The sequence below is a fragment of the Lactuca saligna genome, chromosome 3 (assembly GCF_052625555.1).
Source record: "Lactuca saligna cultivar CGN05327 chromosome 3, ASM5262555v1, whole genome shotgun sequence".
Taxonomy (NCBI): Eukaryota; Viridiplantae; Streptophyta; class Magnoliopsida; order Asterales; family Asteraceae; genus Lactuca; species Lactuca saligna.
This window is the reverse complement of record NC_136419.1, coordinates 230,351,431-230,495,609: the sequence shown is the minus strand read 5'-3', so window position 1 is coordinate 230,495,609 and position 144,179 is coordinate 230,351,431. Positions and strand designations below refer to the sequence as shown.

Genomic DNA, 144,179 nt, shown 5'->3' with positions numbered 1-144,179 from the left:
GAGGGGTAAAGTGGTCTTTTATCCACTTCCCAATTAGGGAGGGAAAGTGTAATCGTCGGTTAATTAGAGTTGAGATTTCGAGTGTTAATTAGAGATATTTTCCTTATGTGTTAGGCGGTGGCGAGTTCGAGATTCGAGTTTGAGGATAGCTGCTTTCTGCTTTCCAGGTGAGTCTTCTCACTATTATTTACCTAGAGTGGTAATTAGAGTTATATGACAGAGTATCTTATATGTTATTTATGTGATTATGATATACTGCATTATTTCTATGTGATTCATGTCGTGTATGTTCCAGAGTTTACAGAGTTAGAACCGGAAGGTTCACAGAGTTAGGACCAGAGGGTCCACAGAGTTAGGATCGGAGGGTCCACAGAGTTATATACTTGAGTGGCTAATATGTGTTATATGTGGTATTTTGGGGAACTCAGTAAGCTTCGTGCTTACCGTGTTATGTGTTATGTGTTTCATGTTTTCCTCTCGGAATCGCGGGATAGCACCAGCTTGATTGTACACACTAGAGAAAGAGTTATGAGGATCCTGGATTATTAATGGAGTTGTGCTTAGTAATTGAATAAAAGAGATTTTTATACGAGATGTTGTGAAGAGTATGCATCTTAAAAATGAAAAATTGTTTTAAATTTTCACGTCCTTACAGTAGGAAGGCCCCGACTTGATTGTACACACACTCACATTGGATATATGTTTTTGGAGGATTCTGGATTTGTGATAAACAATTTTTTTTTTTTTTAAAATGTGTTGATGTTTGATACTTGAGATTTTTTTTGAGAAATATGACATGTGTTATTTTTGTTTGAAAATGAAAAATTTTGATCTTGTAATTTACGTTGTTACAAGCATTCAAGCATTGAGTACACATAATCAAGCATGTCCTAATCAGGCCATCATATCACTGACTAGTCTGTACTAGCATGCAGTTCCTAAAGTTGATACACATATAACAAGAACATAAGTCATCCTTCCAAGATCCTTAGGCCTAAACTAGCATGTAGTTCTCATAAACATACCATAACATAAACTTATATAGGTAATTCGGGAGTACTCACTTGAGCTCGGCTGATTGAATGTGCCACACCCTTTTCTCTTTTCAAAGTTCGTTTCCTCTTTTTGAAAATTCTTTCTATAACAATGATTTTATTTTGAAAATTTTCATACGAAGTCCTCAGTTTGAGTTCAGACACTCCCGAGAGTGTGACCAAATCCCACAAGCCAAGGATCTGATAACAACATGAAATATCCCAAAAATACGGTCCAAAATTTTCATTTTTAAATCATTAATAAAACCATAGTTAATAATTAATCACATAAAAATCATAAGTCATGTTTCTCCAAATATCATAAATATCCATCAAAATATATTAAAGTAAAAACATCACAAGCTAAACAATGGTGTGTGCACTGCAGTCATCTCGAGCTCTTCCCCTTATTATCCGAAGTACCTGAATTCAAAATTGAAAATTATAAGCACGGAGCTTAGTGAGTCTCCCCAGACTACCACATACTATACACAAAAGCACATAAATTGGGCCTAGCCCAACATCGGACACTGTCTCGCATCAGGCACCGCCTGGCATTGAGCCCCGCTCGGTATACAAATCTTTTTCTACCAAGCCCTGCCTGTCTTTGGGCCCTGACCGCTATACACATACAAACAATTATATATAATCGTACCAGCATACAAAGAATCATATACAATACTATATATTCTCGTCCTAGGGCCTCGCCTATCATGGCCCCCTCCCATACTCTGATAGTAATAAGATGTGGAACCCTGTCCACACTCAGCTAGTGATGAGATACGGGACCCCGCCCACACTCACCTCCGTGCCAGGCACATACAAGTATCACAAAGACAACAAGTATAACTAAACATACATTCCCTTATCGGGTACCCCCCTACATCGAACCGTAGTTCGGAAACATACGTATAAACATCCTTCGGGCACCGCTCGACATCAGACCGAAGTACGGAAACCTACTACATACATAAATGGACCGGCGTTGCTTCCTTTGACCCGTTCGTACATGAGGAAACTCACCTCACAAGCTGACTGTAGAATCCCACGAATAAAAGTCTTGCTGCTAGCTGACAGATCCCCGAACTGCTAACCTCTTAACTCCCCGAGCTACTGATCATCATACAAATTAGATAAGTCTGGGATTCTTATAACTTAACCATAAGTCCTCACTGGGGTAAAAGACCATTCTACCCCTCACATTCACTTGTTCAAATATGGAATCTACTCAACCTTTTGAACCCTTTCCATACTTCATAACCCTCCATGGTCAACCTTGGTTAAAGTCAAAGTCAACGCTCTAAGTTGACTCAACTCGTCGAGTTATCCCCCTGACTCGCCGAGTTCCCTCGCTACTCGTAGTCATGATAAAATGAATCAACTCGTCGAGTCCCTCCTAGACTCATCAAGTTCTACCCTTTACAGAGTCGGGACAAATCGTTCTAACTCATTGAGTCGATCCTGAACTCGTTGAGTTTTTTCCTTCTACGGGGTCGAGCCATTTCAAACCAACTCGTCGAGTTCCTCTATGGACTCGACGAGTTCTTTAGTCTATTAATCCATCTTGATGGGTTAAGCTCCTATTCTTTAGATCTTAGCTTCATACTTCACATTTACTCTAGAAATGTCCTTTTAAGGGTAAAGCTTCCAACTTTACCCATTATCATCCTTACATGATGGGTTTAGCTCAAACCCTAATTCTTTAAGACCTAGATCTTGGTCCCAAAACCATCTATACTCTAAATCAAGGCATGTAAAGTGAGATCTGGACTCTATACACTACAGAACATGTAAAGCTTCCACCTTTTTCCTTCATGCATGGCCTTTTGGAGCTTAAAGGCCAAAATAACATCCCAAAGCTTGCACGGGGTTTCAGTGGCGATAAAGTTTGCACCTTTATGCCATGAGAGCCCTTCTAGGTTCTAGATATGAAGGTATACTCACTTGGGACTTCCATTTCTCAAGGAAGATGCTGCTTGGACCAAAAACGCAATAAAAAAATGAAGAACAAGAGATCTAAGAGGTTATTAAGTAATTTTGAGACTTGCTTACCAGAAAATGATGAGGATTGAACGAAGTTGCTGGATCTATAATCTCCTCCATGAGTCCTTAAGCCTCTCCTTCTTCCACAAGCTTCAATACACAAAATTTCTCTAAACAATGGCTCACATGCATTAGGGTTTTAAGATCTAGGGTTTGGACTATGGAGGCTGAAAATGAGGCCAAACCTTAAGCATAAAGTATTTAAATAGGATGCAAAATCCCGGATCTAGGGTTTCCCAAACCCCGTTCAACTCGTCGAGTTGGTCTTCCAAAGACACGTGTGACAAAGTTTCTACTCGTCGAGTTTTCACCCTTGAACTCGACGAGTAGCCTTTTTGATTGGAGGTTTTTCTTTGCTTAATTGGCGTTCTGGTTTACGGGTGTTACAAGCGAATTCGTAGGTCATAGCAATTGTCGGCAATCCATAGGTAATAGTAGGTGTAGGCAATCTGTTTGTAGATTACCAACAATAAATTCCGTAGGCATTCTGTAGAATATTTCGTAGGCAATCCGTCACAACCAATTACCCACGGGTTATATTTCTACAAAACTGTTTCTGTAGGCTATCTGTAGGTAACCTGTTTTCCCTACAGATTGCTTACGAAATGCGCAGGCAAAGTTGTAGTTTTGTAGTAGTGAAATATTTATCTCGTCAATATTTGGTGACAACTTATGAAATTGTCAATTGTAGAGTCACATTAACGATAACTCATTTATTATTTAATTATGTCGTAGCGATGAGTTTAACTTGTGTGGGAGTCCTAATTTGTCCACGTGTGCAAGTAATATTACTTAAGTATGGGTAATTAAAAAGCTCTAACATGAATCATTGAAATTTGAGCTGCCAACAAAATCAGGCAACGAAGCATATATATCCTCTTCTTCCATATTTTGTTTGAATTTTAAAACAACACGTTTAATGTAATTTATACATTTGTTATATGATGTCGGTGGAGAAAGAAAGAAAGTAACAAGGGGGAATGTATATTTTGACTACCATGTGATTTGCTTTGGTCTTTATCCTACAATACTTCCCTTTTAACTTTACACTAAATAATAATATGAATTTAGATTCTTCTTCGTCATGTTTTTAGTATAATAGAAAAAGACAAGGGCAAAATAGGTATGGGAGAAGAAAAGGAAAGCAAAAAGGATATGAATCTAGTGGTGGGATGTTTCTTATAATCGACCTCAAAATTTGACATCGTCGACCTTCCCATGTGAACATAAAATACAACCGTTCACATGTAACACGTAAAACACACATAAATTTACACATCGATCATCACTTTTCTCGACAAAATCATATTCCCATTTGACTTGACTTGCACCAGACAAACACACACAAACAAAACTAGTTGTTACACAACAAGATTTGAACCTATTATTATGAAAATACACCAACTTTATTCCATTCCAAACGTGTAAACGTCTTCGGATCCATTTGTTATGCAAGATAAAATATTATGTGATGATCTTATACTGCATTTGGTATTTTATTAAAACTACCGACATAGATGTTAATAGAAATAAAAAGCAATTTTTTATTTTATCCAAAAACATGAAACAATAAGTTTCTCCTAGTTCTCATATGCATAAAAGATATAAATGTCTTTTCTTCTTCATGTATTGTCTCTATAAAAGATATCTGGGGCGGCACCCTATCGCCTTGCGCCGCCAGAGATGCAGGAGTAATTCTCGCAGCTTCAGGAGTTGTTGGGAAAGAGATTTATCCGGCCGAGTAGCTCGCCGTGGGGAGCACCGATTCTTTTTGTTAAGAAGAATGATGGTTCACATCAGCTGTGCATTGATTACCGGGAGTTGAACAAGTAGACAATCCAGAACTGTTTTCCATTGCCGAGGATCAACAATCCGTTCGATCAATTGCAGGGTACATCTTGGTTCTCCAAGATCGATTTGAGGTCTGGCTATCATCAGAGTGAGTTCACGAGGAAGATATTCCGAAGACAACATTTAGAACTCGTTATGGGCATTACGAGTTCGTGGTGATGCCTTTCGGGCTCACCAATGCACCATCAACGTTCATGGATCTCATGAACCGGGTATGCAGACCTATGTTGGATCGTTCGGTGATTGTGTTCATTGACGATATTTTGGTGTATTCGAGGTCTAGAGAGCAACATGAGGAGCATTTGAGAGAGGTTCTCGGGGTATTGAGATTGGAGAGGCTTTATGCCAAATTCTCCAAGTGTGAATTCTGGTTATGAGAGGTCTAGTTTTTGGGACACCTCGTTCATCAGAATGGGATTTTGGTTGACCCAGCCAAAATTGAGGCGGTTATGAGTTAGGAGGTTCCGAGATCCCCCACCGAGATCAGGAGTTTTCTGGGGTTAGTCGGCTACTACTGGAGGTTTATCATAGATTTTTCCAAGATTGTTGTTCCTTTCACCAAGTTGACCCGGAAGGGTGTTGCTTTAGTTTAGGTTCCCGACCAGCAGACCTCGTTTGACACCCTTCGCCAGAGGTTGTGCGAAGCTCCAGTGTTAGCTCTTCCTGAGGGAATAGAGGACTTCGTGGTTTATTGTGATGCATCTATATCAGGGTTAGGTGTGGTGCTTATGCAGAGGGGGCACGTGATAACATATGTGTCGAGGCAGCTGAAGCCTCATGAGGCGAGGTATCCCACCCACGATTTAGAGTTGGGGGCAGTGGTGTTCGCCCTCAAGATTTGGCACCATTACTTGTACAGGGTTCAGTGTACCATTTACATAGACCAAAAGAGCTTGAAGTATCCGATGGATCAGCCTAACCTGAATATGCCCCAGAGGAGATGGTTGGATGTGGTAAAAGATTATGATTGTGAGATTCTATACCATTCGGGCAAGGCTAACGTGGTAGCTGATGCTTTGAGCCAAAAGGCGGAGAGTACACAAATTCGAGATTTATGCATGAGGATGACTGTGATGAGTCCGGTGTTGGATACCATTCAAGAGGCCTAGGTGGAGGCCGTGAGACCAGAGAACTGCAAGAGCGAGCGGGTGATTATGCAGGTATCCGAGTTTGTGACAGATAGTTGGGGACTTATGACCTTTTGAGGTCGGGTTTGGGTGCCTTATACGGGCGGAGCTCGTAGCATTGTGATGGAGGAGGCGCATAGATCGAGATTTTCGATCCATCCTGGGGCCACTAAGATGTATTTGGATTTGAAGAGAGACTATTGGTGGCCCTGTATGAAGAGGGATGTAGCATGGGTAGTAGAGAGGTGCCTGACCTGCCGTCGGGTCAAGGCTGAGCACCATTATCCTCATGATCCATTGCAGCCTTTACAGATTCCCCAGTGGAAGTTGTTGGGTTATGAGCATTCTAACACTCCTAAGTGTACATGCAACCCTAAATACCTTGGATCTATGTTTTCTCTATTATAATGCAAATAAGAACATCCAAGGTATTATCCTAATCTAGCATACAAAACAATGACTATAGCAAGATAGAATACATACCTCTTTGGTGTAGAAAGTATTCATGAAGCTTGAGTGCCTAGTGCCCCAAGTGTGACACCTCAAATGGTTCACACAACACCAAATACACTTGGAATAACTTGAGAGAATTCTACACTTCATGAAAATCGGCTAGCCCTTTTCTTTCTCTCACTAGTGGCCGATTTTGGTCAAGAATAAGATCTTTATATAGTGTTACAATTAGGGTAAACTCTAATTGTCATGACTTTCCATTTCCTTGGATCCATGGGTTCAAATACACCATGGAGCATCCATGGAGCATCATATGGGTTTTAGCCCAACTTGATTATCCATGGAGCATTAGCCCACTATACAAGTATGAATGATATACACAATCAACCCATATATTTAATTAGTCTTCTTTTGATCACTTAATTAATCCTAGATTAATTCTTGATCAATACTAATTAAATAATCTTATTATTCTTATTATTAATATACTAGAACTTATAATATATTAATAACCATAAGTGTCTTATTTCTTTCATTATAGTCTATCCAAGTGCATGATGCCATGCAACCCAAATGGACCATGCCGGGTCGGGTCAAGTCTTACCAATTATAGTTATGGACTTAGACATTAATCCAACAGTCTCCCACTTGGATAAGTCTAAAACTATTATTGCGTATGAATTTAGGAACCAACTGGCAATCGTAGCTCTCAAAAGCTTCTGTCGAACTTTGACCTTGTAGATGAACTCTAACCTTTGTCAATGATTTGTCCATTAGATAAGGGATCATATATTCCTCCATTCTAGATATCATATGGACTGATACATGGATTATAATCATTCTCTCTGTCCATTTTTTGTTTCCCGATTTCCGATTTATGACGACTGACTAATTGAACAAATCAAATCAGTCCTGGCCCGGCCGAGCACTTCCATTTGTCATCATCAAATCATCGAGGGGCCCACAGATATCGCTTTTATCCCGAAGGTAAAAGGAATGGATAAACTTCGACTCATATGGCTTGTTCTACTACTTGTTGAATCATACACAAAGGCACGTTTTATAACACCGAGTTACCAAATGCGGTTTCGTGCAATCAATGTACTATCAACTCATAGTAACAACTCATATCTCTAGGTTTGAAGAATATAAGATATTATCGTCTCATGATCACTCGTGATAAAATCCATGAGTGATTCCAATGAGCGCGGGTTGAATCCAATACTCAGAACTTATGAGCACTCATGAGTGTTGTAGCCCTTTGTCCAACACCTTAGACCTCTACAAGCCAACCCATGACAGTCTTAATTCATATCTACTTCCAACATATGACCGACTGTGGATGGTTTGAATAACTTAGTCATTCCGGAAGAATAACCTAGTTTATTCGGGAAGTCAAAACATGCAAAGTGAAACACAATAATAATTGAATCCAATATGGTATCAAAACCTATGAACATAAATAAAAAACCTTTTATTTATCACCATATGATTACACATTATTCATTGTATACTGTTTCAGCTATCAACTTTATTCTTGAATTTAAAAAAATAGTTGTCCCATGCTCCAAGCATGTACACTATGTTTTCTAAACACTAGTCATGCCATACACCAAGTATGCATACTATGTTTTTCTATGATCTTTACTTTGTGAAGTAGATCAATTGAACATACCTTCAATGATTCTCTTTTCACACTCCTAAATCCTTACTGTAAATACAAGAATTCCAAATTCATGTCATTTACTGAAATCTGTTAGATTCTAAACTTATATGCATTGATCCTCTTGTAATGATTATGCACAAATTCACAAAGACTTGGCAACAATCATTACAAAATATTCCAAAGGAGATCGTTTCCTTGGAAACATCCTTCTTGCATTAAGTTTCCTAATCTTAAACAGATTGAAAATTCTAACTTTGAAACATTTCCAGATTCATTTTGACTATCACTTCTGAACAAGAGTTGCCTTCTTACAGATTATGTCAATATGGTCCTTCCAGAATTATCACTATACTTCCAATTGTCCTTGAGCAACCAATCTTTGGTAAGCCTTAGATTGTCCTCAACAATTGTTTAATCCTTTTAGTCATATCCAGTTCTAAACCTTTTCCCTTCTTAATGCCCCAGGCATTTGGAAACTTTTAGAAAGGATGAATATAGCACATGTAATCGATCCTATATCCGAAGCATATGGGACACGATTCATGATGTCTCACATAAAGACTAAACCAGTCTTTTGCTATAACATTTCCATTTCTATTTTCCAAGTTCTCATAATTCAGATTATGAAAAGGGATGCCGTAATCATAATCGAATTGAAGAACGCAAATAATGGACCCATATACAGAATTTCCTTATGTTGAGCCATTCCAACATGAAATTCATATATATTTTCTTGACTAAATGATTAAAACCTCACGATCTAAGCTTATAGATTTGAGATGAAGTATAATTTCCTCTCCCTTAATTATAGCAAAACAACTTTTCCCAATTGAAATCTTTTGTTTTCTATAATTAACATTGCTAGCTTGCAATACTTATCATAATTATCATGCTCCCACTAGCATGATGATCATTAGCATAACACTTATGCTCCCACTAGCTTTGACATGTACTCAGAAATCAACTGGACTTCTAGAAATCAATACTTTATTGACTTTCTTACCAAAGTTCAGATTTCCGATACTGGATTGTTTTGATAGAACTTTATCAAAATCATATACCTTCCCTTAGATAGCACACTTGTGTTTCTAAACAATTATGAAGAGGGATGCCGTAATCATAATAGTTAGACACTACTAGAAAAACAGCCTTTTACGATGCTCATTGTGCGACGTAAAAGGCTCAGACGACGTGCAAATGCGTGTCAAGGAAGGCCCTGTCATAAAGAGAGATGACGCGCTTTTGCTCGTCGTCTATAGACGACGCGCATTTACGACGCTCATTTACGACGCGCATTTACGACACGCAATGCGTATCAAGGAAGGCCCTGTCATAAAGGAAGATGACACGCATTCGCGTGTTGTAACCTTACGACGCGCGTGTTAATGACACGCAATGCGTATCAAGAAAGGCCATGTCATAAATGAAGATGACACACATTTTTGCGTATCGTAAATTTAAATGTTAAAAAAAAATTTATATATTTATTAATTTTTAAATTAATTTGCATTTAATTTCTCATAATAGAAATAAAATACCATATACAAAAAATACAATCCATTGCATAATATAAAATAAAATTTCATACTCAAAAAATAAAATAAATTGCACAAATTGTAATGTCATACAAAGAATCATTCAAATGTTAAACAAAAATAATACATTGCTAACATGGGTTATACATTTCTATAAAACTAACAAATAATCATACAACTTTGTTTCTTACTGGAAAGGAATGTCAAACATGATTACAAGTCTCCCTTAATCTTGATTACTCACCTTCTTAAGTAGAATGTTGTTGTTGAGAAGGTTACCTAGCAACGTATCCATAGTTTCAGTTTATAGTAATCAAAATATAATAATAATCAAAATATAATAATAAAGTAAAAAGTTGAGAAGAACTTACACCTTCTACCATCAAACAATGAGTCAGCACTAGCTTCAATTACTTGATATGTTCCAGCAACAATGTCCATAATAAGTGTAGCCGTTTGCGACATGAGGACCATATGGTAAACTCCCAATTCCATCAGTTCTTTGGCTCTTTTCATAGTTTCAGTTGTGTTTGATGACATTGCTAACTCCAGAAGTTCCAATAAATTCTGATCAGAGACAACTCCTACCTACAATCAACTCCAAAAGAATCAGTAAAAAGTTTGAATAAAAAGTTACAAGGATCAAGAAACCAGTAGATTAGATACTTACAAGTTCATTTCCAGCCTCTGAAGCGTCTTCATCTTTTTCATTACTTTGAAAATACTATGAGATGTGATTTTTTTAATGTTATCAATCCATAAATTAAGCGCAACAAATATGTTATCATCCTGAACATGTCACCAATTAATAAAAAATGTGCACCTGTAGTCAGGCCTCTGTGATGAACTTTAGTTGTGATTCAGGCTGGCACTGCTTGTCACTCAGCTTCTCAAGCTACAAAAACAAAAATTAAATCTATTTGTTACAGATTTAATAAAAAAACTAGAAGACGTATAAAATATATAAAAAAATGGCATACATGTGTGCTTTGCATTTGCTGAAGATCTGCCAGGGCCTTTTGTCTAGACTGCAGAACAGAAAACAATAATTATCCTGTTAAAACTTATAAATTATAAAACATCGTATAAAAGTCAAGAGTTTTTTTATATAAATAGAAACGATATTATAAGTTATAACAATAATAATGTAAGCTTACGAATTGGTTTGTAGCCCATCTTTCATAATAATGAGTGTATCTTTCTAAAGAGTTTTTAGCCATCTCTCTTCATTTCTCCGTGTCATCATACTGCAGACAACAAAATACACAATATCTATTATTTAATAACTTCAATTCAAATGTGTAAAAGATTTATTAAATGATATATATAAATAATGGTGTTGGTGGTGTTGTTCACATTCCTCAACACATCCATTGCCTCAAACACCTTTGCTTTCAAAGCATCTGGTGACTCCAGCAAATGTAACACTTCTGTTTGGTCCATCTCCAAAAGCATTCCTGTTACTTTAGCAGCATTCTCAGGTTCCAACTGATCCACCAGTGGATACAAACTCTTACCCAACATCTGTCCATTCATTTAAAAAACATATCATATGTTAACACCCTGATTTAATTATTAGAGTAAGTTCCATATTTGGTCCCTATGCTTTACACAAAATTGCAACTTTAGTCCGAATAATTAAGAAAATGTAAAATAACATACATACTGTCCTTTGCTGTTCAGGAGGGGCATTAGCAAGGGAAGAAGCCAAAGCTGTAATTGGCATTGGCTGGCCCATTGCTGCACCTTCATACCGAGGAAACATGCCACCCTTGAGATTTGAATCCGGTGCATTGCGACCCGGGTAACGATACGTGCGTCCTCTTGGAAACATCTGACAAAAACAAAGGGAAAATAACAATTATTGTTGCTAACCAAAACCCACCTTTTGATTAATTAGTTTCTATTCATCTTTTTGCATCAAAGATGTAAATCTGATTTTATTTGTTCTGATCTGTAAGTTTTATTTATTTATTTATTTTTAAATTCTTTATTTCAAAAAAATATTGTCTCAATCTTCATCACTAATAATAGCACCAAATAACCCAACATAGCCATGAGTTCAATTCTATTAGCAGTTTTCACAAAGAACTCGTGCATAACTCAAAAGTGATCCATTAAGCTAAATGACAAAATTTCCCTTTGACCAAAAATGTTAAAAGACAAGAAGATTACCTCAGTAATTAACATTGTTAACATCATAAAGGGTAGCCCCAGCAACCACTAGAAAGTGGCCCTTGATAAGGCTACTTCCTCTTTCTAAAATTATACAAAAATACAAATTAGAAGTAGAGCTAAAACTATCCATTGAATTCACATATTATATAATAAATTTATATGAAAATTCATTTTGTTTCCAGTATGAAGATGGTTACTTGAATTTCTTTTGCCAAGTTTGTCCCACCAACATGCTTCTATGTTGCTCCACCATTAAATACAAATCTAAATGCAGTGCAAGCTTCCACGTCTTTAAAAATCTACATGAAAAAAATAAGATGTAAATAATGCAAGTTATATAAACAATAAAAACTTCATGGTTGAATGTTCCTTTGCAAATATATAAATACAACCGTTTTACCTTATTAATATTTACATCATTCAATTCATATGAAATGGAAAAACTCGGGACAAGACCAGCATTTAGTTTTAACCTGTAAATCACATAAATAAATAAATAAATATATAAAAATAATTAACTCAAATAGAAGAAAAACTATATTTTTTTTCAAACATCGAACAAGTTTTCAGTAGGAACCTTTGAGTCATTAAGTCAAGATAAATGAGATCAACACTATGGCAACCATTCCTACTCTTCAGATTGTCTACAGCCCATAGCTAAAGATACTTTGTAACTCTCAATTTGACTCTCCACAAACCATACAAAGGGTAAGGAAGTAAAATATCAAATAAGATTTGAAAAGGAGACAAGGTTTAGGGTTTTGTACCTCTTGAATGTACTTCATATTGACTGACATTGACTCACTTGGAAGGTTTTTTGCCAGGAAGTTTGCCTTAATTCTTCAGACTCTGATATTCCAGATGCAAGTGATTTTACGCTTTTCTACATAATAAAAAAATAAGAAAGGAAAAAAAAGTAAAGGGTAAGAAAGTAAACTTCTTAATTGAAATGAGAAATTTGTAATAATCTGCAAGTAACATCCATTATTTAGTTCAGTGCATTCAATCATCAACAAAAAGACAATAACTTAATAGTTACCTGTGGATAATACATGTTGCTATGTCCTGTTTCCTTGAATTTAATATTCAAATAATCCTGTAAAAGGAAAACCAAAAGTCAACAACTCCCTACAAGATTACTCCGTCGAATCCAGATGATAAACAAGAGCTACAAATTTGCTTTCAAGTGTATGTTTATGTTTCCAATGGTAAATAGAAATCCCATATTTGGCTACGTTATAGAGAGTGATCTAGTCTGTGAATATATACTACTTTTGGTAAATAGAAAGCACATCTTCAGATTTACTTGGGCTCATTGTCCCCATATGCAAGCAACAATAATGTTCCACCTTTAAAATGGACAGAATCCAGAATAACAGGAAGCAACTTCTCAGCTCCTGCTCCTTTTTCGCCAACTTTTCGGACAACCTCTGACTTAATCTTTTCAATGGAACCAACAACCAAGTTTGACCACAACTATTTTTTTTCCAATTCAAAGCTTGGTCAAGTGAAAATTGGTCTCATCCAACACAGATGGTGGAAAACAACACGAAAATTCCTCTGCGATGATGATAGGCTAGGGTTTTAGAAAGAATGAAGAGAGAAAATGTTTAGAGAGATAGAGATAGAGAGAGAGAGAGAGAGAGAGAGAAAGAGAGAGCGAAATTCAAAATAAGGTATGGATGATTGTGATCTTCAGAGATGACGTACACTTCTCTAAGCCATATCAGGGCGACCCCATACCATATAGAACTGCAAAACAGAGGAAACGATCATCTTTTCCTTCAAGCCCATAATAAGGTTAATGTATTTTGAAAAGACGTTAAAAGCAGTACCACAGCTCCGATGCATCCTCCTCTCGGCCTTAAACTCTCTTCTCTCTCTTTCTGCTCATTTTTTCTTTTCTTTCGCATTTTCTGTTCAGTCTTGCCGCGCACACACACATACCATCTGGGAAGTAGGACGACGTCAACAATGGTGGAGGTGATAGTCGGCGGTGGCTGGTTTAGGGCTTTTAGAGAATATGAGATATTTTCATTCAGAGAGAGAAAGTGGAATCGATGAGAATGTAAGCTTCGGTTACTATATACCAAAAAAATTGATGTAAGCTTGAATGAAAGTAGAATCGATAAGAATTTAGAGAGCCCCAAATTGAAACCTTGTCCAGTAGAATCGATTTGAGAGTGAGTGTTGGATTTATTGCTTCCCTTTCCCGGTTCACTTACCCTTTAGTTACCCTAGTCAACTGATTCAAGCTTTCACGAAAAACGCTAGGTAGCAACTGATAGAGACAAGAAGGATGGGGCGAAGGTAGGATTGGATTCGATTTCAAAGAGTAACACTAGATTTCAATGAAAACCCTTTCCCGGTTCGCTTGACCTTTGGTTAACTCAGTCGATCGATTCAAGCTTTCAATAAAAACCCTAGGTAGCGACCGAGAGAGACAAGAGGGAAAGGAAGGTGCGTTGATGATCTCGACAAGAGGGAAATAAGAAAAAGATGCGGGGTTTTTAATTTTTTAGGATTTCATTTTCCCCCTTATGGAACGGGCGTTCCATTAAAATTTATAAAGCGACATCTTTAGACGATACACATTTTATTATAGGTGCCCTCCGTGTTTTTCTTTTTTATCGTTTAGACACTAATTTAAGGGCACGCAATAATGCGTGACATAAATCCTTAAATTTTTTGAAGAGACGATACTTTTTTAATATTACTCTCTTTTGCGTAACATAAATCAGTGAGTGTCATTGTTTGCGCGTCGTAAAAGGGTCTTTTTCTTGTAGTGAGACCTTTTTTTTGCCACTTCTCACAAGTCCAGGTTAGTGTGCCGGTAAACCACACACGCTTCACTAACGACTTTGAGAATGCAAATATCACAATTTCTATCTAACTAAAATCTACTTAGTGAAAGTGTTTCCTCACCATCATTTTCATGAATCGGAGAGAAACCTTATGATACTTAGATTTAATGGTGTATGTGTTCTTATCCATGTGAATTGTTAAAACCATAGTCACAAGACAAGGATAATGACAAATCCAAACTCATATGGATTGAACTCAATCTTAATTTCTTACCACCTGGCAGCTCAAGGGCCTGCCATTGCTTCCAAGTTGTTGTGCAACATATTGAGAACTCTAAGAACTCATATGCAAAGCCAACTTTAACTGGAATGGGCACAGAATATGTCAACACGATAGGTTATAAACCTCAAGTTGTGTGCTAGTAAGGAAATTCAGGTTTCATTCTTGATTAGTTCTTGAGACTTTCAAGACCTTTAAGACTCCCAATGTCCTCTTGACATATAAGACTCTCTTGTCAAATATTCAAGGGATAGTGCGGATTCTTTATCAAGACAAACGCTTCACACAGTTGGCCTAAGTTGGTCTTTGTTTTATCCAAAACATCACAACTTACCAACTTCAAATGAACAAGAGTAAGACACTTTTACTCTTACATTTGACACGTGTTTTAAACCTTCTTAAAGACATGTCACTCAAATTACAATCTTGGAGTATGACTCTAAGACTTGTATTGGAACGAAGTATGACTCATCTTCTTGATTTAACCATTTCAACAATTCAAGATCCCTTCTTCTTAGTCATAAGAATGCACTAAGACTTCCTTGGAGAACTAATTTTGATATGTTTTCTTAATCATTAAGATGATCACAAAGCTGATACTAAAGTACTCTCCCATCTTTTCAGATTTGAGAAACTTTTATCATTCTGCCTAATTTGATTCTTCTTATTCGCTCTGCCATGCATTGAAACCTTTTCCAATGTCTCAGAGTTACACTTAAGCTTGTAAGTATAATCATATTTACTGAGCTTTAGTAAACTATGACGAATAGTCTTATCAATCTTTTGTGGTGGACTTAATCAGTGCACATGACTATGTACTCGATCCCTTAGTCCATTACTTGACTCACACATCCATCTGAATAAGTAGTTAGTCTTAATATTCCAATACTTCAAAGTTCTCATTCATCATGTTATACAACTTGCATGATTCCAAGTTCCGGTCCAACTGTAACTTGGGTGATGAGAATCTTTCCTTATTTGGTAAATTTAGACATTACCACAAATGAATAAATCAATTTCATATTTCCAATCTTGCTATTAATGGAATCATATAAGCAACAATTTTTCCTCAAATGCCATTGTAAGGATATTTTAAAATAAATAAAATCAAAAATTTTCTTTTATTTTAAAACTATGCGGAAAAACTTATCCTTACAATCCATATGAAAACTTGTTCTTATCTATTCCTAAGCAATATCTCATAACTCGTAAGAAGTAGCTCAAGAATCCGATTTTCAAACTACGCGATAGAAATCCATCTATGTGATCAGATTCAGCATATTCTTTCTTTAAGTTACTTTACTTTTCTTTGATTTTTACAACATTACCATGTGACCCAATCACATCATGTATCAGGAATCTCAGAATAGAAACTTAACAGAGTTAGATAGTGGACTTTACCTGAAGTAGAGTCAAATTTATTGACTTTAACATCCTTAGGTAAATTAGGCAGCTTCGCAACTAATGACCCTTCCTTTGGCAATATAAACATATGGACCCTTTGATAATGGTACACGGGACTATCACAAACTTAGCTTTTCTCTTTACCATTTGGTCAACCTAGTTGACTATGGTCAATCCCTTTCCTTGGGAAGAGAATGTTTTTTTTTCTGTATTTCCAGTGTCACCATTGTCAATGTCCATAAAGTTTCAGGAAGTTGATCTTAACAAATAGATAAGATCATTAAGGGTCTTGTCATAGTCTGTTTCATAGGTGTCCCAAAGGATGTGTAGCAACGTAAATTTCAAAACAATTTTTCACTTTGTAATAATGCAATTTCATTCATAAAATTCCCAATTCTCAATGTATCATATAAAAAATTCATAAAATCACATCCCAAGATCAAATATATAAAACTCCGATAGTGTGTACTGGTCATGCCGGCGCCTTCCCGCGATCCGCACTGGTACCTGAAACACATCACACAAACACTGTAAGCACAAAGGCTTAGTGAGTTCCCCAAAATTCCACATACAACACATACGCCACTCGAGGCTACAGTACGACCCTCCGATCGATGTGTCTCAGCGGGACCCTCCAGTCTCGTAGCTCGTTGGACCCTCTAGTCCGGTCATAGCTAGTCGGACCCTTCGATCCAGTTTGTATCGTTGGACCCTTTGGTCCGGTCTTATTGTTGGACCCTCCGGTCTGGTCTATACAACATACCGCATACAGACAACCAAAATGCACATAATCTCAAACATACACATAGCATACAAGACCCTTCGGTCAACACATAAATACCACTCTAGGTAATGTATAATGAGAATACTCACCTCGGGTATCTCGGATAATCTCGCACACGAACACACTGGTCTATCCTCCGCCTAAACACATAAACAACACTATCAAATAAACAATAGCTCTTAAAGGCTAGATTAAATCCACTCCTACAATTCCACAGAAGGGTAAAAGTGTCACACCCCAAAACCAAGAACGACGGAAATGTTCCAGGGTGGAGGATGTCGTATGTAGTATCATAACAGTGTAAAGTAGTAAACAAGCAAAAACATCATCCATTGCATTAAAAGTAAAGTTTTAATACATGTGTGTTCTTTAATTGTAATAAGACACCAAAATATGTAATCAAAAATAAAAGATGAGTCTTGTCTGTGCTCCGTCTTCTCAAAACCTGGCCATCGTACCTATCTAACTGGTGACCTGAGAATCAAGTTATTTCGAAAGCGAGTATCAGCGTAAAGCTGGTGAATTCATAAGTATTAATGTGTCTTTGATTTGTTTTGGAAAGCTGTTATGAATGCCTTGTAAATCTTTGAATGAAACAGTTAATATAAGTATGAAACCCTAGACCTGAATGTTTTGAAGGTAGTCTTCTACCAAGACTCGTATGTTTTGTAATTAGTCTTCTACCAAGACTCGTGTGTTTTGTAAGTAGTCTTCTACCAAGACTCGTGTGTTTTGTAAGTAGTCTTCTGCCAAGACTTGTGTGTTTTGCTATAACAAAGATGGGTTTCCTTCTTTTTTACTATTACTAACAGTACTTAGTCTAACTCATCGTTTACGTAGATGTATCATGAAATAAAGTAATAAGAAAAATATAATCATGTAAGTGTTGTCCTTTTGTATTAGGATCAACACTACATTGCGACTACCTAATGTATAACCTTTGAACATCCGTAGATTGTTCAATTTTCCTCTGTATCTGCAGCAAGTTTAAGGAATGGTTAGTCCCGTAAAGGTACTCCTAATATAAGTATTAACCATAGGCATCCGTAGATGGTCATTTACCTCTGTAGCGAACAGTAGGCTAAAGGAATGGTTAGTCCCGTAAAGGTACCCCTAATATAAATAATAACCATAGGCATCCATAGATGTTTATCTACCACTGTTGCTAATAGGTGGGTTCCGGATTGGTTAGTCCCATCTAGACATCCCGTTGAACTAGGATAGGCAGGACAATTTACACATAATGTACTAGTAAATCATCCTAGTAAATCTAGGTACAAGTATCCATGTAAGTGTGTATAAATAAATCTATATATGTAAATGTATTCATGTAAGCGTATCGATGTAGACGTATTCATGTAACATGTAATGTATAGTATAGACTCATGAATGAACTGACTTTGGTGAAATTTCCTTGTAATAGGAATAATGTTTTGTATCTCCTAACTATCCCTATAATAGTTAACTGGAAGGTAATTGATTGTCCAAGCAGGTTTATACACCCTTGTTACATAAGAGTGTGGGAAACTGAATGAAGGATGAAAACTATAATATCAATACATATATAAGAACATAAGTATATAGATATAGTTTTGTTCAAGAAGGTAAAAGAAATGGTTTTGGCAGAAAATATTTTATTCACGCAATGAACAATAATATCATAGAGTTTTGGAGTAATAGAGTTGCACAAAACCCTAGTACATCCACTCTCCTGATATCTCCTTAAGTGTAAACCTGAAATACTCAAACTTGTACTAAAAGTCTGGAAATTTACTGTAACTGTTCTAATCTTCTACTGACTTGATATGGTTTGTACATAATGGAAATTTCGGGTTGTCAGATCATCCCCTTGTTAGAGGAAATTTCGTCCCGAAATTAGAATCTATGTAAGGAAGTAGGTAGGAATGATCGAGTCGTAAGGTGGAAACTTCCTAATCGATTGGCTCTCACGCTCGTAAGTGAATTCGGGTCCTCGGTTGGTATCCCAACAAACCTTCACTAACGGGCGACAGCGTTGCTTCGACCGCTTGACCTCCTGGTCGAGGGTCACTACGGTTCTAAATACGAAGGCGAGGATCTCGTTAATCTCGATCTCATCGAGTGGGCTTACGAGAGTCCTAACGGAAAGGTACAGTTTCAAGATCGAGATGTGAAGAGTAAAATGTACGTTACTGAGTTCTCGGAGTAGGTCTAGTTTGTGAGATACAGGACCAATTCTGGTAAGAATCTCGGAGGTCCTAACTATATTGGATTTAGCTTTCCACGTTTTACGAAGCGTATTAAGCCATTCCTAAAGAATTTGGTCTCTCACTTGGAATTCCAAAGGTTCTTTCTCTTGCTTAACTTCCTAGTCAAGGGCCACCCCTTGCTGGGTCAAAGTCAAAAGGGTTTTTATAATTTGCGAGGAGTTCTGAATGGAATACAATAGTCACTCAGTGAGTAACTTGCTGAGTTGGGGAATGACTTAGTGAGTCAGAGGGGGAATAGAGGACTGGAGCTCAAGGTGGAACTCGCCGAGTTGATCTTGAGACTCGGCGAGTTGATTCGGGGTGGCCCCGCGATTCATGCCAGGTGTAGCTCGTTGAGCAAGGGGAAAGACTCGACGTGCCAAGCGAGACTGGAGAGATAGTGGATACATGTAGACTCGCCGAGTCGCCCAAGTGCACTCGACGAGTCGGGTCAAAGTTTGACCGTTGACTTTTGTTGACTTTTAGGGTTTGGTCAACAATGGGGCCGTTGAGCCAAGAGAGGGGTAAAATGGTCTTTTACCCTTCTGAGGTTGCCAAGAGACAGTTGATTCTAGTCTTGAGAGTTATATTTATGAGAGTATTTACCTTATGTGATCAGGCGGAGGCTAGACCATATTTCTACCGAGTCAGAGATTTACCGAGATGTATGAGGTGATTCTTCTCACTATACTTTAGCTTGAGTAGGTAATTAAAGTTATGTGACAGAGTTATTGTATGCTATCTATGTGATGTGTTGCACTGCATTATTTCTATGTGATTTATGCCATGTGTATATCAGAGTTAGAACCGGAAGGTTCACAGAGCTAGGACCAGAGGGTCCACAGAGTTAGGGCCCAAGGGAGCACAGAGTTACAACCTCAAGTGGCTAGTATGTGATATGTGTGGTATTTTGGGGAACTCGCTAAGCTTCGTGCTAACAGTGTTTTGTGTTATGTGTTTTAGGTTTTCTCAGGATCACGGGACGGAACCGACTCGATTTTACACACCAGAGGAAGAGTTTGTTTTGAGAATCTTGGTTTATTAATTGATTGAACAAAAGAGTCATGTATTGTAATTAAAACAAAAAGGAGATTTTTATGAAAAGTGTTAAAGAGATAAACTATGTTAAATGAAAATTTCATTTTGAAAATTTCAGTGTAACAAGTTGGTATCAGAGCCTTGGTTTGAGGGATTCAGATGCACCTGGGTAAATCTGGACTCAAACTGAGGAAGTAAGAAAAGTTTTCAAAGAAATGATTTTCTAAAAGTGAATAAGAGTTCAAAGAGAAAGCGAGAAAGAGCAGTGTGTACAATCAGCCAGAGCCCGAACGGTGATTTCCCAAAATACCCCTACTTTAGTGTTATGAGATATTTATGATACATTTTATGAGATATTATGCATGCTAGAGACAGGCTAGGTATTTCATATCTTAGGACTAGAGTGGCCTGATTTGTGATGCCTTAGCCTAGGAGGTGCTGTTATATGTGATGCGCTTTTGAGTATGAGTGAGAGTATTCAGTTGAAATCCTTCTCGGGGATTTGAGTAGAGGAGTAATCAAGGAGAGATGCCTAGATGAGTAATGTGGTGCCTATTGAGAGAATAGTTAGAACCTGCGATGGGTAGAGTTTCAGAGTTCGGTGGTACTTTGGAGAATGAGCAGAGCAAGTGGAGCTATCACCCAGAGTGAGTTCTATGTATTCTGTAACATCCGGTTTCTGAGGTATTATATTTTTGTTCTTTTATTTTTGGGTGTTGAGGGGAGACTCGGCGAGTTGGTGTCTAGACTTGCTGAGTATGGTCGCGGATTCGTATGCGAATTCACAGCTGGACTCGGCGAGTTCATGAGTGGACTCGGCGAGTCCACGCTGTTTAATGAAACCCTAATTTCCAGGATTTGAGACCTATTTAAAGGGTCTTAGGGCCGTCATTTGCAGCCACCAACCCCCAAAGAGAAACCCTAAGAGATCTAGAGCATTTATGAGGAAGGAGAGGCCATTCTTGATCCTTTTGTGGGTGTTTTTGCAAGAAGGAAGTGACCAAGGCAAGAGGAGGCTGAAGGAGGTGTGATTTTGGTGGTTTTTGAGCTCATAGAGACTGTATTGAGGTATTATTCTTGGACTTTCTTCAGTTTTGGTGTTGATCCTTTGTGTTAGGGTTTTCTAACCCTTTTAGAGGTTGATTAAGTAGAGCATTTGGTCCCTTCTCGAGTTTGTGTTATGGATCTGGTCCCAAGGAGGTCCAGAGGCCTTAACCATTGGAGCTTTATGAGTCATTTTGGGAGTCATGAGCTTGGAATGTCATTTTTGGGGCTAAATCACCATTTTGGACCATTTAGATGTTATATGAGTGCCAAGGTCCGAACTTTACGATATTATTAGGCTTGGGGAGGCCAGATCTATGCTTGTATGGAACAGATTTGACCTCAGGAGTTGTATAGAGATTGTGCATGGCATGAACTCGCCGAGTCCGAAGAATAGACTCGGCAAGTAGTATGAAGGTTGCCCGTTAATCACCCAGTGAGTGGACTTGCCAAGTTGGGGAATAACTCGGTGAGTCAGGGAGAGTCAGGGGAGACTAAGTGGAAGTGGAACTCGCCGAGTTGTTCTTAAGACTCGGCGAGTTGAGTCGGGGTGGCCCCACGATTCATGCCAGGTGGAACTCATCGAGTCAGGGGAAGAACTCGATGTGCCAAGAGGGGGACTAAGAGAGTCAGTGGACACGTGTAGACTCGCCGAGTCGCCCTAGTGCACTCGATGAGTCGGGTCAAAGTTTGACCATTGACGTTGTTGACTTTTAGGGTTGAGTACAGTTGTACTTATGGGAGTATTTACTTTATGTGATTAGGCGGAGGCTAGATCACATTTCTTCCGAGTCAGATACTTACTGAGACATTGAGGTGAGTCTTCTCACTATACGTTACCTAGAGTGGTATATTGTGTGGACTAGAGGGTCTAACGAGCTATGACCGGACCAGAGTGTCCAACGAGCTACGGGATTGGAGGGTCCTGCTGAGACACAACGACCGAAAGGTCGTATTATGGCCTTGAGTGGCATATTTATTATATGCGGTATTTTTGGGGAACTTACTAAGCATTTATGCTTACAGTTGTTGTGTTATGTGTTTCAGGTACTAGTGATGAGCGCGGGAAGGGGCCGACATGATTCGTACACACACGCGTTGGAGATTTTTTTTTGAGATCTTGGGAAGATGTTTTATGATGATACAAATTGATACAATGTGTTTTGAGAATATTTTATGAGTGAATGAATGTTTTAAAAATGAAAAATTGTTTTGAAAATTTACGTTGTTACAAGTTGGTATCAAAGCCTTGGTTTGAGGGATTCGGATGCATCTTCGGGCGTATTTGAACTCAAACCGAGGATTTGAGGAAAATTTTGATAATGAAGTAAAACTTTTGAAAAGAGTAAAAAGAGTTTTGAGAAAAACAGAGCAGAGCCGTGTGTACGATCAGCCAGCGCCCAAATGGTGAATCCCCAAAGTACCCTTACATTATTAGTTATGAGATATGTTATGTTACATTATGCATGCTAGAGTAGGCTAGGTATACATATTAGGACTAGAGTGGCCTGATTTGTGATGCCTTAGCCTAGGAGATTTCTGCTGCTGAGATGCTTTGAGATCGAGTAGATAGTAGTTAGGAGCTCATGAGAATAGAGTACTTGTAATCCAAGATCCAAGGAGGAGGACTTGGAGTGAATACTGATGCGGTGTGGTCAGTAGTATAGGGATCGTACTACTGAAGACACTGGATCAGTGGGCATTCCAAGTAAGAATCTTTTGGACAACGGAGGACAAGTAGGGTTGCGTCATTGAGTTTGTGTATGCTCGATCGAGTCTCTGGTTAACTTTTGTTGTATTTCAGAGGCATCATGGTTGGGACCCGACACACACCTGAGAGCAGTGGTGTCAGCGACGAGGAGATTTGTCGATTGATTCATGAGGAGGTAGCTGCTGCCATGCGGTCTGAGATTCCTGAGATGTTTGGGGACATCAAGACCATGTTGATTGAGACTTTTGATGAGCGGTACGACGCGCTGACTGAGGCTGCTGTAGCTGCAGCTACTACTGCTGTTGCTGCTGCCAGACCTCAGGGAGGTGACTCGTTGTTGTTCCGTGAATTCATCAACACGAAGCCACCAGAGTTCGACGGGACGCAGGACCCGATTTCCGCGATGAGGTGGATCTCTGACATCGAGGGATGTTTCTATGCATGTTCTTGTCCAGAACACTTGAGGGTTCAGTTCGCCTTGAACCAGCTCCGCCTGGGAGCGAAGGATTAGTGAAAGTTCGTGACGGTGAACTTTACTTTGCCTGAGATTTCCGAGGTGACCTGGGAGAGGTTCACCGCTATGTTCAGAGAGGAGTATGTTCCCCCGGTGGAGAGGGAATGATTGATTTAGGAGTTCTTGACCCTCAAGCAGGGTACTGATTCTGTGGTAGTGATCACCAGGAAGTTTCATGAGAGGGCGATGTTTTGCCCTGATATGGTGTCATCTGAGCAGGCTCGTATGAGCCGTTATCTGAGTGTTTCGAGTAGAGATATTCGGGAGTTCGTGGCGAACTCGACTTATCGGATATTTGCTGAGCTCAGGAAAATGCCCGGAAGAGGAAGATCGAGTTGGAGACTCAGGCTAGGGAGGAGGCCGAGTCACAGAGGGTGGATCAGCGGCCAGCTCAGTCTCAGCCGGCAGCCAAGCAGGCTAGACCAGTTGATTCGGGATCTAAGGGCGCGAAGGGCCGCACTTGTAGGAAGTGCGGTAACAGTCATGAGGGGTTGTGCAGGGCTGGGGTATGCTACAAGTGTGGGAAGGAGGGGCATATCACGAGGGATTGCCGCAAGGGATTTTCGGTTTGCTTTCATTGCAACCAGACCGGCCATCAGAAGGCCGAGTTCCCGCAGCTTCTTCAGGGATCAACACAGGGATCAACACCTGCTGCTAGGACTACCGAGGTTCGGCCGGTGAAGGTCGATGCCCCGAAGGCTCGTGGGAGAGCATTTCAGTTGACCGCTGAGGAGGTCCGTGCGGTGCCCGATGTTGTGGCTGGTATGTATTCTCTTTCCATCTTTTTTTTAGTTGAGTTTTTATGCTTATATGATGGTATGCGTAGGTACTTTTCTTGTGAGTTCTGTGCCTGTGTTGGTATTATTTGTCTCGGGTGCGAGTCGGTCGTTTGTTTCCGTAGCATTTAGTCAGCATATTAGTATCCGTAGGGAGGCGTTGGATCGGCCTTTGCAAGTTTCCATAGCTAATGAGCGAGCAGTGTATGCTTCGGATGTGATCCGAGGATGTGTCCTTGAGATCTTCGGTGTCGATTTTCCGATAGATCTAGTTCCGATCGCGACGAGGGACGTGTGTGTTATAGTGGGTATGGATTGGTTGAGCCGATATGGAGCTGTGATAGATTGCGAGTGTCAATTGGTGATGATTTGAGACCTTAGTGGGGGAGTTCTTACGGTGTACGACGAGGGTACACGCTCGGGGTCAGCATTTTGTTCGGCCGCCAGAGCGAGATAGAGTCTACAGCAGGGCTGTAGGGGATTTGTGGCATATGTGATGGATGCGAGGGTTGATTCAGAGAGACCGAAGTCAGTTGATGAGGTCTTGATAGTGCGTGCGTTTCCGGATTTGTTTCCAGAGGAGTTGTCGGGTGTGGCTCCGGAGAGGCACGTAGAGTTCGATATTGAATTGGTTTTTGGAGCTGCACCTATCACCAAGGTGCCATATCGCCTTGTTCCTCCGGAGATGCATGAGTTATCCTTGCAGCTTCAGGAGCTGCTAGGGAAGGGGTTTATCAGGCCGAGCAGTTCGCCATGGGGGCGCCTATCCTTTTTGTCAAGAAGAAGGATGGCTCACTCCGGATGTGCATTGATTATCGTGAGCTGAATAAGCTAACGGTCAAGAACCGTTACCTATTGCCGAGGATCGATGATTTATTCGATTAGTTGCAGGGAGCATCTTGGTTCTCCAAGATCGATTTGAGGTCTGGTTATCATCAGGTGAGGGTGCGGGAGGAGGACGTTGTGACAACTCGAAATTTTCATTCGGTCAAACCCTAAAAGTCAATCACTTCGATTTATAGGTCAATTACATTATTACTTATTTTTAGCAAATTTAAAGTTCGTTTGATAATTTTAATATTATTTTTTAAACTAACGGGTGAAAGAAAGTGCCGTCTCGGGTTTTGAAATTTAAAAACCGCAAACACCTCGTGTCTTAGAAGTTCACGGCCAAACTTTTATGTTTGGGTCAAAAAATCATCCAAAAACCATGAACTCATGCATAAGCATGAGTTTACTCCTCAAATTAGTCACTTTTTATTTCTTCACCCTAAAAGAGTAAACTCCAAAAAGAGTAAACTCAAAAACACTCTCAAGTATCATCCAAGATTTAATTCAAGATCTTCAAACTTGTAAGTGTTCTATCCCTTTCAAGTTAGTATATCACTTAATCTAGTGATTATACATCCTTTAATCCATCCATTTTTGTGTTTTGATTAGTTTTCCAAAAACACCAAGAACACCAAGAACACATACTAAGTGTTCTTGGACTTTTAGCTCAACTCAAGCTTCCTTATAGTAAGTACTTCCATCCTTGAGTCTTATTAAGCTTGTATTACATGTTAGCATCAAATAAAAGTCCCAAGAACACCAAGTTAAAGGTGTTCACGGTTTTGGGACGTCCCAAAACCGTAAACACCAACATTAAGTGCACAGTGGTGCCTTGGGGTGCCTAGATGCTTCACCATGCCTTAGGGACTTGTCTAGATTCATCCTTGATGAGTTTATCACACAAAAACACCAAAACCTTACATTTTTATGTGTTTACGGTTTGGGGATCTCCCATAACCGTAAACACCCCAAAAGGTGTATAAAAGTCCCATAAAAGTCCCATGGTTGTTCCTTATGTCTAAATCTAACCTAGACTATTGCCATGATTGAGCTAAGGACTTGAAAACCCCCAAATACCAAACTTATGGGTTTAAGGTAGTAAACTCATGAGTTTAAGGTAGTAAACTCATGGAGAAATGATCCTTAGACCGTAAACTCCATTTAGGAGTGTTTTAATGACACACAACACTTCCTAAGGCTAAATCATGAAGTAGTAATGCTTGGAATAGTTTAGAAGACTTCAAAACAACAAATGGTCAAAAGGTTAGGAGTTTACGATCGTAAACTCAAGAGTTTATGACCGTAAACTCAAGGGGTGTTGGTCCTTACGGATTAAACTCATTTTAAGAGTGTTCCATGAACCCCGATCATACTAGCCTTTCCCTATAACACTTAGATGCACTCCTTAACACTCATAACACTTATAAAAAGTGTTTGTCATTTCCTAGAGTGTCTTTACTTGTTTATTAATTGTTTAAAGACTATTTGTTTATATACATATGTCTTTATATGTTATTAGGATCTTTGTGTGTGTCTACGTCTTCACTTGACACCAAGCACTTATCCGACACTTCCTTCCGATCCACTTGCTACAGGCGAGTTCATACCCCTTAATCAATGTTTTATATGTTTTTAAATGCTTTATGGGGGGGGGGATACAAGTAAAACCATGCTACTTAGTATATCAATCACATGTGATTAATAAGCAGCATTCAAATGATTTACTATTCATTAGCCGTTTTACCATACAGTTTCCTTCAAATGATTTTCATAAACACTTTATATGTTTAAAACTCCTTATTAAACTATACATTTTACTCTGCATGTTTCATTTCAAACTCATTAACAACTATGTTTCAAACAAATGATTCTTTATACTTAACTGTTTTATCAAACCCATGCTTTCAAACCGTTTTATAGATTGACATCAAGTCGATCTTTCTTAGATAATAATTATGTTCAAAGGTTTTACAAAACTTATTTTATGCTTTTATATTATCAAATTTCATGCCTATATATGTATAGTTATACAAGAAATGTTTAAAAAACTTAGGAAGGCTATCCATCCTATTGCCTTTTCGCGCTTGAGATGTGATCTGGTGGGAAATCGGGTACCCGTCCAAAGGTCGTTTAAATATTAGTTAAATATCATGTGTACATATATAGTGATAAAGGTTCTTCCAGTCCATTCAGTACCCTTGGGTAGCAAGGGTATGCTTCCATGTTCATACGTACTAGTTACATTACTAGTAAGCTACCATATGGGTAGTTCACCAAGATGCTAGAACTATTACTAGAACGCGATATCATACAATGAGTCAGTTCATTCATGGGTCAATACTTGCTAGATAGATAGAGAACACACATTATAGCTAGTGCACATAGTACATTACTATACTATTACATAGATACTTCTACATGACTACATTTACATGAATACGTTTACATATATACACCTACACGAGTACATCTACATAGATACACCTACATGAGTATATCTACATAGATAAACCTACATGAGTAGATCTACATAGATACATCTACATGAGTACAAGAGTACACTTACATGAGTACGTTTACATAGATAACATATGATGAATTACTAGTACATTTTATATGTATAGATTTTGTTATATAATCCTCATTCTTATCTTCACTTTGTGATACAATCACATAATCGGCGAGATAGATTGGATTTAATATCCTAGTACCAAAGGATACTTTGCGGGATTAACCATTCCTAAAATCTCTGTTAGCTACAGAGGTAAAAGTACATCCACGAATGTCATCAGTTGATACCATTACATGTATACTTTAAGGGATTAACTATTCCTATACCTAACTGTTAGCAACAGAGGTAAATGTACATCATTGGATGTCTTCAGTTGACATTGTTAGTTACCCTAGTGCCAAAAGGGTAATTCTTAGGTTATCTATATTATGACCTTTATCTTTTAACCCATTCACATAATCGATGAGGTGAATTATATTTGAGTATCCTAGTACCAAAGGATACAATGTCTTATCATAATAATAATGGTAGCACAGTCGGGTCTTGGTAGAAGGCTACATTCAGAACAGTTAAGTCTTGGTAGAAGACTACATTCAGATTACTTAAGTCTTGGTAGAAGACTACGTTCAGAACAGTTAAGTCTTGGTAGAAGACTACATTCAGAACAGTTAAGTCTTGATAGAAGACTACATTTAGAACAGTTAGGTCTTGGTAGAAGACTCCCTTTATAATAGTAGGGATCATAGGGATTTCTAGGGTTTTTCAAACATTTACAGTTGTTTTACAAACATTTTCATACTTACACGAACTTTCTTTCAAAACATTTTCAAGTCTTTCATTACATGTCAAACACAAATACTTACATACAAATTAAGACATGTTAATACAAATGATGTCACCAGCTTTAAAGCTGATACTCTCTTTCAAAATAACTTGTATCCTCAGGTCAACAGTAGACAGGTACCGATGCAAGGTTTAGAGAAGGTGGAGCTCGTTCAAGACTCATCTTTCATTTTGTTTATACTTTAGTGTTTATTATAATTTAACAGAACACTTGTATTAAAATTATATTATTAATGCAATGGATAATGTTGTTGTTTGTTTACTACTTTTCATTGTTGTGATACTGTACATGACGTCCTCCGCCCCAGAACGTTTCCGCCGTTCTTGGTTTTGGGGTGTGACAGATTGGTATCAGAGCATTGTTTATAGTGAATTAAGTATATCAACCCATAAAAGATATACTAACTATAAATACATAGGGATTAAAAATACTCTGACCAAGAGTTTATACGTTAAATAGTGAAATATTTAATTTAGTATACGTGCCTGCATTCATACTAAAATCAGTGTCACTAGGATAGTACAAAAGAATTACGATTGTTGAGCAACACAGGTGGACTTAGGTAGTGTTTGTTTTTTGTCTGCAGATCTGCGAGACCTCTTCTATCTGCGCCGCGCAGACCACGCACAGACATTAGTCTTCGCAGACTGTTTGTTTTTTTGAAGACTGCAGACCTAAAAATGTCTGCGTGCCCTCTTCTTGGCGCAGATGTGGACCAGAGTCTTCTAACATATTCAGACATCTTCTAGCCTAAAAAAACATATATATCTATATTTTTTTTAAGTTTTTTTTTTAATTTATATTTTTTCCAACTTTATTAATGATAAAAAATTTGAAAAAAAAAATTACAAAACTTAAAAAAAAACATTTGACGATACAAACATGATATATTTAACAAATTTATAAATAAAAATTTATTATAATAATAGTCGTTGAAGTTGTTTATATAAATATGAAAAAAAAATCATAATATATTCTTATATTTTTTTGCCAAAATTTTGTAAAACTTTATTTAATAGAGTATCATCAATTTCTCGAGAAAATATTTATCGTACGTTTTTAATAGATTTTAATTGAAAAAATTGAAGTTTATTTCCATCTATTTATGTATCAAATTCTTTGATCACTAATTATAATGTTTAGTTATAACTTTACAATCAAAGTTGTTCGTTTTAATTAAATATGTATGTGAATTAATACCATTTTTATTTTTATTTTTTATATAATAATACATAAAAGTTGATCTAGATTTATTATATATTTATAATAAAGTCGTAAAAATATATAAAAAAATCGCTTTGAAGTTTAAAAAAATCAGTTTATTTAGATTTCAGTTTATTTTAATAGCCAGCAGATGTTAAAAAAACAAACAGTCTTCTTTTTTCAGACTGCAGGCGTTTGGTCCACCTCTTCTACTGCAGAGGTCTACAGATGTAGTCCGCAGACTGCAAACATTTTGCCTCAGAAAAAACAAACAGCACCTTAGAGACATATGGTCAAAACTGGGAAGATATAGCCTGATCAACTATATTATCCGAGGGTTGACTAGCATGTGCCAAAGTGTAGTTGTGTGGTTGCAACAAGTCTAAAATCTTACCAACAATACAACAATGAGAACAGTAGAACATAACATTAAACTTAAAATACTATAGGAGTATTTGGTGTTACTATAGGTACTTTATACTTGAGAACTAAAACGGGATCTTCATTACTAAGTTGATAGTTGCTAAATGGATACACTAAGGATATATGTAATTAGGATGTTATAGACTTAGAATCTGTGAAGATTTTACTTTACCCCTATTCTATGTGAATTTGGAGTTAAGGTCACTTATTCGAAGGCATATCCTGTTTCAATTACATATAACTGGTATGCACTTCACAAATAGCGATGTAACTAATGAAGATTTTCTAAATAATTATCTAGATAGTTCTTCTAATAATTATTTTCTTACCCCAAATTCTCGCGTAGATAACATGGACGGACTCCATCCCTACGGCAACCAGTATCTTTTGAACGAAGTCATTACTGATTGGTTTGGAGAAGAACCAGAGAATGATCATCCTATCCATTTAAATGATAACCATGATGACGACCTTTCGGACGGTGCTAACTCCGAACCCGAGGTTGAGAACCAACCCCAGAAGCTCCCTTTCCAATTCCTAACCCTTGTCTGGCTTTTCATGGCCCGACGCTTGATGTGGCTGGAATGCTTGGAAACATGGAGCCAAGGACAAGATCAGCCCATGCCATTTAATGGTGATCAAAGCTTTTATGACCTAAGCAATGGGGGTTCAGCAGACAGAATCTTCCCAATCTTGGTCCGCAGAGTGGCCCGAAATGAGATTCAAGGCAGGACAACCCTACATCAGATCATCGAAGTTGTCGCCAATGCGAGAATTCATACCCTTCGCACCATTCATCTAGAAGATGCTCGTGAGAGATCTGAGAGAAACCATGAAACCCTGCTGCAAGCACTGGCCAAATCCCGAGCCGAAGTCATAGAGCTCCGAGTACGCCAGAGGGTGTACGAAAGACACCTACTTGATGTGGAATGTCAACTGGCTGAACTGAGAGTTCACCAGAGGGATAACTGTTGCCAATAGTAGATGCTTTACTTTATTTTGCTTGTTAAAAGGAATCGTTTTTCTGTCTATGCCCGATGTGGCATTTTCTATGAAATTATCTTGTACCATAAGTACTTTTGGTTATGTCTTTATGATGTCAAGGACGATCTCCTCTGGATATGATGTAAGACCTTTTTACAAGGTCATTTTCCTGAACTTGTACGTCATGAATATCAAAGATATTGACAGTCGGCTAACTTCTGTGTCATTCTTTATTCAAGTACTCTTATCACACTTTCATTGGAGTCTATCTAAAACACGCTTTAGTCAAGTCATTTGACTATAGTAATTTAACTCCGAAGACATTTCCATGTCTCTTTTAGTGTTTGGATCATGTTATTCACCAACCATCGATACCTAGGCTTGAACGACAAACGTCTTTAGACCATTTTACGAACTTACTTCCACCCAGTACTAGGACTGAATCATGAGGATGTAGGTTAAACCTTTGCGAACATACTTCCATTCCGTGCTAGGACTGCATCATAGGGATGTAGGTCAAACTTTCTAGAACATACTCGTACTTTTTACTTGAACAATCGAAGTAAATCTGGGGTCAACCAGAATCGCTCACAAAATCCTTATCTTTCGTGTTACAGAATCATGTCATCATCCAGAAACAATTAGCCTAGCAACAAAACCCCTGCTTTTCCTACGGACGCCACTGCTTTTCAAGCCACCGTTACAACTGCCGTAATGGCTACCGTGACAGCTGTCCTTGCAAACTGCAACACTGTTAATGCAAACAAGACTGAAAAAGGAGTTGACAATCCCGATCGTGTTAATGATCTGAGAAATCAACAAATAGTAACAGTCGCCGCCGCCCAAAACAACAACTCAGAGTTCAAGAAATGAAAACGTCAAGCCCAAGTAGAACACAAGCGATTTTAGAGAATTGCCATGTAACAACAACAAGTGGAAACCTATGCCATCCTAGTACCAAGCAGACCATATGAAGGAACACTCCCGATGTGCGACCGATGCAACTACTACCACAAGGGAATTTGACGAGCCTGGCAATGCAATAATTGCAACAAGATGGGGCACATTGCTCGTTTCTGTAGAACTACCTCCACCACTGGAGCAAGCCTAGTTTGCTATAGTTGTGGTGAGGCAGGGCACTATTACAGAAATTGTCCAAAAGAGAAGATCAACGAAAGCAACCGTGTCCCCATAACTCCTACTCGACACTTCACTTCCACCACCAATGTTGGTGTTGTCCAGATATGTCACCAATGCGGTGAAATTGGAAACTTCAAGAAGGATTGCCCGATAGCGCAGAACCCTAGCGCAGACGGGAAGATTCTTAAGATCACAGCTGCAAGAGAACCTGCTCTAGAACCACGTTAATGTAATTTAGGCATTTCGTTGTAACAGACTTATAAACCGTTTTAATTTAGTGTGACCCGAGTGTTACCTTTTGAGGGTGTCCGTCAGTTAAGGGACCCCTATGCTGCATATACTTGTCTTTGGTAGTATACCTTATTCGCAGCAATAGTCTTATAGTAAATCTAAAGTACTGTAACTCTGTTGATGGTTGCACGGTTGTGTTTTGTCTGTAACGCCTTATGTTCAAATCTAATGTCTTTAAGTTTCCTTATGATTCCGACATTATCATACGTCTCGATTCAATTTGATCCTTACGAAAACAGCTTCATACGTACATCTCTTTCTTCAAAATCACCTTTCCATCGAAGGCATCTGTCACACCCCCAAACCGGAATGGCGGAAACGTTCGGGGGCGGATGACTTCATTTGGTAACGTAACAAAGGAATACATAGTAAAGAAAGCAATACAACCATCATATATATAATTGAAAGTTTACATTGTTAAAAGAGTACATGTTCAAAACCAATTACAATATGATGCCAAAAATATGAATTCAAACTGGCACCGTAGCGTTCCTTCTTCAAAAAGCTGTTTGGTACGTACAATTGTTGAGTCCCTGGGACAGACAAGTAGTTTTGAAAGAGTAGATAAGCATTTAAGCTGGTGAGTTTCTTGAGTATTAAATGATAGTATTTGTATGAACTAAAATAAAATGGTTTGCTTTTGTTTGTTAGTTTCTAGAAAATCCCATATTTCCTACTGGTATAAATGTAGCCTTAAATCAAGACCAACGTTTGTTAGAAAGTTGATGTTTTCCCATCTGTGAGTAGTGCTTTAGAAGTTCCAAACTTGTATCCCAATTAGGTTTTTCATGCCTAAAGTAGTTAATTTATATACGTATAAAACCTCCAATATGTCTGAAAAACCCCGTAAATCAATGTGTTTTAAATACTCTATGTGAGTTTTATAACCATGCTATTGACTAGAAATTCCTATACACAATGTTCTTCAAGCGTTGGAATGTTCTGACGTTTGTCACCCAAATGATGTATAGATCTATACACAAACACCATGCCCCCCTCCAAGGGATTCTGATATATAATACATGACTTGAAATGCGTACTCGAGCGTACGTGAAGTTTAATGTCTCACAAAACTTAGTATAAAACAGATTTACGTGTGAAAATGTTCGTTTGTTCTTGTATATGAAAGTAACTTGTTGAAATAATATTTCCAGTAGGCAGTATGTAAAAGTTTGTAGTGTTCTCGTAAAACTATACCTATTATAGTTTTCTAAAAGTGCGTTTCGTTTGTATAGTAGTCCCTATTGAAATGCTCACTGGTCATTAAAAGTATAATTTTTGTAGTGCCTAAAACTGGACACATATACCCGTAGTATAGACAGAGTGTTTGATTTACATAAATACATAAACCATTTCATATTTCAAAAGATAAGATGTTATCGTGGTATAATTTGCATACGAAAGTTTCCCTATAATGGTTATAAATCACATATGATTCTATTGATAAAAAGCATATAATGCAACTTTATATAACACATAATAATAATCGAGTGTTTTAGTTGTATTCCCCCCCCCCCCCTTAAAAGCATAAAAAGTATTTATAAAACATTTAAAAGTGTGGATTATAGGGTTATGAACTCACTTGAAAGATCGAAGAAGGCGAGATGAAAACCGAGAAGAATTTCGACTTGAGAATGTGGATTTTCTCGGGATTCTTGGGAATCTCGGGAGCGCAAACGACCTTCAGGACTTGAGCAAGGTGACTGGGACTTCGGGATAGCACGTGCACGGAAAACGAGGCAAAAACGCAAGAAAGATGAGAGGAATTGGCCCTTTTCTTTGGAACCCTCGCATCCCTTTTATACGGGGCATAGCCTCACATAGGGGCGACGTGGACGATCCGAGGCCTAGGCCTCGAGTATGCTGGGCGTACTCGGCCCGTGACTCAGCCTTCGGATAATACCGAAACAAAATGTAAAAATTATACTTTTATTATTTAATAAACTTCAAAAATTCATATCTTCATCATACGAACTCCGTTTTCGATGTTCTTTATATCCACACGTAGGTGAGAGTATACTCTACAACTTTCGTTTAGATTCCGTTGGCAAATTTTGAAATTATTTTTATTATTTATTTTTAAAAGTTCGCAGTAAGAAAATTTCGTTAGAAATTCATAACTTTATTATCTGACGTCTGTTTTTGCCAAACTTTTTACCATTGAAAAACCATTGTCGAGACCTTTGATTCTCATTTAGGTTAATCCGGTCAAAATTCACTCGATCTCCATTTCGAGTTTTTAGCTGTCCGTTGCTAAGCCGAACTTGGAAAAATTCATAATTTCCTTATACAAAGTCAGATTTGGGTGTTTCTTTTTACATTCGATCACAGTTTCATGATATCTAACATAATAGGTAATCTAATTAGTGATTTTTGGATATTTTATTTTCGAAGTTAATTTCATTATAACAAACGTGGTTACAATACTTGACTTTTTAGGTCGTTACACATAGTTGAAATATCGGGTTGTCACACCGTCATATCAGAACACCGAAGTACTCATGCATGGAGTACCTCATAGTTCATTTCTTTTCCGAATAAATCCTCGAAGTACCACTCATACGGTATGTCAAGTTCAAATCAAAAGATTCATACGGTTGATCTGTCGTTGAACAATGTATACATAGCGGTGATATATAATCAAGGTTCTACAAGTTTAGAATTGATGATTCCACTTTAGTATGAGCTTAAAGAAGAATCAGTTATTCGAATACCTTTTCAATCTTAAATATATACGACTTGTATACACGACATTGTGATCGTTGAACCAAGTATGAATTCTAATATGAACTTCAGGACGGAGAACTGCCCAAGTCTACGAGTAATCGCACCAGCATGTGAACAAACTTAAAACCCGGTATGACTCCTGTAAACAGATCGCCCTATAGTCTAATATTGTTATTTAATCAATATAAATCATATATTAATTAAGAATTAATTTGGTGACTTAAAGAGTTTAATTGAATAAAGGGGAATAAACTGTCAAATGTGTGATAGTTGTGTTTTGGGCTATGTATCCTTATAGGTAATCGGGTGGACGAAATTTAGGGTTAGGGAACCTTAAATTTGTCCAAGCCTAGAATCTAGAAGGATCTTGGATTGCTTAGGGCCTAAGTTATTCAATTAGGGTTAAAGGTGAAACCCTAGTATCCCATAGTATAAATAGATCCCTAGGGTGAGGGAAATTGGTACTCATGCAAGGCAAGAAACCCAAGGACCTATTTCTCACCCTCTCCCCCCTCTCTTAAGATCATCTTCTTGCTATTTGGTGTTTGTAAGCCATTAGAGGAGTGACAATTGTGTCTCTAATCTCCAAGAAGAAGAAGTATCAAGCAAGGAATCCAAGGTTTTGTTCTAGATCCAATTTCATATGATTTGATTCAATTGTTTATATTAGATCTAGTATTGTAAGTCTTGGATTCAATACATGTTCAATTAGAGAAACCTAGATCCAAGCATTAGGGTTTGCATGTACCCATAGGAAAGTTCTTATGGCTCGAACCCATCAGTGGTATCAGAGCCTTGATTGATTTCTATTGAATTGATGCATTGGTTAATTTGTTGTTGCTTGTAAAATTTGATTTTTGGTCTTCTGCCTGATGAACTCAGCGAGTTTAACTGTGGACTTGGCGAGTAGCTCCAACTCGGCGAGTCCATAGTGGGTACTTGGCGAGTGCGAGCGTCAGAAAGAGGGAGTTTCGGGATTTCTTGCTGTTTTACTTGAGGAAACTTGCCTTAACTTTTTTAGGTCATTAAAATCGGATTTTAACCATATATATGAGTATATTCTTGACCAAACAAAAGATAATTACCAATTAGTTGAATAATAATTTCCATATGTGATAATAATTGATTATTTGAATTGAATTGGTTAATTATTTTGCAAGTAATATTGAATAAGATCAAATTGAGATAATTTAATTGTTGATTTACATTATTTGCTTTTTGATCCTTACGTTTTGAAAAAGTTTAAAACTTGTCTTCAAATTTTGAAATTTAAGTTTTGTGATTAAAAGTTTAATTATGAATAATTTAAATTTCAAACCCTAGAATTTTTACAAGTTTAAAATTCAACCTTATACTATTATATGATTACAAGCTTTATATATATATATATATATACATATATATATATATATATATATATATATATATATATATATATATATATATATATATATATGAGTAAAACTATGCTAGTCTGACCGTTAGTAGGCCTCATCCACGAAGTCGGTCTATAAAGTTGGTATAAGGTTGCTGCCTATAAAATGGCGCTTGATGGGTGTACGCTCACACCTACCGCTTGCTTGATCGGTGGAGGGTCGTTAGTCGAACGGGTAGGATAGGGAAACTCTCTCTCCTCATTAATAAGTATAATGAATCTATAAAGTAACTAAACTATTTTATAAAATTTCCAATCTTAGTTACTTTAGGAAAAGTGAATTGATGCAATCCCATGAAATTGCACTTTGCACCCATGCTAAGATGTTAGTGGAGCGTGTGTGGTTTACTGGCACACTAATTGGTTCTAAGAAAAGGTGGCAAAGGGTGATTCATTGTTTATCATAGTTTGATGGAGCGTGTGTGGTTTACCGGCACATCGAATAGATGATTGTAACAATGAAGGCACCATGTAGATTTGCATGGTAATTCACATCCGCTTTGTGATCCTCGGTATCGCAGTCACAAACTAGAGGGGCATATCGAGATTTAAACATGCCATTGAAAGGTTCAATGAATCTCTAAAATCTAGGAATTCTCAATAAAACTTAAGGTTATGTTTTCATGCTGAAGAATTAGTGAATCGTTATTCACTTACCTCTAAATTATTTTCTTGATTGGATTACGGCATCCCTTTTCTAATATGTAAATAATGTTGTTGGGTCCTAGCCCTAATTTTTCATTTTGGGTGTTTAATTAGGGATCCAATTCTAATCAAACTTTGTCCTTTCTATTTGTAGATGTCGAACGCAAACAACGCTGCTGCTAACTCATTCACGCTAATGAGTCTTTGCCAAAAGGTGACCTTCGATGGTACAAACTTTAGTGAATGGATAAGATACATTCGCACAATTGCACGCTACGAGGACAAAGAGTATGTTCTCGACGAAAAGCTCAAGAAGGTCAACCCGGAAATCGCTACTCCCGAAGAGATGGATGTCTTTGAGACACACGAACGTGATGCAATGAAAGTCCATTGCATCATGATAGCCACTATGAACCAAGAATTCCAAAAGTCCTATGAGGACATGTATCCGTATGAAATGCATCAAGACTTGATGGAGAGGTATCACCAAAGCGCGAGGCAAGAGCGCTACAAGATCATCACTAACATGATAACCGCTAAGATGGGAAATGGAGAATCGTTGACTGTGCATTTGCAAAAGATGCAACGATATGTTGATCGTCTTCGCAAGTTAAATGTTAACTTTAGGGAGGATTTGGCCATCGACATTGTTCTTCATTCCTTGCCTTCATGCTACAACCAATTTAGGATGACCTACCACATGAACAAGGAAGAGGTCACCCTAAGCAAACTCCAAGGACTCCTTAGTGTTGGGTTATGAGCATTCTAACACTCCTAAGTGTACATGCAACCCTAAATACCTTGGATCTATTTTTTTCTATTATACATGCAAATATGAACATCCAAGGAATTATCCTAATCTAGCATACAAAATAATGGATATAACAAGATAGAATACATACCTCTTTGATAGTGCTTGTCTTCATGAAGCTTGAGTGCCTAGTGCCCCAAGTGTGACACCTCAAATGGTTCACACAACACCATAAGCAATTGGAATAACTTGAGAGAATTCTACACTTCATAAAATCGGCTAGCCCTCTCTATAATAATCTAGTCACGATTTCTTGAGCCATGGGTTTCTTTTATATGGTGGCTATTAGGGTTACACCATGTAACTCATGAATTTACCCATTCCTTATGCTCCATGGATTTTAACCTCCATGGAGTATCCATGGGTCACCCCATGGACTTAGTCCAGCATAAGGAATCTTGGATCACAAGCCCACATATATAAGAATGAATGATTTACATAATCAACCCATATATTTAATTAGTCTCCTTTTGATCACTTAATTAATTCTATATTAATTCTTGATCAATACTAATTAAATAATCTCATTATTCTTATTATTAATATACTAGAACTTATAATATATTAATAACCGTAAGTGTCTTATTTCTCTCATTATAGTCTATCCAAGTGCATGATGCCATGCAACCCAAATGGACCATGCCGGGTCGGGTCAAGTCTTACCAATTATAGTTATGGACTTAGACATTAATCCAACAGTCTCCCACTTGGATAAGTCTAAAACTATTTTTGCGTATGACTTCAGGAACCAACTGGCAATCGTAGCTCTCAAAAGCTTCTGTCGAACTCTGACCTTGTAGATGAACTCTGATCTTGTCAATGACTTGTCCATTAGATAAGGGATCATATATTCCTCCATTCTAGATATCATAAGGACTGAGACATGGATTATAATCATTCTCTCTGTCCATTTATTGTTTCCCGATTTCCGATTTATGACGACTGACTAATTGAACAAATCAAATCAGTCCTGGCCCGGCCGAGCACTTCCATTTGTCATCATCAAATCATCGAGGGGCCCACAGATATCGCTTTTATCCCGAAGGTAAAAGGAATGGATAAACTTCGACTCATATGGCTTGTTCTACTACTTGTTGAATCATACACAAAGACACGTTTTATAACATCGAGTTACCAATGCGTTTCGTGCAATCAATGTACAACCAACTCATAGTAACAACTCATATCTCTAGGTTTGAAGAATATAAGATATTATCGTCTCATGATCACTCGTGATAAAATCCATGAAGTGATTCCAATGAGCGCGGGCTGAATCCAATACTCAGAACTTATGAGCACTCATGAGTGTTGTAGCCGTTTGTCCAACACCTTAGACCTCTACAAGCCAACCCATGACAGTCTTAATTCATATCTACTTCCAACATATGACCGACTGTGGATGGTTTGAATAACTTAGTCATTCCGGAAGAATAACCTAGTTTATTCGGGAAGTCAAAACATGCAAAGTGAAACACAATAATAATTGAATCCAATATGGTATCAAAACCTATGAACATAAATAAAACACCTTTTATTTATCACCATATGATTACACATTATTCATTGTATACTGTTTCAGCTATCAACTTTATTCTTGAATTTAAAACAATAGTTGTCCCATGCTCCAAGCATGTACACTATGTTTTCTAAACACTAGTCATGCCATACACCAAGTATGCATAATATGTTTGTCTATGATCTTTATTTTGTGAACTAGATCAAATGAACATAACTTCAATGATTCTCCTTTCACACTCCCAAATCCTTACTGCAAAAGCAAGAATTCCAAATTCATGTCATTTACTGAAATCTGTTAGATTCTAAACTTATATGCATCGATCCTCTTGTAATGATTATGCACAAAGTCATAAAGACTTAACAACAATCATTACAGAGCATTCCAAAGGAGATCAAGTCCTTGGAACCATCCTTCTTGCATTAAGTTTCCTTAATCTTACACAGATTGAAAATTCTAACTTTGAAACATTTCCAGATTCCATTTCGACTATCACTTCTGAACAAGAGTTGCCTCCTTACAGATTATGTCAATATGGTCCTTCCAGAATTATCACTATACTTCCAATTGTCCTTGAGCAACCAATCTTTGGTAAACCTTAGATTGTCCTCGACAATTGTTTAATCCTTTTAGTCATATCCAGTTGTAAACCTTTTCCCTTCTTAATGCCCCAGGCATTTGGGAATTTTTAGAAAGGATGAATATAGCACATGTAATCGATCCTATATCCGATGCATATGGGACACGATTCATGATGTCTCACATAAAGACTAAACCAGTCTTTTGCTATAACATTTCCATTTCTATTTGCCAAGTTCTCATAATTCATATTATGAAAAGGGATGCCGTAATCATAATCGAATTTTAGAACGCAAATAATGGAACCATATACAGAATTTCCTTATGTTGAGCCATTCCAACATGAAATTCATATATATCCTTGACTAAATGATTAAAACCTCACGATCTAAGCTTATAGATTTGAGATGAAGTATAATTTCCTCTCCCTTAATTATAGCAAAACAACTTTTTCCCAATTGAAACCTTTGTTTTCTATAATTAACATTGCTAGCTTGCAATACTTATCGTAATTATCATGCTCCCACTAACATGATGATTATTAACATAACACTTATGCTCCCACTAGCTTTGACATGTACTCAGAAATCACTGGACTTCTAGAAATCAATACTTTATTGACTTTCTTACCAAAGTTCAGATTTTTGATACTAGATTGTTTTGATAAAACTTTATCAAAAACATACACCTTCCCTTGGATAGCACACTTGTGTGTCTAAAAAATTATGAAGAGGGATGCCGTAATCATAATGGTTAGACCTTTTTGCCACTTCTCACAAGTTCAGGTTAGTGTGCCGGTAAACCACACACGCTCCACTAACGACTTTGAGAATGCAAAATATCACAATTGCTATCTAACTAAAATCTACTTAGTGAAAGTGTATCCTCACCATCATTTTCATGAATCGGAGAGAAACTTTATGACACTTAGATTTAATGGTGTATGTGTTCTTATCCATGTGAATTGTCAAAACCATAGTCACAAGACAAGGATAATGACAAATCCAAACTCATATGGACTGAACTCAATCTTAATTTCTTGCCACCTGATAGCTCAAGGGCCTACCATTGCTTCCAAGTTGTTGTGCAACACATTGAGAACTCTAAGAACTCATATGCAAAGCCAACTTTAACTAGAATGGGCACAGAATATGTCAACACGATAGGTTATAAACCTCAAGTCGTGTGCTAGTGAAGAACTTCAGGTTTCATTCTTGATTAGTTCTTAAGAATTTCAAGACCTTTAAGACTCCCACTGTCCTCTTGACCTATAAGACTCCCTTGTCAAACATCCAAGAGATAGTGCGGATTCTAATCAAGACAAACACTTCACACAATTGGCCTTAGTTGGTCTTTGTTTTATCCAAAACATCACAACTTACCAATTTCAAATGTACAAGAGTAGAAAACTTTTACTCTTACATTTGATAAGTGTTTTTAAACCTTCTTTAAGACATGTCACTCATATTACAATCTTGGAGTATGATTCTAAGACTTGTATTGGAACGAAGTATGACTCATCTTCTTGATTTAACCATTTCAACAATTCAAGATCCCTTCTTCTTAGTCATAAGAATGAACTAAGACTTCCTTAGAGAACTAATTTTGATATGGTTTCTTAATCATTAAGATGATCACAAAACTGATACTAAAGTACTCTCCCATCTTTTCAGATTTGAGAAACTTTTATCCTTCTGCCTAATTTGATTCTTCTTATTCGCTCTGCCATGCATTGGAACCTTTTCCAATGTCTCAGAATTACATTTAAGCTTGTAAGTATGATCATATTTACTGAGCTTTAGTAAACTATGACGAATAGCCTTACATCTTTTGTGGTGGACTTAATCAGTGCACATGACTATGTGCTCGATCCCTTAGTCCACTACTTGACTCACACATCCATGTGAACAAGTAATTAGTCTTAATTTTTCCAATACTTGAAAGTTCTCATTCATCATGCTATACAACTTGCATGATTCCAAGTCCCGGTCCAATTGAGACTTGGGTGATGAGAATGTTTCCTTTATTTGATAAATTTAGACATTACCACAAATGAAAGAATCAATTTAATACTTCCACTCTTGCTATTAATGGAATCATATAAGCAACAATTTTTTTCTCAAATGCCATTGTAAGGATATTTTTAAAATAAATAAAATCAAAATTTTTTTTTTTATTTTAAAACTATGCGCAAAACTTATCCTTACAATCCATATGAAAACTTGTTGGTATCTATTCCTAAGCAATATCTCATAACTCCTAAGAAGTAGCTCAAGAATCCGATTTTCAAACTACGCGATAGAAATCCATCTACGCGATCAGATTCAGCATATTCTTTCTTTAAGTTCCTTTACTTTTCTTTGATTCTTAAAACATCACCATGTGACCCAGTTACATCATGCATCAAGAATCTCATAATAGAAACTTAACAGAGTTAGAGTAGTGGACTTTACCTGAAGTAGAGTCAGCCTTATTGACTTTAACACCCTTAGGTAAATTTGGCAGCTTCGCAAATAATGACCCTTTCTTTGGCAATATAAACATATGGACCCTTTGATAATGGTACACGGGACTATCACAGACTTAGCTTTTCTCTTTACCATTTGTTCAACCGAGTTGACTATGGCCAATCCCTTTCCATTGGGAAGAGAATGTTTTTTCTGTATTTCCATTGTCACCATTGTCAATGTCCATAAAGTTTCAAGAAGTTGATCTTAACAATAGATAAGATCATTAAGGGTCTTGTCATAGTCTATTTCATAGGTGTCCCAAAGGAACTCACTATGTGACTTAGAAAGTGATTGAACCACCAACTTTCTCAAGACATTGACACCCAACTCTCCCGGCTTGTTAATATGTGACTACATCTCCAAGATGTGATCACACCTAGACCTTGTCTTGCCAATAGGGTTCGAGTGACCTTAAATTTTTCAAGAACTTGTGGGTTAGGGAGAATAATTGGAGGAGGAGAGAGAAGTATGATATCCATGGGACATCATCTTCATTTAGGAAAGCTTGTTTCAAGAGATTTGGGAAGATCATAAATGTCTAAACCAGACATGTTTTGGGAGATATTCAAGATAGTTGATTTAAAGTCCTTAATATGACACCCAATATGAAATATTAAGGCTAGGACCCAACAGACTATTTTATAACTTAGAAGAGGTATGCCGTAATCCAAGCTATAAAAGAATTTGAAAGTAGGTGAATGACGATTCACCAATTTCCACCAAGATAAACGAAATGTATTATTACGTTTTAATTGGATTTGAAATTCCTAGATCTTTTGAGATTCATTGAACTGTTCAATGGCATGTTTCAATCTCGAGTGTGCCCTTCAGGTTTTGTGACTGGGATGTCGAGGATCACAAAACAAGGTGTGAAGTAACCATGCAAATTACTTGGTACCCTTAAGTGTTTACCCCTCAATCGATGTGCCGGTTAACCACACACGCTCCATCGATACTATGATAAACATTAAGTTACCCTTTGCCTACCTTGTTAAATACGAGTTAGTGTGCCGGTTAACCACACGCGCTCCACTAACCGACTCAAACAAAGTGCAAAGTGTAATTTCGTGGATTAGCACCTTATTCACATTTTTCTAAGTAACTAAGATTGGGTATTATTAAAAGTTTAGTTACTTAGTATTTATCATTAATACTTTTAATGAAGGGAGAATTAAAGTCATGTCAAACCCGTTCGGCTAACGACCCTCCACCAGTCAAGCAAGCGATGGGTGAGAGAGTGGACACCCATTAAGTTGCCATTTTATAGGCAACAACCTTATACCCACCTTATAGACCGGCTTCGTGAATGAGGCGTACTAGCGGTAAGACCGACTTTACTCTTATACATATATATATATATATATTATTAACTTTTAATATTATAAAGTATAAGGGTTGAATTTTAACTTTTAAAATTCTAAGGGCTAACTTGGAATTAAAGTATTCATAAGAGAAAACTTTACAAATTCCAAAACTTGAGGGCAAGTTTTGAAACTATTCAAAACTAATTAATTCCATAACTTATATGTTTAAAGTAGTTTTAATCCAAAAACTCTTCAAGTTCCATAACTTGAGGACAAATTATGGAAGACTTTAAACTAATAAAGAATTAACTTTTTCTTTATTTTATAACTTATGAAATTAATTAAGGTTACATTATTTTTTTTTTATATTTATTTAATGAAGAGACTCTTCATTTTTTGTAACCTTTGCCAATTTTATGAGTTTTATGAGTCTTTAATGTGACTCTTCATGTAACTTAAGGATAAGTTACACAAACACATTTTATACTCAACTCTTAGATTAATTTGGATTGAAAACAACTTTTTCACTCAACTTTTCTATTAATCTAAGAAACTCATAAGAACAAGATAATTCAAATCAAACTTTTTCATGTAATTAGTCTAACCTTTAAACTAATACAAAACATGAATCTATTGACAATTATCTTTGAAAATGGATTAGCATGAACATTACCACATTAAAAACAAGTTTATAAGTTCAAAAACAACTTAGGGTAATGTTCCTAGTCCATTTCTAGCCAAAAAGCTCGAAAATATGCTGTCTGGGGTCCAACTCGTCGAGTGCATGAACACAACTCGGCGAGTTGATTGCATTTTGCCTTGGACTCGTCGAGTCCCTTCATGGACTCGGCGAGTCAGCTGGGCTGACAGCATCAAAACTTGATTTTTCAGCTTCTATTGCAGGTATAACAAGAAAACAAGCCTAGGCTCTGATACCACTGTTGGGTTATGAGCATTCTAACACTCCTAAGTGTACATGCAACCCTAAATACCTTGGATCTATGTTTTCTCTATTATACATGCAAATATGAACATCCAAGGTATTATCCTAATCTAGCATACAAAATAATGGATATAACAAGATAGAATACATACCTCTTTGATCGTGCTTGTCTTCATGAAGCTTGAGTGCCTAGTGCCCCAAGTGTGACACCTCAAATGGTTCACACAACACCATAAGCACTTGGAATAACTTGAGAGAATTCTACACTTCATAAAATCGGCTAGCCCTCTCTAGAATAATCTAGTCATGATTTCTTGAGCCATGGGTTTCTTTTATATGGTGGCTATTAGGGTTACACCATGTAAATCATGACTTTACCCATTCCTTATGCTCCATGGATTTTAACCTCCATGGAGTATCCATGGGTCACCCCATGGACTTAGTCCAACATAAGGAATCTTGGATCACAAGCCCACATATATAAGAATGAATGATTTACACAATCAACCCATATATTTAATTAGTCTCCTTTTGATCACTTAATTAATTCTAGATTAATTCTTGATCAATACTAATTAAATAATCTCATTATTCTTATTATTAATATACTAGAACTTATAATATATTAATAACCGTAAGTGTCTTATTTCTCTCATTATAGTCTATCCAAGTGCATGATGCCATGTAACCCAAATGGACCATGCCGGGTCGGGTCAAGTCTTACCAATTATAGTTATGGACTTAGACATTAATCCAACACTTAGAACTGCTGAGAGCAACCTAAAGGACAAGTCTACCGCACCTTCTCCCGCACCAACCGTTGCTCCTGTTTTGGCTATAGGGCAGGGAAAGGGCAACAAGAGGAAAGCTCCATCAAAGAGCCACCGCAAGGGAAAGTCCCAAGATGGTTCTTCTTCTAGTGGGACCAAGGTTGATCCCGCTAAGCCCAACCCTAATCTGAAGGAGGCAGAGTGCCATCATTGCCACAAGATAGGGCATTGGAAGAGAAGGTTCCCGGAATATCTGCAAGCCATCAAGGATGGAAAGATCAAGCAATCTTTTGTAGGTATATACATAATTAAATCTAGTAATTCATATCACACTACTTCTTGGGTTCTTGATATAGGATGTGGTTACCACATTTGTTCTGATTTGAAGGGAATAAATAGAGATAGAGATGTGGAGCAAGGAAGAATAAATATAATCATGGGAAACAGAAGATCGTCGCATGTCACCAAGATTGGAGTATATTCTTTAGTGCTTCTTAATGGATTAGGTCTAGATTTAAATAATTGTTGCTACTCGCCAGATATGGCAAGAAACATCATTTCATTTCATGGTTTGTTTAGACAAGGATTTAGATATTCGTTTAATAATATGAATGGTTATATTTATGCTTATCTAAATGGTGTTTTATACTTTGAAGCAATGCCTTGTAATGGAATTTATGAAACTGTTATGGTTCTAGATAACCTAGGAAATGATGTGTTGTGTATAGATTCTTCCAATAGTATGGATAAAGCATCTTTGTGGCATTGTCGTCTTGGACATGTCAACAAGAAGTGCATAACCCAACTCCAAAAGGATGGAGTGTTGGAGTCATTCGACCTTAGAGAAGATGACACGTGCAAATCTTGTCTACTTGGAAAGATAACCAAGTCACCCTTCACTGGCACTTGTGAGAGGGGTGAGGATTTATTGGATCTCATACATACCGATGTATGTGGGCCCTTTATATCCACCACAAAGGATGGAAACCACTTCTACGTGACTTTCACCGATAATTATAGTAGATATGGGTATATTTACTTAATTAAGCACAAGTCTGAAACGTTTGAAAAGTTCAAAGAGTTCAAGAATGAAGTGGAGAATCAATTGGGTAGAAAAATCAAGATGCTTCGATCCGATCGAGGAGGAGAGTACCTAAGTCTTGAATTCCATGACTATCTCAAGGAATGTGGAATAGTTTTGCAATTGACGCCACCTAGGACACCGCAGTTGATTGGTGTGGCATAAAGGTGTAATAGAACCTTATCGGACATGTTTCGTTCTATGATGAGTCGTGCTTCACTACCTATCTCATTTTGGGGGTATGCCTTAGAAACTGCCGCCCATATCCTTAACCGAGTCCCTACAAAGAAGGTTGCAAAACACCTCACGAGATGTGGACAGGGAAAGCTCCCTCGTTGTCACATATCAAGGTTTGGGGTTGTGAAGTTTTCGTAAGATGAGAAACTCATGATAAGCTCGAACCTCAAAGTGAGCGATGTGTTTTCATCAGCTACCCGTAGAAATCCTTTGGATATCTCTTCTATATACTGAGTGACAATGTTGTCTTCATTGTGAAGAGAGGAGTTTTCCGAGAGAGAGCACTCATAAGCCAAGGAGACAGTGGGAGGCAAATCGATCTTGAAGAGATTCAAGAGTCGAGCGATGAAGGAACCTCTATCGCTGGCGCTCAACCCGAGGAGGAAATTCCGGTTGAACCGATTGACGAGTCCTTACCTCTTAGACATTCCGAAAGAGTTAGAGTTCAACCCTAGTTTTATGGTTTTCATACTACTACTGAAGGGGACACGTATATTAGTGATGGTACACAAATAAATCTAGATGAACATAATGGCTATAAGGAAGCCGTGGCAGGCCTGGAGTCTGCAAAATGGAAGGAGGCGATTGACAACGAGATTCAGTCCGTGTATGACAACCAAGTTTGGAATTTGGTTGACAATGTGCCCAGACATAAGACGGTTGGGTTCAAATGGATCTTCAAGAAGAAGACCGACGTGGATGGGAATGTGCAAACGTATAAAGCACTATTGGTGGCAAATGGATTTACTCAAACTCCCGGAGTTGACTATGATGAGACCTTCTCACCAGTTGCTAAGATAAAATCTATTAGGGTAATGCTTGCCATAGCTGCATTTCATGATTATGAGATATGGAAAATGGATGTCAAGACCGCCTTCCTTAATGGAAAGTTGGCTGAGGATGTTTACATGGCTCAACCAGAGGGTTTTATCGATTCGAAGCATCCAAATAGAGTGTGCAAGCTTGAGAAGTCCATTTATGGACTTGAGCAAGCATCTCGCAGATGGAATCTTTGCTTTGATAAGAAAGTCAAAGAGTTTGGATTTGTATGAAGTGAAGATGAATCATGTGTATATGTCAAGGCTAGTGGGAGCATAGTTAGTTTTCTCGTTTTGTATGTCGATGACATACTTCTCATAGGAAACGATGTCCCGACTCTGCAAGAGGTCAAGTCCTGGCTCGGGAAGTGTTTCGCTATGAAGGACCTCGGAGAGACTTCCTATATTTTGGGAATAAGGATAGTGAGAGAGAGAGAAGTAAGAGACTAATAGGACTTAGTCAGAATACTTATTTAGATAAGGTACTAAAATGTTTTAGTATGGAAACTCAAAGAAGGGAGAACTACCGATACAAAGTAATACCAAGTTGAGTAAGACTCAAAGTCCGAGTACCGAAGCTGAGATAACTAAGATGAGCCGAGTACCTTACGCTTCCGCAGTTGGCTCGATCATGTATGCTATGACTTGTGCTCGACCTGATGTGGCCTTTGCTTTGAGCATGGTCAGTAGATATCAAGGGAATCCTGGTAGAGCGCATTGGATTGCGGTCAAGAACATCCTTAAGTACCTTCGAAGGACCAAGGAATGGTTTCTAGACCTTGGGGGAGTGATGACTTGAAGGTGCGAGGGTATAGTGACGCCAGTTTCCAGACCGACAGGGACAGCTACCGTTCGCACTCAGGATGGGTCTTTACTCTTAATGGAGGAGCAGTAACTTGGAAAAGTTCCAAACAGGAAACTGTAGCTGATTCAACGTGTGAATCAGAGTATATTGCAGCGAGCGAAGCGTCAAAGGAGGCAATGTGGCTGAAGAACTTCATTGGTGATCTTGGAGTTGTGCCTGCCATAAAGGAGCCTATGGAAAATTTTTGTGATAATGAGGGAGCGGTTGCCTTGACCAAGGAACCGAGGGATCATGGTAGATCTCGACATATCGACAGAAAATATCACTTTATTAGACATCGAGTAGAAGAAGGACACCTCGTGGTTAAGAGGGTATCGTCGGAGGATCATCCAGCAGATCCACTTACGAAGGGACTGAGTAGGGTTTAAGCATTTGCAGCACGCTAGGAGCATTGGGCTGAAAGACGATATTAGTTTAGATTAGATAGTTTTGAAACATGTAATAGATAAATGTGATTGACATTTGATGATTAAATAAAAGAGTATTATTTATAAGTAAAGCTACTGTCTTATGTTGATTGTTTAAACTATTGTTTCACTTTGCATGTTTTGACTTCCTGAATAATTAAGTTATTAAGAATAATCGAATTATTCGAATGGGCCACAATCATTCATATGTTGGAAGTAGGTATGAATGAAGATTGTCGTGAATTGGAGTGTAGATTTTCTAAATGGTATTAAGCATAGCAAAGGTTTGCTGCAACGTTCATGAGTGCTTACGAACAAGTTTTGAGTATTGGAATAAACCTGAGCTTGCTGGAATCACTTTTTGGAATGTGACACGAGTGATCGCAAGATGATAATATCATATGGTCTTAAAACCTAGATATGGTTTATTATTTACTAATTGGTTGTACATTGATAATGCGAAACCACATGAGTAAATTCATGTCATAAAATGCATTGTTGTGTATAGTTGTTTAGTCGATAAGTAAATGCATATAAGTCGAAGTTTATCTGTTACTTTTATTCTGAGAGGATAAAAGTGATATCACAGCCGCTCGATGATTTGATTTGACTTATGTGCTAGGCCCGGTCAGGACTGAATTGATGTGTTCAATTAAGTTCTATGTCGAATGAATCTGAGATCGAGAAACCAAAATGCTGGACAATAAGTTCCATAAGATTGTTAGCATAATATCTAAATAGAGGACTGTACGATCCCTTATCTAAAGGACAAGAGATTGATAAGATCAGAGTCGACAGCATATTTGAGAGCTACGATTGCTAAATCGGTTTGTGTTTGCATATATAGTTACTAGAATTATCCAAGTACTTGACCCGGTTATGCATGGTCCTTTTTGGGTTACCTTCACCATACCAACTTGACAGGATGATTTGTTCAGAGAGAAGAGATATTATTGTTAATATATTATGAGAATAATATATTAAAGGGATAATATTGTTATTTAATTAATATAAGTCATATATTAATTAAGAATTAATTCGGTGACTTAAAGAGGTTAATTGAATAAAGGGGCATAAACTGTCAAATGTGTGGTAGTTGTGTTTTGGGCTATGTATCCTTATAGGTAATGGGGTGGACGAAATTTAGGGTTAGGGAACCTTAAATTCGTCCAAGCCCAGAATCTAGAAGGATCTTGGATTGCTTAGGGCCTAAGTTATTCAATTAGGGTTAAAGGTGAAACCCTAGTATCCCATAGTATAAATAGGTCCCTAGGGTGAGGGAAATCGGCACTCATGCAAGGCAAGAAACCCTAGGGCCGATTTCTCACCCTCTCCCCTCTCTCTCAAGATCATCTTCTTGCTAGTTGGTGTTTGTAAGCCATTAGAGGAGTGAGAATTGTGACTCTAAGCTCCAAGAAGAAGAAGTATCAAGCAAGGAATCCAAGGTATTGTTCTAGATCTAATTTCATATGATTTGTTTCAATTGTTTACATTAGATCTAGTATTGTAAGTCTTGGATTCAATGCATGTTCAATTAGAGAAACCTATATCCAAGCATTAGGGTTTGCATGTGCCCATAGGAAATTTCTTATGGCTCAAACCCATCAACACCTACATGAGTACATCTACATAGATACACCTGCATGAGTACATCTACATAGATACATATACATGAGTACACAAGTACACATATATGAGTACGTTTACATAGATAACATATGATGAATTACTAGTACCTTTTATATGTATAGATTCTGTTATATAATCCTCATTCTTATCTTCACTTTGTGATACAATCACATAATCGGCAAGATAGATTGGATTTAATATCCTAGTACTAAAGGATACTTTTCGGGATTAACCATTCCTAAAATCTCTGTTAGCTACAGAGGTAAAAGTACATCCACGGATGTCAACGGTTGATACCATTACATGTATACTTTAAGGGACTAACTATTCCTATACCTAGTTGTTAGCATTAGAGGTAAATGTACATCTACATATGTCTTTAGTTGACACTATTAGTTACCCTAGTGCCAAAGGGTAATTTTTAGGTTATTTATATTATTACCTTTATCTTGTGACCCATTCACATAATCGATGAGGTGAATTATATTTGAGTATCCTAGTACCAAAGGATACAATGTCTTATAATGATAATAATAATGGTAGCACAGTCGGGTCTTGGTAGAAGGCTACATTCAGAATAGTTAAGTCTTGGTAGAAGACTACATTCAAAACAGTTAAGTCTTGGTAGAAGACTACATTCAGAACAGTTAAGTCTTGGTAGAAGACTACATTTAGAACAGTTAGGTCTTGGTAGAAGACTCCCTTTATAATAGCAGGGATCATAGGGATTTCTAGGGTTTTTCAAATGTTTACAGTTGTTCTACAAACATTTTCATACTTACACGAACTTTCTTTCAAAACATTTTCAAGTCTTTCATTACATGTCAAAACAAATACTTACATACAAATTAAGACACATTAATACTTATGATCTCACCAGCTTTAAAGCTGATACTCTCTTTCAAAATAACTTGTATCCTCAGGTCAACAGTAGACAGGTACCGATACAAGGTTTAGACAAGATGGAGCTCATTCAAGACTTATCTTTCATTTTGTTTATACTTTAGTGTTTATTATAATTTGACAGAACACTTGTACTACAATTATATTATTAATGCAATGGATGATGCTGTTTCTTGTTTACTACTTTTCATTGTTTTGATACTGTACATGACGTCCTCCGCCCCAAAAAGTTTCCGCTGTTCTTGGTTTTGGGGTGTGACAGACATCCAGAAGACAGCATTCCGGACTCGTTTTGGGCATTACGAGTTCGTGGTGATGCCTTTCGGACTCACCAACGCACCGGTGGTGTCCATGGATCACATGAACAGGGTGTGCAGATCGATAGTAGATCGCTCAGTGATCGTGTTCATCGATGAAATATTGGTGTATTCCAGATCCAGAGAGCAGCATGAGGAGCATTTGAGGGAGATCCTTGGAGTTCTAAGATCAGAGAAGCTTTATGCCAAGTTCTCCAAATGTGAGTTCTGGCTACGAGAGGTTCAGTTTCTCGGGCACCTCGTTAACCAGAATGGAATATTGGTCGATCCAGCCAAGATTGAGGCGGTCATGAGGTGGGAGGTGCCGAGATCACCCACCGAGATCAGGAGTTTTCTGGGTTTGGCCAGCTATTATCGGAGATTTACTAAGGATTTCTCCAAGATCACCGTGCCACTCACCAAGTTGAATCGGAAGGGTGTTGTGTTTTCTTAGGGTCCGAAGCAGCAGACCTCGTTCGAGACACTTCACCAGAAATTATGCAAAGCACCAGTGTTAGCTCTTCTGGAAGGAATGGAAGATTTCATGGTATATTGTGATGCATCGATATCTGGATTGGGAGCGGTGTTGATGCAGAGGGGGCATGTGATTGCGTATGCATTGAGGCAGCTTAAGCCTCATGAGTCGAGATATCCCACTCACGATTTGGAGTTGGGAGCGGTAGTTTTCGCTCTCAAGATCTGGGGACGTTATCTGTGTGGGGTTCGGTGTATGATATACACGGACCACAAGAGCTTGAAGTATTTGATGGATCAGCTCAACTTGAACATGCGCCAGAGGAGGTGGTTGGACGTGGTCAAGGATTATGATTGTGAGATCCTGTACCACCCGGGAAAGGCTTATGTGGTAGCCGATGGATTGAGCCATAGGGCGGAGGGCACCCAATTTGAGATGTTTGTTTGAGATTGACAGTGATGACCACGGTGTTCGATGCTATTCGTGGGGCCCAGGCTGAGGCTATGAAGCCAGAGAGCTAGAAGAGAGAGTGAGTTGTCGGGCTGGTATCAGAATTTGTTAGCGATAGTCGTGGGCTTATGACATTTCAGGGTCGGATTTGGGTACCGTATGTGGGCGGCACGCGTACCATTTTGATGGAGGAGGCTCATCGATCGAAATTCTCGATCCATCCCGGGGCCACTAAGATGTATTTAGACTTGAGAAAGGATTATTGGTGGCCTTGTATGAAGAAGGATGTCACATGGTTTGTAGAGAGGTGCTTGACCTATCGCAGGGTGAAAGCCGAGCACCAGCGTCCACATGGTAAGCTGTAGCCATTAGAGATTCCTGAGTGGAAGTGGGAACAGGTTACTGTGGATTTCATCACCAAATTGCCAAGGACCGCGAGGGGTGTCGATGCAATTTGGGTGATTGTGGACAGGTTGACGAAGAGTGCTCACTTCTTGGCCATCAGTGAGAGCTCTTCCAAAGAGAAGTTGGCAGAGATGTACGTGAGAGAGGTGATATCGCGGCATGGAGTGCTGATCTCGATTGTCTCAGATCGAGATGTACGTTTCACTTCCAGATTCTGGAAGAAATTTCATGAGGAATTGGGTACGAAACTGCATTTTAGTACCGCATCCCACCCACAGACTGACGGGCAAAGTGAGCGGACGATTCAGACGCTCGAGGACATGCTCCGAGCATGTGTGTTGGATTTTGGCGGGAGTTGGGACACGTATTTTCCCTTGGCGGAGTTCTCTTACAACAAAAGCCATCATTTGAGCATTGTCATGCCGCCCTTTGAGCTGTTGATGGGAGGAGGTGTCGAACCCTTATTTGCTGGGGAGAGGTAGGGCAGCGTGTGATGGGTAGTACCGAGATTGTACTTCAAACGACAGAGAAGATCCAGTAGGTCAGACAGAGGTTTTTGACCGCTCAGAATCGTCAAAAGAGTTATGCGGACAGATGCCGGTCCGAGCTCGAGTTTCAGGTCGGCGACTTCGTGCTCCTGAAGGCCTCTCCTTGGAAAGGAGTGATCCGATTCAGGAAGAGGGTCAGGTTGGGGCCCCGATATATTGGTCCTTTCAGGGTGATCGCGAGAGTAGGCAGGGTAGCCTATCGTTTGGAGTTGCCAGCAGAGTTGGGGCATATTCATGACACTTTCCACGTATCGCAGTTGCGGAAGTGTATAGTCGATCAGTCGGCAGTGGTGTCATTAGAAGATATCCAGGTGGATGCGAGCCTGAATTATGCTGAGAGACCGGTGGCGATTAGGGATCGGAAGATCAAGGTTTTGAGGAACACGTAAGTGCCTCTGGTGCAGGTCCAGTGGCAGCATCGGAAAGGGTCGGAGTTCACTTGGGAACCAGAGCGTGAGATTCGGGAGCAGCATCCGGAGTTGTTTGCAGAGTGAGACTTCGAGGGAGAAGTCTGATTCTAGTGGGGGAGAATTGTAACATCCGGTTTCCCAGGTATTATATTTTTGTTCTTTTATTTTTGGGTGTTGAGGGGAGACTCAACGAGTTGGCATCTAGACTCGCCGAGTATGGTCGCGGATTCGTATGCGAGTTCACAGCTGGACTCGGTGAGTTCATGAGTGGACTCGGCGAGTCCATGCTGTTTAATGAAACCCTAATTTCCAGGGTTTGAGACCTATATAAAGGGTCTTAGGGCCGTCATTTGCGACCACCAACCCCCAGAGAGAAACCCTAAGAGATCTAGAGCGTTTGTGAGGAAGGAGAGCCCATTCTTGATGCTTTTGTGGGTGTTTTTGCAAGAAGGAAGTGACCAAGGCAAGAAGAGGCTGAAGGAGGTGCGAATTTGGTGGTTTTTGAGCTCATAGAGACTGTATTGAGGTATTATTCTTGGACTTTCTTCAGTTTTGGTGTTGATCCTCTGTGTTAGGGTTTTGTAACCCTTTTAGAGGTTGATTAAGTAGAGAATTTGGTCCCTTCTTGAGTTTGTGTTCTGGATCTGGACCCAAAGAGGTCCAGAGGCCTTAACCATTGGAGCTTTATGAGTCATTTTGGGAGTCATGAGCTTGGAGTGTCATTTTTGGGGCTAAATCACCATTTTGGACCATTTAGATGTTATATGAGTGCCAAGATCCGAACTTTACGTGATTATCAGGCTTGGGGAGGCCAGATCTATGATTGTATGGAATAGATCTGACCTCAGGAGTTGTATAGAGATTGTTCATGGCATGAACTCGCCGAGTCCGAAGAACAGACTCAGCGAGTAGTATGAAGGTTGCCCGTTAATCATCAGTGAATGGACTTGCTGAGTTGGGAAATAACTCGGTGAGTCAGGGAGAGTCAGAGGAGACTGAGTTCAAGTGGAACTCGCCGAGTTGTTCTTAAGACATGGTGAGTTGAGTCGGGGTGGCCTTGCAATTCATGCCAGGTGGAACTCGTCGAGTCAGGGGAAGAACTCGACGTGCCAAGAGGTGGACTACGAGAGTTAGTGGACACGTGTAGACTCACTGAGTCGCCCTAGTGCACTCGACGAGTCGGGTGAAAGTTTGACCGTGACCTTGTTGACTTTAAGGGTTGGGTATAGTTGTATTTATGGGAGTATTTACTTTATGTGATTAGGCGGAGGCTAGATCACATTTCTTCCGAGTCAGATACTTACCGAGACATCGAGGTGAGTCTTCTCACTATAAGTTACCTAGACTGGTATATTGTGTGGACCAGAGGGTCTTATGCGCTATGTATGAGATTATGTGCTATGTGTTATGTGTAATGTATGATGTTATAGACCGGACCGAAGGGTCCAACAATACAGACCGGGTCGGAGGACCCAACGAGCTATGACCGGATCAGAGGATCTAACCAGCTACAGGACTGGAGGGTCCCGCTGAGACACAATGACTGGAAGGTCATATTATGGCCTCGAGTGGAGTATTTGTTGTATGCAGTATTTTTGGGGAACTCACTAAGTATTTATGCTTACAGTTGTTGTGTTATTTGTTTCAAGTACTAGTGATGAGCGCGGGAACGCGCCGTCATGATTCGTTCACACACACGTTGGAGATTTTGTTTGAGATTCTAGGGAGATGTTTTGTGATGATACAAATTGATATAATGTGTTTTGACAATATTTCATGAGTGAATGACTGTTTTAAAAATGAAAAATTGTTTTGAAAATTTACGTTGTTACATATTCTTCGATGCCCGAATGTTGCTTGCTTCGTGCGTTGTGGAACTCTCGATGATGGGAGTCAGCTACCGAGTGAATATGATGATATTCAGGAGGTAGATGGCTGGCATCATTAGGAGCTCTTCAGCAGCTGATGGCGGAGAAGTGGGAGGACCAAGGAAGCGCCTAGAGAGTAACCTTAGCTAGATGAGTACGCTAGCAGAGTAGATCATTTCGCTGAGGAGAGAGCACGCGTGACAAAATTGGTGAACGAGAAGGTTGAGTAGCTACTTAGGAGCTTTGGGATGGTCCGTGTGGAAAGTATGGGTATATGTGGCAGGTAGTATGGGCCCGTACTACCAAAAGCATAGGACCCATACTCGATACAGGGTGTATTCTGAAGGTTCTAAGGAGCATATTGAGGAGTGATGTTATGGTTCGAGTACCATACATTGGAGCATATTGAGGAGTGATGTTATGGTTCGAGTAACATACATTAGAGCAGATTAAGGAGTGATGTTATGGTTCAAGTACCATACATCGGAGCATATTCAGGAGTGATGTTATGGTTCGAGTACCATACATCGGAGCATATTGAAGAGTGATGTTATGGTTCGAGTACCATACGTCGGAGCATATGGAAGAGTGATGTTATGGTTCGAGTACCATACAACGGAGCAGATTAAGGATTAATGTTATGGTTCGAGTACCATACATCGGAGCATATTGAGGAGTGATGTTATGGTTTAGGTACCATACATCGTAGTAGATTGAGGAATAAGGGTTGAATTTTAACTTTTAAATTTCTAAGGGCTAACTTGGAATTAAAGTATTCATAAGAGAACACTTTTCAAATTCCAAAACTTGAGGGCAAGTTTTGAAATTATTCAAAACTAATTAATTCCATAACTTATGTGTTTAAAGTATTTTTAATCCAAAAACTCTTCAAGTTCCATAACTTGAGGACAACTTATGGAAGACTTTAAACTAATAAAAGAATTAACTTATCTTAATTTTATAACTTATGGAATTAATTAAGGTTACACATTTTATTACTGAATGAAGTGACTCTTGAACTTCCATAACTTGAGGACAAGTTATGGAGTCATAAAATCAATTAATGATGACAAGACTCTTCATTTTTTGTATCCATTGCCAACTTTTATGAGTTTTATGAAACTTAAATGTAACTTTTCATATAACTTGAGGACAAGTTACAAAAACACATTTTAGAATCAACTCTTAGATTAATTTGGATTGAAAACAACTATTTCACTCAACTTTTTTATTAATCTAAGCAACTCACAAGAACAAGATAATTCAAATCAAACTTTTTCATGTAATTAGTCTAAACCTTAAACAAATACAAAACATGAATCTATTGACAATTATCTTTGAATTTAGATTAACATGAACATTATCACATCAAAAACAAGTTTATAAGTCCAAGGTGACTCCGTGCGTCCATGCGTGTCCTCTAAATCCTCCTAAGGCCTTACTTGACTCATCGAGTTAACCTTTCACTCGATGGGTTACCACTGATCATGAATCGCGAGGCACCCTGATCCGACTCGCCGAGTCCTCTCATGAACTCGGCGAGTTTCTTATGTGGAAACACTCATTTGACCTCTTCAGGTCGGATCTCTTTCTCTAACTTATAGATCTGGCCTTCTAACACCCAAAAATCACGTAAAGGTCTAAACTTTACGTTCATGCATCGCACATATAGCTCTTTTTGATGAAATAGCTCTAAAAATGAAGTCCTAGGCTCAATGTTCTCATGTAACAGCATAAAGATTGGTTTTTGGGACACTCTGGACCTCTTAAGGTCCAGATCTGAAGTCTATTCCTCAATGAGAATTCACATGCTCCATATACCAACTAATGAAAGGGTAAAGAAACACTACATTCAAGAGATCTACTATATACACGAAATAGGCATGGATTCATACCTCAATAGAATCCTTTGAAGAAGTAATGGTATGTCTGAGCTCCTCAATCAGCCTAGCTTGAATCCCTTCTCTCCTTATTGCAAGAATGCACTAATGGTGATGAAATTAGCTCCTTCCTTCACTCTCTATGCTTTCTGCTTCGTTTAGGGTTTCTCAAGGGTGTGTGGATGCAAATGAAGGCCTTAAGGATCTTTAAATAGGGTTCAGGACCCAAGGATTTAGGGTTTCTATCTACAGCGTGGACTCGTCGAGTCCATTCATTAATCCTAGTCAGCAGTCCCAATCCTGCTTGACTACTTTAGGGATCAACTCGTTGAGTCCCTCTCCTTGACTCAAAATAAATACTCAATTTATGATACCTAGAAATCCGGATGTTACATCCAAATACAACTCTCTCTATCTCTCTCTCTCTGTATTTCTCTCTCTCTCTCTCTCTCTCTCTCTATCTCTCTCTAGCTCTAGCGATCAAATTGTCTAGCATCTTGCAGTTGATCGGCTAAAAACTAGAGGATATCACTCTGCAACATCTCATGATATCAGGCTTTTTTCATCTCTTTGTGTGCCACATACTGCAGATTTAGAAGGGCCCTATCCCTGAACATGGCGGTGATCTCAGTCACCATCTTACTCGTCTTCTGGATATCCTGGAACTCCCTAGCAAGCTGGTGCACCTCAATCTCAGGTGCAAACTCGGCCCTAAATCTGGCTAAAAGTTACTCCAGATCATCGCATCTAGACCTGCATCATCTCCAATGGCTCGTTCGACCTCCTCCCACAAGTCTCGTGCCCGGTCCTTCAAAATACAGGAAGCGAGTCGAATCTAGACCTGCATCATCTCCATTGGCAACGTCAACCAACCACCTGCTACTAGCAATGGGGTCCCCAACCTTATGGTAGTCTGGAGCTCCGCAAGCTCGGAACTCCCTGAACATCAGCTTGCGCGACCCTATCATGGCGGCCACCTCAGTACGGAATGCACTGAGTCTCTCATCCAACAGCTCCAAGATACCCTCATTCATTGTACCGCGAAGATCATAGGAGTCTGGTCTAAAATGTTGTGCGTGACCTCGAAAGAGATGAACTCTCTCATCTGCTCATTTAACTGCCCAACTCTAGAGCCGAATCATGATCCCTCACTAGTGCCTGAAGTGCCAATTGGTCTAGTGTGTAGCGTCACCATACTGAAAATGCACCATAACAAACATCAGTATACATATCATCACTCGAGGGATCTCACACACTACAAGTTTCCATGGTCCATCTTAGCCTTCCTTGATTCGAGTGCGGTTCCTCTACTTTCAGTAGTACGGGCCCATACTACCTTCCACATCTATCCATACTTTCCTCAAGAACTACCTTGACTCCACCAAGTCCCTTCTATGACTACAGTTGTTTTCATGCTAATCTCATCCTAGCCTTGACCTATGGTAATCACCAACCCACTCTCTGCTATCAATTGCATAAGAAGTCTCTGCTATCTCCCCCTACTAGCTCGTGAATACCATTACATATCACTAAGAACAGATAATTCTTCGAATGAGAGGTCCTACCCTACAACGGTTAGACTCAAATGAGAGCTACGAAATAGATCTAAACCTAACCTTATGAAATTATTTAGTCCTCGCAATATGTAACTTAACGTATTCGTTCACTAGTTAGTAAAAGATAACTAGAACTCCTAAAGCACAAATTAAGCATCTTTCGAGCATTGAGTAAACATAATCAAGCATATCTCATTCAGGCCATCCCTGACTAATATGTACTAGCATGCAGTTCATAAATCTAAGATACACATAATAGGCATAAAAGGCATCCTTCCTAGATCCTTAGCCCTAATCTAGCATGCAGTTTTCATAAAGCTAATACACATATAACAGGAACATAAGGCATCCTTCCTATAACCTTAGTATTAATCTAGCATGTAGTTCAGAACATAAACTTGTATGGGTAATTTGGGAGTACTTACTTGAGCTCGGCTGATTGCATGTACCACACCATCTTCTCTTTTCAAAGTTCTTTTTCTCTTTTTCAAAAATCCTTTTCAAAGTTCTTTTAAAAAGTTTTTCTTTGAAAAAATTTTATACTAATTACTTAGTATCTGTTCAGACACACCCGAGAGTGTGCCCAAATCCTTCAAACCAAGGCTCTGGTACCAACTTGAAACATCCCAAAAATACAGTCCAAAAATTTAATTTTAATTTATAAATAAAAACCACAAGTATCAAAAAGTCATAAATCATGTATCTTAAAAATATCATAACATCTGTCAATATATCAAAATCATATGTCAAAACATCAAAGTGAATTGTCCCAGGCTAAAGTTGAGGTATGTGCCATGCAGTCATCCCGAGCTCTTCCCCTTACTAGCGGAAGTACCTAAAACCAAAACTGAAAACTATAAGCACAAAGTTTAGTAAGTCTCCCCCAAATACCACATACCATACACATAATCACATAATAGCATACATTGTGCCTTGCCCACTACATCAGGCCCCGCCCAGCATAAGACGAATCCGACATCAGGCCCCGCCCAACATCAGACCGAAGTCCGGCATCAGGCCCCACCTGACATCAGACCGAAGTCTGGTATACATAATACATCAACAAGCATATAACATAAACACATAACATAAACATATAAACATTCCTTGAGCTTTCCCCAGCATCGTACCGACTCCCAGAATATATAAACATAACATACATGCTAAACATTCCTCGGGCTTGCCCCGACATCCAACCGAAACCTAGAACATATAAATAGACACATGAAAGAATCACGAAGACACCAAGCATACAAACATTCCTCGGGCTTGCCCCGACATCAGACCGATGTATGGAAACATATAATCTACATTAAGGTAGCCCCGGCATCGGATCTAAGTCCGATATATGCTAACCTACATAAATGGGTCGGCATTGGTGTCTTAGACCCGTTCCTACTAGAGGAAAAATCACCTCGCAAAGCTAACTGTGAAATCTCTCATGGCAAATCTCTGACTGCTGCTCCAATGACTCCTAGCTATTAGTATTACAACAACACTTAGTCAACATCTAAAAACCATTCTTAGGGTAAAATGACCATTTTACCCCTGGTCAAAGTCAACATTCTGGGTTGACTCAACTTGCCGAGTTCTATAAATCAAAAGTCCTAAATTTGGGATCCAAATGTTCGAGTCATCCCCCTAACTCGCCGAGTTCCCTGGCTACTCATAGTCACGATAAAGAGTGCTAACTCATCAAGTCCCTTCTCAGACTCGTCACATTCTACCTTAAACTGAATCGGAACATAATGAATCAACTCGTCGAGTTCTTCTTTGGAGTTGCCGAGTTCCTCATTTTGTTTAGGCCGTCTTAAGGGATTAAGCCCCTACTCTTCAAATCCAAGCTTCTTGTTTCTCCTTAACACTGAATATGTCCTATTAGGGGTAAAGTTTCCAACTTTTCCCGTTAATACCCTCATTTAACGGGTTTAGCTCCAACCCTAACTCTCTAGAGCTTAGATCTTGGTCCACAAGTCATCCATACTCCAAACTATAGCATATAATCCAAGATCTAGGCCTTATAGATCTTTTGAACACGTAAAGCTTCTACCTTTTTCTCAATGCATGGCCTTTTGGGGCTCAAAAGGCCAATATGACATCTTAGAGCTTGCATGGGGGCTACTAAGGCATAAAGTTTTCACCTTTATGCCATAACAAACCTTAATGATTCCAGATTTGAAGGTATCCCTACTTTGGATGTCCATATCCCAAGGATCAAGCTTTTGGGACCAAAAACCCAATAAAGAGAAAATAAGGAGATCTAAGAAAGTATTATGCAAGTTAGGCACATGATTACCAGAAAATAATGAGGATGGAAGGAAGTATCTGGATCTACTATCTTCTCCTTTAATCATCTAGCCTCTCGTCTTTTTCACAAGCTTCAAATTCACAAAGTTCACTAAAAAATGGATCATAAGCTCACAAAAGGCTCTAGGGTTTCATGGCTAGGGTTTTAGGAGTTCGAGGCTGTAAACTCGTCGAGTAGGTGACTTAAAGTCCCGCGTGCATTCTGGTTTCTACTCGACGAGTCGGGGCTCCCAACTCGTTGAGTTGCCCATCAAAAATGAACAAATTGAATTTAAATGCATACTAGGAACCAGGCATTAAACCTGATATAACCGAGTGTACATCTGAATCCCTCAAACCAAGGCTCTAATACCAACTTGTAACACTCTAAATTGTACAAAAAAAATTCATTCTTAACACCATTAAAACAAAGTTTCACATTTCTTAAACCCAAATTTATAAGTTGTTCAAAACACAAGACAACAAAATGTTTGAGAATATCCTAAATTCCTCAAAACATAATCTTAAGTTGTTGTGTACTATAATCTTGGCGCCTTTCCATGATCCTGAGAGGTACCTGAAGACACATTTCACATGACACTACAAGCACGAAGCTTAGTGATTTCCCCAAAATACCACAGACAAATAATTAGCCTCTCATGTCTATATCTCGATAAGGACCCTCTGGTTTTGTGTCTCAGTGAAGACCCTCCGGTCTCACAACTCGGGTTGGACCCTCCACTCCGATATCTCAGTGAAGACCCTTCGATCTCACAACTCGGTATGGACCCTTCGGCCCTAACTCAATAGGGCACATGATAATATATGACATAAATCACAAAGACAAAATGCATGATATGACAAAACTCAGTATACGCACATCAGACCCTCTGGTCAATAACTCAAATAAGGCCCTCCGGTCACACAGGATTACCACTCAGGTAAGTATAATGATAAGAATCAGATTGTAAGTAAGCAAGTATGTCTCGTACTCAACGGTAGGCCTAGAATCCACTTACAATTATCATAATCATTTTGTAACATCTTGTTTCACATCGTCCGTGATTAGGGTTCGTAGGCTGCAACCCGTGCATGAAGAACTATTAGGGTTGTGACGAGTTGCTAGAAGCATAGGGCATCTCGTCACCTTTCTGTAGATATGAGGTTCATCAGTGTAATGCCACATTTCTGGTATGTAATCTAAACAAACCATTTTCCTTTTTCTTAAGTTGTACTCGACGAGTAAGAAGCTCGACTCGTCGAGTAAAGACGGGTTTTGTACGCGGGTTTAGCTGGCGACTCGACGAGTCTATATTCTAGGATTTGGCAAGTCTTCCAGTCTAGATGAAACCCTAATTTCAAGGGTTTGCATCCTATTTAAACAACCTTATGAGCCCTAAACCATCCTCCATCACCTTCAGAGCATGCCTTGTCAAACCTTAGCATTTTTGAAGTATTTTTCACCTTGTGAAGGATTTTGTTGCAATTTGGCGTTTGAAGAAGAAGAGAGCAAAGAGGATCTGAGGTTCTGGTCACATTTTAGTTCCCATTGAGGTATGAAACTCAAATCTTTACTTCCTAGCATTTAGATCTCCATAAAAGCTTGCTATGGTTAACTTGAGTCATTTCTTGACCTTTTTTTCAATTTGAGAAGTAGTTGAGATGAATGGGCTTCAGATCTAGGCATTTCAGAGTTCCATGAGCTCAAGGTTGCCACCTTTATTGAGCCAAGTTCCCATTCCAAACCTAGAACTCCACTTTTCTCCTATTTTGGGTATTAAGCTCTATTTGATCTTGCATGCACGTAAAGATGGAAACTTTACGTGTAAAACCAACCCTAGGGACCCAAATCTATGCATTAGATGCACTGAGATCGACTAGAATAACTGTATAGTAATGGCATGCAGGAGACTCGGCGAGTCCACGCCATGACTCGGCAAATCCAAGGCAATCTTCTTGCCTCAAGAAATACTCGACGAGTTGTTTATACAACTCGGCGAGTCACAGTCTGGATGTGTTCATATGATGAAAGAGAACTCGACGAGTTGTTCATACAACTCGGCGAGTCGGATGAAGTTAGATTTGATGTTAGTACGGAAGAAGAAATAGTTGAGTTGTTGCCAAACTCGAAGAGTTGAAGCGTTGGAGGATTAGAAAAGGTGTTAGGGACTCATAAAGTTGGCGGCCGAACTCGGCGATTCCGATCAACTGAAAGTTGACTTTGAACAGGAGGTTGACTTTGACTTGGGGTAAAGTAGTCATTTTACCCTAAGAACAGTTATCAGTATCTGATTTAGTGTCTATGGAATTTGTAGCCGAGGAGTTCCGGAGCAGCGGTGTAACACTCAGAAAAATTGCACCAATTTAAAACATTTTAATTCATTCAAAAGTCATTAAGTTATTACAATTTGTTTTCAAAAGAGTTTAAACATCAGAGTATCCCCAGAACCAGATCACGAAGTCATGAAGTATGAGGAGCGGTACAATCATGCTTGCCACAATCTCTTGAAGTACGTGAAACCAAAACACTACAACTGTAAGCCTAAAAGCTTAGTGAGTCACCCCGAAAATACCAACCACATATAACCATACTCATATCATAATACAATGCAGAACAGACATGCATATCAAGTCTAAAGTGTGACTGGTCCACCCGCATCGGCCTTCAATCCACCTGGTCCACTCTCTCAGTCTAGCCATGCATCGAGTCTATAGTGTGATGGGTCCGCCCGCACCAGGCCTTCAATCCACCTGGTCCACTCTCTAGGTCTACAATATGACTGCTCTGCCACACCGGGCCTTTAGTCAGCCTGGTCCACTCTCCGAGCCTGGGCACTTCTGGACCACCCTCTTGGGGCCTTCAACCTATCCGGACCGCTCGCTGGACCTTCGGTCTATCCGGTCGGCCATGGGTATGTTGGCCTACAGCAGAAAGCAGGACCCGCCTCAACCCAACCCCAGACAAACAACCATGTCCACATATAACAATTAATCACATAAAATCCTCAACCAAACAAACGAATCTATCAGATCACACAACATAGCAACATCCTATCCAGGATACCGACCTATTCGGTCACTAACATAACATTACACTACATACCAGGATACCGACCTTAACCAGGTCACTAACATCACACCATCCTAAAACTAGGATGCAGATGTAGCAACTCAAAAACATATCAAACAAATACCCGGATTCCCATATGATAAAGGGTTGACCTTGGTGATGTAGACTCTGTTGATATAGTGAGAATAACTCACCTTGCAATTGTCGAACCGAATCACGAAAGCACAAACCCGAAGCACTGCCTCCAACTTCAACACCTATAATTATCAAAGATCCCATGAAATAAATATCTGAAAATTACCATAATACCCCTGAAGGTTAGATTGGTCAAAGTTCACCTTCCTGATTGACTCTACTCGCCGAGTCGACCCGTCGACTCTGCGAGTTCTCTATCTCGGAAAACTCTCACAACACTACTCAACTCGCCGAGTCACCCCATGACTCGTCAAGTTGAACGATCTCTGAGTCCCATCTTGTCCAACTCATTGAGTCGCCAACCGACTCACTAATCTGAGGCTTTAACCAAAAGAGGTTGGGGTTCTGCGACCAGACTTGCCAAGTCCAAGAACAAACTCGCCGAGTCCTCGACAATCTTCAACAGACTCGCCGAGTTATTCTTCCAACTCGTCGAGGCCATGCCCATCTTCATATGACTCGCCGAGTCCACCCATGCACTCGCCGAGTCACTATGCTACATAATGCCTGAAACCCTGGCCCAACTCGCCGAGTCATCTCCCAGACTTGTCGAGTTCATACGTGCATTCTCATATTCGAAAGATACAGAGCTAATACTTTGCTCCAAATAATAGATCTGGGTTCCTAGAGTGCATTAGCAACATAAATTTGCTACCTTTATGTGCTTCATGTCCCATCTTTCCAAAACAAAGCTAGAAGGGAACTTATCTCATGGGGAATGGATTTTTCATAACAACTAAAAGGGCTTTCTGCATATTTGATTCAAATAGGACTCAGATCTGGAGTTTCAACTCTGGATCTAACTCATGCACCAAGATCTCACCACAATATCTCCAAACAAACCCTAAAACTTCATGAAAAATGGATCTAGAAAGGAGAAGGCCAAGGATAACAATTCATTACCTCCAAAACGAACTCCTACGGAAGAATAATCCGGATCTCCACAAATCTCCTTGATCCAAGCTTCTTGATCTTCAAAAATGTCTTCACAAATCATTTATCCAAGCTCCAATTTTCCTCCCAAGTACTGTCACACACGCATGTAGGGTTTCTGGATCTCCAGGGGTGCTAAGGGGTCTGAAGGGAGGACATTAAGTCCCTTAAATAGGGTGAAAAACTTAATATTAGGGTTTTCCTCTTCCAGCACTGACTCGTCGAGTCCAGCCGCCGACTCGGCGAGTCAGGCCACTTAATCACTTGCCCAACACTCACTTCGACTCGACGAGTCAAGAGACCAACTCGTCGAGTCCCTTCCTTAATTTTTGTCACATAACACCCATCAACTTCTTGCTTCTAAACTTGGGATGTTACAATTATCCCCCACTTAAATTAGGTTTCGTGCTTGAAGCTTGTTGCAGCACACCATTCCGAACGATACTCCCACAATGCATCTACTGATCTCACACCATCCCAGATTCTTTCAAACAATACTATCGAATCCCTATAAAAATCCATCTCTTCCCTTGTAGGGTCCTGACAACTACTTCAAGTCGGCCACCGGCTTTTCTTCTCCAATGACAACACTAATCAACTAAGTGCCACCTAAAGATACTACCATATCCCCAACTTACGCATTATAAACCACCGAATCCTAACCCAGTGTTAACCTGCTAACCCTTTCCCATCTGGCGCTACTTCTATCAAAATGCACTGATGGAACGCATCCCGTTTCCTCCCTTGAAACCTCCCAAAATACGACCCAAAAATTTTTGTGTAATAATTACTAAAAACACCATGATAATATCATAAGGTAAAACTCTTACGTCAATATCTCAAAACAATAGCAAAGAGTTATGAGTAAACTGTATCAACACTGTATCAAATCCCATCTATGAAAAACTAAAAACATCTCCCAGGACAACTGAAGCTGTGGTGTGTGCGATGCCATCAACCCGAGCTCTTCCGTTTGCTTGCGGAAGTACCTGAAACCAAAACTAAAACTGTAAGCACGAATATTAGTGAGCTCCCCCAAGCTACCACATACCATACAATACATATAAACACATATTGGGCCTTGCCCACTGCATCGGACCAAAATCCGGAAACTGCATCGGACTGAAGTCCGGAACTAACCAGGGCCTTGCCCTCTGCATCGGACCGAAGTCCGGAACTACTGAGGCCTTCCCTCTTGCATCGGACCAAAGTCTCGAACTAACTGCATTGGACCGAAAGTACGGAACTAACTGCATCGGACTGAAGTCCGGAACTGACTGCATCGGTCCGAAGTCCGGAACTACTGAACATAGCATAACATAAACATAACAACTAACATGAACACATAATCAGCATACTGCATCGGACTGTAACCCGAAACACATAAACATAAATCATGTCTGAGCCACAAAGGCATCAAACATACTAGAATCTGCATCGGACCGAAGTTCGGAAACTACTACTAGCTAAACGGGCCAGCATTGTGGCCTTAGACCCGTTCCTACTGGAAGGAAACTCACCTCGTGATCTGGCTGCCGAGTGTGTGGCTCTAGAAACTATCTGCTGCTGCTCTGGTATCTCCCTGGCTACAATTCCACAAATATACTCAATCAAATACTAATAACTGCATTGGGGTAAAAAGACTCTTTTACCCCTGGCTAAAGTCAACTCTTCTGGTCAAAGTCAACTTACAGTTGACCTGACTCGTCGAGTTGGGCTGCCAACTCGCCGAGTCTCTACTCTCATTTCTCAACCCTGCTCGCTGCTACTCATCGAGTATGACATATACTCGACGAGTTCCCATTCTATTCCAACACTCAGGTCATCTGCATCCGAGTCGCCGAGTTGTATGAACAAGTCGACGTGTTGTTCTTAAATCATACGAAGATTGCCTTGGACTCGCTGAGTTGTATGAACAACTCGTCGAGTCCTTCTATTACTGAGTCTAACCTCTAACTCACTGAGTCCATTCCACTAATCACTGGTTCCCACTCGGAATCACTCAAAGGGGAAGAATCGGGGACTCGCGACTCGACTCGCCGAGTCCGAAGAACAACTCGTCGAGTCTCATGCATGCAGCTTTCCAAAAACTCGATTCTGCTCAAAACCACTGCATACAATATATAGATCTGAGTTCCTAAGGCTGGTTTACCACGTAAAGTTCCCAACTTTACATGTACATAAGCATACAAAAGGATATAAAGGCTAGAAAGGCACTTGGAAGAGTAGATCTAGGGCTAATATGCGAAATGGCTCCATAAAGTTGATAGATCTACGTTTTTGGAACAGAAACATGGCTAGATTCGAAAGCTAATCCATCAAATATGATTTCTCCCCTAAGAACAAGCTAAAGAATGGGCTAAACATGCTTATAAAGGAGAATCAATCACCAACACAGGAAGAAACCGATTATTACCTCAAAATACTCTGAAATGGGTGCAAAGACTTGGATATTCTTCTTCTTCTTTGGATCTAGCCTTCTCCTTCTCTTCAAAACTTCAAGATTACACAAAGAATGCTCAAATACTCAATGGAATGATTAGGGTTTGCTAAATGGTGCTTTTAGGATGAAGGAAATGAGTTTGGGGCTCATAAGATGGTTTAAATAGGGTGCAAACCCGGGTATTTAGGGTTTCTACCTGGCAGGCCGACTCGCCGAGTCGCCGATCTATAAGCTGATCAAGATCACGACCCTACTCGACGAGTCGGGACATATACTCATCGAGTCCCACCACAAAATTCTAAAATAAATACTATAAAAACGACATACCAGAGACGAGTCGTTACAATTCTCCCCCACTTGACTCAGACTTCGTCCTCGAAGTCTGCTACTGCTGAATCTGCAAATAACTCGGGGTAGTGCTCTCTCATCTCGTCTTCAGCCTCCCACATCCACTCAGACCCTTTCCGGTGCTCCCACTGCACCTTCACTAGCTGAATTACCTTGTTCCTCAAGGTCTTTGCCTTCTGATCCAGAATCGCGACCGGCCTCTCAATATAATTCAAGTTGCTATCAACCTGAATATCCTCTAAAGGAACAACTACTGACTCATCCAACAAACACTTCTGAAGAGGCCTTTAGATCAATTGATATATCAAACAAAGACAATAAATAAGAATAAGAGAAATTCACGAAGAAAAACTTTCACTAAGAAAGATAATCTCACAAAGAGATTATCGTGTGCACAAAGCGACGATTAGGGTTTGTGAAAGGCGTGTGTTTCACAAACCTGTAAAAGATAATATATATAGTATCATTCTAGACAATCCCTACAATTCAGGGATACGCTAGCTAATAAATCAAGATAGCTAACGAAACAAAATAAATACATGATTTGTTACAATGTACTGAAGAAACTAAGTTGAGTAGTTACATGCTAGTGCTGATGCTGAGACATGTGCTGATGCTGAGTCTGTTTTAAACATAATCATATTTCAAGGTTTGACCTTACAATCTCCCCCAATATGATGATGTTCAAAACAAACTAAATAAAGACACCTCTGGAAAGAAATTCTTCATACTCAGCTTCAGCTTCAATTTTAACTAGCCAGTAAGGACTGTCCAGCAATTCCTGTCTTCTGTTCAGCAGCTCCATGGCAATAAGAATGTGAAATTCTCTGGATAGATCTTGATGACTCATGCACATTTGCCTTAAGCCAACAAGGTGAGTGGTTGGAGCCTTTAGGATATCAGTAGTTCATTGAAAGCACATCCTCCTGTTTTTGTCTAGATAGAACATCCCGTGTTCAGGAGCTGAGATGAATTGATGTTGAACCGGATCAACACCTAGAGGAAGTGAATTGTTAATTATACTAGCACCAAAGTCTAGAACCAATACATCTTCACCATCAACATGAAACTTGGTTCTTCGAGATCTAGGAACTGACGACCTTTGGCCTTGATGCTGAGGTCGTTCTTTAGGAATAAGATCCAAACACTGAACTTTCTTGATCAGCAGATGAAGAGCACAAGTCAGTTCTGAAGAGTGAGCTGAGGTTTGCTTGGATGCAAGATCGAGCAGTTCCATCCATTCCGAATACCCATATCTAATTAGCTCATCCCTCTTGAGAACTTCAGTATATGAGTGCTGAGGACCTTAACGAGTGATCAGCAATGTAAGGATTTTCTCGTTTCGGGGTTTAGAAGCTTTGACTTTGATGATCTTATCTCCACACATTCGCCGATTAAAAACATCTTCAAATCTCTTTCGATCAATCCGGTCAAGAACACTGTCAGTCTTAGGCTTGCTAGAGCTAGGAAAAGGTTGAGAAGACTGAGCCTTGGACTGAAATTCCAGGAACTTCTGCATCTGAGCTTCAAAAGATCCCCTGTCCTGAAGTTTGTGCTGAATAAGAGATTCATCAGCTTGAGCAATGTTCTTTAGAAGCTGAGCTTGATTGGCTTCATCAAGAATTTGCTTGACTTGATCAGGGGACATGTTCCATTCAGTGGCAAGGTTTGAAATACTGACAATGGACTTGGGTTTCTTCACGGTTGAAGAAGTATCAGTTTGAGAATGATCCAAGTTAATATCTGCTACCTTCCGCTTTCGAGACAGCGGATGAGATTCTTCACTGGCAATGTCCGAATCCTCTCCTTGGACCAGAATGATGGGATCAGCAATAGGATCGGCTAATATCGGATGAGATTCTTCAAGGTCATCTAAGCTTTCTTGCTGAACTGGAACGAGAGGATCAATGAAGTTCATGTCAAGAATTTGACATTCATCATCAGGTTCATCATGCTCTTCATCATGCTCACTGTCTAAAAACAGTTTTTCAGTAGCTACTGGACTATTATGCCCTGCAGAATCAGATTCAGGAAGCTCAAAAGCTGCTGGACTATTATGCCCCACAGAATCAGATTCAGGAATGGGGTTGAGTGATTCATACTGAAAGATAGTGTTGTTAGTAGGTTCTGTGTCTTTCTCATTTGGTTCACCATCAGCATCAGCATTTGGTTCACCATCAGCATGATCATCAGCATCAGCATCATTATCATTATCAGTATCTCCCCCTTTTTGAACATCATTAGATTTGGGACTAGAGGGAGGAGTAAGTAAGAGAACCTCCTTGATTTGTTGAACATCAGCCTCAATACGAAGCAGACGCTGACTCATGTCCCGAGACAGTGACATCAGTTCAGAAAATCATGAAGCGGGAATTTGAACCATTGAGGTACCTGGGGCAACTGGAGAGCTAGGTTGCATCCTTGGAGAGAAGAAGTGAGTTGCTGGTGATGGATGCTCCCCCTGAGACTGATGCTCCCCCTGTGATGGTTGCCCCCCCAGAGGCATGGAATCCTGTGGTGCTGAGGAGGCGTTGCCAGTGGCCGAGGTAAGGTGATGAGAAAGTTGAGGGGAGAAATGGCCGCCATCATGATGTTCCACCTCTTGATCAGCACGATCCATACGACTACCATCAGCACCTTCTTCATCAGTGTCAGTGGAGAGAGAAGGAATAGTGTATGGATTGGCAATCCATTCTCTCATCCTATCGGAGATTCCAATGTCAGTATCCAAAGGATCATCCTGATACATACGAACGGACATTCGAGGGCATTGGATTGGATTCCCAGAGTGAGAAAAGTAGTCAGCAGCGAAGAATTTGTCGAACACCAGGGCAATCCAGCGTGGAAAGGGAACATGATCAGCACGCACATTTGCACGTAGAAGCTGAACAAGCTGATCAAAGAATAGTGCCCCATAATCTAGTCTTTTGTTGAGAAGATGGGAGCATATGACTTGTTGCTCATAATTGCTCAATTGATCACCACTGCGAGACTTGTGACCCACACACTTGCATAAAGAACCAGTGAAAAACTTCCAGCCTGGGGTCATGCATTGACGTAAAATAAGAGCTGATCGAGTACCAGCCTTTGAATGATCATAGCCCAGTTGATCAAATATTCGTTTACATTTTTCAATAGTTGGAGGTTCAGAAAAGGGTTCGAAAATTGGTAACCTTAAAGCAGCACTGAGTAGTTCTGCGTGATGAAGACAGAGTATCTGCCATGACCAATGGTTCCGGTGATGGCATTGTTTTCTTCATTAACTGTTGCAGTATAGTAAAACTCACAAACTTGTTCAGGAAAGAACTCGGACGGTACATCACTGATTGCATATCGGAGGCGGCAAGAAGCCAAGAAATTGACGAAATCATCGAGTCCAAGACCTCGATGAACCTATGGAATGTCAGGGTTGAAGACGACATTGGTTGCCTTGATGTGAATTGGAAGTGGAGGAGAGTTTGGGGCAGGAACGACTCTTCGAGAGGTTGAGGAGTATGTGAACAGATATGCCGCCATTGGACAGTATTTGAGAATTCTAGGGTTTTTGAGAAAAGTTCAAGGTTTTGGAAGGAAAAATTAAACCAAGGAAGAAAGAGGTTTAAATATGGAATGAAAAAGGGGGTTTTTAAAAAGGTAATAATTATCTTTTCTTAAGAATAACGGCGCATCGTAACAACCTGTCAGAGTAGAAAATAGCTGTTGGATAAAAGAGCCGTTGACTGAAGGTGAAACGTCAATCAGTGTTTGCGGAAGCACTGAGCTCAGTGTCACAAAAGTTACATGCTGAGAATATATCTCCGTCAATTCAAGGTACAACTTGCTTAATCGGGGCTAGCAAGGAGATTGGTGCATGTGATAGATACTAGTTACATTATCTAACCATCGGTACAGAGTGTTGTGACTTCATCGATGAGTGGTTTATCTTACTGAATCATTAGACACTGAATAAGAGGAGGGTAAAAAATGGATTGTTGTGTGTGATAGATCTTGGTGTTTTGATCTAACCATCGGCAAAGATTTTTAGATTCTCATCAGTGTGTGTTTTGGCACACTGAATCACAGAATCAGTGTAAGATTGGTGAGATGGGGTAGTTGCGTCTGATAAATCTTGGTGTTTTGATCTAACCATCGGCAAAGATTTTTAGATTCTCATCAGTGTGTGTTTTGGCACACTGAATCACATAATCAGTGTAAGATTGGTGAGAAGGGGTAGTTGCGTGTGATAAATCTTGGTGTTTTGATCTAACCATCGGCAAAGAGTTTCAAGTTGTTATCAGTGTATGGTTCAATACAGTGAATCATTCAACTTTTGTTTAGAAGACTTGAAGAAGAGATAAAGATAAGAAATCAAACCAAAATGCTCAGTAGAAAATATCATAAGTATGTCATCATCAGCACAATGTACATCAGCTTATAAGACAATGTCAAACATTAGCACAATTTAAACGTCAAAAATTAATTATAAGGAAATCATTCCCAGTTCTCCGATAATGTAAGCAGTTGATTGAGAATCCAGTGCCTTAGTGAAGATATCAGCAAGTTGCTCTGAAGTCTTGACATGTTCAAGAACAACTTTTCCTTTTTCAACATTATCTCTGGTGAAGTGATGTCTGATTTCAATATGCTTTGTCTTTGAGTGCTGAACAGGATTTTGTGTGATCTGAATGGCACTGGTGTTGTCACAATATATGGGAGTCTTTGAGAACTTGAACCCATAGTCGAGAAGCTGATTTTGAATCCATAAGAGCTGAGCACAACATCTCCCAGTGGCAACATACTCAGCTTCTGCAGTTGAGATGGCTACTAATGTTTGTTTCTTGCTAGACCAGCTGATGAGACGATTGCCAAGGAAGTGACATCCACCAGATGTACTCTTTTTGTCTAAATTGCATCCAGCATAATCTGAGTCAGTGTATCCATAAAGTTCAAATGCTAAGTCATGAGGATACCATAGAGCAAGGTTTTGAGTTCCCTTCAAGTATCGAAAAATACGTTTGACAGCCATGAGGTGAGATTCTTTTGGATTAGCTTGGAATCGAGCACAGAGAATGGTTCCAAACATAATATCAGGACGACTTGCTGTGAGATATAAGAGGGATCCAATCATTCCTCAATACAGTGAGTGATTGACATCAGTTCCAGTTGGATCAGCGTGTATCTTATCAGTCTTAGACACTTAAGTAGAGGCTGGTTTGCAGTCACTGAGAGAATACTTAACAAGTAGGTCAGATATATATTTACTTTGACAAATGGAAATACCTGTCTTTTGTTGCTGAAGTTCAAGACCTAAGAAAAAGGTCATCTTCCCCATCATGCTCATTTCGAACCTTTGAGACATGATCTCTGCAAATTCCTTGCTCAGTGTCTCATTTGGAGAGCCAAAAATGATATCATCGACATAAATTTGAACAAGAACCATGTCTGAGCCTTTGTTTTTGATGAAGAGAGTATTGTCGATTGCTCTTCATCTGTATCCATTTTCAAGCAGATACGATGGCAGTGTCTCATACCAAGCCTTGGGAGCTTGTTTCAGTCCATAAACAGCTTTGTCTAACCGGTACACGTAATCAGGATGATCTTTGTCCACAAAGCCTGGGGGCTGATTTAGGAATACTTCTTCTTCTAACACACCATGAAGGAATGCTGTTTTCACATCCATCTGATAGACAATGAAGTTCATGTAGGATGCGTATGCGAGAAACAGTCTGATAGCTTCAATGCGAGCAACTGGAGAAAAAGTTTCCCCGTAGTCGATGAATTCAATTTGAGTAAACCCTTGAGCTACAAGCCTTGCCTTGTTGCGAGTGATGATTCCATCTTTATCAACCTTGTTACGATAGACCCAGCGAGTTCCAGTGATAGTCTTCCCGGATGGTCTTGGGACAAGAGTCCAAACTTTGTGCCTTTCAAACTCATTGAGTTCTTCTTGCATGGCTTTGATCCAATCAGCATCTTGAAGAGCTGTGTGTACTTTATCAGGTAAGATCATTGAAACAAAGTTAACATACATGCAAAAGTTATTAAGTGCACTAGATCTGGTTCGGACACCATCATGAATATTCCCTATAATTCTATCAACAGGATGATCTCGATGTTCAATGAAAGATGATGATTCCGGAGAGATAGACACTGACACATTATCAGTTTTAGGAGAATCTTCAGCTTCAAGGGTTTCATCAGCACTTAATGAATTATCTGCTGATGTGGCTGCAATATCTTGATTCAAGGAACATGGAACTAGAATGATAGGATCAGAGGAATCAGTCTTATCTTCAGCAGAAGGTGCTTTATCGAATGGACAAGAGAGAAGCTCTTGAAAGATAGAAGAAGAATAAGTGACTTCTTCATCAGTGTATGATTCCTCATCAAACTTCACATGAATGGATTCTTCAACACATTGCCTATTCACATGAAAAACACGAAAAGCCTTTGAAATAGATGAGTACCCAACAAAAATACCTTTATCAGCCTTAGGTTCAAACTTGGATCTTGGGTCACGCTGATTTAGAATATAACAAATGCATCCGAACACATGAAAAAAGGATACATCTGGTTTTCGATCTTTCAGCATTTCATATGGAGTCTTCTTGTGAATCCTGTGAATTAGAGATCGATTCTAAGTAAAACACGCTGTATTGACAGCTTCAGCCCAAAACGACATAGGAAGACCAGCATGGATCATCAAGGTTCTTCCTGCCTCAATTAGTGTTCTATTCCTTCGTTCAGCAACACCATTTTGCTGAGGAGTACGAGGAGCTGAGAAGTTTTGTCCAATTCCTTTATTGTCACAAAATTCTTCAAGAGTTGAGTTTCAGAACTCAGTACCATGATCACTTCTTAGTTGCTTAACCTTAAGACCTGTCAGTGTCTCATTTTTATGAATCAGTGAGATAATTTCCTGTGCAGCATGACTTTTCTTCTTCAAGAAAACTACCCAAGTAAATCGAGTGAACTCATCAACGACCACTAGAGTATACTTATTTCCACCTAGTGAACGAACAGGAATAGGTCCAAACAGGTCCATGTGGAGTAGATAAAGAGGGACTGATATACTGGAACATGACTTGGGTTTGAAGGAGGACTTGGTTTGTTTTCCTTGTTCACAAGTTGAGCACATCTTGTCTTTCACAACACTGAATTTTGGGAGCCCTCTAACTAGGTCTTGATTGGATATCTTGGATAGATTCTTGAAGTTCAGATGAGAAAACCTTTTGTGCCAAATCCAGCTAAGATTCGTCTGAGACTTTGTAAAGAAACATTGCATCAGTGCCCTGTCACTTAAGAACATGTCAAGAACATATATATCATCTTTTCTACTTGCTGAGAGTACGATGTTCTTGTCAGTGTTTACAACTCTTCCTTCCTTCTTTGTAAAGTGAACTTCATAGTCAGCATCACACAACTGACTGATAGAAATGAGGTTGTGTTTGAGACCCTTTACATATGAAACGTTTTGAAAAACCACATTATTGCATTTGATGTTTCCATATCCCTTAGTGAACCCCTTTCCATTGTCTCCATAAGTAACTGCAGGACCAGTTTTCTTAACATAATCTTCCAGGAGAGACTTTGATCCCGTCATATGCTTTGAGCAACCACTATCTAAATACCAAAGATGCTCCTGACCCTGCAGTACTGAGAATCTAGTTAGAACACACTGACCCATTCAAAGATGGGTCATTCACAAAGTTATTTGATAATAGATTATAACACTCCTTAGGAAGACAGTTTAAAGAGTTTGACTTAAGAGTCCATTTTTCATTTCTAACTTTAATATTTTCAGCTCTTGAGGATGATTTATCAAAAGAACATTCACTGATCTTGTGAGAGGAATTACCACATCTGTAACAAACTCTAGTACCAAAGTTCTTCTTGGTGAGCAAATTTTTTGATTTAACACATTTTGACATGTAAGATTCACCAAGAGAGCTTTGAGTCCTTTTGCTTATCATTGAGTCACGACTGAATTCAGTATCAGGAGGAGTTTGATCAGTGTTAGGTGATAAACTATCAGTATCTGATTTTGACTCATTCATAGATGGATTGCAATCAGGGAAGTGCTTGAGTTGTTCATGAACAACATGAAACACTCCATTTGAGATAGGAAAAGCAATAATATTCTCAGTTAGAAGGATTGGTCTAACAAGATGTGCAGGATAAGAGGTAGGATCAATTCCGGTAATTTCAACATTACACTCAGTGATACCATCAGAATTAGTAATGCAATATTCATCAATTAAACTTTGATTAATAAAAGAGTTACTGACAAACTTATTTTTGAAATTGTTTTTCATCACATTCATGGAATAGACCTCAGATTCCTTTTCTTGTGATTTAAAAACTTTTTCAGCTTCTGCAAAATTACCCCCAAGAATTTTCTTACAAGAATGTGGAATTTGAGCTGAAATAATATAATTAGCATTCTTATGAGATTTTGCCCAAGTGTGAAGCACATTTTGTTCTTTGATCAAAAGATTTTTAACATCATCAATTTTAGCAGACAAAGATGAATTTGACAAACTAGTAATTCTAAGATTTTTCCTGAGTGGACACAATAATACTATCTTTCATGGATATATCAGTTTCAAGAAGATCAATTTGATTTTGCAAATTTCTTATGGTTTGATTCTTCTTAGAATTAATGACACCCAAATAGTCAAACATTTTGATTTTTTCATTCATTGAATAGGAAACAAAGTTTTTAACCTGATACATTGTAGAAGAGTCAATGTTGTGCTTCCTGGAATTTTCAGCATCAGACATATCAGTGTCAAAAGTACTTTTGTCTTTATCAGAATAGCCGGGTCCTCTATTTTGACCATTAGACACTTGACTTCATCATCTGATGACTCTTCATCAGTTTTCCATTTTTCTTCTTCAGCTACAAGCACTTTATGTTCCAAGTTTTCAGCTTTCAGCTTCTCAATCAGCTTGTTGTACTTCTGCTTCCAGTATTCATCTGAGCCTTGTTTCTTTTGTTTACAATCCTTTGCAAAATGATCAGTGCTCCCACAGTTAAAGCACTGAGCCTTCTCTTTCTTATCAGCACCATGCCTATTATCAGCTCCTGACCCTTTTGAGAACTTTCCACCCATCTTCTTTTGAAACTTTGAGAAGTTTCGACTTGATTTTTCAAAGGTCTTCACAATCAAGGCTGCACTTGCCACAACCTTTTCAAGATCATCAGTGTCAGTTTTAGATGAATCAGTATCTGAATCACTTTCAGTGTCTGAATCTGACACCAGCTTTTTGTTGGAGAACAAGGCTACAGAGGATTCACGCTGAGAATCTTTCATCAGTTCCTTTCTTTGAAGCTTGGATTCTTCATAGTATCGAAGATTTCCATAGAGACTTTGTAAGTCCATAGAGTTGATCTTCTCACTGTTTTTCAGCACATCAACATGATTCTCCCAACCTGCACCCAGAGAATCCAAAAACTTTTGCACTAGAACAGTTCTATGCTTCAATTGATCTAGTCTCCGAAGATCATTAACAAGAGTATTGAATCTGTTAAAAGTTTGAGTCAAGGTTTCACCTTTCTTAGCAAAAAAATGTTCATACCTTCGATTAAGATCATTTATTTGAGTAGCCTTGACTTCTTCAGTTCCTTCAAAAGATACAGTCAGAGTATCCATCATCTCTTTTGCTGAGATGCAATTTTGAACCAGCCCAAAGATGTTGTATGGTAGAGAGTAGCTGATTGTGGCACGAGCACGAACATCTAGACCATGTTTTCTCTTGTCATCTTCCGTCCAGTTTTCTTTGGGAGTTTTCTTCATAGTACCATCAGGAACACTATTTTTAAGAGGCTGATACATCGGAACATAAGGACCTTTTTCAACGATGCCTGGCATGTCTTCATCAACCGACTCTAAGGCATATAGAGCCGTTATTTTCCACATAGCAAAGTTCGTTTCATTGAAAGGATGGATTTTAGCAGAAGGATGATTTGATGAGTTTGATGAAGAAGAAGATGAAGCCATTTGTTTGATAAAAGAAACCTGCTCTGATACCAATTGAAGAGGCCTTTAGATCAATCGATATATCAAACAAAGACAATAAATAAGAACAAGAGAAATTCACGAAGAAAAACTTTCACTAAGAAAGATAATCTCACAAAGAGATTATCGTGTGCACAAAGCGACGATTAGGGTTTGTGAAAGGCGTGTGTTTCACAAACCTGTACAAGATAATATATATACTGTCATTCTAGACAATCCCTACAATTCAGGGATACGCTAGCTAATAAATCAAGATAGCTAAGGAAACAGAATAAATACATGATTTGTTACAATGTACTGAATAAACTAAGCTGAGTAGTTACATGCTAGTGCTGATGCTGAGACATGTGCTGATGCTGAGTCTGTTTTAAACATAATCATATTTCAAGGTTTGACCTTACAACTTCCTCAACTGAGACACATGGAAAGTGTTGTGGATCTGGCTAAGCTCTTCCGGAAGATCCAACCGATAAGAAACCCGACCCACCCAAGCCAAAACCCTGAAAGGACTAATGAACCTAGGGCCCAGCTTGCCCCTCTTCCGAAACCTGATGACACCTATCCAAGGTGAGACCTTCAGAAGGACCATGTTGCCTACCCGGAACTCTAAATCTGAACGCCTCCTATCGGCGTAGCTCTTCTGCCGACTCTGCGCAGTCTGCAGTCTACGACGAACCTGCTGAATCAACTCAGTCGTCTTGAGCACCACCTCCGTGCTCCCAATGACCCGCTGACCGACCTCGCCCCAACAAATCGGGGTCCTACACTTCCTCCCATAGAGCATCTCAAAGGGAGGTCGATCAATGCTCGCATGATAACTGTTGTTATAAAAAAATTCCGCTAACGGAAGATACGTATCCCAACTGCCCCCGAAGTCTAGAACACATGCTCGGAGCATGTCCTCGAGAGTCTGAATCGTCCTCTCACTCTGCCCATCCATCTGGGGGTGGAAAGCGGTGCTGAAATGGAGACGAGTACCCATCTTGTCATGAAACCGCTTCCAGAATCTGGATGTAAAACGGATGTTTCGGTCTGACACCACTGATACCGGCACTCCATGACGTGCAACTATCTCCCATACATAAATATCGGCTAACTTTTCAGCTGATATGCTCTCCTGGATCGGTATGAAATGAAGGTCCTGGGAAGCTTAGTGATAAAATCCATGGTGATGTCCTCCCATTTCCACACGGGAATGTCTAACGGCTGCATCTTGCCGTAAGTCCTCTGCTGTTCTGCCTTGACCTTCCTGCAGGTCAGGCACCTCTCTACATACCAAGCAACATCCCGCTTCATGCAGGGCCACCAATAATATGGTCGAAGATCCCTATACATCTTCGTTGCCCCTGGATGGATAGAAAATTGGGACTTATGAGCCTCGTCCATCAACACTTGCCGTACTCTACCCCCGTATGGTACCCACACTCTCCCATGAAGGGTCAACAACCCCCGACTATCATAATCAGACGAAGCTATTCGAACCACTATCCTCTCACACTTCTGCCTCTCTTCCTTGAGGCCCTCAACCTGAGCCTCCCTGATCCGTTCCAACAACGGAGTCATCACTGTCATCCTCAAACATAAGTTTCTGATAGGGGCTGCTATCACCTTTCAGCTCAAGGTGTCGGCCACTACGTTGGCCTTCCCTGGATAGTAAAGGATCTCACAATCATAATCCTTCAGCACATCCAACCATCTCCTCTGCCTCATTTTTAGGCTCGGCTGATCCATAAGGTATCTCAAACTCTTGTGATCCGTGTAGATAGTACAACGGACCCCACAAAGATAATGTCTCCAAATCTTGAGGGCAAACACCACCGCCCCCAGCTCTAAATCGTGTGTAGGATAGTTAGCCTCGTGAGGCTTTAACTGTCTCGAGGCATAAGCTATCACATGCCCCCGCTGCATCAACACTGCTCCCATACTTGTGATTGAGGCATCACAATAGACTACAAAATCCTCTATTCCTTCAGGTAGGGAAAGAATCGGAGCCTCGCATAGCCTTTGCCTGAGGGTCTCAAATGCCGCCTGCTGCTCAGGTCCCCAACGAAACACCACCGACTTCTTAGTCAGTCGGGTGAGCGGTACAACTATCTTGGAGAAATCCTGAATGAATCTCCTGTAATACTCTGCCAAACCTAGGAAGCTCCGAATCTCGGATGGAGACTTCGGGACCTCCCACTGCATCACGGCCTCTATCTTGGCCGAATCTACCAAGATACCCTTCTGGTTGATGAGGTGACCAAGGAACTGCACCTAACGCAACCAGAACTCGCACTTGGAGAACTTTTCGAAAAGTCTCTCCCTTCTCAAAACTTCTATCACCTCCCTCAGGTGCTCCTCATGTTGCTCTTGAGTCTTGGAATACACCAAGATATCATCTATGAATACTATCACAGACCGATCCAGCATCGGTCTGCATACGCAATTCATGAGATCCATGAATGCGGCTGGAGCATTAGTGAGCCCAAAAGGCATCACTACTAACTCATAATGACCATATCGGGTCCTGAAAGCAGTCTTCTTCACATCTTCGCCTCTAACTCGCATCTGGTGATATCCGGAGCGTAAATCGATATTGGAGAACCAAGACGCCCCCTGAAGCTGATCAAACAAATCATCTATCCTCGGGAGGGGGTAACGGTTCTTCACCGTTACCTTATTCAGTTACCGGTAGTCAATGCACATACGGTGCGATCCATCCTTCTTCTTCACAAACAGGATCAGCACTCCCCAAGGTGAACAACTCGGCCGAATAAAACCCTTGTCTAACAACTCCTGCAGCTGCGTAGACAACTCCTGCATCTCAGGGGGAGCTAACCGGTACGGTGCCTTGGCTATCAGAGCCGCACCAGGAATTAGGTCAATCCCAAACTCGACCTATCTCTCGGGAGGTATTCCCGGTAAATCCTCCGGGAATACATCCGGAAAGTCTTGCACTACCGGTACATTGCCAACTGTCGTCTTGCCCTTTTCCCGGGCATCCATAACATAAGCTACATAACCGGCGCAACCCTGCTGAAAATAGCGCCTCGCCCTCGCGGCTGAACAAAGAACTCGTCCACGCTGTGGCCTCTCGCCCTGAATCACTAACTCTCACCCACTAGGAGTGCGAACCTTCACTAGCTGTAACTCGCAATCAATCACTGCCCCGTTGGGACTCAACCAATCCATGCCCACTATAACCTTATTCCCTCACAGGGGAATAGGGACCAAATCCACCGAAAACTGCTCATCGAACAACTGAAGAGAACATCCTATAAGTACCCTGGCGACCATCACGGTCTTGTCATCTGCTATCTCGACCTCTAGTGGGCAATCTAGCTCCCCTGGAGCTCTACTAAATCTATTGCTAAGCGCTAGCGATACAAACAATCGGGTAGCCCTCGAATCAAATAATATTGTAGCAGAGATGCCGTTCACAGAGAACGACCCTATACAAAACATATAACCATAAGCAATATTCAATAATAATAATAAAGAGATGAAGGGAAAATACATACCCGTCACCACATCAGGAGTCGCTCGCGCCTCCTCGGCTGTCATCTGAAAAGCTCGACTCCCTGCCACTGGTGCCTCTGCTCGGCCCTGCCGGCCATCTGTAATCCTCAAAGTAGAAGGGGCAGGTGCAACCACCTTCCCTGCTGCAACTAAACTCGGACACTAGGACTTTTTATGTCCCCTCTGATTGCACTGAAAGCAAATCAGATATGATGCTGCAATAGCGGTAGCAGGAGCTGTACAATCCCTACTCAAATGCCTAGTCCGACCGCAATTGTAGCAGCCAGAACTCCCTGCCTTGCACACCCCGTCGTGCAATCTCCCACACTTGCCACATCGACCGTGGCTCTGCTAACTCCTGGATCTGTGACCTGAAACCTTGGGCCTTTTGACCGAACTGCTTGTACCCAAAACTTCCTCCGGTTTCCTCTTCTTCTCCATCTCAAGGTCAATCTCCCTCTCCCGAGCCCTAACAATCATGTCATCCAGCGTTTTACAGCTGGAACGGCTCACAAACTGGCAGATATCGCTCCGTAGCATCTCATGATAACGGGCCTTCTTCATTTCCTCATCAGCTGCATACTGAGGAACGAGAAGAGCCCTCTCCTTAAACTTGGCGGTGATCTCCACCACTGTCTCTGTAGTCTGGGTGAGGTCCTGAAACTCCCTGGCTAACTGCTGCACCTCGATAACCGGTGCGAACTCCGCCTTGAACCTGGTGGAAAAATCAGTCTAGGTCATGGCATCTAACGCTGCATCATCTCCAATAGTATGTCCAACCTCCGCCCACCAATCCCGTGCCCTGTCCTTCAGAAGACAGGACGCCAATCTAACCTTGTCCCCCTCAGGACACCTGCTCGTGCGGAAAGCGTTGGCCACATCCGCCTACCATCTAGTACTCGCTATGGGGTCCTGCGCCCCGTGGTAATCTCGAGCTCCACATGCCCTGAACTCCCTGAACGTAAGTGTGCGCGACCGCATCATGGCCGCCATCTCGGCACGGAAGGTGCCCAACCTCTCATCCATCAGCTCTAGAATACCCTCCTTGATCAAACCGAAGATCACAGGAGTCTACTCCAGTATGATGCGGGTAACCTCAGAAGAAAGAAACTCTCTGGTCTGCTCATCCAACTGCCCGGCCTCCAGGCCTGATCCTGATCCTGATCCCCCTCCGGCACCTGAACTGCCGACTGCTGGACTTGAACGCAAAACTACCATTCTGAAACAAATCATAGCAACATCAGAAAACGGAAATATCTCAAGGGATCACTGATACCAATACTAGTTTCCTGGTCTTGTCTCGACCTTCCTTGATTCGAGAACGGATCCTCTGCTTTCAGTAGTACGGGCCCATACTACCTTCCACGTCTATCCGTACTTTCCTCAAGAACTACCTTGACTCCACCAAGTCACTTCTACTACTGCTGATCTCTGCTACTCTCATTCTAGGCTTGCCCTAGGGAAATCTCTGTCTCTATTCAAAATAGTCCTCAGTTGCTAAAGGCCTCCTTGTGTCAATAATTAGTCATCACCTGAATACCATCACATGTGATGAGGATCAGCTAATCCTTCGAGTAAAGGACTCGTCCCCACAACGGTTAGACTCAAAAAAGAGCTGCGCAATAGAGCTAAATCTAACACTCTGAGATTATTCAACCCTAGTCACATGTGATGTGTCGTATTCACCTAATGACTAACTCCCGTCACTTAGAGTCCCACAAAGCACGAAGCAAGCAGCATTCGGATACAGGAAACTACTCAAGCAAATCTATTCTCATAACGAAATACTGACCTAGCATACAATGCTAAGCTCATACTATCAGGCATAACCTAAACAGGCTATCCTACCACTGTCTACTCAATACTAGCATGCAAATCTTGTAAAGCTGAAACACATAAAGCAGGCACATAAGGCATCCTCCTAGATCCTTAGCCCTATTCTAGCATCCTGTTCTACTGAAACTAAAACTGATAAACATAAAGTAACATGTATGGGTAATTTGGGAGTACTTACTTGAGCTCGGTTGATCGCATACGCCACACCTTTTCCTTTTATCAAACCTCTCATTATTATTATTATTACTAATATTATTATTATTATTACTACTACTACTATTATTATTATTATTATTATTATTATTATTATTATTATTATTATTATTATTATTATTTTTGTTCTTTTTCAAAATCATTTTCAAAAACATTTTTCCTTCGAAATTTTTTACCGTTTCCTTAGTTTGAGTTCAGACACACCCGAAAGTATATCCGAATCCCTCAAACCAAGACTCTGATACCAACTAGAAACATACCAAAATACGACCCAAAAATTTTTGTTTAATAATTACTAAAAACACCATGATAATATCATAAGGTAAAACTCGTACGTCAATATCTCAAAACAATATCAAAGAGTTATGAGTAAACTCTATCAACACTGTATCAAATCCCATCTATGAAAAACTAAAAACAACTCCCAGGACAACTGAAGATGTGGTGTATGCGATGCCATCAACCCGAGCTCGTCCCTTTGCTTGTGGAAGTACCTGAAACCAAAACTGAAACTGTAAGCACGAAGCTTAGTGAGCTCCCCCAAGCTACCACATACCATGCAATACATATAAACACATACTGGGCCTTGCGTACTGCATCGGACCGAAATCCGGAAACTGGATCGGACCGAAGTCCGGAACTAAACAGGGCCTTGCCCTTTGCATCGGACCGAAGTCCAGAACTACTGAGGCCTTGCCTCCTGCATCGGACCAAAGTCCGGAACTAACTGCATCGGACCGAAGTCCGGAACTAACTGCATCAGACCAAGGTCCGGAACTGACTGCATCAGACCGAAGTCCGGAACTACTGAACATAGCATAACATAAACATAACAACTAACATGAACACATAATCAGCATACTGCATCGGGCTGTTACCCGGAACACATAAACATAAATCCTGTCTGAGCCATAAAGGAATCAAACATACTAGAATCTGCATCGGACCGAAGTCCGGAAACTACTACTAGCTAAACGGGTCGGCATTGTGGCCTTAGACCTGTTCCTACTGGAAGGAAACTCACCTCGTGATCTGATTGCCGAGTGTGTGGCTCTTGAAACTATCTACTGCTGCTCCGGTATCTCCCCGGCTACAATTCCACAAATATAGTCAATCAAATACTAATAACTGCATTGGGGTAAAATGACTCTTTTACCCCTGGCTAAAGTCAACTCTTCTGGTCAAAGTCAACTTACAGTTGACCTGACTCGCCGAGTTGGGCCGCCAACTCGCCGAGTCTCTACTCTCATTTCACAACCCTGCTCGCTGCTACTCGTCGAGTATGGCATATACTCGACGAGTTCCCATTCTATTCCAACACTCAGGTCATCTGCATCCGACTCGCCGAGTTGTATGAACAACTCGACGAGTTGTTCTTGAATCATAAGAAGATTGCCTTGGACTCGCTAAGTTGTATGAACAACTCGTCGAGACCTTCTATTACTGAGTCTAACCTCTAACTCACTGAGTCCATTCCACTAATCACTGGTTCCCACTTGGAATCACTCAATGGGGAAGAATCGGGGACTCACGACTCGACTCACCGAGTCTCATGCATGCAGCTTCTAAAAACTCGATTCTGCTCAAAACCACTGCATACAATATATAGATCTGAGTTCCTAAGGCTGGTTTACCACGTAAAGTTCCCAACTTTGCGTGTACATAAGCATACAAAAGGATATAAAGGCTAGAAAGGCACTTGGAAGAGTTGATCTAGGACTAATATGCGAAATGGCTCCATAAAGTTGATAGATCTACATTTTTGGAACTGAAACATGGCTAGATTCGAAAGCTAATCCATCAAATATGATTTCTCCACTAAGAACAAGCTAAAGAATGGGCTAAATATGCTTATAAAGGATAATCAATCATCAACACAGGAAGAAACCGATTATTACCTCAAAATACTCTAAAATTGGTGCAAAGACTTGGATATTCTTCTTCTTCTTTGGATCTAGCCTTCTCCTTCTCTTCAAAACTTCAAGATTACACAAAGAATACTGAAATACTCAATGGAATGATTAGGGTTTGCTAAATGGTGCTTTTAGGGTGAAGGAGACGAGTTTGGGGCTCATAAGATGGTTTAAATGGGGTGCAAACCCGGGGATTTAGGGTTTCTACCTGGCAGGCCGACTCGCCGAGTCCCGAATATGGACTCGCCGAGTCGCCGATCTATAAGCTGATCAAGATCACGACCCTACTCGACGAGTTGGGACATAGACTCGTCGAGTCCCTCCACAAACTTCTAAAATAAATACTATAAAAACGACATACCAGAGATGGGTCGTTACATCCCTGAATCAAATCCATTACCGCGCTAACATGATAATACATTCCACATATAATGCATATACACATCATTTCTGGCCCAAACAGCCTCGGACTGGAAAACCAAGCATGCTTACGATGGGTCCAGCCATCCCTAGTATGGAACACAACCACATACATAACTCATGACTACACTCCTAATTGGACCCCTAAGGTCTACCCTTGCATCACTTTCGAACCCTCTAATTTGACATCAATGCTAACCTTTCCACAACCTCAACGAAGATCTAACCTGGAAGTCCACCCATATAACTGGTACATTCTCAGTGCTCACTAACTGAAATACTTTCGATCATCCATTTACACTACTGTCTTCCCTTCTGATGAACAACACTCCTTCCCGGAGCTACACACCTTTCCCTTCCATTCTTCCAGGAAGTCTACTCAACAACCTTTACCACATCCATAGGTGCCAGGGTGCTAAAACTCCACCTTACAATACCCATGTAGAGCAACTACTATTCTCCAACTCACATATACTCTAAATCTGATCACATAACTAACAAGCCCATCCACAGCCTTTAGCTAACTCCATCATCATGATCAATACTTGGGGCCAGACCTTAGCGATTGCTATTGCATGGCGACATACTCACTCATTCCACGTATACAGGTATACTAACACATACAGAGTCTTCAGCATGACTAGACCACCTTACCAGGCTTTCAGCCTATCTGGACCACCCTCAGAACCTTCAGCAAGTCTGGACCACCCTTCTGGGCCTTCAACATGTATGGACTATTCTTCTAGCCTTCGGACTGACTTGTACGCCCAACGACCTTCAATCTATCTGGACCGATCAAAAATTTTCGTACATCACCTTGAACCATCCTTCCCGGGAATCTCTCCCATGTAGTTTGTTCTAGCCCTCTAAGGATTTCGAACTCCAGATCCGTCCGACGAATTTTCACCCCGGTCTAATCCTAGGCCTCATGTCGATCAACAACCTTACCTAAAACCACGGTCTGTTCCATGCCCCATGAGTCTATCACCTGCTCTAACCATACCACACTCTCGGCTAATAACACTATTGAATTCAAATAGCTAAGAAACCTTGGATGCTTATTGTTTCACTTGAAAATATTTCCAATTCTCCCCACTTAGCGCACCAACTACTAATTACCGATGACAAAACTGACATGGCTCGATCGACCCCACTTGGTATCTACCCATTCTTCATGAACTGATTCCCTTTGGAGTGAGCAACCTCCACCGAACAACTCTCCCAACATCGCATGTTCCGAACTCTAAGGAAGTTCAAATCTCAACTGAATACTTCTCACATCGTAGCTGCTATTCCTAGCAACGAGATCATATGTCATACATTTCTATCATCAATCCTCCTGGACACTAACCGACTACCACTCCTAACTACTAAGATCCCGAATTATACTAAAAAGCATGTGAGATCATATATCATACCTTTCTATCATCAGTGTGCTTGATGTCTTCATTACTCAAGCATGTATTTATGTTATGTGCTCCACACTTCGGTCCAATGCGGTATGCAGTATATGTGTCTATGCTAGTAGTTATGATTATGCTATAATGTGTTCAGTTAGTTCCGAACTTCGGTCCGATGCAGCTTTCGGACTTCGGTCCGATGCAGAGGGCTAGGCCCTGGTTAGTTCCAGACTTCGGTCCAATGCAGTTTTCGGGTATCGGTCCGATACAGTGGGCAAGGCTCAGTAGTTGCTTTATATGTTATTGTATGGTATGTGGTAGTTTAGGGGAGCTCACTAATCTTTGTGCTTACAGTTTCAATTTTGGTTTCAGGCACTTCCGCTAGCAAGGAGAAGAGCTCGGGATGATGGCATGGCACATACCACTGATACAATTATTACCTGGGAGTTTTGTTCAGATATTTTGATATGATATTGACTTCAGTTTTGATTTGATACATTTACCATGGCATTTTGAGACATAAGATATATGGTTTTATTAGAAAACATTTGATGTTCTGGTTTTTGGTAATGATAAAACAAAAAATTATAGGTTGTATTTTTGGGACGTTACAAGTTGGTATCAGAGCCTTGGTTTGAGGGATTCAGACACACTTTCGGGTATGACTGGACTTAGACTAAGGAAATGGTAAAAGGTTTTCAAAAAGAAAAATGCTTTCAAAAGAATTTTTGGAAAAAAAAAACTTAAAAGAAAAGAGTTTTTAAGAAAGTGAAAAGGATGTGGTGCATGTGATCAGCCGAGCTCAAGTAAATACTCCCACATTACCCATACAAGTTTATATTATGATTATCTGTTTCAGTTTCTGTACAACACCATGTTAGAATAGGAATAAGGATCTAGGAGGATGCCTTATGTGTCTGCTTTATGTGCTTCAGTTTCATGAGAATTTCATGCTAGTATTGAGTAGATAGTAGTAGGATAGCATGTTAAGGTTATGACTAATAGTATGAGCTTAGCATTGTATGCTAGTACAGTTTCTCTTCGTGAGGATAGATATGCTTGAGTAGTTTCCTATGTCTGGATGCTGCTTGCTTTGTGCTTTGTGGGACTCTGAGTGATGGGAGTTAGCCATTAGGTGAATACATCACATAACATGTGATCAGGGTCGAATAATCCCAGAGTGCTGGATTTGGCTCTATTACGCAGCTCTTGTCTGAGTATAACCGTTGTAGGGACGAGTCTTTTACTCGAAGGATTATCTGAGCCTCATCACTTGTGATGTTATTCAGGTGATGGCTAATTGGCATTACAAGGAGGCCTTCAGCAGCTCAGAACTGGTTTGGGTGGAGTCAGAGATTTCCCTAGGGCAAGCCTAGTATGAGAGTAGCAGAGATCAATAGAAGTAGTGGTGACTTGGTGGAGTCGAGGCAGTTATTGAGGAAAGTACAGATATATGTGGAAGGTAGTATGGGCCCATACTAGTGAAAGAAGAGGATCCATACTTGAATCAAGGGAGGCTGAGATGAGACCAGGAAACTTGTAGTAGTAGTAGTGATCCCTCGAGATATATCAGTGTTTCTGACGTTTATCATGATGTATTTTCAGGATGGTGGTTTTACGCCCTAGGCCTATAGCTGGCAGTTCAGGAGCCGACGAGGGACCAGGATTAGGCTCGGGGGCTGAGCATCTAGATGAGAAGACCAAAGAGTTCCTCACCTCAGAGGTTACTCGCACCATACTTGAGTAGACTCCTATGATCTTCGGTTCGATCAAGGAGAGTATTCTAGAGCTGATGGACAAGAGGTTGAGCACATTTTGTGCTGAGGTGGCAGCAATGATGGGGTCGTGCACACTCACCTTCAGGGAGTTCCGGGCTTGTGGAGCTTAAACTACCATGAGGCACGGGATACTATTGCGAGTACCAGGTGGTTGGCAGATGTCGCCAATGCGTTCCGCACCAGAAGATGTCCCGACGGGAACAAGGTCAGACTAGCATCCTATCTTCTAAAGGACAGGGCACAAGATTGGTGGGAGGAGATCTGTCATGTTATTGGAGATGACGCAGCTCTTGATGCGATGACCTGGGCTGATTTTACTACCAGGTTCAAAGCCGAGTTTGCACTGGTTATTGAGGTTCAGCAGCTAGCTAGGGAGTTTCAGGATCTCACCCAGACTACAGAGATAGTGGTGGAGATTATCGCCAAGTTTAGGGAGTGGGCTCTTCTTGTTTCTCAGTATGCAGCTGTTGAGGAAATGAAGAAGGCCCATTATCATGAGATGTTGCAGAGTGATATCTGCCAGTTTGTGAGTCGGTCTAACTGTAAAAATGTTGGATGATATGATTGCAAGGGCTTAAGAGAGAGAGAAAGAGAGAGAGAGAGAGAGAGAGAGAGAGAGAGAGAAAGAGAAAGATTTGGATATGGAGAAGAAGAGGAAGCCAGAGGCAGCATCTGGCATAGGAGTTCGGGTAAAAATCCCAAGGTATCGGATCACAGATCTAGAGGACAACAGAGATACATTCGGTGTGGCAAGTGTGGGAGATTGCACGATGGGGCGTGCAAGGCGAGGAGTCCCGGTTCCTACAAATGCAGCCGGACCGGGCATATGAGCAGAGATTTTATAGCTACTCTCACCATTACCACAACATCTTATCTAAATTTCTTCCATTACAATCAGAGGGGACATAAAAAGTCCCAGTGTCCGAGTTTCGCATCAGCACGGAAGGTGGCGACACCTGCCCTTGTTACATTGAGGATTACATATGGCCGTCAAGGCCGGGGTGAGGCGTCAGTGGCAAGGGCGAGACGCTATGTTCAGTAGGGTTGCACCGGGTACGTCGCCTATGTGATAGATACCCGGGAAAAGGGTAAGGCGACAGTTGATGACGTACCAGTAGTGCGAGAGTATCCAAACATATTCCCGGGGGAATTACCTGGGATACCTCTAGAAAGACAGGTCTAGTTTCGGATTGACTTGGTTCCTGGTGCGGCTCCGTTTGCCAACACACTGTATCAGTTGGATCCTATAGAGATGAAGGAGTTGACTTCACAGCTGCAGGAGCTGCTAGAAAAGGGTTTCATCAGGCCGAGTAGTTCACCATGGGGATCCCCGATCCTATTTGTAAGGAAGAAGGATGGGTCACATCGTATGTGCATAGATTATTGGGAGCTGAATAAGGTGACAGTGAAGAATTGTTACCCACTCCCAAGGATAGATGATATGCAGTCAGGATATAACCTGGTTGATGAGGTCTCTAAGATTGATATGCGGTCGGGATATCACCTGATGCGGGTCAAGGAGGAGGATGTACAGAAGACCGCTTTTAGGACCCGCTATGGTCATTATGAGTTTGTGGTGGTGTCGTTCGGGCTCACCAACGTTCCAGCTGCGTTCATGGATCTCATGAACCGCGTATGCAGACCAATGTTTTATCGGTCTATGATAGTATTCACTGATGACATCTTGGTTTATTCCAAGACTCAGGAGCAGCACGAGGAGCACCTGAGAGAGGTGCTAGAGATGCTGATGAGGGAGATACTTTTCGTGAAGTTCTCCAAGTGCGATTTATGGTTCCACGAGGTGCAGTTCCTTGGACACCTCGTCAACCAGAAGGGTATACTAGTAGATCCGGCCAAGATAGAGGTCGTGATGCAGTGGGAGGTCCCGAAGTCTCCCTTTGAGATTCAGAGCTTCCTAGGATTGGCAAGGTACTATAGGAGATTCATCTAGGACTTCTCCAAGATAGCAGTTCGACTCATCCGACTGACCAAGAAGTTGTTGGTGTTTCATTGGGGGCCTGAGCAGCAGGCAGCATTTGAGGCCCTCAGATAGAGATTGTGTGAGGCGCCGATTCTTACCCTGCCAGAGGGTGTAGAGGATTTTGTAGTCTACTGTGATTCTTCAATCACAGGTATGGGAGCAGTGTTGATGCAGCGGGGGCATGTGATAGCTTACGCCTCTAGACAGTTGAAGCCTCATGAGGCTAACTATCTGATGCATGATTTACAGTTAGGGGCAGTGGTGTTCACCCTCAAGATTTGGAGACATTACCTCTATGGGATCCATTGTACCATTTACGTATCGCAAAAGTTTGAGGTACTTCATGGATCAGCTGAATTTGAACATGAGACAGCGCTGATGGTTAGACATGGTAAAGGATTATGATTGTAAGATCCTTTATCATCCGAGTAAGGCCAACGTAGTGGCCTTGGCCCTGAGCCGCAAGACGGTAGCAGCCCCGATCAGGGATATTTTTCTGAGGATGATAGTGATTACTCCCTTGTTGGAGCAGATTAGAGAGGCACAGGTTGAGGGCCTGAAGGAGGAGAGGCAGAAGTGTGAGTGGATTCTGGGCCGAGTAGCTTCCTTTGACTATCACAGTGGCAGATTATTGAGCCTTCATGGGAGAGTATGGGTACCGTACTGGGGCAGAGTATGGCAGGTGTTGATGGGAGAGGCTCATAAGTCTCGTTTCTCCATCCACCTAGGGGCAACGAAGATGTACAAAGATCTTCGACCCAAATATTGGTAGCCCTGCATGAAGTCGGATGTAGCCTGGTATGTGGAGAAAAGCCTGACCTGCAGGAAGGTCAAGGCAGAACATCAGAGACCCGATGGAAAGATGTGGCCGTTAGGCATTCCCATGTGAAAATGGGAGGATATCACTATGGATTTCATCACTAAGCTTCACAGGACCGCACGTGGAGTTGATTTGATTTGGGTCATAGTGGATCGGTTGACCAAGAGCACGCATTTCATACCGATTCAGGAGAGCATATCGGCCGAGAAGCTAGCCGATATTTATGTGTGCGAGGTAGTGGCACGGCATGCAGTGCCTGTATCAGTAGTATCACATCAAGAAGTCTGGTTCACTTCCAGGTTCTGGAAGCAGTTTCATGACGAGATGGGGACTCGTCTTAACTTCAGCACCGCCTTCCACCATGAGACTGACGGGCAGAGCGAGAGGACGATTCAGACTCTCAAGGACATGTTATGGGCATGTGTTCTAGATTTTGTTGGTAGTTGGGATACGTATCTTCCATTAGTGGAATTTTCGTTTAACAACAGTTACCACACAAGCATTGACCGCCCTCCTTTCGAGATACTTTACGAAAGGAAGTGTAGGACCCCGATTTGTTGGCGTGAGGTCGGTCAAAGGGTTATCAGGAGTACAAATGTGGTACATAAGACCATGGAGTTGATACAACAGGTTCGTAGCAGACTGCAGATTGCTCAAAGTCGGTAGAAGAGTTATGCCAACATGAGGCATTCAGACTTGGAGTTTCAGGCGGGCGATATGGTCCTCCTGAAGGTATCACCCTGTAAGGGTGTTATCAGATTTCATAAGAGGGGCAAGCTAGGCCCCAGGTTTAATAGTCCTTTTAGGGTTTCAGCTCAGGTGGGTCGGGTTGCTTATCGGTTGGATTTTCCAGTAGAGCTTAGCCAGATCCACAACACTTTCCATGTTTCCCAGTTGAGGAAGTGTTTAGTGGACGAGTCAGAAGTCATGGCCATTGAGGATATTCAGTTTGATAGCAGCTTGAATTATATTGAGAGACTCGTGGCTATCTTGGATCGGAAGACGAAGACCTTGAGGAACAAGGTGGTTCAGTTAGTGAAGGTGCAGTGGCAGCATCGGAAGGGTTCAGAGTAGACGTGGGAGACCAAGGAGGAGATGATGGAGCATTATCCAGAGTTATTTTTTGATTCAGCAGCAGCAGACTTCGAGGACAAAGTCTAAGATAAGTGGGGGAGAGTTGTAAAGCCCCATTTCTGGTATGTCATCTAAACATAGCATTTTCCTTTTTCTTAAGTTGTACTCGACGAGTCAGAAGCTCGACTCGTTAAGTAGAGACAGTTTTTGTACGTGGGTTTAGCCGGCAACTCGACGAGTTTATATTTTTGGACTCGGTGAGTCTGCCAGTCTGAATGAAACCCTAATTTCAAGGGTTTGCACCCTAATTAAACAACCTTATGAGCCCTAAACCAGCCTCCATCACCTTCAGAACGTCCCTTGTCAAACCTTAGCATTTCCTTTAGCATTTTTAAAGTATTTTTCACCTTGTCAAGGATTTTGGTGCATTTTGGGGGTTAGAAGAAGAAGAGAGCAAAGAGAATCTGAGTTTCTGGTCACATTTTAGTTCCCATTGAGGTATGAAACTCGAATCTTTACTTCCTAGCATTTAGATATCCTTAAAAGTTTGCTATGGTTAATTTGAGTCATTTCATGACCTTGTTGTCGATTTGAGAAGTAGTTGAGATGAATGGGCTTCAGATCTAGGCATTTCAGAGTTCCATGAGCTCAAGGTTTCCACCTTTATTGAGCCAAGTTCCCATTCCAAACCTAGAACTCCACTTTCAGCCTATTTTGGGTATTTAAGCTATATTTGATCTTGCATGCATGTAAAGATGGAAACCTTACATGTAAAACCAACCCTAGGGACCCAAATCTATGCATTAGATGCACTGAGATTGACTAGAATAATTGTATAGTAATGGCATGCAGGAGACTCAGCGAGTCTACGCCATATACTCGGCGAATCCAAGGCAATCTTCTTGCCTCAAGAACAGACTCGACGAGTTGTTCATACAACTCGGGGAGTCACAGTCTAGACGTGTTCATATGAATAAGGAGAACTCGACGAGTTGTTCATACAGCTCAGCAAGTCGGATGAAGTTAGATTCGACATTAGTATGAAAGAAGAACTCCTCGAGTTGTTGCCAAACTCTACAAGTTGAAGAGGGTAGAGGTTTAGGAAAGGTTTTAGGGACTCGGTGAGTTGGCAGCCCAACTCGGCGAGTCCGATCAACTGAAAGTTGACTTTGACCAGGAGGTTGATTTTGACCAGGGGTAAAGTAGTCATTTTACCCTGAGAAAAGTTATCAGTATCTGATTTAGTGTTTATGGAATTTGTAGTCGGGTACTTCTGGAGCAACAGTCAGCCAGTTTCAGATTTAGCATCTTAGCAGCCAGCGTTACGAGGTGAGTTTTCCTTCCAATAGGAACGGGTCTATGACCACAATGTCCGCCCAAGCATGTATTTGTGTTATGTGTTCCGGACTTCGGTCCGATGCAGTATGCATTATATGTGTCAATGCTTGTAGTTATGATTATGATATACTATATTCAGTTAGTTCCAAACTTTGGTCTGATGCAGTTTCCGGACTTTGGTCCGATGCAGAGGGCAAGGCCCTGGTTAGTTCCAGACTTTGGTCCAATGCAGAGGGCATGGCCCTGGTTAGTTCCGGACTTTGGTCTGATGTAGTTTCCGGACTTCGGTCCGATGCAGTGGGCAAGGTCCAGTAGTTGCTTTATATGTTATTGTATGGTATGTGGTGATTTGGGGGAGCTTACTAACCTTTGTGCTTACAGTTTCAGTTTTGGTTTTAGGTACTTCTGCTAGCAAGGGGAAGAGCTCGGGATGATGGCACAACACACACCACTGTTTCAGTTTTTACCTGGGAGTTTTGTTCATATATTTTGATATGATATTGACTTCAGTTTTGATTTGATACATTTACCATGGCATTTTGAGACATACGATATATTGTTTTATTATATAACATTTGATGTTGTGGTTTTTGGTAATGTTAAAACAAAATTTTTAGGGTTGTATTTTTGGGACGTTACAATGGGAAACGGAGTTATATTGAGGAAGCAATGGATTTTTGAAGTTTTGGCAGGATAAGTCCCATATTTGAGAAAGGTGGCAGCTGAGTACGTTGGGTGTACGTGCATCTAAGCTTAGCTTACTCAGGTGCGTGATTTTTAAGCGGAGCCACCTAGTATATTGGGCATACCAGAGGGTACACTTGGCGTACTAGGCTTGTGAGTGCATTCGAGAGCCTTTGGGTGAAAACCCTAATTTTCGAGGTGCCCCTATATAAAGGATATGATGGCCTCATTCTTGGCCACCATTCTCAGTCAACAAACACTCTTAAACCCTAAACCTTCATTCATAGAGCATGTGAGTGCATATGAGAGCCTTTGGCTGATTTTGTGTGTTCTTGGAGTGAAGAAGAAGCTTTTGGAGAAGAAGGATTGAGAGTCCAAGCCCTTGGATTTGAGCATATCTGCGTTGGGAGCTTCATATAGAGGTATAAAGCTTCAAGCATTCTCACACTTTTGATTTGTCCATCATAATAGAGTATTTTTAGGGTTTTGTCCCAAAACTCAGAGACTTTATGAGTTATTGAGATCCAGAGACTATGATCAACCCTTTTGAGTTTATTCAGTGGTGTAGTGTCATGAAAATCAATACTTGGATGTTGTAATCAAGCTATCCATTAGATATGATCATTTTGAGTTAAGAGAGTGAGAGTTTTGTGTGTTTGTGACCTTATCAACCAGCAAAGGCTTAAAGTCACTGATGTTATGGAGTAAGAGCTACAAGGGAGTCCAAATCTATGATTTGAGCCAAGGTCTTAACTGATTAAGACCAAAATGAGTAGAAAGAGTGAATATGGGTCGCACACTAAGCGTAATTCTAGTACTCCCCACATACTTGACCATGTGTCCCCGATGGATAACATGGATTCGTGAGTACGTTGAGTATACCAAGGGAGGTACGCCCCGCATAACCTCACTGTGGACTTTTGGGCCATGAGTGTTGGGCCTGGAGTTTGGGCTTGTTGCATTAGAGTTTTGGACCAAGGAATATATATATATATATATATATATATATATATATATATATATATATATATATATGCGTGTGTGTGTGTGTGCCTTGGGCCCTTGAGTTGGGCTTACCACTTGGACTTGAGAGTTGGGCCTTAGTGGGCCTAATGGGATTCTAGTTATGCAGGGGCTGGTTAGTGGGATACCTTTAGACCTAGTGAGTGAAAGTTTAGACTTAGTTCCTAATTGGATTAATTCTGGGTTTGGGTTAAATATAGAGGTCGGTGCGTAGCAGCAGCGTTTATAGGGGTTGTTCATCATTCGAGGTGAGTCTTCTCACTATACTTACCATGAGTGGCATCTTTGTGTGACTGAGATGTATTATGTGCTTACCTGTGTATTGTGATATTCTACATTATGTCTTTGTGATTTATGCTGAGTATTATTATTATGGGTTTATTGAGTTAGGACCAGAGGGGTCCCACTAAGACACATTGACCAGAGGCTCTTATCTGAGTATAGCCATGAGAGGATATCGAGATATTTGTGGTAGTTTGGGGAAATCACTAAGGTTCGTGCTTACCGTGTTATGTGATATGTGTTTCAGGTTTTTCTCAAGATCGCGGGAAGGTACCGGCTTGATCGTACACACCAGAGAAAGAGTTATGTTTTGAGGATCCTGGATTCTTAGTCAAACAATTATGGAGTTGCATTTTGTAAATTAAATAAATGAGATTTTTGTGAAACTTGTTATGAGAATTATGTGATTTTAAAATGAAAATTTTGTTTAAAAAATTACGGTGTTACAAGTTGGTATCATAGCCTTGGTTTGAGGGATACAGATGCACCTTCTGGTATATCTGGACTCAAACTGAGGATTTGAGAAAACTTTTCAAAAAAGATGATTTTTCTAAAACGAGCAATAGTTTCTAAGAGAAAAATGAGGAGCAGTGTGTATAATCAGCCAGAGCCCAAATGATGGTTTCCCAAAATACCCTTACTTATTTGTGTTATGAGTTATTATTGAGATATTAGTGATGCATGCTAGAAGATAGGCTAGGTATTTCATATTTTAGGGCTAGAGTTGCCTGGTATGTGATGCCTTAGCCTAGGAATTTTTGATGTGCTTCGAGTATGTGCGAAGTAAGTGTATCCAGCAGAAATCTTTTAGAGAGAACTTTGAGTAGAGGAGTAATCTAGGAGAGATACCTAGATGAGAATTAGAGGAGCCTACTGAGAGAGTAGTTAGATACTCGCAAGGGGTAGAGTTGCTCAAGTTTAGTGATACCTTTTGATTGTGAGTAGAGCAAGTGGAGTTGTAACCTGGAGTGGTTTTACGTGTTGGTAGAGACTATTTGATGCCTGAATGTTGCTTGCTTTGTGCTTTGTGGAACTCTTGATGATGGGAGATAGCTAAGTGAATATGTCGATATTCAGGAGGTAGATGGTTGGCATCGTGAGGAGTTCTTCAGCAGCTGATGGCAGAGAAGTATAAGAACCTAGGAAGATCCTAGGAAGATACCTTACTCCGATGATTACACTGATAGAGGAGAGTATTCATTGGAGAGTGACCAGGTTTAACGGGATTGGTGATCGAGAAGGTTGAGCAGCTACTTAGGAAATCTGGGACGATCCGTGTGGAAAGTATCGGTAGATGTGGCAGGTAGTATGGGCCCATACTACTGAAAGAAGAGAACCCATACTCGAAACAGGGAGAATTATAGAGGTTCTAAGTAGTAGATTGAGAGGTGATAACATGGTTTGGGTACCATGATTCGTAGCAGATCGAGAGGTGAGTACATTGTTCGAGTACCATGATTCGTGGCAGTTAGTGCTTCTAGTTTTACCAGTTATCCCTTTGTGATTAATTAGACTGAGATCATATATGAGAGAGTGTGGGGCCTGAGGGCCATGACGAGTGAGTTTTCATGGAGTATACCTTGAGAGGGAAATCAAGTTAGTTTCCGAGAGATTTTATTGGTCGGGTGTCAATTGGAGTCGCAAGACTCAGGGATGAGTAGGGATGATACTTATTGGAGGATCGCAATCTGAGTTGAGCAATCAACCGATATATGAGACGTCGCCTTCTATGACAAGAGTTGTGCGGTCCCCGTTTCCTAGGAGAAGGAAAAGAGATAACGAGTTTCGGGTTTCAGAGTTTGGAGGTAAACCCCATGGGTTAGCATATGGTGGTGACTTTTTCACCAGAGTATTTGGGCAATATATCTGTTGGGAGGTATTTCTTATACCATGAAGGAGTCGTTAGTAGGAACTAAGATGGAAGAGAACAAGGAGGTGCCTTATTAAGGGAGGCATACTTTTAGTAACAGTTCCAGATGATCAAGAGGGGTACATTAGACACGAGGAGGTGCCTTATCAGGGTGGTGACCCTAGTTGTCTACGTTGTGTATCGACTGTGAGAGTGAGGTCTCTTTCTTTTATGATGATTCCTGCGATGGTAAACTGGTCGAGGAAATTAGAGACGAGGTGCGTGATAGTGCATTATTTCTGGATCGAGAGTCAGGACTAATTCGGAACAGTTGGGGTATCCGACGGTGTGTTGGTCTGAGGCTTTGAGATGACTAGAGGCAGTCACATGGGAGGATTCTAAGGTTTTTATCCGAGTCACGAGATATTTGGTGTTGATTGGTTACCATTGGGAAGATCATTGAGTTATTATGTGGTACGTTCCAAGAGTCAAGCGTGATGTACATGGTGAAACAATCTATGGAGTAGATTGTTGGTATGCCAACTGGTGATGGTTCGAACCCTGAGTGGGGGAGAAATGGGTCTATTAAGAGGATCAACGATCCCTTCAAGTGCGGTCAGAGAACTGGTTATGGAGATCTGCGGTGCGGACACATGAGACCTGGGTTATTGGTGGATGAGGCGAGGTGCAAGGCGAGATGATGTATGTGTATGTACTTAGGAAAGGATGAATGAATCCACGGCAGGTGGTAGTTAGTCAGATAATTTTTTGTGACCAGAGATTTTTCAGGTTTGCAATTGTTGAGTTCGAGGCGGTTGGGTCGTTGAGTCGGGGTGCAATAGCTGAGATTTGCAAGTATAGGTATAGATTGTGATCTATACTCTAGGACGGGTAGCACTTGATTTTCCATCCAATTTCAGAGTCGGTATGAGTAGTTTTATATGGGTGGTGATCAGTAGAGGATGGAGCTTCATATTTTTGTCAATGTGTTTTTAGTCATTGACGATTCCTCCGTGTTTCAATGTGTAATATGGGAGCATTTCGAGGATTCGATTTGTGTGAGTGGAGAATCAGTGGTTGAGGCAAGACATCGTGAGATGTTGTGATGGTGTACCTAGGTACACACTTATGAAGTCCTAATTTTGGTCATGTTGGGACTCAAGTTGTGAGATGGCGAGTAGACTAACGAGAGACCTTTGTTCTAGTGGGAACCCATCAGTTAAGTGTCGCTGAAGTGGGACCGTCTAAGGGTGTATCTGTGCTGAGAAAAGTGCCATGCCTACAAGAACTTACATCATTAGTGGTGGTGCATAAGTTGGGTAGGTGTAAGCACATATCTATGTTAAGTTGCGGAGTATGGGTTGTTGAACTCAGTATAGTGATGACTTGATGATGAGATTATGGGGTGATAAGAGAGCAAGTGGATCCGGGTGGGAGTAATTGCTTGGGATTATCAAGAGAAACCATGGAGTGAGCCCATGGTGAGTTAGTGAGTGAGAGAGTGTTGTAATACTATGCGGAGCTGTAGCATCCATGCGTCAATATGAGAGGGTATCGTGGTACTACGGGGAGTCATAGTATTCGCTAGTCAGCGAGAGAGTGTCGTGGTACTGCAGGGAGCCGTAGTATTCACTGGTTAGCGGGAGAGAGTTGTGATACTGCTGGGAGCCGTAGTACTCACTAGTCAGCGAGAGAGTGTCGTGATACTGTGCGGAGCCGTAGTATTTACTAGTTAGCGAGACATTGTTGTGATATTGTAGAAGTCGTAGCATTCACGTGTCATCGAGAGGGTATCGTAAGTCTGTAGGGAATCATAGCATTCATGAGTCAATGAAGGATCGTCTTAAGACTATCAGGGGGGATCGTAGCATTCAGTAACCAATAAGAGTGAATAATGTTCTGCAGGGAGCTGCAGTATTCACTAGTCAGAGTATGACGTAGAGGAGCTCTTAGGCTACATTATCCTTACCACTTGAGTCTTTGAGAACCTGGTTGCCGGACCAGGGGCGAGACTGGGGTCTCCGTGACAGTAGGGAATTTTTATATCCTAGGTTGAGGAAGGATTATCATAATCGGAACGAAAGTGGAAAGATGGTGTTTTCATAAATTCGTGAATCATGGGTATGGGTTGAGTATCAGATTAGAAATCAGTGGTTCCAATTCTGCTGTTGATTCAGAGTCTCGAGCTAAATTTGGGGCAATTCGTGTGTTGAGTGAGGTTCCGAATTTGTAAATGGGTTTCATTTTGATGGGTATTGATTTCCATCGGATGTCTCAGAACTGAGTGAGTCAGTTTCGTTGGTATGGGAAGAACCGCGAGATACATGGAACCAATAGGTGGCAAACGAAAGAGGTCTGAGGTGAGACGACTTCAGATGGGGTTATAGTATTCGCTTGGGGTAAAGCGAACTTCATGACTTGTATGTCACAATGAGCCGAGATAGTTATCGTGAGAAAGAAGTCGGTAATTCGTTTTATTGGGTGTGCAGTGGGTAACCTTTGGAGGTTCAACTATTGGATCAGGAGTTGACCTGGTGCTTAGTGTTTGAAGGGACATCTGGGAGGAACTGGGGCTTACGATTAAGGGTGTGAGAGGATCGTTCTGTGCTGGCTTGACTGCTTTCTTGTCTGAGGACAAAATTTTGAGGATCATTCCTTCAGAAGAGTTCTACTAGTTGTTCGGCTTCTAGGTCCTTAGTGGGATATGACCTTTATGTTCCTTTTGATTTGCGATCGGGATCGATTATAGAATCAGAATTTGCTAGAGTGTTCTTTGATTCTATTATTTGTTGTGCGATTAGCATGATGATTTTTTGCAAGGGTGGTCTGATAGGAAGACAGAGCACTATAGTTTTCAAGTTATGGGTAGATAGATTGAGTACCGCAGCCGTGGAAGGGTCTAACCTTCTTCAGGGTCGGGAGTTCCTGTTTGGTTCAGGTGATTTTTGAAGAGATTTTTGTATGATATGAGGTCCTTTCGATGGTGCTTCTCGGGTTATTAGGTTCGATCTATGTGTTGATAAGGAACGATTTCAAGGGAAAATCTAATTTAAGTGGGGGAGAATTGTAACATCCTATTTCAAATCATCCGTGATTAGGGTTTGTGGGCTGCAACTCGAGCATGGGTAAGTCTAGGGGTTGCGACGAGTTGCTAGAGGCGTAGGGCATCTCGTCACCTTTCCGTGGATATGAGGTTCAGTGGAAACGGAGTTTTATCGAGGAAGCAATGGAAGTTTGAAGTTTTGGCAGGATAAGTCCCTTATTTGAGAAAGGTGGCAGCTAAGTACGATGGGTGTACGTGTGTGATTTTTAAGTGGAGCCACCTTTCCATGGATATGAGGTTCATGTGCGTGATTTTTAAGTGGAGCCACCTAGTACGCTGGGCGTACTAGGCACATAGTGAAAACCCTAATTTTAGGGGTGTCCCTATATAAAGGATATGATGGCCTCATTCCTGGCCACTATTCCCAGTCAACAAACCCTATTAAACCCTAATCCTTCATTCATAGAGCTTGTGAGTGCATTTGAGAGTCTTTGGGTGATTTTGTATGTTCCTGTAGTGATGAAGAAGCTCTAGAGAAGAAGGAGTGAGAGTCCAAGCCCTTGGATCTGAGCATATTTGTGTTGGGAGCTTCATATAGAGGTATAAAGCTTCAATCTTTCTCACTCTTTTGATTTATCCATCATAGTATTGTATTTTAGGGTTTTTGTCCCAAAAGTTGGAGACCATATGAGTTATTGAGCTTCAGAGACTATGATCAACCCCTTTGAGTGTATTCAGTGGTGTAGTGTCATAAAAATCAAGACTTGGACATTTTGAATCAATCCATGCATTAGATATGAGCATTTTAAGTTAAGAGAGTGAGAGTTTTGTGTGTTTGTGACCTTATCAGCCATGTAATGGCTTAAAGTCACTGACTTTATGGAGTAAGAGGTACAAGGGAGTCCATATCTGTGATTTGAGCCGGGTGTTAACTGATTAAGACAAACTAAGTAAAAAGAGTGAATATGTGTCGTACGCTGAGCGTAATTCCAATACGCCCCGCGTACTTGCCATGTGTCCCCGATGGACGATCTAGATTCGTGAGTATGTTGAGCATACCAAGGGAGGTATGCCCCACGTAACCTAACTGTGTACGTTTTGGCCTTGAGTATTGAGCCTGTAGTTTAGGCTTGTTGTATTAGAGTGTTGGGCCTGGATTTTGGGCTTGCCACTTGGACTTGAGAGTTGGGCCTCGGGAGAGCTCATTTTGTTATTGGGCCTTCGTGGGCCCAATGGGTTTTTGGTTATGGAGGGGCTGGTTAGTGGGCTACCTTTAGACCTAGTGAGTGAGAGTTTGGTCTTAGTTCCTAATATTGGGTTTTGAACATTCTAACACTCCTAAGTGTACATGCAACCTTAAATACCTTGGATCTATGTTTTCTCTATTATACATGCAAATATGAACTTTCCAAGGTATTACCCTATCGAGCATACAATACTTGATACTTGAGTAATCAAATAGATAGAATACATACCTTTGTTTGATGTGACTTGTCTTCATGAAGCTTGAGTGCCTAGTGCCCCAAGTGTGACACCTAAAATGGTTCACACAATACCAAATGCACATGGAACAACTTGAGAGAAATGGAACACTCCTTGAAATCGTCTAGCCCTCATATTCACACCTAGTGCCCGATTTATTGAGCCATGGGATTCTTTTATATGGTGGCTATTAGGGTTACACCATCTAACTCATAACTTTACCCATTCCTTATGCTCCATGTATTTTAACCTCCATGGAGTATCCATGGGTCACCCCATGGACTTAGTCCAACATAAGGAATATTGGATCACAAGCCCACATATATAAGAGTGAATGATTTACACAATCAACCCATATATTTAATTAGTCTCCTTTTGATCACTTAATTAATTCCAAATTAATTCTTGATCAATACTAACTAAATAACCTTATTAATATATTAGAACTTATAATATATTAACAATCCTTAAGTGTTATTTCTCTCATTATATTCAACCCAGATGCATGATGCCATGCAACCCAAATAGACCATGTCGAGTCGGGTCAAGTCTTACCAATTATAGTTTTGACAATTCACATGGATACGAGCGCATACACCATTAAATCTAAGTGTCATAAGGTTTCTCTCCGATTCATGAAAATGATGGTGAGGAAACACTTTCACTAAGTAGATTTTACCTAGATAGCAATTGTAATATATGCATTCTCAAAGTTGTTAGTGGAGCGTGTGTGGTTAACCGGCACACTAACATGGACTTGTGAGAAGTGGCAAAGGTCTCAACAATTGAGATTATGATTACGACATCCCTTTTCATTATTAAAAGTGTTTAAACACACCTGTGAGCTATCTAATGAAAGGTGTATGATTTTGATAAAGTCTTATCAAAGCAATCTAGTATCAGAAATCTGAACTTTGGTAAGAAAGTCAATAAAGTATTTATTTCTTAAAGACCAGCTGATTTCTGAGTACATGTCACAGCTAGTGGGAGCATAAGTGTTATGCTAATATTCATCATGTTAATGGGAGCATGATAATTATGATAAGTATTGCAAGTTAGCAATGTTAATTATAGAAAAACAAAAGTTTCAATTCGTGAGGCTGCATGAGTTGAAAAAGTTGTTTTGCTATATTTAAGGGAGAGGAAATTATACTTCATTTCAATTCTAAAAGCTTAGATTGAGATTTTAATCAAATTTAGTTAAGGATATATATATATATATATATATATATATATATATACATATATATATATATACATATATATATATATATATATATATATATATATATATATATATATATATATATATATGAATTTCATGTTGGAATGGCTCAACATAATGAAATTCTATATATTGGTTCATTATTTGCGTTCTAAAATTCGATTATGATTACGACATCCCTTTTCGTAATCTGAATTATGAGAACTTGGCAAATAGAAATGGAAATATTATAGCAAAAGACTGGTTTTGTCTTTATGTGAGACATCATGAATCGTGTCCCATATGCTTCGTAAATAGGATCGATTACATGTGATATATTCATCCTTTGTAAAAATTTCCAAATGCCTGGGGCATTAGGAAGGGAAAAGGTCTAGAACTGGATATGACTAAAACGATTAAGCAATTGTCGAGGACAATCTAAGGTTTACCAAAGATTGGTTGCTCAGGGACAGTTAGAAGTATAGTGTTAATTACTGGAAGGACCATATTGACATATTCTGAAAAGAGGCAACTCTTGTTCAGAAGTGATACTCAAAAGGGGAATATGAAAATGATCCCATAGGTGGAACTTGTTCAATAAATCTGTGTAAGATTAGGCAACTTAATGCAAGAAGGATGTTTCCAAGGAGTTAATCTCCTTTGGAATGCTCTGTAATGTTTGTTGTCAAGTCTTGGTGAATCATTACAAGAGAATCATTGCATATAAGTTGAGAATCTAACAGATTTCGGTAAAATGGCATAATTTGGAATTCCTGCATTTGCCATAAGAATTCCGGAGTGTGAAATTAGGATCATCGAAAGTTTGGTTAATTGGTTTATTTCACAAAGTAAGGATCATAGACAAACATAGATTGCATACTTGGTGTATGGCAAAGCTATTGTTTAGAAAAAACATAGTGTACATACTCGGAGCATGGGACAACTATTGTTTTTAACTCAAGAATAAAGTTGATAGCTGAAACAGTATGTAATGAATAATGTGTAATCATATGGTGATAAATAAAAGGTGTTTTATTTATGTTCATAGGTTTTGATACCATATTAGATTCAATTATTCTTGTGTTTCATTTTGCATGTTTTGACTTCCAAAATAAACTTGGTTATTCTTCCGGAATGACTAAGTTATTCAAACCATCCACAGTCAGTCATATGTTGGAAGTATATATAAATCAAGACTGTCATGGGTTGGCTTGTAGAGGTCCAAGTTGGTGGACAAAGTTGTGCTACAACACTCATGAGTACTCATAAGTTCTGAGTATTGGATTCAACCCGCGCTCATTGGAATCACTTCATGGATTTTATCACGAGTGATCATGAGATGATAATATCTTATATTCTTCAAACCTAGAGATATGAGTTGTTACTATGAGTTGGTTGTACATTGATTGCACGAAAATGCATTCGGTAACTCGATGTTATAAAACGTGCCTTTGTGTATGATTCAACAAGTAGTAAAGCAAGCCATATGAGTCGAAGTTTATCCATTCCTTTTACCTTCGGGATAAAAGCGATATCTATGGGCCCCTCAATCATTTAATGATCATACATGTGAGTGCTTGGCCAAGGAAGAACTGATTTGATTTGTTTAATCACTCAGTCATCATGAATTGGAAATCGGGAAACCGCAAATGGACAGAGAGAATGATTTTAATACATGTCTTAGTCCATATGATATCTAGAATGGAGGAATATATGATCCCTTATCTAATGGACAAGTCAATAACAAAGGTCAGAGTTGATCGACAAGGTCAGAGTTCGACAGAAGCTTTTGAGACCTACGATTTCCAGTCAGTTCTTGAAGTCATACGCAATAATAGTTTTAGACTTATCCAAGTGGGAGACTGTTGGATTAATGTCTAAGTCCATAACTATAATTGGTAAGACTTGACTCGACCCGACATGGTCTATTTGGGTTGCATGGCATCATGCATCTGGATAGAATATAATGAGAGAAATAACACTTAAGGATTGTTAATATATTAAGTTCTAATATACTAAGAAGGTTATTTAGTTAGGATTGATCAAGAATTAATTTGGAATTAATTAAGTGATCAAATGGAGACTAATTAAATATATGGGTTGATTGTGTAAATCAGTCACTCTTACATATGTGGGCTTGTGATCCAAGATTCCTTATGTTGGACTAAATCCATGGGGTGACTCATGGATACTCCATGGAGGTTAAAATACATGGAGCATGAGGAATGGGTAAAGTTATGAGTTAGATGGTGTAACCCTAATAGCCACCATATAAAAGAATCCCATGGCTCAAGAAATTGGGCACTAGGTGTGAATATAAGGGCTATACGATTTCAAGGAGTGTTCCATTTCTCTCAAGTCATTCCATGTGCATTTGGTGTTGTGTGAACCATTTGAGGTGTCAGACTTGGGGCACTAGGCACTCAAGTTTCATGAAGACAAGCTACATCAAACAAAGGTATGTATTCTATCCATTTGATTACCCAAGTATCAAGTATTGTATGCTAGATAAGGTAATACCTTGGAAAGTTCATATATGCATGTATAATAGAGAAAACATAGATCCAAGGTATTTAGGGTTGCATGTACACATAGGAGTGCTATAATGCTCAAAACCCAATACCTAATTGGGTTAATTGTGGGTATGGATCAGAGATAGAGGTCCGTGCGCAGCAACAGCATTTATAGGGGTTGTTCATAATCCGAGGTGAGCCTTATCACTATGCCTACCATGAGTGGTATCTTTGTGTGACTGAGGTGTGTTATGTGCTTACCTGTGTATTGTGATATTATCCATTATGTCTTTGTGATTTATGCTTAGTATTATTATTATGAGCTTATTGAGTTAGGACCGAAGCGTCCACCCGAGTTTTGGGACCGAAGGGTCCCACTGAGACACATTGACCAGAGTGTCTTATCTGAGTATAACCATGAGAGGCTATTGAGATATGTGTGGTATTTTGAGTAACTCACTAAGCTTCGTGCTTACCGTGTTATGTGACATGTGCTTCAGGTTTTTCTCAGGATCACGGGAAGGCACCGGCTTGATTGTCCACACCAGAGAAAGAGTTATTGTCACACCCCAAAACCGGAACGGTGGAAACGTTCGGGGGTTGAGGACGTCATGTCAAGTATCACGAGATAAGTAATGAAAAACCATTTCATTTAGAAGGAAAGTGTTTACAATGTGTGTGTTCATAAAACATAGAAGTCATAAACAAATAACAAAATAAGACTTGAAGTTGTAATGCTCCATCTTCTAAATTCGCAGCACGAGCACCTGTCTAATAGTCTCCTGAGAATACAAGTTATTTGAAAGAGTTGATAAGCTATTAAGTTGGTGAGTTCATAACATTTTAGTGATGTGAGTAAGCTGTAAAATGTGGTTGAAAATGTATCCGTGAAACTGATGTAAGCTGTATGTTCTATTTTGAAATGTTCGCCATGTTCCTCTAGAAAATCATATATTTCCTACTTGAATGAAAGTTAAGTTAAATGACACTACAAGCCTTTATATGCGTACTAAGTGGTACAAGTTATATATACTAAGAGTAAACAAACAATCGATTGTGCTCATCTGCCCCAAGCTTACATCCCAATGGGAAACAGGAAGTAAGGCAGATAGCACACATTCCATTGGTTGTTAGATTATTGTTATATAAAACCCTGGTGTAATCGCTTGTTACTCATGGAGTTATTTGTAATGGTTCCTTTATATCTAATGGAGAGTTCTTTTAAGAAAACCTATATTTCTTATGGTAAAATAATGACTACGGTGACTACTTTTATAATAGCTTTGTTTATACTGGTATATATAATCTGATATCAGGTAGAAAGTTAACTGGGTGAATCTACCCTAATCCCACAATCCAACGGGAACAAGAAGTAGGGCGGAAAACACACATTTAACTATCTATTGTATATTAGTTTTATACATAAACATGGTGTATAAACTAAGGTGTTATAGAGTTACTCACCTAAAGTCTCTAAAACTGTACTGGCTTAATAACAATGGATTAAGCCCTTATCTGGGAAATCTCTAGTTTTGTATACCAAAAGTATTGACTTTGTAAAGTAAGTTTTGTACTAGAAAAACTGTGTGTTGACTCTGTTTTCTATGACCTGATCCATACCTGGTACCCTTATGATGACCTAATGTATACTAACCATAGATATATATAGATTCAGGTGGATAATAGGTTGGGTGACCTCAGTCCAAGCCCACATCCAACGGGAACAGGAATTGAAGCGAAGAGCACACATCCTATTAGATGTGGGAATCTACTAGCATATATGTATCCTATAGTGTATACGTTAAGGAATCATAAAGCTAGCATTATGATCCTAACCTTTAATCGTAGCCTTCTACTAAGGCATCTTCTGTTCTGAGTTAAAACTCAACTGTTCCTTTGTCAAATGTAGAAGTATATTCTCCCTAGTTCATAACTATCTTGACTAGAAAATAGATTAACTTTCAAGTGGTACCGACACTTTATGAAAGTAATGGGAAAAGTGTGTACACATATGTCGTTTATAATGACATGCAGGTGTACTAATAACCTAAAAACATATTTGTTTTATTACGGTCATAATTTGAAAGCTATAACCTGTACTAAACGCTCTCAATGTAAGGATATTAAGGGAACCAAACGCTACCCCAACAATTTCTTGCAAGCCGTGTAATTCACATTATAGTTATATGATCATGTATACCCAATATAACTATCACTAATGCATTAGTGATTCATTAGTATAATTAGATCCTTTTTGTGTGTTCTCATGCTATAGCAACCTAACTTGTTTGTTATGTTTTGTTCTGGTATTGTTTGATTCTCTTTAGTGTTTTTCTGTTATGGTATTGTTTGATTCTCTTTACTGTTTGTTCCGTTATGGTATTGATTGATTCTCTTCACTATTTGTTCTGTTATGGTATTGATTCTTTGTGTTCTTCATTGTACTAGAAGTAATGAATAGCATTATCCTAAACTATACCTATAATAGTTTACTAATGCTCTACTTGGACTGTTACTGAAATGACTCATTTCTCTACTAAGTTATGCTTTTATTTTAATAACGAAGTTTTGTATAACTATAAAGTAACATAACTTTAAACGAGTTTTGAAATGTGTTGATAACTTATAAATAACATAAGTAACATTTTGACAGATGTTTAACAACAAACATTTACACAATTATCAATGTGTTCAACCGGTATTCCCCCCCCCCCACCCCCTTAAAACAGTTAAAATAGTTAAATGATTCATTACAGGGTATGAACTCACATGATGTGGGTGATTCAAACGGGTATGCGTGTAAGGATGAGAAGTTCCTCGAATGAAGTCCCGAGACACTACAAGTCCTAAATGATATATAAGGACACATATTGACATGAATATAGTGTTTATAAACAACTATATGGAAGATAACACCTTCCGGGACTAGGAAACACCTAGGTTAAGTGTTGGAATCACATGTGATTCAACAAAGGGGAGTGAAATGGCACTAATTGGTGTTTACGGTTTTGTAACCAACTCCACTTGAGTTTACGGTTGTAAACCCATGAGTTTACTGCCATAAACTCATTTCCTTTTGACCATTTTGTGCTTTGAAGTCCTAGAAGTCCTTTTGAAGCATGCTAACTTCAAGTCTTAGCCTTAGGAAGTGATTAGGGTAACATATCACCCCTTTATAGGGTTCACGGTTTTTGGACCATTTGACATTGGGTTTACGGTAGTAAATCCAAATAGTTTATGGTCAAATGATGTTTTCAAGTCCTAAACACTTCTACGTAAAGGTCTAGGCTAGTTTCTAAGCTTAAGGAAAGAGTTTGGGGCATTAAAACATGCCTTTGAGGTGTTTACAGTTTTAGGAGCTCCCCAAACCGTAAACACATATACATGGGATATTTTTGTGGTTTTCATGTGCTAAACACATCAAAGGAAGGTTATAGGTTTGTTTCCAAGGTTCGGCAAGAGAATAGGGACACTTTTGCACCCTTTTTAGGGTTTACGGTCCAAGAAGATTCTTGGGCTATAATCACTTATTCCTTGTGATCTTTGGGTGTTTTCTTGATGCTCTTAAGGTCTATACATGTCAAGGATGGTTTCTATGTTTATATCCAAGGTCTAAAGGGACATAAGGCACACTTTGGCCTCATTTTTAGTGTTCACGGTCCACGAAGATCTTGGGCCGTGAACACCCTTTCCTTGGGGTATTTGGATGATTTCTTGATGTTTAACACTTGATCTAAACATATTAGGGCTAGAAACACTTACAAGCTTAAGATCTTCAAGAAAAATGGGATGATACTTGAGAGAGAATTGGATCTAGTCTTGGAAATGTGAAAACAGTGAATAAATTGTCTAAGTCTCACTTATATAGTCTTTAGGGTTTATGGTCCCAATACCTTTTTGGACCGTAAACTCCATACTCTTGAAGTTTTGGGCACTTAATGCTACATAATAAAACCTAGGGTATCCTCTCTCATGATATCTTCTAAAGCACTAACTTTAAAACACTCAAACTTATTCCAAAAAGCTTGAAAGTTAGCAGGCACGGTTTTTGACTTTTGTTGAAGTGAGTGGTTGTACGATAAAAGAAATTTTTAGGTTGTCACAGTTATGTTTTGAGGATCCTGGATTATTAGTTAAACAATTATGGAGTTGCGTTTTGTAAATTAAATAAATTAGATTTTTGTGAAATGTGTTATGAGAATTATTTGATTTTAAATTGAAAAATTTTGTTTGAAAGTATACGGTGCTACAAATTTATAGTTAAAAAGTCATAATAACAACTCCAAGGATGTTAAACTATCCCTTTACTAACTCTCAAAAAGGGTGAAAGACCATTTTACTCCTCCATGGTCTCCTAAGTCCATAACTTGACCAAACCCAAAAACTCAACGGAAGTCAACCCTCAAGTCAACAGTCCATGTTTACCCAACTCGTTGAGTGCATCTATGTGACTCATCGTGTTCCTTCGTTTCTATGAAATATCAGGAAAATACAACTTAGTTTGTCGAGGTGTCTCACCAACTCACCAAGTTTGTAACGCGTCCAGACTATCGGAGAAAATCCTAACCAACTCATCGAGTTAGCTAACCAACTCATCAAGTTCCTTCAGCTCAATCACTCATTCAGACACTTTTAAGTGAGACTAAGGCCCCATATTCTAGATCTAGCCTTCTGAGTGTGAGATGCCACGTAAAGCTACAAGATTTGCATCCATGCATGGCATCTAGGGCTAACTTTGGCAATACAAAGATCAACAAAGGGTTTAAGGCATGGAAGTTGGGTAAAGCCTAAAATTTAGGCATAATGAACCTAGTGTTGTCAAGATCTTAAGTCTCATCTTCGAAACATGCTCAAAATCAATAATGACTCAAGGAAATGCTAAAATGGCCATAAACTCTCTAATGCAGAGATCTATCACTCAAGTGATCATGATAATGGCTTTTTACCTCCATATGGCCACTATCCCTCAAAAGAATGTCAGATCCAAAGAATCATTCTTGTTCCAAGCCTTTTACTCCTCAAGCTCCTTCAAAGAATGCACCAAAATACACACTCTTGGCCTCACTCTCTCTCACGGTGGATGATAGCTCGATTAGGGTTTCTCTCAGGGTGATAAGGTGATGCGAGAGGCGTGGTAAAGGACTTAAGGTCCTTTAAATAGGATGCAAACCCTGGAAATTAGGGTTTTCTCGCTCTTCTTTTACTCGTCGGGTAGGGTCCTCCAACCCGTCGAGTTGACTCTTAAACCCACGCGACTATCTCAATTTCTACTCGACGAGTTGGGGCCTCCAACTCGTCTAGTTGCCTTGTCAAAATGAATATAAATTGATTTATTATTTTACATGGGAGATGGGATGTTGACTTTTAATTAATCAAAATCAACTTGATATTCTAATTTTGATTAATTCATTTTAACATGCTCAAGTTAATATTGAGGAAATATGATTTAATAACTCTAAATTATGAATTCATGACTATTTGTATTTCTTTATTCCTATCCTTAATCGAGAAATCATTTCTATTTGTTTATTATACTTATTAGTATATGGAGGTATTTTGTATAAATTGTAACATTCATGAGCTCTAATTTCTTCTAAATGTTGAATGTTTTTGAATATATTAGAATTTATTTTCCAATGTCTTTTTAACATACTAGTCCAAAGCCTATTATCTTTTGAACAATTAACTTGTAGATTAGAACTTATATTTGTTATTTAAAATTTTGGAGTTCATCGATAAAATCTGATTTAGTAGGACTAGGAATACTATTTTCACTATTTTGATCATCTTGATATAAAGGTTTGGGAATAGAATTAGTATAGTCAAAAGCTTTTATTTTTGAAGATTTTGAATGTGAAAATGAAGATTTTTGAAGTGCCTACTTCTGGGGTGAAATAAGTTGAAATTTTGGATGATGAAATATTTAAAGAAGAAAATTTTATATCTACTGAATCATCATTATGTTCAATAATACTTGATATTTGTTTTAAAGAATCTAAAGGTTTTAGATCGATAACATTTTGTAAGTTCCAATTACATGATTGAGTTATATCAGACCATTTTGACTTTTTGGATCGATAACATTTTGTAAGTTCAAACACGATAAATTATTGCTAAAGGTTTTGTGTAATTTTTTGAATTCTAAATATTTTGTTTCTACACTTAACACTAAAGTGCATAAAATATTTTTATCAAATAATCTTATAGAAAAATTTGGATAATAATTGAAATAAATGGATCTGTTAGCAATATTTGTTTCAACCAAAGCTAAAATAGAGTTTAGAAAATCTTTATATCTCTTGTCTCATAAAATAAGGAGAACATGAGCTTTGAAAATCTTTATATCTCTTGTGAGTTTTAGTCCACTTTTGAAAAAGAGGTTGGACAGCAACAAGGCTTGCATCGAGGAGGGACTTTCAAATCCAGTGTTGTTCAGTGTTAGCTTCTGTTTGGAGGTAAAAAAACTACCACCTTGATCATTTCTTTTGTTAGATCTCTCTCTAGGGAGTTTTAGGGCTTTTTCCCATCCATCTTTTGGTTATTGAGTCATTGAGCAAGACATGAAGTTGAAACATCAGATCTGGATTGAATGAGGTCCTTTGAGCCCAAAGATCCAAGCTTTATCAGGCTAGTGACAAGATTTTGTGCAATAAACCCCATATAGAGCTTCTTTTGGCATTTCGAGCCCTAGATGCCATGCATTGACATAAATCTTGCAGCTTTACGTGGTATTTCAACCTTGGGAGGCTAGATCTAGAGTTTGGGACATTATTTCTGCTTGGAATCGTCTAAACGATAATTGGTCTAGAGAGACTCGACGAGTGCATGAGTTAACTCGACGAGTCAGTTAGGGTTTTCCCCGATAGACTGGATGCGCACAACTCGGCGAGTTGATGAGATAACTCGACGAGTTGAGTTGGATTTTCTCGGTACTTCATAGAAAGCAAAGGAACTCGACGAGTTGCATTGATGCACTCGACGAGTTTTGTCAACATGGACTGTTGACTTGAGTGTTGACTTTTGTTGACTTTTAGGGTTTGGTCAACTATGGACCTTAGAGACCATGGAGGGGAAAAATGGTCTTTTCACACTTATTGAGATTTAGTGGAGGAGTTAGCTTAGCATCTCGAAGTGGTTATTACAAAATGCTTATTAGAGATAATTATATTATGTAGCTAGAGTCTAGATTGTTTGTGGGGTACTAGATCTACTTACTTACTTCCGAGGTGAGTCTTCTCACTATACTTACTTAAGTGGTAATACTGTGTGACCGGAGGGTCTTATTTGAGTTATCAACCGGAGGGTCCTATGTTCTTATACTGAGTTATGTGATATTATGCATTTTGTCTTTGTGATATATGCTATATTATTCTATGGTTTATTGAGTTAGGACCGGAGGGTCCAAACCGAGTTGTGAAACTGGAGGGTCTTCACTGAGATATAGGACTGGAGATTCCAACCTGAGCTATGAGATTGGAGGGTCCTCACTAAGATACATAACCGGAGGGTCCACACCGAGCCGTGAGACCGGAGGGTCCTCACCGAGAAGCATGAGACCGGAGGGTCCATGTCGAGTTATAGTCATGAGAGGCTTATTATTTGTGTATGTAGTATTTTGGGGAACTCACTAAGTTTCGTGCTTACCGTGTTGTGTGTTATGTATTTCAGGTACTTCTTAGGATCGCAGGAAGGCGCCGACTTGATTGTACACAGGTGTTCGAGACTATGTTTGAGGATTCTGGGATACTATCAGTTATTTTATGGACTTGTGTTTGACATTTGAGACAATTCTGGTTTTGAGAAATGTGACATGAGTTTTTATGTGTTTTAAAAATGAAAATTTATAGTCTTACAAGTTGTTTGACTCAATGATTTACAATGAAAATTTTTATGGACACTTTTGGGATGTTACAAGAGGTGAACTAAACGTCTTCAAACTGCAATAAAAAGTCTGTTTGTTTTTACTGTCTGTATGCTACCGAAATAAACTAAAGAGTAAATTACACGAATGGTCCCTATGGTTTGGGGTAATTTGCGCGTTTGGTCCCTAACTTATTTTTTTAACTCGGAAGGTCCCTACTGTTTGTTTTTGTTACGCGCTTGGTCCCTAATGTTTGTTTTTGTTACACGCTTGGTCCTTGTCTTACCCAAAATGACTATTATTTAAATACAAAAAAATGATGGGGCAGGTAAGATAAAGTGAAAGGGGTGGGATTGGGGGTGTGTCTATTTAAATAGATTAAAAAATCAAAGGTAAAATAGTCTTTTTATGTATGATAGGGACCAAGCGCGTAACAAAAACAAACAATAGGGACCTTCCGAGTTAAAAATATAAATTAGGGACCAAATGCGCAAATTACCCTAAACCATAGGGACCATTCGAGTAATTTACCCTAAACTAAAATTAACCATACAATAGTTAAAAATGATTCTAAATCAAATTTTTATTTAGATTTAGTCATATACAAATAGAATATAAAAATCATTGTGATGGTATGATTTTTAAAAGCGTTTACATAAAATAATTAAACATAATAATTTATAAATCATAGTAAATAAAATTTTTAATTTAGCGAACATGTTCATTTTGTTAAATTTCCCAAGACAATAATTATTATTCGGTTAACCTCAATAGGTTTGGTAATTTTAGTGATTAAATTTATAATTTAATAATATTTAGTTATAGACAATATAATACAAAAAAATATAATTTATCAAACGGTTTTGAAATTATATAAAATATACTAGAATTGTTTAATATATCATTTATAATATTATTAAAATAATAAACTTGTTGAAAAAATTAAAACAAATCTATATTGAATAATATAACTTAAAATAAGGTAGAAAGTGGTTTGAAGATGATGGTAGTGTTGTGTTGCGCACTACATATGCAATAGTTTTAAGTCAGAAGTCTTTTAAAAACCAAATAGTCGTGAAAGGCCAAGTGATATGCGTGTTCTGCACGGCGTAACTAAAAGTGATCGGAAGTGTTGTTTTTTAACAGAAAACACAGCCTCTAAGTAATTTAGGTGTTCTTTGTTAAATATACATATATATATATATATATATATATATATATATATATATATATAACCGTCTTCAAACCACTTTTTGCTACGCGACACAGCACATGTGCAACATTTTCCCTCTCGCAACAGTTTGTTTTTTGGAAGGCTTCAGACTACAAAACCTTTGTGCCACCACTAGAAAAACAACCTTTTTACGACGCGCAATTTATAATATGCATCGATTTACGATACGCAAAAGTGTGCGACCTAAAAATAATGTCATCTCTCTATAAATTTTAAGGATTTAGGATGCGCATTTTTGCGTGCCCTTAAATTAGTTTCTAAAAAAAAGCAGGGGGAGCCTATAATAAAATGTGTGTCGTCTGAAGATGTCGCTTTATAAATTTTAACCGAAAAGCATGTTGGGGGGGTGGAATGAAATCCTAAAAAATTAAAAAGCCCGCCTCCCTTTTTCTCTCTTTCCCTCTTTTCCCTAATTATTGACGTTTCTTCCTTCACCCTCCCGACATTGGACATTGACTGCCGCTTACTTCTTCCCTCGCACTACGACCATCGTTGCTTGCCATTCCCGGTCATCGACGTCGATCAAGGCAAGCAGGCCACCAGCCGACAACCTTCACTCTCTCCTTCTCCTTATCTATGTAAACCCTAATCCGCCTCTACCACTACCGAATCTACCTCAACTCACCTCTGACCTCGGCTCATCTCTTTCTGATCGCTGCTAAAGAACTTATTTTGTGTTTAATTTGGGAGCAAATCACGATTTTGTACACCGGAAGCCTAAATGACAGGTCTGGCGCGGCGTCGCTTGTCTCGCTTGCAAGAGACAACAATCGGTATGGGAAGATGATAATTGAAGAAGGCGGAGTCAATCGGTTGCTGAAATTGGTGAAAGAAGGGAAACCAGTAGGTCAGGAGAAAGCTGTATATGCAATCGGATTGCTAGGTCATGATCCTGAGAGCGTTGAACGCCGGTGTATGCTCGGTGTTTGTTAAAATTCTCAAAGAAGGTCCCATGAAGGTGCAAGCAGTTGTCTCCTAGGCTGTATCGTTCGATTAACACAATTCATCAAATGTAACATCCCCATTTTTCTCGGCCAGAAAAAACCGATTTAATTTATGCTTTTTGAAATAAAATCAGAGAAATCTTTTTAAAAGATGTTGCGGAATTGGTCCCCAAATAAAATATGAAAAAAGTTTATCAAACCTTCTTTAAGAAATGTATAGTTTCATTTCATATCAAAACCTTGGGATGTCATGTTCCGATACAGATCAAAAGCATACACAAGACATTATAAGCCTTTCAACAGTTATTTACAACTACTGGCCTATAATCCAAAAATCTCTCATCGTCCTCCAACTATGCTCGGGGTCCACTACCTATAATCATAAAACTTAGTGGGTCAGGCTTGGGAGCCTGGTGAGCATAGAGGGTTTTCAACCCACAATAATAATATACTTATTAAGTTCACCAATCAACAATAACCCTGATTACCCATTCCCGTTGTCCTCACTTTACGTCCCTAAACACCTATCACAAGGGACCTAGCCTAAGGAATATCATCTGGATGGACACTACTGCTAAGGGGTTTCCTCAGCCATACATGTCCTTAAGGCAGCCATGAGGGGGATGAAGTACGCCAATGAACATTTAATTCATCAACACCTACAAGGTGCGAACCTGCTAGTGTTCCACTGGAGTATCTAGAAAGTCCATGGTCGTCATCTATACTTAGCTAGATGACTACAACAACAACAACAACATCGAGGCCTCTAACCATTTTAACACACATCAACTATTTCATCTACCCATGTTCTACCCAACATATTTTGTAGATCAAAAGCATATACAGTTTAAAACTTGTATAAAACATCAATTCAACAGTTACCGCAAACAAACAATTAGCATATTTACACATAACACGTATTTCGAGGTAAATACTTCATATCTATGTGTAAATCGAAAGTAACTACACACTCAATTATTTTTGTGAAAATCAGGCAGCAATTCGTTTCCTAAAACGATCGTTTCTAATAAAACCGGGAGTTTTATTGAGACTTCGTCGGCTAATTTTGATTTAAATTTTATATTATTATTTTTAACAGATCGGGACAGGAAATCTGTTAAAAATTCAAAACTTCTTCATACGACGTCCGTTTTCGTCAGACTCTTTACCGTTATGCTCCTAATGACGAGACCTTCAATTCTCATTTAGGTTGTGTTGGCTAAAAATCGCTTGATCTAAAATTCGAGTTTTTAGTTGTCTACTGCTACGCTGAAACTTTGAAAATCATAACTTCCTCATACGAAGTTAGATTTGGGCGTTCTTTTTATCAAACTTCTCGGTTTAACGAATACTACGACTTTCATTTAGATTACTAAGGCTAAAAAGTAGATTTGTCGCGAGACTTCGACAGGTCATAACTTCTTCGTTATAACTCGGATTTTGGTATTCTTTATATCCCCGAAATCCTTGTTTCGAGCACTACAAGTTTATGTAAAGATATTGGGCTTATCTCAAAGTTCAGTTTTGACGCTTATTTATTCTTAATTAAATAAACCCTAATAATTAAGCATAAAACACATAATTCACATAATTCCTTTTCATTTCTTCAAAATGAGTTACAAAGGTTAACCCAGACTATCAACTCAATATAAATGCCTTGGCTAGAAACACAAGTGTTACAATTCTCTCCCCCTTAGGATGATTCCGTCCCCGGAATCACATATCACCAAACAACTGCGGGTAGCGACTCATCATGTCACTTTCTTTTTGCCAAGTGAGATTTGGTCCATTCGCATGTTTACAACGTATAAGCACTAAATCAACCATCTTGCGTCGCAACTTTATAGTCTTACGGTCAACGATTGCCTCAGGTTCGTCGATCAACCTCTTGTTTTCATCCAGCCTTAACTCAGAAATCGGAATTATTTCAGGCACATCTCCCGTGAACTTTCTCAAGTAACACACATGAAAGGTGTTATGAATACCCTGCAGTTCTTCTGGTAACTCTAGCTTGTAAGCTTGATTCCCAATCTTCTGAAGAACTTTGAACGGTCCAATAAACCTTGGACTCAACTTTCCTTGTTTCCCAAATCTTATAAGTCCCTTCCACGGTGAAACTTTAAGTAAAACTGAATCTCCAACTTCAAAGGTTATCGGTTGTCTTTTCTTGTCATCATAACTCTTTTGTCGATCTTGAGCAGCTAACATCCTTTCCCTTATCACTTTCAACTTTTCGGCAGTCTGATGGACTATTTCAGGTCCCATAAACTGCTTTTCCCCAGCTTCCAGCCAACATGATGGCGTTCGACACTTTTCCCCATACAAAGCGTGATAAGGTGCCATCTTAATGCTTGAGTGGAAACTATTATTATAGGAGAATTCTACTAAAGGTAAGTGTTCATCCCAGTTACCTTGGAATTCTAGGGTACATGCTCTCAGCATATCCTCCAATGTTTGAATCGTTCGTTCTCTCTGACCATCGGTTTGCCGATGGTAAGCTGTACTCAAACACAACTTAGTACCCAATTCCTCTTGTAGACTCCTCCAAAACCTTGAGGTAAAACGGCTATCACGATCGGATACAATCGTTAGCGGAACACCGTGAAGCCTCACAATTTCCTTCATGTAAGAATTCGCAAGTTTATCCATAGACCATTTCTCTTTGGCTGCTATGAAATGCGTACTCTTAGTGAAGCGATCAACGACCACCCAAATCATGTCGTGACCGTTCCTTGTTCTGGGCAGTTTAGTCACAAAATCCATGGTGACGTCTTCCCATTTACCCATGGGTACGGGTAAAGGTTCTAAACTCCCATACGGTTTCTGATGTTGTGCCTTAACCCTAGCACAAGTTACACAATCGGCCACATACTTAGCAACATCGAGCTTCATCGTCGGCCACCAATAATAGGGTTTTAAATCCCTATACATTTTTGTACTGCCGGGATGAATCGAGTACATGGTCTTGTGAGCTTCTTCCATTTGAAGATCTCTTACACCGCCCGTCTTAGGTACCCAAATTCTATCTTGAAATACCTTCAACGCTTGGTTATTTGTACCGAACACTAATGTTTTGCCCAAACGTTCTTCCTTTCGATCATTTTTCTCTAAAGCTTCCTCTTGAGCTTTTTTTATACTTTCCACAATTGTCGAGACAACTTCAATTCTCAACGCTCTTGGCCTTTTTCTTTTCAAGGTTTAGCTTCCGACTGAGAGCATCAGCAACCACATTTGCTTTACCAGGGTGGTAAAGTATTTCATAGTCGTAGTCCTTGAGTAACTCTAGCCAGCATCGTTGCCTCATGTTCAATTCCTTCTGATTAAAGAGATATTGGAGACTCTTGTGATCAGTGAAAAGTTTACACTTTGTGTCATAAAGATAATGCCTCCATATCTTCAAGGCAAATATTACCGCTGCCAACTCCAGATCATGAGTGGTGTAGTTCTTTTCATGTTCCTTCAATTGCCTCGATGCATACGCGATCACTTTATCCAATTGGGTCAGAACACAACCTAACCCAACTCCAGATGCATCGCTATAAACTGCAAAGTCATCAACTCCTTAAGGCGACGAAAGAATCGGTGCTTCACACAATCTCTTCTTCAACTTCTCAAAGGCTTCCTTGTGCTTCTCAGTCCAAGCATAAGTAACTCCTTTGTGGGCCAAAGCTATTAATGGAGTAGCAATCGAAGAAAAGCCTTGGATAAACCTTCGGTAATATCCAGCTAATCCTAAAAAGCTTCGAATATCCGTAGGACTTTTTGGTTGTTCCCACCTGATTACAGCTTTAATCTTTGCTGGGTCAACCATTATTCCTTCTTGGTTAACCACATGACCTAAAAATTGGACTTCTTGAATCCAAAATTCACACTTGGAGAACTTTGCATACAGCTTCTTCTTTTTAAGGACTTCTAGCACTTCATGTAGATGCTTTTCATGCTCCTGCTTGCTTTTCGAATAAATCAAGATATCGTCTATGAACACTATCACAGATTTATCTAGGAATGGTTTACAAACCCTATTCATCAAATCCATGAAAGTTGCTGGGGCATTGGTTAGTCCGAACGACATAACCAAAAATTCATAGTGTCCATATCTCATTCTAAACGCAGTCTTTTCGATATCCTGCTCTCTCACCTTTAGTTGATGGTATCCTGACCTAAGGTCGATCTTCGAGAAATAGCTCGAACCCTGCAACTGGTCGAACAAGTCATCGATCCTTGGCAACGGGTACTTATTATTTATCATCACTTTGTTCAGCTCTCTGTAATCGATGCACATTCTCATGCTTCCGTCTTTCTTCTTTACAAATAACACAGGGGCTCCCCACGGTGATGAACTAGGTCGAATGAAACCTTTGTCCAATAACTCCTGGAGTTGTGTCATAAGTTCTTTCATTTCGGTTGGTGCTAATCGATAAGGTGCTTTTGCTATCGGCATCGTTCCTGGTAACAAGTCGATACGAAATTCTACTTGTCGATCAGGGGGCAATCCGGGAAGATCTTCAGGAAAGACTTCCGGATAATCACACACCACCAGAATATTCTGTACCTCCTTCTTTTCCATCTTAGCATCGATCACAAACGCTAGATATGATGTACATCCCTTGGCCAAACACTTTCTGGATTTTATTAGGGAACTAATTCCAGAATTTACGCTGCGTTTGTCTCCATACACCATAAAACTCTTTCCCTGGCGGGTTTACTTTTACTATCTTCTTTCTACACAATATTTCTGCATCGTTGGCGCTAAGCCAATCCATTCCTAAAACTATGTCGAATCCATTTAACTCGATAGGCAATAATTCCTCTTGGAACTTATTCCCATCCAAGTCAATGAGGATGTTTTTTCATACAATGGCTAACAGGTACAAACTTACCACTAGCAATCTCGACTATTATAGCATTAACTAGAATATCTACAGGCAAAGCTAGCTTTCTACCAAATTCATGTGATATAAAGGAGTTGTTGGCTCCAGAATCAAACAAAATTTTGGCAGGTAATTCGTATGAAAGGCTCTCGCCTTCGGCTTCTTCTTTTGCAGCTTCGAGTGTCATATGAAAGGCTCTCGCCTTCGGCTTTGGTGGTAGATTGGGTTTTGCTACGTCCTTCTTCTTCGGGCAGTCCCTCAAAATATGCCCTTCTTCATTGCACCCAAAACATACGTTCTTATTGAAGGTGCATTCATTGGCATAATGCCCTGGCTTTCCACATTTGTAACAAGTGACTTCCACGCTACACTTCCCAGCATGTTTCTTCTTACATTTGTCACACCACTTGGCTTCGCTTCCTCCTCCAAACTTTCTCGAACCAGTCTTCAAGAACTTGTTCTTTTTATTGCAACGTGGAGTTCCTTCAAACTTTCTCTTTTCGCCAACTTCAACCTTGCTGGCGGCTCTCCATTTTATCATATCTTCAACAGACTTGGCAGCCCAGATAGCCGCCTCCAAAGTAAGTGTCTGATGTACTGGCACCGCGTACTCCCATGGGAGTCCCTTTGCGTACCTATCTATCTTTGCCAACTCATCTGGGACAATACGCAAAGAAAACTCCATTTTGTCTGTGAAGTTATTCGTGTATTCATCAACGGGCATACTCCCCTTCTGCAACGTTAGAAATTGGTTTTCTAACTCAAGTACATTTTGGGCCGAGCAGTACTTGCGCTTGAAGTGCACTAAGAACTCTGCCCATGTTAATTGTAGTGGCGCATTAGGGCTTAGGGTTTTCCCCAAAGTGCTCCACCAATGAGCAGCACTACCCCTGAACTGACGTACTGCAAAGGTAGTTTGTAACTTGCCTTGGCAATCACAAGTCATGAAAGCCAACTCCATTTCCGAGATCCAGTCCATTACCCCGACAGGATCTTCTTTTCCATTGAAGGTCGATGGCTTGCAAGTCATAAATTCCTTATACTTGCACCCATTTCTCTCCACTCTACCCTTGTGGTTATTTCTCCCAACCACAAGTGGTTCACTATGACTAACCGATCTGCTATTGTTCCCTTCTTCGGATCGATCGTCATTTAGTTCAAGTTGTTCAACAGGAACTGAAGGTTCATCCCTGTCGTTCAGCAACATTTGCCTCTATTCCTCCCTCTCTTCAGCCAACATGGTCTGAATCATAGTTCGTACTCCAGCCATGGTGATGGGTTCGGGTGCAGCTCCTACTATAGGCACCTGTTCCATCACTTGAGGTTGAGGTTGTTGGTTTCTGTTTGCATTTCCAGCTCCACTTCGAGTTCTTTCCATTACAATCTATATACCGAATAATGTGAATTTAGGTCTTTATTCTTGTTAGACATGTCAATTCCCTTATCTGTCCGAAACGTTTACATGTTAGTTCAATTCTCGTAATCATACGCTTAGAATCCTACACACATAGAGTTTCCAGATCCGGTCGGCAACAGACCATAGATCCGGAAAAATAATGGCACACATGACAAACACATAGCATTTAGCATATAAGGGCATTTTAGGTGTCTTCCCTAAAATAAACTAGTGCTCGTGTCTAAAATATGGTAGACACTCATCTTACAATCATCACTTAGCATTCTAAGTTCAAGTTTAGAAATTTTACAATTTCTTAGTTCGCTTAAACTAATGCTATGATACCAACTGTGACATCCCCATTTTTTCTCGGCCAGAAAAGACCGATTTAATTTATGCTTTTTAAAATAAAATCAGAGAAATCTTTTTAAAAGATGTTGCGGAATTGGTCCCCAAACAAAATATGATAAACGTTTATCAAAACCTTCTTTAAGAAATTTATAGTTTCATTTCATATCAAAACCTCGGGATGTCATGTTCCGATACAGATCAAAAGCATAAACAAAACATTATAAGCCTTTCAACAGTTATTTACAACTACTGGCCTATAATCCAAAAATCTCTCATCGTCCTCCAACTATGCTCGGGGTCCACTACCTGTAATCATAAAACTTAGTGGGTCAGGCTTGGGAGCCTGGTGAGCATATAGGGTTTTCAACCCACAATAATAATATACTTATTAAGTTCACCAATCAACAATAACCCTGATTACCCATTCTCGTTGTCCTCACTTTATGTCCCTAAGCACCTATCACAAGGGACCTAGCCTAAGGAATATTATCGGGATGGCACTACTGCTAAGGGGTTTCCTCAGCCATACATGTCCTTAAGGCAACCATGAGGGGGATGAAGTACGCCAATGAACATTTAATTCATCAACACCTACAAGTTGCTAACCTGCTAGTGTTCCACTGGAGTATCTAGAAAGTCTGTGGTCGTCATCTATACTTCACTAGATGACTACAACAACAACAACAACAACAACAACAACAACAACATCGAGGCCTCTAACCATTTTAACACACATCAACTATTTCATCTACCCATGTTCTACCCAACGTATTTTGTAGATAAAAAGCATATACAGTTTAAAACTTGTATAAAACATCAATTCAACAGTTACCTCAAATAAACAATTAGCATATTTACACATAACACGTATTTCGAGGTAAATACTTCATATCTATGTGTAAATCGAAAGTAACTACACACTCACTTATTTTGGTGAAAATCGGGCAGCAATTCGTTTCCTAAAACGATCGTTTCTAATAAAACCGGAAGTTTTATTAAGAAACCGGGCTCTACGAAAGGTCGGGCTTCGAAATCGAAAAGATAAATTTCCCGGGCTTCTCGGGCACTTCGTAGGGTATTCCGGGCTTTACAATCGATACCGGGGCTTTGTGGGATGTTAAGATGAAGAAAATATGGGTTTAGGGGTTAAAATTGACAAATCTTCAAAGTTTCCCGGGAGGTCCCACACCCTCCTATTTATAGGGGCGAGGCTTCTGATCGGAGGGTCAGAAAGAAGACACACGTCGCAGATCCAAGGGTTCGCAGCACCTGCTCGCATGTGGGCTCGCACATGGCTGCTCATGCGAAGGGCTCGTTGGAGGCTCCTGATTGGACTGCGGCTTACTGGGCACATGCGAGGTTCAGAGCTAGGCGGTGCGAGGTTCGGAGCTAGGGTTGTGCGAGGCTCGGTCCAGCTGCGAGCTTCGGATTGGGCCTCCCTTTGGTCGAATCAGAAGAGGACACTGGGTGACATGCGGCAGTCTCGCATGCGAGGTGACTCAGCAGTTCCGATACATGGCGCATGCGGAGCAAAGACACGTGGCTAGCCTGCTGCGAGGGTGACGTGGCCGAAGCCACATATGCGAATTTTCTCGGTTTTTGTGCAAAAACTTCTAAAATTCATAACTTTCGCATACGAGCTCCGTTTTTGACGTTCTTTATATGTACGCGTAGCTAAAATTATGATCTACAACTTCCGTTTAGACTTTGTCGGCTAATTTTGAATTTAAATTTTATATTATTATTTTTAACAGATCGGGATAGGAAATCCTTTAAAAATTCATAACTTCTTCATACGATGTCCGTTTTCGTCAGACTTTTTACCGTTGTGCTCCTAATGATGAGGCCTTCAATTCTCGTTTAGGTCGTGTCGGCTAAAAATCGCTCGATCTAAAATTCGAGTTTTTAGTTGTCTACTACTACGCTGAAACTTTGAAAAATCATAACTTCCTCATACGAAGTCAGATTTAGGCGTTCTTTTTATCGAACTTCTCGGTTTAACGAATACTACGACTTTCGTTTAGATTACTAAGGCTAAAAAGTAGTTTATTGAAAACTCACTTTTTACGACATTCAGCATCGTGCCGGTTTTGTCGCGAAACTTCGACAGGTCATAACTTTTTCGTTATAACTCGGATTTTGGAATTCTTTATATCCCCGAAATCCTTGTTTCGAGCACTACAAGTTTATGTAAAGATATCAGGCTTATCTCAAAGTTCAATTTTGACGCTTATTTTTATTCTTAATTAAATAAACCCTAATAATTAAGCATAAAACACATAATTCACATAATTCCTTTTTATTTCTTCAAAATGAGTTACAAAGGTTAACCCAGACTATCAACTCAATATAAATGCCTAGGCTAGAAACACGAGTGTTACATCAAACCCTAGAATCGTAAAGGAAACCTATCCATCATAGCTTTCTTCACACTTCACCTCCTCAAAGATCTATCGGTAATAAATCAAATTATTCTTTGCTTTATACTATTCGTGTGCGACCTTCTAATCTCTTTGATCAAGGTTCTATTTATGCTCCATCTGGAGGAAGTATCTTCGTATGCGACCTTCTAATCGCTTTCATCTTTTTTACATCTCAACGTGTTTCTCGGAAGCATCATAACTGGAACTGGGCTTCAGCAACTAAAAGAGTTCTTGGATTAGTCGCCATCCCAAAGAAGACAGAGGAAACCATGGATCCTGGTTCCTTGCTTTGGCATGTAACAGAGCCTCGATTACAGTTGTACTTCTTGCGTGGACTCGTGTACTCAACCATCACCCCTATTCACCTCCCATTCATCATCGTCTTCTTTGAGTTTGCTTATATGTTTTTTCATCATTGGGTAACTTGATTTTGCTTATATCTGAAACAAAATATAAAGTTTGAATTTGTGAGTAATATCTTAATTGTGGAATTTTCGTTCTGTGGTGTTAGATTATCAATGTGTAGCAGCAGAAATATGAGAGTGCATCATCGTTTTGTACAGATGTTCATAGGCTTATTATTTTGGTTTTGTTGATTTCACTTATGCTTTTCCTTTTCTCTTTCAACTAAGTCTTTTCCTAAAACCCTAATCCAACTCTTGATCTCTCTCATTAGAACATAAATACTCCATTAGTCTATTTGGAATTTATTTGTCCAAATCAACATAAAGAATTTGTTGATTGATGCAAATAAGTTTCTATTGGTTATTACATACTTGCTTTGCTAAAAGGTATTTCCATTGACACGTTAAAAAAGAAGATGGTGTAAATATTGATTGTAAGCTTCTATCCCGTTTGGAGTTGGACACATACTGGTGGAGCATTATGCTATAACTTAAGTTGTTTCATTTACTTGCATGACTGATAAATTAATTACAAAAATAATTCCAATTTTCAAACAGTTTTCAAAGTCTCATTATATTGATGGCGTTATCATGACATTCTACTTCCATATGCATTGTCAAGAAGATGTCAAGTCAGCTAAGAAACTCTCTTTTCTGTGTGTATTATTTTTTGTCTTCTGTTTTGTTTTGTTCATGTATGTATTATTTTCTAACAAAAAGTCAGTGTGATCTCTTTTCTGTAGGAACCTCTTCGTAATAAAATGTCAAGTCAGCTAAGAAACTCTCTACAGGGTTTAAATATTGCAAGTGAATCCCTTGAACATGCCATGCAACGTGTTATTGAAGACAACCTTGAGTTGGGTTGTGCATCAATTGATCCAAACCTATCTGCACATAGTATAGGTGCTTTTCTTTATCAATTCTTTCAGCTTGAAATTTTGATTGGTAAAGATGATAAACAATATGAAATTCAGGTATTTTATCTTCATTTTTAATAAATTAAATCAAACTTTTCATTACTTGTGTATAACGAATCATTTTTTAAACTGTAACCAAAGTAAGAGGATGGTTGTTTGGTTCTCAACTTCGGGCTCGGAGTTGGCATCATCTGAAAGGTCTTCAGTATGGTGATCATTCAAAGGGATCGGATGATCATCCTCTGGTTCTTCTCCAAACCATCCAGCATTCCCTTCATTTGGAAGGTACGGGCTGTCATGGGGATGGAGTCCAGCCATGTTATCTACACAAGAATTGGGGTAAGGAATTAATTATTAGACGAACTATCGAGATAATTATTAGATAATCTTCATTAGTTTCATCACTATTTGTAAAATGCATACCAGTTATATGTAATCAAAACAGGATAGGCCCTCGAATAAGTGACCTTAACTCCAAATTCACAAGGAACAGGGGTAAAGCAAAAATTCTCAGATTCTGAGTCTATATCATCCTAGTTACATATATCCTTTGTGTATCCACTTAGCAACTATTTACCTAGTAATGAAGATCTTTTTAGTTTTCAAGTAAGTAAGTATAGTAACACAAAATACTCCCATAGTATTTTAGACCTATGTTATGTTCTAATGCTCTCATTGTGGTAGTGTTGGTAAGTTTTTAGACTTGTTGCCATATCACAACCATTCTAGGGCATATGCTAATCACTCATCGGACCAGCATAGTTGATCAGGCTATGCCATTCCTAGGACTGACCATACATCCCCGAGCTTACTTGTGATATTCAACAATCGTATTACTTTTGTTTTTGTCATTGTGACACTGATTTTAGTATGAATGCAAGTATCTATACTTAGTTAAATATTTTATTATTTAAAAGTATAAACTCTTGGTCAGAGTATTTTTAATCCCATTGTATTTATAGTTAGTATATCTTTTAAGGGTTTATATACTTAATTTACTATAAACAATGCTCTAATACCAATCTGTCACACCCCAAAACCGAGAACGGCGGAAACGTTCTGGGGCGGAGGATGTCATGTAATGTATCACAACAATGCAAAGTAGAAAACAAGCAACAAGATCAACCACTGCATTAATAATATAATTTTTGTTATAAGTGTTCTTTGTGTAGTAATAAACAACATAATGAATAATCAAAATAAAAGACGAGTCTTGACTGCTCCGTCTTCACAAAACCTAGTCATCGTACCTATTTATTTGTGACCTGAGAATACAAGTTATTTTGAAAGCAAGTATCAGCAATAAATCTGGTGAATTCATAAGTATTTATGTGTCTGTGACTTGTAAAAACTGTAAAGGAAAGACTAGTAAATGTTTGAAGAAAAGTTTGTATAAGTACGAAAATGTTTGTAGATAATTTTAAATGTTTGAAAACCCTAGAAAATCTCATATTTCCTACTAGTATAAAAGGTAGTCTTCTACCAATACCCGACTATTTTGCAAGTAGCCTTCTACCAAGACCCGACTATTTTGAAAGTTGCCTTCTACCAAGACCCGACTGTTTGAAAGTATAAACCTCTACTTAAGTGAAGGTTTTTCCTTCTACAACTATTATTATTCAAATCTAATCTACCTCATCGATTATGTGAATGTGTCACAAAGTAAAGGTAATAATAATATAAAAAATGGATTTGTAATCCTTTTGTATTTGTCGTATGTGAAGTGTAAGTATTGTAGTATTTGTAATAAGTGACTACTATTGTACTAATTGCCTTAACTGAGTATTAAGACATAATGTGATGGCTAGATCCCATACTAAACGATCCCCTGTCAAGAGATTCTAGGAACCAAACGCGACCCATGCAATGCTGCAAGCCGTGAACATCCACATTATTATGATCATGTATACCCAATATAACTATCACCTTTTGTTTAAAACAATGCATTAGTGATTCATTGGTATAGTTAGATCCTGTAATTGTTCCATGCTATAGCACCTTGTTATGTTTGTTCTGTTATCGTGTATTGTATCTTCCTCCCTATTTCTCTTTATTATGTTTTCTCTTATGTTATCGTGTATTGTATCTTCCTTCCTGTTTCTCTTTATTGTGTGTTCTCTTATGTTATCGTGTATTGTATCTATGACATAGTATCTATGTAATAGTATGTAACAGTATCTCTTCATATAGTATGTATTGTATTAGTATGTCTGTAATTGTACTTTTGTAATTGTATTAGTATAGACTCATGAATGAACTGACCCTTGTGTGATTTCTTGTACTTTAAATAGTAAGTAGTATCTCCTAACTATACCTATTATAGTTACTAGTAAGGTACGTGTATAACCGAAGTATGCATTCGCTACCCAAAGGTACTGAACTAACTGATGGAACTTTTATGTCTATATAAGTATACATGATATATAACTAACATTTAGATGACATTCAGATGAATAACCGATGCCCTAAGGCCACATCCCAATGAGGAAAAGGAAATAAAGCGAGCTAGTCGTCCTAAGTCCTTTAAACATTACTTATATAACTATACATAATAGGCATGCATTTGACAATATAAAAGTATAAAAGAAGTTTTGTAAAACATTTGAAAAGTTTAATAACTAAGTAAATGATGACTTGATGTCAGCTTGTAAAACGATTTGAAAACAATTTGTTTGATGAGAATAGTTTTAAGTATAAGGAAAACTTTATTTGAAACACCATTGTAATAGATTTTGAAAGGAAACATACAATATGTAAGACAGTTTGATAAAGAGTTTTAAACATGTAAAAACATTTGAGAAAGCCATTTGAATTAATTTGTTTGGTAAACGGCTAAAAGTGTATTAAATTCATTTGTATGCTAGTTATTAGTCACATGTGATTGATCTACTAACTAGCATGATTCAACTTGTATTCCCCCCCCCCCCCCATAAAAGAATTTATAAACATTTAGAAACATTTAAAGGTTAATTTAAGGGGTATGAACTCACCTGTAGTGAATGGTTTGGATGAACGGATGGTATAGGATGCTAAGTGTCAAGTGAAGACTTGAGCACACATACGGATCCTATTTATCATATAATAACACATATATGTATCCAATTAGTCATTTAACAATTAATTAACCAAGTTAAGACACCCTAGGACATGGAAAAACACTTTGGTTCAAGGGCTAGAAGTAACAAGGGTTGCATCTAAGGGTTGTATAGCCACTTAAGGGGGCTTTCGATCCAAGTGGTATGTTTCTTGTGGTTTTCGGTCCATATGGCTTCCGGTCCAAGAGGTTTTTGGTCCAAAAGGTTGGCCGAAAACTCTTGTTCTTTGATGCATAAGGTGATTTCCAAGGGCTTCCATCAAGCAAGAAGTGTTCTAGACTCAATACTAAGCATTAGGAAGGCTTAAAGTCATTTTTCACCTTTCATAAGGGTTTTCGGTCTAAGGAGATGCACTAGACTGAAAACACCTTTGTTCTTGGATAAATGGATGTTTTCAAGGCTCTAAATTAAGTATCCTTACTAGATAACAAGTATAGGAGATGGATACTTACAATATGGAAGCAAAAAAGGTGTTTTCGGCCCAAAACACTAGTGTGTGTTCTTAGTGTTCTTGAAGAACACTTGAAGATCTAAGAAAATGGAATGATTTCACGGATGAAATCATGTAAGATCACCAGATAATGGAAGAGATCAACTAAACAGGGAAGGAAACACTTACAATCTTGAAGATGTTGATAAAACTTCAGATGATACTTGAGAGAGAATTGTTCTTGACTTGGAAATCAAAAAAGATAGGTAAAAATGACTAAGTGTCATTTATATACCCTTGAGGGTTTTTCGCTCCAAACACTATTTGGGCCGAAAACTCCTAACTCTTGGAGTTTTGTAACTTAAATGTTGTACAATTAATCCTAAAGTATACTTCCTTTCATTTATTCTTTCGGAGAATAAATATTTAAAACACTCAAACGGACTTTAAACCGAGCTAAAAATTAGCAGGAATGAATTTGACTTCTATTTGAAGTTTTTGACTGTAGGGTTTGTACAAATAGAAATTTCATGTTGTCACAGTCAACCCATTTTCTCCTACTAATAAAAATCCATTTTTTTACTTACATATTTGAAAACTCTTGTGCAGAACAATATCAATGATATTTTAGATCTTACATTTAGTATCGACGCTGATGAAGAGAAGCTCATCTTATGTGAAAAAATAGAAGTAAGAATTCTTAATTTGATTTCTCACTCACTTTTATCGGAATCAATGTTGTAATTGAGAGGGGTATTTTTGTAATTAATTTATGTTGTTGATTCAAAGTAACGGACATAAGTATGTCATTCCCACAACCATATACCCTAAATAAATAGAATTACTATATAAGTCATGAATAAAAAGTACCAAGCATTTTAGAACACCTATTTGAATAATTTGCATCTTGGACATATGTATATATACTTTATACTGAGATTTAAGAACAATTTCCAAATTACAGGTATGCTATATGTGGGGATTTAACGCTGAAAAGATAGTAGCTACAAGACCATCTACTAAAGCAAGGTTGGTGTAAGAGTTGATGATGAGAAAATTGTTCCAAAACCTTTAGTGAGTGATGATGATGTCCCTTAATAGTAATGTAGTATTAGGTTATATAGTTAGGAATGATTATTTGTATTTGACATGTTAGTGCAATGAATTATCTTTCTTATTTGTTGTATTTTATTTTGTATTTTGTATGACATTAACTTTTATGCAATGGATTGTATTTTTTGTATATATGGTATTTTATTTTCTATTATTAGACATGAAATACAAATTTAATTTGAAAATTAGTAAATCTATAAATAATTTATTTTAACAAAATAAAAATTACGATATGCAAAAATGTGGGTCATCTTCATTTATGATTTGGCCTTTCTTGACAGTGGCTTTAATGATACGCATTGCGTGTCATAAATAAATGTCGTAAATGCATAAGTCTATAGACGACACGCAAAAGCCTGTCGTCTCTCGTTATGATAGGGTCTTTCTTGATGCGCATTTGCGCGTCGTCTAAGCGTTTTACGGCACGCATTGCGCGTCATAAAAGGTTGTTTTTCTAGTAGCATATGTTGCATGACGCAACACTTGACTTGCCTATTCAAACCTCTTCATCTTTCATTTTTTCCAAAAAAAAATGTTAGAATTTTGGTATAACTTTTTTTTTTTTAACTTTTAGTTTTTTAGAAAAATTACTTTTTTTAAGCTTTTATTTACGGATTTGATACAATTTATGTTTATAGTTTCCATAAAATTTTGTAATTTGATTTAAAAAAAAAATAAAAAAAAATACTTTGATTTATTTTACTTTTTTTTACTGTTTCTGTTAATAATATTTTCAGTTTCGGTTGCATCTTTTTAATATGTGTAATTTTTTACGAATTTTATAGACATCATTTGCAATACTTTCCTAATTTTTTTTATTATTATATTTTTTTATGTTTTTTAAAATTAGTTTTTTACTAGAATAAAACTGTTAGCTTCTTTTATATTTTTAAGTTTTTTTTTTTAATTTTTATATTTTTGTTTGTTTATATGTTCTTTTTAGTATTTTTTTTCAATATTTTAAAAGTAGAATTATTAAAATTTTGGTGTTGAGAACTATTTTAAGTTTTTAAAATTAGTTTATTTAAATTTCAGTTTACTGCAAAAGTATGCAGATGTTAAAAAACAAACATATTTTTTTTTAGCATGCAGTCGTTTATTCCAACTCATCGCTACACAGAATTGCAGAAGTTGTCCACAAACATCATCAATTTTTTCTTTAAAAAAACAAAATGCACCTTAACATCTTTATAGTTGCCGCAACTTAAGGCATCTCTTTTTGTTCTTATAAATTAATATCACGGTACTAGATCTCCAATCATGAGGCGTCATCAATGATTTTAGTATAATGTTAAAGAGGTTTGTCAACCGTAATACATGAAACTCACATGTACATGCAGTAACGGAACTCGGTGATGGCAAGGCGGCCATGGCCCCGTTACTTTTTTGGGTTCTAAGTTACAAATTACATGAAACTCACATGTCTATTTTCAATCCATTAGCGAACTTGAATTGGAATTAGTTATAGTCTAGGCCTATCATACTTCAAAGCTGAGTATTATTTATTTATTTCATTGAAGCAACGTGGGCCTACCGATTACCACCTGTATTCTCCTTTTTTAAGACTATAATTTCATTTTTTTAATTTGCATTTATTCCCACGCCTGGTAAATATTTTGGTTATTCTTTTATGTTTAAATAAACATCTCAATCACAATATGGTAATATATATCTATAAAATAGTAATATATAGAGAAAGCACTTGGTTAATACTTAATACTAAACCCATACTTGAAAGCGTGTAAAAAAATGTCATTAAGTGAGAACTTGTAAAAAAAATAAGTTGCTTAGCTGAGTTAAGGTTAATTGACCAAGATAAAAAAAATGATAATCAAAATTTTGTTTTGGTTTAGAGTTGAGATTATAGACCTGCTCAATAATAATACCATATAGCTTTTTTTATGGGAAATTACTTGAGAAAGTAATTAATTTTTCAGTAATTTGATATCTAGGTAACTATTTTTATTTTTTTAAACATCTAGGTAACAAAGTTGTTGGAAGTGTTCACATATGACCATTATGACTGGCTGTAGCAGGTTACATACTAGATGTGAACACTTTCAACAAGTTTGTTACCTAGATATGTATAAAAAAATAGTTATTCAAATATGAACAAAACGAAAAGTAAGAGTAAATTACACGAATGGTTCCTGTGGTGTGACAACCCGAAGTTTGCTCCATCGTCGTAACCCATTTCCGTCCATAAAATTCATATTTTTCGAATTGTTTCCGTTTAAGCTTTTAAATTAAGTCATTATTTTTTAGACTTCTATTATGACTTAATTGGTATCCAAACACGTTAGAAACTCATGAGAACATCTCAAATTATTAGTTACTACCACGTTGAGTTACGACAAATTAATCGGGTACGACCAAAAGCTCCGTTTAACGTCGGCATCTAGTAGAATTTCACCGGGCCATAAACTCAACCCCTATATAAGGGATTGAGTGACATCATTTTGAGGCTTTTTTCCTCTCTCTTAAAACACTTTCTCTCACTACTGTCTCTCTAAAAACTCGAGTTTGATCCAAAAACCCCCCTTTCAAGCTTCAATTTGGTAAGTAATCTATCCTAGCTTGTTATTAATCTTTCTTATCATGCAAATCTATGTTTGAATCACCCAAAACACTCAAGAACATGTGTTTAAGGTTTAAGAACCCTTACAAAACCGTGAACACCCCTAATGAGGGTTTTGAAGCCCCAAAACCCTTCCAAATCACTCCTAGTGCTTAGATATGGCTTAGAAACTTGCATGCATGAACTTAGGACCCCAAAATCTCACCAATTGAGGTATAGACATGAGTTTACGGCCCAAGAACATTCTTGGACTGTAAACCCTCATTCATGGACCATAAACACCTTTTTAAGGTGTTAAATTGCCCTTAAACACCTCCAAAGGCTTCCATGAGCTTCCATGAGTGCATAGAACCTTATATTTTGTCATGATATACACCAAAACACACACAAAAGATTCACACTTGAGTTTATGGCCCAAGAACATTCTTGGACCATAAACATCCCTCCTTAGACCATAAACACCCCCCCAAGGGTGTTAAAGTGCCTTTAACACCTTGTATGGCTTGGAATTGGACTTAGAACTTTGTATGCTTAACCTACAACCACTAAAACCCATGAACCATGGACAAACATGAGTTTATGGTTGTAAACTCATGTGTTTAAGGTAGTAAACTCCCCAAGAACATCTTGATAAACCATAAACTCCTTATCCAAGGTCATTTCAAGTCCCGTTCACTTCCTAAGCCATGGAATCAACCCTAGAACCTTCCCGTGTGCATTGTAAGACCATTTGGCATCCAAGAACACACCACCCATGAGTTTACGGCCATAAACTCATGGGGATATGATCATTGGACCGTAAACTCCCTAAAGGGCTTATTCTTGAAGAGTAAACTCCATAATTAGGCCCTACACACCCTTAGATGTCACCTGGGTCACTCCAAACACTTGAATTGAAGTGTTTTCGCACCTCGGAATGTTTATTCATTTTAAAGTGGTATATCAAGGCCTAATTAGATACATTTTATGTATCTCTTCATATTACATAGGAATCTTGTGCGTTTGCAAGCCTCGAACTGACGTTTAGCATCCTAGCCGACACATTCCTTGTCCGGTGACTTCATACCCCTACTCTTTTTCAATGTTTTTCAATGTTTTCAGGGGGGGGGGTACAAGAAAAAGTACAAGGAAATCTTGTACTCAAACTTATGATTTCATTTGATCTATTTCATATTTCGTATGCTTTTAACACGGAAAACCGTATTAACTAATCGTTCAACTTGCAGAGTAAAACATCATGTTATTTGTGAAACTCGTTTTAAAATGTTATATTTTATATTTCACAAATGAATTTCCATATAATTGTTGTTGAAAGCATGAATCATAAAGCATTAAAATGATCTTGATATAACTCCCCGTAGATACGAGAGTGAAGGAATAATAACGTTAAACTTAGAACTTTATCACTCCCCGTAGATAGGAGAGTGCAAGACTAATAACATTAAACTTAGAACTTTACCACTCCCCGTAGATACGAGAGTGAAGGGATAATAACGTACAGTTGGAAACAGAACGAATACGAAAGTACAGTTAGAAACAGAACGAATACAAAAGTACAGTTAGAGCGAATACGAAAGTACAGTTAGGAACAGATAATAACACGAAAGTACAGCTAGGAATAATACGAATACGAATACGAATACGAATACGAATACGAATACGAATACGAATACGAATACGGATATGAATACGAATACGAATACGAATACGAATACGAATACGAATACGAATACAAATACGAATACGAATACAAATACGAATACGAATACGAATACGAATACGAATACGAATACGAATACGAATACGAATACGAATACGAATACGAATACGAATACGGATACAAATATGAATACGAATATGAATACGAATACGAATACGAAAGCACACCTTTGGATACATTTGAGTGTAGGAAAAGTAGGACATCAGATTACCTAGCTAATACAACAAGTATGTTAGATACTTGTACATTACATTTGGATTCAATAACCGAACTTTACTTTTAGGAAAATAAGGGTTTTTCCTGAGATAACAAATTGTACATAATCGGATCATATAACAAACGGATAATTCAACTATACTTATAAGAAAATATGGGATTTTCTTGGATAACAAACTTTTCGGAAAAACCAAAGGAAACTTGTACATTTTTAGAAAACAAACCTCTTATGAACTCACCAGGTGTATGCTGGTTTTCAATCTGCTTGTATTCTTATGTCCATATTAGACAGCTACCCGCGATCTTTTGAAGAAGACGGGGCGCTTATCAGACTCGTCTTAACTTTTGTTCATATGATATATATGTATGACACTTGTAACACTTTGATTTCAAACAAATGTAATAACTCTATGTAATGTATTGTTTTGTGTTTACTATGCTTACTATGTACATTGGTTGCGATATACATGATGTCCTCCGCCCCGGAACGTTTCCGCCTTAGGTTTTGGGGTGTGACATGTGGTTTGGGGGAATTTGTGGTTTTGGTCCCTAACTTATTTTTTTAACTCAGATTGTCCCTACTATTTATTTTTATTGCACGTTTGGTCCCTATCTTACTTAAAAAAACTATTGTGCCCTTATTAATTTATTTTTTAATTAATTTTCTTATTTATGTATTTAATTTATATATATTTAAAAAATTAATAGACATCACATATTTGTATCTCCTCACCCACTAAAGATGAAGAGACAATGTATATTATAAAGATGATCCGATCCGCAAGGACCATGATAATTGTTTGATCGTCTTTCTCTAAGGAAGAGACAGAATAGAATCAACATAAATTCGGGACCACTATTCGAAATTTTAGTGAAACATTGGATTTTTTTTTATCGCATGTCTGTTCTTCGTGAAAAAAAATACCAATTGAAGTGGAGGATTTTTTTTCAAACAACAAGGGGATGGGTCAACTAATAAATCCAATGATATTGAGCACTAAAGATGAAGAGATACAAATATGAGGTCTATTAATTTTTTCAAATATATAAAAAATAAAACATAAATAAGAAAATTAATTAAAAATTAAATTAATAAGGGCACAATAGTCTTTTTAGGTTAGACAAGGACCAAACGTGCAACAAAAATAAACAATAGAGACCATCCGAGTTAAAAAATAAGTTAGGGACCAAAAACACAAATTCCCCCAAACCACATGGATCATGGGAAATGGACTTAATAAGGTAATTAATTTTTCAGTTTTTTCACATCTGGGTAACTATCTTTTTTCTTTTGTAGACATCTAGGTAACGAACTTTTTGGAAGTGTTCACATATGACCATTATGACCGGCTGTAATATGTTACATACGATCATAACTGGTCATAATTGTCATATGCGAACACTCCAAAAATTTTGTTACTTAGATGTGTACAAAAAAAGATAGTTACCCAGATGTGAACACACCGAAAAGGTAAGAGTTATTGCACAAATGGTCCCTATAGTTTGGGTAATTTGTGTGTTTGGTCCCTAACTTATTTTTTAACTATGACGATCCCTACTGCTTATTTTTGCTGTGCGTTTGGTCCCTATCTTACCTTAAAAGACTATTGTGCCATTTCTAATTTATTTTTTTCATTTTTTTTCTTATTTATGTATTTATTTTTTATATATTTATAAAAAGTAATAGACCCCACATTTCTGCATCTCCTCACCCTAAACCTAAAACCACATTTGAGAAATTTAAGTTGGGTTCCTCTAGTCACCATCCCATCTCTCGTCATCCTCAACTTCTATTTCCTTTCCATATTTAATGATATTGACATCTTCATCATCCCTTATTTTTTGGGTCCTTCAATTCCAACGAACCAACCCCACAACCCACTGTCTTTTCATTGAATTTTCCACCACCACAACCCAATAGAAGGGTTGTGGTGTTGGTTCGTCGAAGTTGAAGGACCAAAAAAGAAAGGATATTGAAGATGTTGATGTCATTAAAGATGAAAAAGGAAAGAGAAGTTGAGGAGGATGATAGATGGGATGGTGACTGGTGGGACCGAGCATAAATTTCTTGAATGTGGTTTCATGTTTAGGGTAAGGAGATACAAATATGAGGGGTCTATTAATTTTTTAAAATATATAAAAAATAAACACATAAATAAGAAAATTAACTTAAAATAGCACAATAGTCTTTTGAGGTAAGATAGGGACCAAACACACACAAAAAAAATGGTACAGATCATCCAAGTTAAAAAATAAGTTAGGGACCAAACTCACAAATTATCCAAACTATAGGGATCTTTCTGTAATTTACTCTTACCTTTTTGGTTTGTTCACATATGGGTAAATATGATTTTTTGTACACATCTAGGTAACGAAGTTTTTGGAAGTGTTCACATATAACCATTATGACCGGATGTAACCTGCAACAGCCGATCATAATGGTCATATGTGAACACTTCCAAAAAGTTTGTTACCTAGATGTATACAAAAAAAGATAGTTACCCAGATGTGAACAAACCGGAAAGTTAATTACCTTATTAAGTCTATTTCCCCAGGGATCATTCGTGTAATTTACTCTTACTTTTCATTTTATTCATATTTGGGTAACTATTTTTTGTAAACATCTAGGTAATGAACTTGTTGAAAGTGTTCACATCTAAGATGTAACCTGCTACAGTCGGTCATAATGGTCATATATGATACTGATGGGTTTTAGCTATAAGAACATCCTATGTGCTCACATAAACCCTAATGCTTGGATCTAGGTTTCTCTATTGTATATACATCCATCCAAGACTATAAACCCTAGATGTAGCATGTGATAATCGATATTAATATATAAATTAGGGTTTAGATGATACCTTGGTTGTTATGTAGCAATAACAATCTCAAATCCTCCTTGTAATCGCCTTCTCAAAGCTTAGAGTCACAAGTGTCACTCCTCTAATGGTTCACAAACACCAAGAGCAAGAGGATGAAGAAGGAGAAGAGGAGAGACACCCAAAAACGTCTAGAAATCCTAAGGAACCAGTTAGCCACGTTTTTGGTGCCCTAGGGGTCCTTAAATATGTGAGGCTATTAGGGTTATCTAATAAGGAAACTCTAATTTGACTACTTAGGCCCTAAGCAGCCTATAGACTCCCTCCTTAGAGGCCTTGGACGATTTCTAATGGGTTTTCCCATAAAATTTGTCCACTCCATCCTCTATGGAGTCCATTAGCCCAATATTCAACTATCACACAATTGACAGTTCTAGTCCCCTTCATTTAATTAATATCTTTTAGCCACAAATTTAATTCTTAATTAATTATTGACTAATTTAATTAAATAATATGATTTCTCCTTTAATATATTATTCTCATAATATATTAATAAATCATAATTAACCCTCTCTCTCCAAAATTCATCTTATCAAGTTGCTTTGGTAAAGGCAACCCAAAAGGACCATGCACCATCGGGTCAAGTAGATACCAAAAGAGTTATGGAAAGCCCTCTACGTCAGAAAACCACCGCATAACGTTGATCGCATCATGTGTACCATCAAATGTCCCAGTACTGGAAAGCCCTGCCAATCAAGTAAATCACACTGATCATCAATCAAGTAAATCACACTGATCATCATCTTTTTCTAATAACTATTACTGCAAGTATGACTTCAGGAACCGATCGGCAATCGTAGCTCTTTACAAGGTTTCTCGAAACTTGAGAAGATGATGGTACGCCATTAAAGATAAGTGATCATATAATCCTCTGTTCTAGATATCAGTCGGACAAATACATGGAACAATGTCTTACTTATTGTCCAACAATTTGTTTCCCGATTTCCGATTTGTTTGACAAAGAACTTTATTGAACACATCAATTTAGTTCTGACCGGGCCTGGTACATAGGTCAAAACAAAATCATCGAGGGGCCCAGATATCAGCTTCTAATCCAAGAAGGAACAGATAAACTTCGACTCATATGTTTGTTCTACTACTCATTGAATTACACATAAGAGCGTGATTTTATAACATCGAGTTACCAATGCGTTTTTCGTACAATCAATGCATAACCAACTTGTAAGTAACAAATCATATCTCTAGGTTTAAAGATTTATATGATATTATCATCTCACGATCACTCGAGATAGAATTCCATGAAGTGATTCCAGTGAGCGTGGGTTGAGTCCAATGCTCAGAACTTATGAGCACTCATGATTGTTGTAGCCTTGTCCCAGACCTCTACAACCAAACATGACAGTCTTGATTCATACCTACTTCCGACATATGACCGACTGTGGAGGTTTGAATAATATGTTATACCAAACAAAATTATTCTGGAAGTCAAAACATGCAGAAGAAATATAGTAAACGATCGACAAGAGATAGCAACACTTTACTCATAAATAAAACACTTTTATTCATCATCAAATGTCAATTACACTTTACAAATTTCGAGGTTATCTAACTACTAAATCTAATATCATCCTTCAGCCCTATGCTCCGAGCATGCTGGAGATGCTTAATCCGAGTCAGTCCCTTCGTGAGGGGATCTGCCGGATTCTCATCTGATGATACCCTCTTTGCCACGAGGAGTCCTTCTTCGATCCGATGTCTAATGAAATGGTATTTTCTGTCGATGTGTCTGGATCTCCCGTGATCCCTTGGTTCCTTGGCTAAGGCAACAACACTTTCACTATCACAGAAAATTTCCATTGGCTCTTTAATAGCTGGTACAACTCCAAGGTCTCCAATGAAGTTCCTCAACCATAACGCCTCCTTTGCCGCCTCGCTAGCTGCAATATACTCTGATTCACAAGTAGAATCTGCCACTGTCTCTTGCTTGGAACTCTTCCAAGAAATTGCTCCTCCATTTAGGGTAAAGACCCAGCCCGACTGAGAGCGGAAGTTATCCCTATCAGTCTGGAAGCTAGCATCACTATACCCTACAACTCTCAAGTCATCACTCCCACCGAGGGTAAGGACCCAGTCCTTAGTCCTTCGTAGGTACTTGAGAATATTCTTTACCGCAGTCCAGTGTGCCTTGCCAGGGATCCCCTGAAACCTGCTAACCATGCTCAGCGCAAAAGCTACATCAGGTCGAGTACACGTCATAGCATACATGATCGATCCTACAGTCGAAGCATAAGGTACTCGACTCATTTGTGCTATCTCAGCCTCAGTGCTAGGGCTTTGTGTCTTACTCAGTTTGGCGTTACTCTGGATGGGCAACTCTCCTTTTTTGGAGTCTTGCATTCTGAATCTCTTCAGAACCTTCTCCAAGTAGGTACTTTGACTAAGTCCAATTAGTCTTTTACTCCGATCTCTCAAGATCCTTATCCCCAAAATATAGGCAGCTTCACCAAGGTCCTTCATAGCGAAACACTTTCCAAGCCAGGACTTTACTTCCTGCAGGGTTGGAATGTTGTTTCCTATGAGTAGTATGTCATCCACATACAATACCAAAAAGCTAACTATACTCCCACTAGCCTTGACATACACACAAGATTCATCTTCACTCCTAGAAAAGCCAAATTCCTTGACCTTTTCATCAAAGCAAAGATTCCATCTGTGAGGTGCTTGCTTTAATCCATAGATGGATTTCTCAAGCTTACACACTCTATTAGGGTACTCGTTGCTGACAAAACCCTCTGGCTGACTCATGTAAACATCTTCAGCCAACTTTCCATTAAGGAAAGCGGTTTTGACATCCATTTGCCAAATTTCATAGTCATGAAATGCGGCTATGGCTAACAGAACCCGAATAGACTTAATCTTGGCTACCGGAGAAAAGGTCTCATCATAATCCACTCCAGGAATCTGAGAGAAGCCCTTTGCAACCAGTCTAGCCTTATAAGTGTGTACTTTACCATCCATGTCGGTCTTCTTCTTGAAGACCCATTTGCACCCTACAGTCTTTCGACCTGGTACATTCTCAACCAAGTTCCAAACTTGATTGTCATACATGGATTGTATCTCGCTATCCATAGCCTCTTTCCATTTAGCAAACTCGGGGCCTGCCATGGCTTCCTCGTAGCTGTTAGGGTCATCTTGACTTACTAGTGTTTCATCACTAATAAGTGTCTCACCTTCTGCAGTAATATGGAATCCATAGTAATGCTCAGGTGCACTCCTAACTCTCGTGGAACGCCTCAGAGGTACAGATTCGTCAATTGGCTCAACAGGAGTTTCCTCCTCAAGTTGAGGGCTAGAGTTTGAAGTTCCTTCACCACTTGACTCTTGAATTTCTTCAAGATCAACTTGCCTCCCACTGTCTCCTTGGCTTATAAACTCTCTTTCTCGAAAGACTCCTCTTCTTGCTACAAAGACCACATTGTCACTAGGTCTGTAGAAGAGGTAACCAAAGGATTGCTGTGGGTAGCCGATGAAAATACACCTCTCGCTTCGGGGTTCGAGCTTATCATGAGTCTCGCGTCTCACGAAAGCCTCGCAACCCCAAATCTTGATGTGGTCTAGTTTAGGTACTTTACCAGTCCACATCTCGTGAGGAGTTTTGGCAACTTTCTTTGTAGGGACTAGATTAAGGATATGGGCGGCAGTCTCTAAGGCATACCCCCAGAATGAGATTGGTAGCGAAGCTCGACTCATCATGGAACGAACCATGTCCAACAAGGTTCGATTACGCCTCTCAGCCACACCATTCAACTGCGGTGTCCTGGGAGGTGTCAATTGTGAGACAATCCCACATTCCCTTAGATAGTCGAGGAACTCTGAACTAAGATACTCACCACCCCGATCGGATCGAAGCATCTTAATGTTCCTGCCCAATTGATTCTCGACTTCCTGTTTAAATTCCTTAAACTTCTCGAAAGTCTCTGACTTATGCTTGATTAAGTAGACATATCCATATCTACTGTAATCATCAGTAAAAGTCAAATAATAACGATTAGCATCCCTTGTGGCATGTTTGAATGGCCCACACACATCCGTGTGTATAAGGTCCAACAAACCTTCACCCCTTTCACACGAGCCTGTGAAGGGTGACTTTGTCATTTTTCCAAGTAAGCATGATTCGCAACTATCATTTGACTTTAGGTCAAACGACTCCAAGACTCCATCCTTTTGGAGTTGGCCTATGCGTTTCTTGCTTATATGTCCAAGACGACAATGCCATAATGATGCTTTATCCAAGTTATTATTATTAGTAGAATCAATACACAAAACATTATTTCCTAAGTTATCTACAACAGATACAGCTTCATACACACCATCACAAGGTAATGCTTTA

General features: G+C 39.2%; 1 long non-coding RNA gene across 1 annotated transcript; it reads right to left on the bottom strand.

Annotated features, from left to right (window-relative positions):
• Positions 1-10,539: 10,539 nt before the first annotated feature.
• LOC145034186 (uncharacterized) lies at positions 10,540-10,944 on the bottom strand. The gene is made up of 3 exons (XR_013677936.1): positions 10,867-10,944; positions 10,690-10,737; positions 10,540-10,604 (listed from the first exon to the last, which is right to left on the bottom strand). It is a non-coding gene; the product is annotated as an uncharacterized LOC145034186 (long non-coding RNA).
• Positions 10,945-144,179: the final 133,235 nt, after the last annotated feature.